Genomic DNA, 107,808 nt, shown 5'->3' with positions numbered 1-107,808 from the left:
CGCACAAAGCCACCATTCCTGTATTCCTGATGTTGCACCCCACCCAAAGCCTGCCACCTTTCAAACCCCCCAAAACATCCTTGAAGATCTACGCAGCATCCTGTTGTAATTTAACTCGCTGCCCAGGACTAACCCCATCCCGTACCCAATCTCCAACACATTCACTCCCGTCCTGCACTTATGCACACTGCCAACACCGTCTGAACGAAGCATATTGTGTGAGTGTGTGCTTGTGTGTCGCACACTTTGTCTGCTTAACACACTGTTTCTAACCTCCACCCTCTTCCCACCCCAACCCAACCCCCCTTTGGCTGTTAAGAAATCCGCGGATGACCATGTCAGCCTACTTGTGCAGTTCTGTTATCTTGTCCACCCACTTTTCCTGTCAGATCTCCCACTTCATGAAAAGTGTGAGTAGGATTCCAGGCTTATGCACTGAGGGCCCTATGTACATCATACAGTAGTTCATCGTATGATGGGTAAACGTCATAGATTAAAGTCCCTGGAAGTTTGATGAGTGTCATAGGTTTATTTGAGTTACAACAATTTGGCTAACACACACAGACACACACATGCACACCCACAAAATGTATAAATGTCCTTGTGCGATCTCATATGGTCTCATGTTTCTGGTGATGAAATTTATGACTACGTGACTGGGTCACTGATGGAAAAATATAAATAGCTACAATTGTAGGTGAAATACCTGCGAAGGTGAAACTGAAAAACAGTTGCTCTTGGACTTAAAACTCCGTAATTCACAACCGCAGACAATGATTTTGTTTGAACTCCCAAACTGAAGGATTCGTCCTCTCCTCCTCCTCCACCACCACCTCAAAAAGAAGAGGGAAAAAAAAGGGATATATCCCTCACTTATTTGTTCGACGTTTGCTTAAGAGCTCATTGGAGAGATCTGTGAATGACAATTTATGTACAGTGTACCATGCTAATAGTGTAGTCCCATCAAATATATCATATACAGATCACTGACTTGGAAAACACCTCTGATTGTGTTGTGAGCAGTTCTGAAAAATTCATAAAGAACCTTCCCAGTCCAACATGAATTTCGTCACGTATTCTGCACGATTATTTTATGATTGTTGATCAAGCTGCAAACGAAACTTTTGAAAGTTGTCCTGTGTAGGGCTGGGTTTGGGTTTGGAGATGCATCAAGAATTATGCAAATACGAGGGAACACCTCAATAGAGCAAGTTTGTTTGTTTGTGTGTCATCCCCATTGTGGGGGGATGGGGAGGGGGGAGATATACTTGATAATTGTCCTGCAAAGTCACTGTCTGTATATGACATCACACAGCTCAGTTAAATCCTGCATTTGAGCTTCCTTGAACTTTATTGTCTCAAGTGCCATTTGCAAGTTTGGAGATCACAGACATACTGTACATATGATTTACAGCTGTATGCCTGCATATGTGTGCATGTGCATTTGCAGTAAGCTGATCTATATGACCTCTCTACCCCTGAGGTGTGAAGGATCGTTAACTTGTTGTATTGATCAGACGCCAAAGAGGTGTGCTGCTCTCGGTACTGAAGGATGCCTTAGTATGCTACGACATTACTTGCGGTTTAACCAAAACTTCTTGTGAGACGGAACATTGCAGGAATGCGGCAGAAGGGTGTGTTGTGACATGGTTAGAACGGGACAGCATGGCACCACCCATGCATATTTGTGTTTGTATTTAGTTCTTAGCTCTACAAAATGGTAGCCTGCAGGGCAGACATTCACAAGAATAGACCATATCGTCATCCAAGGGATATGGCAAAGCGGTTATAATTATTTATTTCCTCAGGGCTCTAGAAAAATGAGACTATTTCCTTTGTCAGCTGATATGATTTGAGACAAATTAAAAATTCTGAGTCAGTCATTCAGTCAGGGCTCTCAAAAAATGACATAATCCAACAGTACCATATGCATTTCACTTGTTCAAGTATTACTGTTGAACTTGAGCAGTCATTAAACTGCCAAATTAGTGGATTTCATTGAAATGTTAGAATGGAAAGGATGGTGGTTTCTGATGATGAATTATTACAACGCATTAGATTGCATTAGATTCCTAAATGGCAAACCATTTGAGGCATTTGATACGGAATTTGACTCACAGTCAACTTTTAGCAGAGGATTTTTGTCTGTTGTCTGTGGAATTGGTGGGATAAAATTTGGGAAGGATTTAGTTCCCTCTGCACATATGAAAAGGTAAAGGACTTACACATCACTGACAAAAAAAAAAAGTGCATTCAAAAAGGCTATCCCATTAGATTTGGTACTGATGAAATGGCGTCTATGTCAGCTTTTGAAGGAGATGAAATCTCATGCCCTAGACACAAGCTTGCCTTTAATTTATAAGCAGTCGATTGTGAACTTTGATGGAAGTGTTCATTTCTGTTTTCTAGGTAGCATGTAGGTAGAGATTGATAATTCTAAAGAGAATGTTCAGAAAATGTAGCGAAGAATTCCGTACGTTTGTGAACCATTCAGGAGCTTGTGACATGACCTAGTTAACGGCCTCCTCCCCAAGTCTGGCCGAGAGGTGTTCTTTGTCCGTGTTTTCCATTAATGTTAGTTAGTTCCGTACCTGTGACAACACATAGCTTGTGCAGGATTTTCCCGGTGTTGTTCACTTCTGTTTGCCACAAGTTTCGTATCTCGAGAAAACAACGGCAAATCATCCTCTGCCTCACTTCGCTACCCCCAACACCTGCCGCCTGCAATTTTTAAGGATTCCCTGTAAAAATCAGCGCCTTTTGTCGTCGTGACTTATTCATAGAGACTCCCCGCTTCCCATACCTCATAAGTTCATTTACTTATTTTTCATCGCAAATTGATAATGCTTCTGTTTGATAGATGATTAACTCACATTTCATGTCTTCACCAACAAGCCATATTCATATTATTGTTTCCTCCATTAAAACAAAAAGAGACCAATATTTGTGGGGACCATTCATTTTCATTTCTTCCATGCATCATTTGTCAAAGCTACATTTTTCATCCAAGTGTACCACGTGATTGTTTCTGAATATTGTGAATGTACGCCGGCGATGTTGGGCAAATTTATGTGACAACAAGGTGTCACAGTATCAAACAAGATGAATCTAAGTCAGTGTTAGATGTCCTCCAATCGTCAATTGCCTGGGATGGCCACAGATATTTGATTTGATTAGATCAACCTCACCTGCATGCAATTCTGTTTGTTTTTGTTTTGTTTTGGTTGTCTTTTTGTTTTTCTTGTCAAGCTGTGATATTGACTCGTTGCGTTGCATTCAGATAGGAAATCACAAGTAGAGAAGAGAGAAAAAAGAGAGAACTACGGCGACACGACCGCAAAATGTGATCACCTCTTTTGCCTCCTCATTCTCCCCCCTTCCTAGGACCGCTAATCGCGATAGTAAAGAGCCGCTAGTTGACGGAGGGACGCCCTCTGTTGGGGGGTCGTGGATCACTGCCCCCTCCCCAAGAAGCAAATGCCATGCCTGCCACCGACAACGAGCACCGTCAGAGGGTCTGTAGAGCACAAGACAGATTAAACCTTAAGCACGTCTCTGTTGAGTCGTCCGCACACCCCACCAAAGCCCAGTCCCCCCTTTTTGATTTCAGTTTTGATTTGCGAGCCTCCTCGGCGATTCTTTTCATTTGTGAAATCTTTTGGTTACTTTGACCTGTTCTGCCCCCTAATGCCATACCTCTGGCTGCATCCATGTTTTCAGTATTTTTCTCTCGTGATGTCAGTGGTAGGGAGCATGAGACAGTGAGAGAGAAGAGATGGATAGAGAGAACGAGAGAGAGGAAAGGGTGCACTTCATGCAATCATGGCTTTATTGCCGTTTCCTCCTGTTACTCCTCCACCTCTTGTCATAGGGTTCTGTCTATCATTCTATCCAGTCGTCCAGCTTTGTAAACCAATGTCTCTTACAATGTAAGGAGAGTTAAGTGGTCTTGAATGTTCAGGAGCATTGTGATATATTTCTCTTCTTTTTTTTCTTGGAGACGCAACTCTAGTGTTCTTATCCATTGTCCCCACTGTTGCTGTGATAATGTTCTGTGATGTCAACATTAACCTTTTCCGTGCCAGGGACTTTGGATAGTGTGTATAAGGCTCTAGGATTTTCTATGCCAATTGACACTCAAAGCACACAGGGGGTTAAATGCAAACATAGTCGGAGCTTAGAAACGATTTCTCTTTGCATGCAAAATGGAATGAATGCAATCACTTTTTAGCCATCAGAGGGTCTGAAGTAATATTGGTGGAGATTTGAATGCATACTTTTAAGACTTTCTGCTTAATTGGAGCAGTAAAGGGGCCCATGCAAGATTACTTTGCTGCATTCCAGCATTAACTCCTGTGGAGTGGTTGATTTTTCCCTTTAAAATGGTGGTCATTTCTGTAACCCCCTTTAAAATGGTGGTCATTTCTGTAACCCCCTCGATATTTTGTGCTCCTTCCCTCACCATTAACCCCATTTCTTGTGGAATGCAGGCACCGTTAACACTTTTCACGCATTTCACGGCGAGACCTCTTTGTGTACAAAAAAAGCGACCCTCGTCAAATTGTGTGTTCACGTACAACATGTACCATTGACGCATGCACCTCAGTACGCCCCGTCTTGCACATTTGAGTACGGTCACATTCAAAGTTGTATGTGCTTGAAATTCCAAATGGCACAGTTGTTACAACATCATGATAATGATTTTTTTTTCCACCTTGTAAAGTTCGATTACCTCCCTCAATGAATAGCAGTACACTTTTTCTATCTAATTTATTCAAGTAATCATGTCTTTGTGCGGATTTACGTGTGTACATATGCCTGGAGTGTATGGCTATGTTCTGTGTGCGTGTGTCTGTTTGTGTGTGTGTGTGTGTGTTCGAGTGCTTGTATTCTCAAATTTCTCCAGAGTGTGGCTTCATCTTTGTGTCTTGTCAGAAATGTGAATCATGTTTAACTTTGTCCCCAGATACATATCGCAAGACCAAACACTGTCAAAATTCAGTGTGCAGTTGTAATTTTCTGTGGGTAATGCATGTCACATTCTGATTGGGGACAAGACTTGTCATTGTACTTTCAATAAACTTTGTCCTGATGAATCTTGGGAGTACTAGAAATCGCAGAATATAGATTTTTTTTAAAAATCAACAAAACTGTGTAAGACCAGACCAAACCAACTTGGGGGGGGGGGGGGGGGGGGTGCTGGTCATCGATCAACATTCACCCCTCAAGTCCAAAAGGATCATGCTTGTGTAATTACTTGATTGTTTGGGTTAAAATCATGAAGAGAATTGGAAAAAAATAAGCTGCCTATCTTTGTTATGATACGGTAATCAGTGCAGTAGTTCAGTGTATTCAGGCATCATACTTGTTGTGCCCATTACATGTAAATGATCTAAGAGATTGTCCAAAAGTAAAATGGCCAGTTATTTTGACACATTGTTTGGAGGTACAATGTGTCATGTTTTGCACTTTCTCGCATACACATTGGTTTCCTGTAGTCTGTTGTCATTTATGAGGTTTTTTTTTAAGAAGTGCACAAAACAAACGTTAAATGTTGACAATTGGCCATCCACAGTAAGTACAGGTTTGCAAATAAACAAAGTACTCTTTGTTTGAATATGTGTTGCATTGTGAAGACAGTTTTTACGCGATCATGTCTGATAGGTGTTAATATTTGAGTCCAGTACGTAGTTCTTCCTGTATAAACACCGAAGTACTGGACATCGGAGGCGACTTTTAGCTGTTTCGTCAGCTTTCATGTTTGACTTGATGACAGTACCAGTACTCCATCAAGCTTGTGCTTCTGTACCGTAATCATTTTGCAAATCATGTATACAATTTTAAAAAATACACATTTACTAAAGAATTACCACATTTTTGAATATCGTATGCCCTGAAAACCCGCCATTTATGATTCACAATGTTGTAATGAGTCTCGATATTCGTCTAATTTTGCTCTTAAGTTTTCTCTGATCTATATGTGCATTGCTTTTATTCTGCAGCCACATTGGGTAAAATTTATCTTGTAAAGTGAGTACTGAATGGACCAAAAATATGAATTCTTTATGAATTATATATTTATAGTTATAGCATGATTTCATTTCATCTTCCCCTCCATTCTGTTTGATCAGGGGATGTTTCACAAAGAATTAAAGTCGAAATTGAAGTTGAGTTGGACTTAAAATTATGGTATGCCATTAGTTTTTCTTTTCAATTTTATCTAATGTTTTCAGAATCCACTTCAAATCGTTATTAGAACTTGCAGAAAAAATCCTTTGTCCCTTACTTTATTTTGTTAATTAATGCTTGTATGAAAAAGTCTCCAAAATTTTCATTCTTATATGAAAGTTAAGTTAGAATATTATTGAAGTCACACACAGCCTACCATAATTTTAAGTTGATCTTGAAATTTAAGATTGACTTCAATTTTTTGTGAAACACCCCCCAGAAGAGTTCCTGTCCCACCTTGAAATCTTTGATGGTTCCATGTATGCTGCTTTTGCAAGTTCAGACCAGAAAAAGGAAATTAAAGCTTGAAGAGTTGTTTTTGATACGTCACGATCTATTTTCCCCTGGGGAAGTTTGAACGAATATGCATATTCATTCATTCATTTGTACTTTTTGTAGTACCATAAAAGCCAGTTCCACCTATTCATATCGGATGTTTTATTGATATGAAAGAAAAGAATAGGGAATTGTTCATCTTGTAGGGTATTTCAAAGGATCATCGTTGAAAAAGAATACAAGGAAATAGATAAGAGGTGGAGGTATTGCTCAAAGCTTGCCCAGGAGGGGAAAATGTGTAGGGGTGAAATAATGAACTGAGCGGGAAAGGGGGAGAGATGTAGATGTAGAAGGTGGATTTAATGGGAAAATGCTGTGTGAAATTTAGATGGTTGATTGTTGTATTCTTGTAGACTTCTTGGTAGGCTTATCTCGGCGCATGGAGTGTGTATTACGTGTAGCATACTTTGTAGCCTGAAAACACGGCATCGTGATATTTTCTAACCAGTGTCAAATTTGCCACAAGTTTGGACAGAACTCTTGGAAAATATATATATATTGTTCGCTGGAAGCAACAGACTTTTCATATCTTTGAAGAGAAAAAAGACAATGTTATACATTTTTTGAAGGCCAAAGGAAGCTAGTTTTGAAGAGTAAGGCAAATCACTCATGAGGGATGTGTAATTCTCTCTGCACTCTAATTCTAGTGTCTTATGCTTATGATAATGTAAGTTACATTGTATGGTGAAGATTTCGTGGCAAGTCACGGACACCATAATCGAAAGTCGGGAGGAAAAAATTTCTCTTCACTGCATGTTGTGGTCAGGACACGTTTCCCCCCATTTGGCAGGGAAGCATCGTGAGGTATACTGTGTTCATAGAATGTTGCTAAATGCAGTTCGTATTCACTTTATGTTGTTGTCGTTGTTGCTTTCTATAGTGAAGCCAATGCAGAGAATGATACAAAGCAGTACATAAAAGAGGAGGATTCTCACCAAGTCTTATTTAAATATTGTACATTATTTCATGTTTTTCATGTAATGAAACTTCAATGTTGAATGGAGGAGAGTGATTTTTTTTTCTATGCTTCATATGTGTAAAGAATTCTAAGGCCATATTTGTGTATGTAGATAAAGTACTTGTGGGAGAAGAAAAAAACAAAACTGTTGTACTATGATGTATGTTATTTATGTGCTGCTAGATAATGCTTATGCGCACATTTTCTTTTTGTCTTTTTAGTCCTTTTTTTTTGTGTGTGTACAGAACAATTCATAAGATAATATGTGTGTGTGGTATGAAATCAAAACGATATCTTTGATGCCAAAATGTCACCTTTAAATAATTGTGTGTAGAGAGTATACAAAATGAAACGAGGCAAAGCAGAGCAAATACAAATGACTCCTATCAGGAAGGTGTCTAGGGCATCATGCGACTTTGGAGTTCTGTAATTGTCAATTTTTTTTTTTTTAGCCGTGTAGCGATGAACTAATTGAAGGAGAAATGATTTGGCGAGTTTCACGCTTGTTCGTCGTCATTGGTTCATACCAGGTTGTGTTCAGATGCTCAGTGGAGCATGTATTCAGGATTGTCGGGGCCAGTAGGGCTGGTTGAGGACAAGTGCTTGTCGCGTAAAGGGCAAGCAGTTGTCCTAATAAGATAACTCTGCAGACCAGGGCACCATTCAATGGTATTCATAAACTACAAAATATGAGCATTTTCTGTGTTACGATTTTTCATTTTTAAAACCATTGCATTAGATTGCTTTGTGGAATCAGAACAGGAAGATAACATTCATTCTCTATGGGGACCACTAGCATGAATTGTTTCACTCTATGTTTAGATGAAAAAAAAAAAAAACAGCGAGAAAAGAGAGATATGGCATTTAGTGTGTAGTGTATTCAGATCGTTGGGATAGAACACGTGTTGATTCACATTGCAATAAACCACATGAAGTCAACTCGGCTTTCGCCGAAATATAGTGTATATTATTACTACATATGTCGTACGTCAATTTTTTTTTTTCCCGCGAGACCCATTGAAATCTGTCCAATGCTTGCATTTGCCATTTATTCATTTTTTCTTTCTTTTCATGGGGGAGGGGGGGGGGGGGGGGAGAACACCAATGGAAACCACAATTTCAAGCCTGGAAATTCCTTTGTTAAGATGGCACTTTAAGATTGAGCCCTGGCATGAACATGTAGCATTACTGTTCAACTTTGAGAAAAAATAAAACATATTCTGGATGATGTTATAGCAAGTAAGTATACTCCCAGTGCCCTTCTTCTTTTCTTTTTCTTTTCTTTTTTCAAACAATTCTATGTACTACAGCAAAGTGTGGTTGAAGTAAAATTGCATTCAGCTAGAAGTATTGATGTGGTGTAACCAACAGCTGTGTGCCCTAGCGCTGCTCAGAAGAATTTTCCTTATTAAGTATAAACGTGCACACTGTATGTTCGTAGTGTATGGTAACCATTTTCCACAGTTCACTGCGAGTGTAGTGTATGCATCTCAAGAGAAGAAGTCTATCAAATGAGAAATTTGCCAGCCGTGGTATCAGAGAATGAATGTCATGCAAACATAGAATGTAATAGGTGGGACTAAGGACAGGAAAATAATGTGTATTAGTATTTTTGTGGTCAAAGATTTGAAGTCACTGGCATTTAAAAAAAAAGTATGTATGTGAAATAACACAAAACAAGTTGACAGATTGTTGTGGTACCATGTGCGTTTCCTGTGGTATTTCAATGTAAGAAATCCAAAGAATATCATAGATTTGCTGGGTTTTCTGTCTGTACTGCCCATATTTGTTCTGACAATCGGAGCTGAGCCGAGTTATATTGAGCCAAGAGCTCAGATGATAGTTCTTTTCGAGTATCTGCAATGTAAGATGCCTGAAACTGTGATGTTTTAAAAAGGCCGAGTTGTGATTGATGATGTACAATGTGTATGCAAGCCTCTAGTGCACACACATTTCACAAATAAAGCGTATTCACATTACTATGCTAGCCATCAGCGTTGATAATTGGGTATTTGTGATATGATTTGTGATACAAAAGGGGCCGCCTTTTTATCTGATAAGATGAAAAAAAAAAATCATTTTTACAGATTTTTTTTTTTTTTTTTTGGGGGGGGGGCACAAAATTAATTCAAAAGTGATGAAATCAAAAGTGATTAATTCAAAAGTGTTTAAATCTTGAATATCTAACATCTCCATCAATAAATGTCTCAAATCCATACCATGTTCAATCTTGTATTCTTAATCTATAGGTGATTTACATGTATTACCAACTGACTGTGGTTTTACAGAGCATATTAAGTTTTCTTTCCAGTGAAACCAAATAAAGAAAAATACAATGTATTCGTCAGAATTTTGGGTGACGAAGCGGAAGGACAGAAATTCAATTCTTACTGCCTCAGACGCTGAGTTTGTATATTATAGTGAGTTATAGAGTTTGTACTGTTTTTTTTGTCTTTTTTTTGATAGCTTGGCGGAGAAAAACCAAGCCAGTACGTACCAGAATAAGTGAGCTCTTGCTACCAAAGACCAACCCCCCTTTGACACTGATCGAGATATTTGTCGATCAAGGAAAACAAACAAAAAAAAAGAAATATTAAGAACTGTCATTTCCTTGTTTTGTTGTTGTCCTTATGTTTGTTTGATGTCCTTTTGCTTGACTCAACAAGTTTTTTTGTTTTGTTTTTTTAATTATTCAATTATGCTCAGTATTCCAGTTATCTTGTGTTGTAAACTCAGAATAAATTGTAGCAAAATTTTGAACTTCATGATACGTGTGCATTGTGTCTTGAAACTGGTGTAATTCAGAGCATAAACTGCAGAGTGTGAAGAAGACTGTTGAATGCAGGGTGAGTGGGGTGAAAGGGACTGTATTGTGGCTTTTGTAGGGTGATTAAAGAATTTCTTGTTTTGCATAAAATGATAGTTGTACCATCAATAAATTTCTGTCTATATTTTCCCATAAATCCCTGCCATGAATTGTGAATAATACTGCAGGTAAAAAAAAAATACTGGACATACCAAATAAGCTTTTAATTGCAAGCGTATCAATCCGAGCACCACGTACTGACTATGGTACCTTACCTATCAATACATAATGAAATTAAAATATTGTTCAACATTTAGATTAATTAAAAAACACCCCCCCCCCAAAAAAAAAAAAAAAAAAGAAAAAAGAAAAAAAGACCTTACTAAGCTGGATATTAATGACATTCATAATGGATAAAAATGTCTGGCATATCTTGAAAATTATGCTTTCACAACAAAGATATTTGTAAACAATTACCCATATCTACAATTAAATACATATTTCTATGCTCATAAATCATTAAAAAATAGTTTTGTTTTTTAAAATACTACTATTAGAGAAATTTGATCACATATAAATGATACTTTTATTAACACTCGTTAGCAATCACTTTCAGCCGCAAGCTTTCAATAGTTTGATATCAAGGGGTACTAGTAGCATGAAGGACCACACAGCTCCGATTTGTCCAACTGCAAGTGACTGTAATTCGCTGTAGATATACATGTACATGTATCTCCATTATGTATTAGCAATGATCATACATTTCCATAACTACTCACTCAACTGTGTATATCTTGTGCCTATGTGTGTGTGTGGGGGGGGGGGGGTGGATGTGGATGTTTTGTATGTATGTATGTATGACATTGATGTACACCAGTGTGTATCTACAACGTGTACGTGAACATGTACGTTGTATATATGTGTGGGTAGGTCTGTCTTACATATGCATAGAAATAGAGACAGATGACTTGATAGAGGGATCAATGTCAACATACTACAGTGTATTAAAATGTCACAGTCTGCTATCAGCTTAAAGGGGATGGCTAGTAACTGATCAGTGGGAATCAGTGGGAATGCAGGGGGATGATTGTTCCAATCCTTGTGGGATTCATTTAAGAGTACATTATATATCAATATTGTTGTCTAAAAATTGTTTGCTTCAGAATGGTCTCATATTCAAGTAATGTGCAGTTTAATGTTTCCAGGTTAGCATGCCTGTACAGTGAAGGGGCATTAAACTGCACATTACTTGAACATGAGACTGTTCTGAAGCAAATAATTTTCACACAACAATAGATATATAATGTACTCTTTAATAAATCCCACAAGAATTGGAACAATCACCCCCCAGCATTCCCACTGATTCCCACTGATCAGTTACTAGCCATCCCCTTTAAAAACTTAATTATAGCAAGGCTGTGAGTTTACAATGGTGACATGCTCACCCATGCTCCAAATTTGTTTGCAGTTTGAAGTGTATGTATGTATGCCCAGTGTTGTCTTTACTGCAGTTATCTACGGACAGGTACATACAAGACAAACACTCATTCGGAATAAATCCAATGATACAAGCTGTAAACAAAAAAGAGAAGCACACAAAGTTCATAATGTCTGTCAAATGCTTTCATGAAATGGTATATATCCCACATTCACAATGCCGTTTATTGATAAATAGCCCCATCACGTACAGAAACGATGGCAAAGGTCATAACACAGGCTGATATACACACTGGAATACACTGTCTGGCAATAATAATCAAATTAAACTGCAAGAGTCGATCTGCTCAACAGCGATCCAACACAAGTTTGGAAATTATGTTACAATCAATGAAAGGAATGGCATGCCATGGCATTAGAGTGGTATTTCAAAGAAATTTTGATGTTTATACTCACATATTATCATTCTGCTCTTGACAATTATTGCAACACAATTTCATAATCACAGCTATCCTTCAAAGGTACACTGTGTGCAGGGCACATCCAGTTCGTACTTGATAAAGGTTTACAATTTTTAGGGACTGCTACATTATTCATCATACTGCGTCATGAGCATGTCCACAGCATACAATGTAGAACTGGTATGCCAAAGTTAGCAAATAGGTACTGTACAAGCCCACCTGTAGCAGCACCCTAATGTGTAAGCATTCTACCATACATTTTGTGTAGTGGATATACAAATGTACTTTGTGATGCTTTTGTTTTTGTGAATTTTGTTAGTCAGCTAATATTCACAAAAAATCAAAAGCACGCAAAAATGTTGTCCTACGTAGCAAAGTTTCTTGCTAGTCCATGTTCGTAAAGAATGTGAGCATGTCCACAGCATACAATGTGGAACTGGTATGCCAAAGTTAGCAAATGGATACAAGCCCAACTGTACCAGCACCCTAATGTGTAAGCATTCTACCATACATTTTGTATAGTGGATATACAAATGTACTTTGTGATGCTTTTGCTTTTGTGAATTTTGTTAGTCAGCTAATATTCGCAAAAAATTAAAAAGCACGCAAAAATGTTGTCCTATGTAGCAAAGTTTCTTGCTAGTCCATATTCGTGAAGAATGTGACAACAACGGTATCTGACATCCACTGACGTTGGAATAGTTGAAAAAAAAGGACAAGGTACAGTGTTTTCTTGAAATGGGTGAGAGAACTGCTGTGTAAAAAATGACAGAAAAAAGTGCAGATTCGTAGGTTTTAGTTCTTCTTAGAACAGCATATAAAGATTGACTAAAAATAGTTTTCTCCCGGCTGAATTCCAACCTAGCCATATGGGTGACTAAATTTAGTTCATTCAAAAGCTGGGTTGTAGCCTTAAACCATATGCGTGACTAATGCCAAATGGGTGACTTAAACTGTGTATGCCACATGGGCGACTAAAAATAGTTCTTTTGAATTTGGTATGGAATCTGGGATTTTTGAAAATATAAATTACTGGCTCATGACCAGCATAAGTTATGAAATGCTCGATGAACTATAAGTGAACAGAAATCATACACCATGTTACAGCAGAGCTGGTATGGTTCACCCTGACTTGTGGCTGAGAATAGCCCAAGAAACATCTTTTCAGGATGCAACATTTCAGGGTTTTATTGCGAAAAGCAGCAGCTCTTTAATTTTTTTACCCAGAAAATGCCCCTTCAATCAAATCATTTGCAAGGTCTACCAACATTCACATAAGATCAGAAAGATTCTGAAAAGAGATCAGGGAGATTCCCGTGTATTATGTACATCCCAGTAGTCAAAAGTAATTCCCGAATCGGACAGTCTCTGTAAGCTCTGCATTGGTATAGTGATGCTTGTTCACGTCATACTCTTCCCCATTCCCCATGGTCAACATAATACAGAGCTAGACAGAACAGGCAGCATTAACCCACTTGGAACCACACATTCTAAATGCCATAAACATCACATATGAAATGGGTTGCCACTGGGAGGGACAGGATTAACACACACAGGTTGAGCATTAATGTATCAAAATGAGGGACATGTTTGGAGAGAGAAATTCAACCTTGTGCCCTCCATGCAGGCTACAATACGCTAATGAAATACCACAGGTGACTTGGAAGAATTCTCTTTTTTTATTTGTCACGTTTGATCCAAGTGGATGGAGGTCCACAGTATTTTGCTTTAAAATGGTGGAACTGCAGCGACCCAAGCAAGCTGGGGTTGAGGACTACTAAACTCTATGCCACTATCAATACACCTTGGGCTGCCATGTTCAAATGCACTAGATGCACTAATTTAACAAAACCTGCCCATCAAATTTGGCAGGTGAATCTATTTGTGGCACATTTTCACAGACAATCCTGGCCTGAATGCTAAGAGTAAATGCAAAGTAGGGTATTCACTGCATGTGTCCACTTCACTCAGTGCAAACTCATACTGCCAGTATAAGCCAGTTCATACATGATGCATGAGCAGAAAAGGGCCATTTGCGAAAACGAGCATATTGGTTTTTAAATTCACTGAAGGATAAGTATTTGCAGTGCAATGATTATTCATGCAATCCTTATAAATCATGCTTGCCAGCACATTAGCTCGACAGTAACAAGAAAATCAACATAAAAACAACCAAAACAAACTATGAACCGGCTTTAATATCTATTCTGCCTGCATTAGTTGTAGCTAGGTCAGGTTAGTCCAAACTTGAGAAATGGTTTGAAGTTGAAGTGGATAATGTTATGGAAGGAAATATACATTACAGTTGGATTTATACATTTGGTGCAATTCAACAGCCCTTGCTTGACATATCATCATCATACAGACTACATTGTGTTTCGACAAAGCATTCATGTTGGAATCGGGGGTACAAATAAGGAACTTGTAAGTTGACTTCTCGCAATGCACTAAAAGACCAATATTTGAACACTACCCACATGTGCATAGACAACACATCTGCAAATGTAATATAAGAATAACATTCTTCTCAATAGTATTATGACTATAATTTGGATATGACACAAATTGATGGAACACAGTCAATTCAATAGTTGGCATAGATGAAAAGAAATGTGATACAATTTCCCATATCACTACCAACAGTCAAAAAGCCTCTTCCATGCAGTCTCAGTGTGCAAGTGAGAATAAAACAAAAACCCTATACAGGAATCACATTTTTTCCCCCAAAAGTGTGATATTTGGTATAGCAATTATAATGACACCAAAGTAGTGTTTCTCAATATCTATAATTCATAATTATCAAACAGACTGAAGGGGGAGGAGTTGGTTGTCCACAATTGTTAGTCTGAGAATGCATGGAATCTCTGAATAGTACCTCTAAAACTATTACAATTTGCTCAATGAGGTGAAAGGAAAGATTTCATCTCAGTTCCCTCTTCATTTTGTTTCCTTGAGGTTTCCAACAGTTGTTTATCATTAAATATATATATATGTTATATATATATATATTTTATTGCTGCTACATACACATAAGTAAGCATTGCATGAAACATTTTTGGTGCAGCATTTTCCTTCTTTTTTTTTGCCTTTTTTTTTTCTCAACCAACCACAGCTACAATAGCTGCAGTACGGTATTCATGGTATCTTATGGAAGATCAGCAGTTTGGTGTAGTATCACAGAATGACAGAACACGAACCTGATTTTACAGATACTAAAATGCACATACAGCGTGTATATGACCAAGAGCACCTTGGAACCACCTGAAAGGGATGGTATAGTTTTGGTTGAGATGGGGTTTTTTTTTACATTTTGCAAGATAATGAGAAACCTCTTTTCAAATATGAAAGAGCACACAAATCTAAGAGAAATTAAAAGTTTATTTGATAAAATCGGTTTGGAAATGGCCGAGTTATCAAAATAATGCCTCTGGCACCACTTTGTGGCGAATTTTCATCAAATACACTTTGAATTCCCCTTAAAAAGTGTACGCACTTTATATTTCATAAGAGATTTCTCATCATCTCACAAAGAAGTTGGAATCCTGATGCCCCATCTCAACCAAAACTACACTTGTATACCATCCCTACTAATTGCTGTCAACACAAATCAACAGACACTGTCTGTATTTCTGTAGAAGTTTTAACCCATCAAGCCCATGGGGGAATTCAACTGTCGAAATGATCATTATAATTCTGTCACCTTGAAACTGGCAAGTGATATAAACGTAATTCCTTTACTGCATATCTCAGAATTTGATGACGATACATATACCACTGGTTCTCGTACCTGTTTGGAAACCTCGCCAAACATACATCCTGGTTTTTCCTATGTATACCAACCTTCAAATTGGCAACATTAACCACAAAGTTTCTGTATTTCATATATTTCGTTGATTTGTTTTTGTGACTGCAGTGATGTATCTGCACATCAGACTTTCAATATAATCCTAATCTCTCATAATGCTTGCACACAACTTTATACCTTATTTTTTAAAACAGAAGAATATACATATACAAGCATATCAATTAGAGAATGTTAACAGAAAAAAAAAAAAAAATGTGTTGCCAAAACCAGAAGTGCAGATCCAGAGATTCGTGCAGGCCTTGAATAGGCTTTGTCATGGATGTTTTCACGCCACATATTAAAAACCATTTTTGCATAATCATATTCTAAGAAAGCCCAGCTGTCCAGTTCTTCACCTCAAGAGGGCTTGCTACCTCTGCCAATTGCTACACAATACCTGAGCAAAAACACAAACATAAGTGCAACATACTATTAGAATTACTCTCTGGGCCACCATATATAACACACAAGTTCCAATCTTCAGAAAACTAGAGGTATCTGCTATCAAGAAAAATACAAATTTCCATATATTTTCTTATCCTACATGCTATATACAAACACATGATACAACCATAACGCAAAACCTCGGTCTGCAATTCATAGGCAGATTGCAAGAAATGAAATCTGCTGAACAATCTGCTGTATTACTCTGCTGCATGAGCAAAAGTCCCGATTTTTACCTTTTTTTATGCAAAAATTCTACAATGCAGGGCAAACAGGTTGACTCTTCCCTTAATGCCACAATTGACTGAGCAGAACTGGCTGAACTTTCTCCTGTTTTTGGCTAGTGATTCCCCAACATATGTACATGATAAAACGTACCAGACAAAGTGAAAACAAAATTGCAAACATTGGCAAGGATTTTGTGTGTGAAAACAACACACTAAGACCAATATGGATGAGTGGGACCACTGACATCACTAACCCTTCTCTATTTTTTTTTCTTTCAGACATACACACAAAATATTCTTCTTGAATTACGATTGTCAAAAAATGATTTTCAGTAGTTTACTTGTTCATAGCTCGCTTGCACATGTAACACGTATTCTTCAATGCGATCACGAAAAAAAAAAAAGAGTAGTACACTAGTATTTTTCTAGTGTTTTCCAGTAATATATCGTCAGCCTAAACGTCAACACACTCTCGACTGCACTAGCAAGACATTTTGACCTCCTGTCGAGTTGACTGTGTAAAGTGAATTCTGTGTTATCACACATGACTGAGATGAATGGAATGTTAATGCAACATTCATATTCTCTTGTACAGACATGTTCATAACAAAGGTTAAGTGTGACAGCACAGCTCAAAGCCAACAAAAAGTAGGCCGCAGCAAGTTCCAGATTGTCTACAAAATTCAAAAGAGGAAGCTCTAAGCTTTAGAATTACAAATGTATATCTAACTAGTTAACATCTTGGACCATCTACATGTAAACCCACTCAAAGAGTGATTGAAACAAGAGAGAGTTAGAATTAGGTGTCATTTCACAGAAAAGAGTACTCGGGTGTGCTGTACAGAAGTATCAATGAAAACACATATTCTATTTCCTAGTGAAAGCAGTGCCTGAGTGAAAGAATGTATAGTATAGAAAAACAGCTAATATCTCCACTTAAGTTTTGTTCTTAGCCGCCAAATTTTTCAGTTGGTAGAGAAAAGAATACTCTCTCAGGTAAAACAAACCTAAAAAAGAATTGAGTTGGTCAATCCAAATGACATAATCATCTTGGTCCATGACAGAAAATAATCCTAATCTGCGACTTTTTTTTTGGTGGTGGGGGGGGGGGGGGGGGGGGCTTTGAGCTGGGCAGTCACAAATGCATTTTTATCAGCTTGGGTTTTGCTTCTTCTCCTTCACAGCTCAGGTAGCTAGAACATTTGCATTGTATGAGATATCTTCAGCATTTTGCTAGTGCTTGATGCATTTGTGAGAGAGTGATATTAAAATACAGCTACTAACCAGGAAAAGGATACAGTGTTATTAGTTGCTGGTACAATTTGCAATGCTATGAAGGGGACGTTGGCGTGAAGTCTGTGGTCTCGTTTCCAGCCACAAGTGTGTTCCCGTGCAAATGCATGGCATTCACGGGGTTTCAAACATGGGTTCAATGCCCACACACAATATATTAGATAGTATTCCTTTCTAAACAATATGACTATCATGATTTGTAAAGAAAATACCCACACAGCTGGCTGGTATGTACAATATATGTTCACACACATACAGTGTATGTTCTGATATTATTGATGATTTTTGGCACTAATGTGTTTGAGAAATATCTATGCATAAGTTTTTCAACATTGTTTAGAAATATTATGCGGTGTGCAACCATGACATTTCTTTCCCAGTCAAGCAAAGACTTTCCATCCTCTTGACAAAGTAAATTTTCAAGGGTTTGCAAAAACCAGTTTCCTCACTACTACAAGAAGGTGGATTTGTTGATATTTCTCTCAAGGCAAAGTCAATAAACAAGCAAAACAAAGCAAAACTCCAACCATTAATCAACAAATGTTAGTTGTACACAGACAACTGGCAACCGTGGTCATATAACAGTCGTAGTCATGTCCACAGAATATGTAAAATCATATAAGTTGTATTAAAAAAAAAAAAGAATTACTAAGTATTGCTAAAGACAAGTTTGAATCCCACTCTTGCCAAAATATAATCCTGCTGTGCTTGTAGATATACGTGTACTGTAATCAGCCTTTTTTGATGATACATAATACTGTGCAAGATATAATGAAACACTTAATATTAAATCAGCATACACTTAAAAGTGCTAGCATCATAAAGCATTAACAAAAATGCAGTTAGAAGTTACCAGGTATACATATGCCAATCAATGTGTAGCTTGACATTGTCACAAATGATTTCACCAATATTCATAGAGACAAAACATGTACAAATATAACACAACATAATTTCTAAGGAATCTATACGTATCATTTCTCACAACAAATATAATATTGCTCTCATAAATATCCTTTTTCTATTTACAAAATAAATTGTTTACCTTCTTGGTATAGAGAAAACAAAACTTTTACACCTCTGCATAACAGCATGATATACCCTGCTATCACATAACAAGTCTATACACGAAAATAACACCATCAACAAAGAATAATAATTTGACACACACACTCAAACCGGTGTATTCATCTTTACGTAAAATTGCGTACAATGTCATCACACGAAAAGCAGCATCTGGAATACAGCAAAATAATGATTCAAAAAGTCTGGCATCGAGACTAGCATCTCATCTCTAATCAAGGGGGGTAAATGGTGGCCTTGGTGTCGGTTTAGCCAAAAACTCTACAGGATTAGTCTCTTTTTGTCTCCCTCTGTTGGATTTGATCCCTTGGCGGGCAGCATTGTGCCTAACCCTCTTATCCTTTAAGTCTTTGGGAATATGAAGACCATCCCGATGGGATTCCAAAAATAACTCAAAACTATGAAAAACAGACTCACCAGACTGACAGATGGGGGGGGGGGGGGGAATTTGGCAATGTTCTCCATCAACCGATCGAGACAAACTCTTATGTTGCTCATAACATGGGGCAAATGATTTACCCTACTTCACTTTCGTTCCGCTTGATTACTGTGCATTATTGCTCTATTAATATAGGTACATGTATGTTCAGCATATCTTTGCTGCAGAAGTTTCATCAGTCACTTTCTACACTTGGGAGATAGTGAGATCAGGGCCCAATTTCATAAAAGATGGTAGGATGACAACTCTTGCTGGAATGACAACTTCCCACAGCAAACAGCCAATCAGGAAGCTGTATTCTTGTTGTTACCATGACAATTATCATTCCAGCAAAGAGTTGTCATCAAATCAACTCTTTATGAAATGGGGCCCTGGTTGAACTGACAAGTAGATATAATAGTGAGACAGAGAGAAAAGGAGAGATATCGGTAGTAAGTTTTTTTAAACCAGAGATGTCACAGTATCAGCAAAGCAGCAAAATAAACTACAGCTGGTATCATTATATTCCTGACATGTCACACATGAAAACAGTTTTGTTTTGTTTTGTTTTAAATGTCTGTTGTGCCAAAAAAACCCTACCTAATTCTCTCCAATACTTAAAGGTTTGAGTCCATCAAACTTGTGGGTAAAATAACCATTCCCACATGCAAAATTACGCGGCCAAATTCTGCACAGCACAATTCTGAAAGCCAATCCAAACCCCTCCAGCTTTTGATATTTTGAAATCCTTTGGACAAATTTGACTGCAAACGGCAAACATAAAGCTAAGATATGTACAATCTCAAGGGATGAAACACAAATAATGTACATGTGTACTGGGAAGAGTTGGTGTCAAATGATAATCTACATTAGTTGGTGTCGATCTTCCCAAAGCTGCGAGTTTCTTGCTTTTTGGTGGTATACCAACTTAACAACAATGTGTATTAGGTTGGGAGTATACAACTCACATTTGAGAAACATCTTTTTCAGATACTGATAAAAGGTTAAGAGTTATGAGTTGCAGGAAATTTGCTCCAAAGCTTCAGACCCACATCACTGGTTTCAGATCTTTAATTTATTGCTGAGAGGAGGTGTCCAAATATCTGCATTCAGCTGCAATGTCAAAAACATTCACACCTCCAAATTTATGCCAATAACTTAGGCCAATAATTTGGAAAACTTTAACCAAGATGGAAGCAACTCTAGAATCATAAGCATTTGCCACCCCCCCCCCCCCCCCCCCCAATCTAACAATAAACAAAAGAGAAGGTGAATATTGGGTACATATGGAAAATATCTGCCCCTTTGTTACTACAACAACATGTACATTATCACAAAGCGTTGTTGGACTTTGCTCTATTACTCGATCAAGAGGACCGGAAAAATCTGGGCAAGTGTGAGGAGGAAATAGATGTTCTTTGTTCATGTACCATTCAGTTGATTTTTTCTGGTCTGCACTTTGCAACCACCCTATCTATCTATTTCTCCCATCACAGAGTAGGTACCACAGCTTGATGAGGGGCAAATGGTTCAAGGAGATTGTCTGAGCACATATAATAAAACCCTAGGAAGAATCTCTTTCACAAATTTGATTTAAAGTTTTGTGCAGTATTTGCAGAGCTGCATTGATTTTTTATGCTTACACTGAAACAACCAAGTCAAATTCAAGATTCAACATATCCAATGCTTAATTTGCCAGGAAATTTAACATCCCGGTGAGATTTGACGAGCCATTTTGTGCTATCAAAATCATCTGGCAGGACAATGCTGAAACAGTTTTGCAGCGACCAAAGTTCAAATGAATTGTCCTAGCCTTTTCTTCCCATGCAAATTAAGTCTTTAAAAATTCATGCATTTGACAAATTCAAGGTGAATTGGCAACATTTACAGAGGGCAACAAGAAGAAAAGGATTAGGATTATCTTCTAAACTTCTAATTCATTATATCAAGAACTCAATGACTCAAAGTTGAACAACACTGGACAGCAATTCACAATGTTTGGTGGAAAATGCTTTACAAATATCCACTAACCATTTGAAAAGTGAATTTCATGAATAAATGTGTCATCAGTTAAATGACTGGGGGCTTGTGAAATGCTTTGCCAAGGGATACAGCACTGATTGACATCTTAGACAAATGTCTCTTCTTCTTCCACAAAGAGTTGGTCCTCCTCTGCTTCTTCTTTGGTCTCCACAGACTCTGATGCCTGGCTCCTGGGAGTCTCTGAAATATTGCCATCTGTGGATTCTCCCACTTCAACCTGCTCGTGTCCTGATGCGTCCCCATCTTGGCCCCTTGGGGTCGAGTCTTTGCCCGATTCCTCCTCCTCAGGGCTTTGTGTCACCCTGTCCTCTCGTGTCCCTCCTGCAGTCCCTTCTCCCCCGTCTGCAACTTGAGACGTCATCTCCCCGACATCCCCCACTTTCTCTGTGCAGTCCCCACCCTCACTACCCTCACTGCCACCGATGCTATCGCTAGCTGACCCTGCCCTCTCACCATCCACCTGCCTGTCGGCCGACGCCTCGGAACTTTGGGCCGTCTGCTCTTGCTCGTAGGCGGCGTACTCTATCGCGAAGGTGAGGGAGCTCGCCGTTCTGGATGCCAGCGTGTCCAGCCCGCTGTCGCTGCCCTCATCGTCCAAGTCGAGGACGGGCTCCGACTGGCAGCTGATGGTATCGGAGATGTCATCCAAGTGCTCTGTGGATTCGTAGGACATGAGGATGGAGTGGGGGTCGGGACCTGTGGAGGATGGCGCTGTGTAGCTGACCGGCCGCTGGGGCAACGGGTACGTCTTTCCCGGAGAGAGGTCCAAGTCATCCCGGGAACGCTGCTGTTTCGGGGTCGTCCCCTCCTTGTGCTGCTTGATGACCTGGTCGAGGCGGTCGACCTCCTCGTCGATGTTCAGTTGCCGCGGCGACGGGCATTCCTGGATGATGGCCGGAGCCTCCGCACCAACGCCGGACTCCCGCTGACCAAGCTTGGCCGCTGAGGAGCGGCGCTGCTCATGAATCTGGTCGCTGATCTGCTCCAACTTCCGAAGGGCATTTGAATACACTTGCTTTGCTGCGGATACATCTTTCTCCAGCTCACTCACCATCTTTTTGCGAATCTGCAGATGTGAAAGTAACATCAGAACAATAGAGTCATTAAAAAACACATATGACAGGTTGATTCACATTCGATTTCAAAGTCTGACAAACTCATGGTGCAGTTTGTTGTGTAATTAGTTTCAAGTGCAGATTTTCCACTGCCTACATATTAAAGATAAATATCTCTGTCAAGAACAGAAAGTAAACTGTGCAAAATTTTTCAATACAGAATTTGGATTATGATGCTTCCACAAAAACACAAAGACAAGAATACTAGGTACTAGTTTAAATCTAGTCCAGGGATTATGCAAATTCCCACTGCGTGAATGTGCATGACCTACTGTCCACATACCAGAGTAAGACATGCAATACCGAACGTGCACTGACACATGCATATGAAAGGTATCCACTGTAAAACACGATATTTTCGCGAATTGGAGCCGACAGCCTTTTTTGCAGCATGAAATTTTTGCGAGTTGCCTCTGACATTCAATGCGTATAGTGTAGACAAGAACTTTCACATGCATTTTAATTTCACGAATCTTGGCTCTCGCGAAATTCGCAAAATTAAAATGCATTCGAACATTCCTAGTTTTACAGTACGCATATTTTGCCCATGTCTTACTCCACGGACTAAATCTCAACTACCTTTTGTGAATTTGGGCCAAAATGCATAAAAGTTCACTGTCACTCATTCAGATTGTTTGAGTGATCCAGTTTTTCTATGAGAGAATTACATTACGTAAGCATCATCTGGAAAGTTACCAATGCATATTTTCTTACCTCAAGGTTTTGGTTAAAGGTGACTTTCATCTCAAAGTATGGCCTGGAAAAGACAAAATTAGAAAATCATTATGTCAACACTTTCCTTGACGACATGAGCAATACAGTTTAATAACCCTAAAAGGATTTTGCCAAGGAATTGTAGTTATCCCTCAGGTACCTAAAAGAAATAGGTATCTTCTAATGCCAAAATAGCAATAATCTATCATCATCAACATCAACATACAGATATATTACACTTAGAAAAGTCTATTCACTCTGTGCCTTGATAGTAATTGTCTGTACAACCCCCCCCCCCCCCCCCCCCCCCCCCCCACACACACACACATGTATACACATTCTATAAGTTTATTTGTTTATATCTTATTAAAGGTCCTGTTTACCTTCGGGAGCAGTGATTTAAAAAATGTTCAAGATACCACATTCGATGCATATGTGCAGGTCTGTTGTATCACAAAACATCCTACCATATAAAATTTTTGCAATAAAATCTAAAATATAAGGAGATATCAGTATTTTTCTCATTAAACCGTAACAGTACACGGTTTAGTCTGGAAACATTTTTAGTATAACTATTGTTCATATTTTGTGTATTTAACAATACTTAACATCGATTATATGGATTCAAATTTTTACAGTGGTTGTTTCTATCCCTAACTCACACTTTAGAACTATTTTACAGCACTAATGCTGGGTTTTTGTTTTTTCTGCAATTGGTAAATTGTGCCTTTAAACCTTATGCTTTGATACCAAATGGGTAGATTAATTGTTTATTGTAGATAAATGGTGCCATAAAAAAATTGTAAAATTCATTAGAATAGTAATGTTATACTTCTCTAAATCATTAATTGATGAAAGGTTTTTTGATAACAACACAGTTACCAGAGTGAACGTAACTAGAAGTGGCATATGGTGGTTAAACAGCCAGAGCATTTGAAAATGTAATTGTGCTATTAAACACAACTTTATATTCGTTTATGTTTTTTTAAATATATTAATGAATTCACAATGAAAACATTTGTATTCATTATCATCATAAATATGTTCATTTTTATACACATATTCATTATTGTAAACATGCTAATTTTTATACAGTTATTCATTATTGTAAAAATATTCTTGTTGAGACTCTCATACTCCTGATCGGGGAGCGATAGAATTAAAAAAAAAAAATCTTACACAATCTGTAACATGAATGAAATACACCACTGTATCAGTAACCCCCAAGAAGAGAGACTTCATTTGAATGGGCATGATGACATCAAGACAGAAGATCTGACCAACAAAATCCACTAATATCGAGATCGTACAGCATTTTAATGTCTATGAGTTAGCTTACATGGCATCTGGTGGTCGTTCAACTGTGACAGTAGTAGTACACAATGTACAAAGAATATCACAAGTGTCACATTTAATGAAAAGGACATTTATCTTGATTTTGCATAGGATACATCAATAATCTTTTGTTACCATGCTCTGTCAATGATATCCTTGATTTTGCTTAGGATACATCAGTAGTCTTTTGTTACCAAGCTTTGTCAATGATATCCTTGATTTTGCTTAGGACACATCAATAGTCGTTTGTTACCATGCGCTGTCAATGATAGACAAAGTCAAAATCTTCACAAAGTCTCACAATAATCAAATTCCAATGTCTGAGATCTGCCTTTTCAAGGCTAATGAAACATGCCACGCTAGAGCTGTCATCAACAATCGACCAAGAGGTTTCCATTAGGATGGCATATTACATGTGCATGATTTATAGTCTGGCTTCCAGACCATCTGCCTGTAATATTTTTCTTTGCTTACAGATAAATATTTACTCCTTTTAACAACAAAAGGAGTACTAGGGTGAGCTAGTTGGTCCTGCAGACAGTCTGGAACAGGTCATTTTTCGTAGTATGCACTAATTTGGGAAACTTGATTGATTAATCTGTTGACACTCCCTGCCTCTGAATCACATAATTTGATCGGTCCTGCACAGCATGTTACTTTAAATCTTTCTACGACCTTTCTGACCTTAACCCGTTGAGGACGAGTCCGGAGTATACTCGGGCAACTGTGTATGGGAAACGCGTGTTGTAGCAAAATCAGTCCGTCCTAAACAGGTTGATAAATAGGACTATTTCAAGCCCAACTTCAATAGTAACTTCCTAGTTATGTAATGACAGAGTTATGACCCTTGCCCACTTTGGGGGGGGGGGGGGGGGGGGGAGGGTCACTGAGTAAAATGTTAGGCTCCTTCCACTTGAAGCGACTCTCAGCCCAGATGCTTTGCCTTCAACAAAGGCAGTGGAGGCTGCATTTTGTGGAAGGGATTACAGTTGGCAAAGAGTCTGAAAATCAGACTACATGAATCAATGGGTATTAAAATTGCCTTTGATAAATGTGTTGTGAAATGTAGCTTTGAGAAATATTCATGCTGTACGTGAGTGAAAGCTATTATGTTTTGGCATTTCTGCATCACAAATCTGCTTGTGATATAACGATAAATCACAATAATTTCTTGTCAGGAATTTTGGCTTCTTCTGGCACTGAAAGTGAAACATATTCTGTGTGACACTTTATGGCAGAGTCATAAAAAATATTTGTAGGAGGAATGAATGGGCAGCCTGGCAAGTCCTGTGTTACCACCTATTGCTGACAGTGTAAGTGTTTAAACCATTGAAGAGTGAAAAGTTTAGGTATAAAAGGAAGCTCACCTTGATTTACTGATGGAACTCCTCAGAGATCTCTGCAGTCGCTTCACCTCCCGTTCAGCCTCATTAAACTTGGCCGCTGTACTCAGGTGCTCATGGACACTCAGTGCCCTCTCATTCTCCGCCTCCCCAACCTGTGGATGACAGTGAGCAACATGGTTTAGTTGACAGACCAAAACCAGACACATGACGTACTGTAAAACCAGAAACATTCGCGCGAAGAATCTTTTGTGAATTGGAGCCGACAGCCTTTTTCGTGGCATGAAACTTTTGCAAATTGCAAAACATGAAAAAATTGCAGGTATACAACATGTACTACTAGCTTAGCGATTTGTTGAACACACACTGATGGTCAATAAAACAATAAAACTGCATGTGTACTAAATCATGCGTAGTTAGAAAAGAAATGAATGTGCAATGCTAGTGCGGTAGTATACAGCATTGTACTGGCAATCGATGCATTGTGCAAACACAAACTTTTATGTGAATTTTACTTTCACAAATCTTGGCTCCTTGCGAAATTCATAAAAGTTTCATGAGGATGCGAAAATTTCTGGTTTTAGAGTATCTGATAGGTGCTGTAAAGTCACCCGTGTGAATTTGTTGGATCATCAGTGAGCACAACATTTACTGTACCTGCAGACATTTTGAATATGGCATACGAATGGGCCCTCACACAGAGATGTTGAGCAAATTCAAAAGGAGGGACATATATCAAATGCTAAATCTGGCATGAAATGAAAACTTTTGACAAATGGATGAATCTAAAAACTCAGCTCATGGTCATGGTCATAGTGCAACATTACATGGAAGATGACTGGCAGGGAAGGTAATATTTCTTATATCTTATGATTAAGAAATATTATTGAAAGGGTATTAAGTCTGGAGACTTCCAGGCACTTACAACCTCCATGGAATACATGTAACATTTCAAACCCTCAGAATAGAGCACTTTGTAATCAAGACAACAAAAGTCATCATTATATCATTATCATCAACTCTAATTACTTGGATCAGTCAAAGTACATTGAGAGCACATAGATGTATTTTCACCTGGAGTTCTTACTGGCAGCCATTTTTGCATGATCAGCAACACCAATACCAAAGCATGCACAGTGGAGCTTTTTCGCCAGATGCACTCATTTAATATTGAAGTAAACACAATATTGATCACATAATGCTTCTGTAGTCTCATTTCGACACAAGTCACAAATTATTCGTCCTTCAGTCATATGCACTGCATGGCATATAATACAAAAAAAAAAAATTGAGGGTAATGAAAATATCATCACTATATTGCTTGGCATGTTTATTGCCATATCAAGGAACAAAACCATTCTCCCACTATAGCACAGAACAAAAATGTTCTGCAAACAAAATAGATGTAAATACCACGTAGCTGTTGCGTACATTGTACCTGGGATTTATGACGTAAATTCATACATGTATCAATTTAAAATAATAAATTCTATCCCTCCCACCTCCCCCCCCCCTTTTTTTTTTTTCCTTTTATGTGTGTGTGTCAGACAAATGGGAGATGATTGCTCGAGGGAAATATCACAGAAATTCCCCTTTGGACATTTCCTGTATGTATCATTGCTCAATGGATGCAAAGTTCAAGTTTGTTATGGACACCTGCTAACATGATACCCAACATTTCTTTCAGAGGAAGACTGTGGGTTAGATTCACAGCACAATATTATTAATACGTACACAAAGTAGGGAGCTGACTTAAAATGGGTTAGACAACTTGAACTGTCTGTGGTTTCAATTAACCAGTAATAGGGCACACTTGAGTAATGTGTAGGTAGTAATTAATACACTTAGCATACTGCCTAATACCATAAACCTGAAACAATTCAAGGAGCGATAGTAACTATCGAGGTGCACTGTTGTATGTCAACCCAACTGTTGTAGGTATTCTGATGAAAAAATGCCTAGAAGTGATAGCATTATTCACCATAAATATGATACAACACAAGTTTTGTATTATATTATGACAAGCTAAGTGCAATCCTTGCCATGTTCAATAATACTCCTATTTACAGTGTACATGGTCAACTGATATTTCATGATGGAAGTACCGGTACTTTGAGTTTACTGGGTCAACGTGTACAGTGTACATCTTGGACAGAACCCAAAAATAATACCCTGGGGTTTTCCTTGAGGCTCAGGGGGCGAGGTTACTGTATCCCAGACAGAGAAGGGTAGGTTGCATACTGGCAAGGTGGGATACATTATATGTATATTGTTTGCCATCATCTTCCTTTCCCCAGTTTGACTGCCCTGCTACGTAAAAATTCTCCGCTAGGCGCGTGTAATTTGTAATCAGGCAATCACTAAACGAGGTCCTGAGTGGTGCGGCTCTGATGGCTGACATTAATCATTATCGCGTGAAGTATTTGGCGAGCATTCCAAGCACCTAAATAACTCTCATGCGATACGTTTTCCACACTCAGTCTATCAAATTTTCTACACAAGGTATTTGCTGATCATTAGCTACAGCTCTGTATGTGGAAAATACTAGGTTCTTGATAATCAAAGGTTAATGACAGCACGCATAAAAAGGGCTTGAACTTCCTGATTTGTGTTGTGGACATGGCACTGAAAATCAGAAATGTATGTTGAATAATTCCTGTGCATGAAATCTGTATATTCTCATTATGGGGTATGCATGTAAATTAAGTGATTTCACTTAGATCTAAACAAGTGAGGAATTTTTCTATGAATGACATGAATTCATATCAAAATGACAGCAAATGTTGAGATAACACATGGGGTATTTGGGGGATGAGCAACTAATAATGAAATAATGATTAAACATTAAAGCACTTGTTCAATTTCATTAAATTTTGTAGCTTTGATTTCATTGCTTTGATGCAAACAAAGTTTGCTTGTAGCTTCATTTTCTATTAGAATCTTATCTAAATGTGTAAATAAATTCTTTACATAATACTTTTTTTTTTCAAATCAGTTACACAAAAATCAAGTATATATCACTCCATTGTACACATACATTGTACACTTGAACAAATACAAGTACAATGTGATAGTTTTTGTATGAAACTCATGTTCAGGTCACCAGTTCATGACAACATTGTGTAAATCACCATTAAACTAATAATTACTGGACAAACCTGACCATTTTATATCTGTGAATGATGTGATGTGACTAGAAAAATGCCATCATATGCGCAGACCCACACATTTTGTTCCTCAGGTTTAAGCCAAAGTGCAAAAATGTGAAGACCCTGTTCCCCCCCCCCCCCCCCCCCCCCCCATCGTCATTGAGTCAAACCCCTTGAGCCCCCCCTCCCTAAGCAAAAAGGTCGATCTGCCCCTGGTTTATCAGAATGCTTAGTATTCAATTTGTGTTGTGCACAGGCAAATTTGCATTCATTCTTGGTTGACAATGCCTGCGTAATTTGCTGCTGCATCAGCGCTCAATTTGATCCCAGCATTTCCATTTTGCATCGTTACCAAAAAAAAAAAAAAAAAAAAAAAATGGCAATAACAACAAAGTCAAAAATTCAGCCGATGATGCTCACAATAACAACAGAAAATTCAGCTTCCTCTTTACTGGTGCATGTCACGAATAATGTGTCCTTGAGAAAATTGGGCAGGGGGTGCTTGCACTAAGCTGGGGAATACCAAACACCCATAGTCAGTTTTAGCAGGCCTGTAATGTACAGCTGGTTAATAATACGGTCATGCACTCTGTGTGTGCGTGCGAAGTTGAAAATTTATGACACTAATCACATGAATTTGGTGCAATATAGAATGCTCAACTGTAATGCAATATTGGCAATCAGGTATATGGCAGAGGCTTAATGCTACTTCCCGCTGAATCCCCTTCCCCACCTGAAAAAGAAAAAAACAACAACAAAAAACTGATACATACTGTACACATATAATGCTTCAAAACAACGCAAAGAAATAAAACAGCTAAGAAGGGCAATTCCACATAGCAAGCTAAAAAGTAATGGTATGATTGTAAAATATATTGATGTGCCTCTGCATTTTTTTTCTCCTCTTTGTGATGCTTGTTTCTCATTTGTTGTTAATTCAATTAAGGGCAATTATATGTTGAGAAAATTATAAAAATAACAACAATCATACTTAATAAAAAAAAAATACAATATCAAATTAACAGCAATATGTTACGCAGATGATAATGGCATTCTGCACAGAGGTAAGTAATTGTGACACCATAATTTCAAACCCGGTATTCCCAAAAGCATATATACAATGTATTCTGAATCAGCAATACCATTTCAGACTCTTTTTCAATCAACTCAGTAAACTGGCCCAATTCTAGGTGTGCAAGGGTCAAAGGTCACTGACCTTCATAGTGGCGTGGTTGAGCATCTCCTGCCAGTTGGCGTCAAACGTCCGGCCATCCTGGAAGAGCCCCTGCTCGGCCAGGTCCACCATCTCCTTGGCAGCGGTCAGCATGCTGCAGGCCCGCTCGAAGCGCAGAGCTGCCCGCTGAGTCTCCTGCTGAATCTGAAAGGGTTAATAATCAAACGGGAAAGGGTTGCAGGGTTGCAGCCGTACTCACAGCAGACCAGTTCTCATCTGTATGCAAATCTTATCCTTATTTCCATCACAGAGGTTACCCGCGGCAGCCCGAAAAGCTTTCGCCAACAGCTCTCTTGACCTTTGCAAGAATTGGAGCACCATGTCATTATTTTGGTTAGTTACGGTACATAGACTGTGGGCACTGTCTACAGAGATCTTCCTCTTTTTTTCTTTTTTTTTTAATTCTTCCTGAGTTTCCCTTGGAACAACTTATCTGCTTATAATAGGCATGCAGATCTGCAATACAGGCGGCAGTGAAGCATGTCAAGCTAACCAAAAATAGCAACACCTTCATCACGATGTATTCTACAGCTTTGGCATCTGTTCGTATGCCTTTCACTCTTTCTATGCCGATGCTTACAAAGCCAAGGACAGTGTAAGCATGGGAATTCAATGGGAGCTGCTTGTACCAGACACCGGGACAATGAAATGGTTCCAAATGAAGTGACCTCTCTCCATCAAAGGAGAATTTACCTCAAATGTACATCTACACGTAGGCCTACATGTACAGTGCTGGTCGATGAAGCAATATCAACGGAACAAATTAAAGGTTTGAGCAAAATCAAACACTTTGTTCAAAAGTTTGAACATTGTTTGAAAAATAATGCAAATAACACACTACTGTGTACAATTACAATTTGAACAATGATTTCTTGTGCATTTCTTTTGGACTAATCATTATGCTACTCTAAATGATATGCTGCACATAATTTTATGTGCATTTCTCCACGCAGTGTGAGCGTTAAACAATTTAAAGGGTGTGTACAGTTCTGGTCGAGGTGTAGATTTAGCTTTTAACATTTTGCAAGATATTCAGAAACCACTCTATGAGATGTAAGGGGGAATGCAGTTCTAAGGGGTATCAAAAGTTTATTCAATGAAAATCGGTTTTGAAATGGCTGAGATATCCAAAAACAAGGTGAAACAAAGAGATCCTAATAAAGTTGTGGCATGTCGCCTTTTATCATTAGCACTTTTTTGGATATCTCAGCCACTTGAAAACCAATTTTCATCAAATAAATGTTGAATCCTTCTTAAAATTACATGCTCTTTCACATTTCATAAGAGGCCTTTCATTATCTCACTTAGAAATGTTTAAAACATGAATCCCTACCTCAACCAGTACTGTACAGTCCCTTTAACCTTTCCCTCTTTCATGGTTGTGATTAAATATTGCATGAGAGTAGTGTGGAAAATGTATTATCTTTCCCGTGAGATTAATCATAGCTATTGTCAGAGTCCACATCCTAAACACAATTGCATTGTAATGATGGGGAATTTCGAAAAGCGCGACATGAAAAAGCATACAATAATTTCTGCTTGAGCTATTAACAGCTATTAAAGAAAGATTTGGCAATGTTACAATGGGGAATTCCCTTTCTCATCATACCTCTTTGGCCTTCTGCCTGGCCTCATAGTAGGGCCTGGCCTTCTCTATGACGCTCCCAATCCTCTTGGAGATGGCATTGAGGCTGTGCGTAGACTCCGTGAGTGCCTGGCGGAAGGACGCTCGGGCTTCCTATTCATACAAAGAGAATGATTATGATCATATCAGACTCATTTATCTAACTGATCTTAACTCTTTGTGAGCCATGTTCCCATGCCCGTCTCGGTCAAAAATTTCAGTTGATGCCACAGTACACTGAAAGCATCATAGACATTATATACTGTACCTGGTACATCGCTTTGTCGTAAAATTTACATCATAGCAATGCTTGCCATTTTCTCTGTAAGTTTGTTGCACTGCGTTACTAGCATAAAGTTGTAACTAGGCTTCTAAAAAACATTGTATGGCTTTGGAAAAAAAAAAGTTTCCCAAAAGTGCTCATGTGATGCAGTCTCAGAATGATATCAAGCACATACAGTATGGGGTTTACACCATGGCACAGAAAGACTTTAGACATCAATGAATTATGTGTCTCAGATGAGATCATCATCAAATTAGTATCAAAAGCAAAAGTGAAGGTTTTTACGGGACAATGCCGATTGATGATGTGTCCCACCTGCAATCACAATAAGACTGAAAGAGAAAATAGAGGACATGCACTGTCTGCAAGGGAAATGACAACCAATGACGTCACTATTTCATAACTACAGGTACTCAAGGTTTCATTCCTTGTAATGAGTGCCTAAATACTATTTTTAACCTCATTATTATTTAATGGCTGCTCAATAATTGCATCAAAACCATTAAAAGTATCTTGTATACATTCCACAGACCATACTCTCTGGATGCATGTAACGACAGAAAGTCGTTCATACTCTCGCTGCTCTTCCGAAACATGATTAGGCACTACAAATTTGCATGTGATTCACTGGGTTGTGGATAGGGGCAATTTGTGTGCATCCATATGGGTCCATGCAGGTTCACCTGGAGGGAAAAAGACAAGTTTCCTGACCCTTCCCTACTGGGTGGGGCTACTGTAATAAATTTGGATACTTGTTGGTAGTCTATATTCATCATTCCCTCCTGGTTACAATAAAAGGCTAGTCTCTCTTCAGTTGACACAAATTACAAAACAGCTGACAGATCATTAAAACAAACAAACAAACAAACATATCAGTAGAAAGCATCAGTAATTTGCTTTGATTAACACATGTTGTCAGTGTTCCTCATGGTCTATGGTCCTTCCCAGTGAGAAATTTGCCATGACTCATGTTCACACTATTGGAAACCTGTGAACCTGTATCTTGGCTGGCTAAATTTGATATGATATGGCAGCAGTTGACACATTTGACAGCTGATGAACTGAAACAAAGTAGTTTAATATTCAGGATTTTTTTAAAGGGGAATTCCAGACAAGGTGAAAACCTTCATAAATTTCTTAATGTTTTCATCAGAATCTGATCAACTGTTGTGCTCATAAAATTTTACTCTTTCTTTTCAGACTAACTTTTGACAGGTCTGGCACTGCCGCTTTACGATTTCTGCGACTTGAAACCACAAAAATGAAAAAGGACCACCGCCCAAAAAAACATAAACAAAAACAAAACAAAACAAAACAAAACAAAAGCAAACCCCACCCCCCCCCCAAAAAAAAAAAAGAATGTACACCTAAGTCTTCGTGCTTTACACAAATTGTTGCCTTCCCACATTTGTACTGCATTACATGTGTATCTCTAAAAGGTAACTTGCAAAAGGAAAATATGACATTCAGCATTACCAAGCAGAGCAAACATGCACTTACATCAAGGCGCAGTTCCAGAGAGTTGATCTGGTCGGTCGCTGAATTCAATTTCTCCAATTCCTCCTACAGTGGTGAAGAAGAATTGAAATGACAGGTGCGCATAAAATTCAAGTTGGCAGTACCAGTATGCACTGCAGAACAACTAGCATTGAACATGCCATGCAGGACGGATTGAGACTAGCTAACTCCCTGTGTATCCATGTGTACAATGTACTAGTATAGTAATGCATGTGTACAGTACAATGTATAGTATATACAGTACAAGTACTGTAGTATTAAATTAAAGGCATACATGTAAAACTCTGTAATTTACATATTGCACCATTTGCAGATGAAACAAAGACCCAGCATTGGTGTTTTAAAATAGTTCTTAAATGTGAGTTAGGGATAGAAACAACCACTGTAAAAATTTGAATCAGAAAAACCAATGTGAAGTATTCATACACAATGTAAACAATTCATAGTTATGATAAAAATGTTTACAGACTATTGAAAAACCATCTACAGTTACAGTTTATTAAGAAAAATACTTGTATTGTATATCTCCTTATATTTTAGGCTTTAATGCGAAAATTTTATATGGTACATTGTAGGATGGTTTTTTGGTAAACAGACTTACTCATACAGCATCAAATTTGATATCTTGAACATTTTTAAAATCACTGCTCCCAAAGGTAAACTGGACCTTTCAGCGTAATTTATGCATGAATATGGGCAGAGTGCAGTACAAAATGTACATTGTAGGTTGCAGAATGGATCTGACCATGGATCCAAAATAACCAAGAACAGAAGTCAGTGAAATACATTGTATACAAATGTAGTATATGTTACAACTGTACCACACACATACAAATTTACAAACACACACACACACACACACATACACACATGCACACAAAACAAACAAATTAACAAATAAAAACACAAAAGACTTTTGATTTAAGAGTATACTGCATGTTAGGAAATCTTTACACTGTAAATTATCAATTTTTGTCACTTTATTTCCTTTGGTCTACCATGTTATATAATATCACAGCAGGTTGGAAGGTCCACATCAAAATGAAAACTATGTTATCAGAAATCACTGGACATATTACACAGTTAATGTTCATGACTACTTGTCCACATAGAGCAAAGATTTGAGAAATACGATTTCAACAAAAATAGATGGGAGAATGGGTTCTTTGGCCATGTTTATCGATCACCGTCTACAGCTGTACGGTGTAGGTGTACATTAGAAAACAATTCTCTTGATTCATCCATGAATGTTGAACATTGTACACAATGTACAGTCCTGTATATTTCATGACTGTACATTGCAGTGACTGTAAAAAAAAAGAAGAAAGCTACAGGTGTATATGATAAATATAGTTTAGAAATATAGCATGTAGATAAAAAAATATTAAAAGTTTGCCAAATATGTCTTCCATCACACAAGTGCACTGCCATTTTTCTTTAATGATATGCAGTCTCAGTTTCTCAAGAAATGGAGTACATGCTGTATTGTAGACCTTGTACTGTATCACAAACTGTACATTTGCTACATGTACAATGTACAGTGTACACACTGTACAATGTACTTTGCAACAACCACTTAACAGATGGATCCAAGATACAGTACTTGTACACTTATGTAGCTCTCAAAGGGTTGTTGACAAGGAAAGATTTTCTCTCTTTCAGTAAAATAGCATGTAAAGTCACAACTAAACTGCTCATTAACCACAATGTTTTGTTTTTGTACATTCAATGCATTCTATCCTTCTTTATCACTCATGAGAAGTCCTTCAGTCTATCAAATTGTCTACTTGAATTTCCATGTAGTGTAATTTCATGGCTTTCGAAATGAATAAAATTATGTGATGAAAAACAGAAGCGAGAGAAGAAAACAAAATTAAAAACCAAAGTTTTGTGCAGCATGCTTTTTAAACTTTTGAGTGAGTCTTGAGTGAGCTCACAACACATCGACAAGGGCTTGCGGTACTAACACCATGCAATCATTCTCAAGGTTCTCTTTCTGGAGTCATTTTGTTTCTGTATTATTAAAACCAGGATGTAAAATGAGCTTTTCCTGTGGAAGCGGTAAATTACACCAGCCCGCTAGCATTGAATACCCCACGACCACAGCATCTGAGATGCACACAGCTGTCATCAATACACACACACACTTTCGGCAGAAACAAGGGAAGGCATGGCCAAGTTTACACACACGCTGATGCATCAGAGAAAATACAGAACAGCATACATTGTATATATCTGTGTGCTAGATACCAATTGCAAATTGTGACAGCTCAATAGGAAATTCTCTTGAATAGATTGTATTTGACTGACAACTGCATGGATAGCCACACATTCCTCAGACACACAGTTGCAATCTGTGCAAAATACAAACTGTACATTGTATGTAATGTATACAGAGCAAGTTCAATGATCTGTAAATGTACAGTGTACCTTGTACAAGTGTACAGTAGGTGCTCAACCATTCAGTTCTGACAATTGTACAATGCATGGTAAATAATTTGCACTACCAGTACCGGTAGTGATCATGCGTGCCCGGACAAAACAACTATCCCAGTGTAAAGTTCACTGCATACATTTGCAATGCCGTTGTCATAAAATATAGGACAGATCTACATTATATTGTATGTCAAAAGTTTTGACAAACATTATTTAAAAACACAATGTACTGCTATGCCCGAGGTAAACAATTATATTTTTTACTCTAATTGCATTAAGAGCAAAACATGCCTGACCAATATCTAAAATGTACACCGTAATCATTGTTGATTTCATTGTAAATGTTCATGGCATCATTGTAAGCTCTGCTGTCAGCACTTCAAATCCCCAATGCTCTGAGATCATAGACAGCAGTGGTCAGAATACCCAGCTGGGGCTGCAGAAGAAAGTCAATGACCTGAACATGTGCACAGCATACACAAATATATCTGTGCATCACAGCTACAAAGTGACGTACAAATGTGCATGTACACTATACACATGTACGTGTACACGTACAGTATTAACTAAGAAAATTTTTGCATCAAATTGTTCTAAATTGCAACTAATTGACATAATTGCCCTACATACATTGTACATCACCTCAAATTATAAAAAACAAACTAATCAGTGTTTTTCAATAATGTAGTAGCCATGAAAAAAAAAAAAATGATAACATGCCTGCTGTTTGGTGATCATCAGGGAAGTGTTGACCAGTTCGAATCCAGCCTGAGTTTGTACGCCAATGACTTTTTTAATACCATGGCTAACACACTGAGTAGGGTTATTCACAAACTGAATGCTGCCAATTGGGGAATTTAGCACTGCATACTTTATAATCACAACCTATGGTAAAGTCAGAGATAATGGCTGTCTACAATTGGGTCACTGGGGATCACACCCAACATGCTGCAAACCATATTGGTTGAAATCGTATGCTGTACATACTTCAAGATTTTTATTAGGTGGATGCAAGTGAAAGCCCTTCAAACATTTCACTATGCAAAATTGATATCATATTTTTGACAGGAGACCCCTTCAACATGCTAGATTCTTTCACTACAAAGATACAAATCTGTGATTAAAATTCTTGGAGGAGTGTCTACAATCAATATCATGAGAAATTCCTGACAGTTTTATACAGTAGAGTAGGATGGAAAAAAAAAATCCTAACTTACATATCAAAAGAAGGTAGACTATATTATACATTACTGTATCTTTACAATACTCAAGCCTAAGCTATTTTTAATTTTTATCAATTTTTGTTTCTTTCTCTTTTTTTGCCAGCGCAGGGCTAATTAATTTCATTTACAGAAGAAAATGTTAATGACACATATTCATTTTTTATTCTTTGTGAAAATAAAAAATGCCTGGATTTGAAATTGCTCATTCAAATGAAGATGACATCAATTAACATACAGCTGTATGAAACTGGCTACTTTTGTTTAATTCACATTAGATTACATTTCACTTGGATGTATACTATTCCCCCCCCCCATACAGTGACCAATGTTACCTTCAATAAAGAAAATTTCACATATTTGCTGATCCAATTGGCAATTGATAGGGATGGCTGCTCTTCTACACAGTACCTCAATCATTTTTAAAACAGCATTCAAGAGTCACTGACTTTAACATGGCATGTACGGTACATGTGTACGTATGTACTTCATTCTTTATCACTTCTTGTGATACTTCTTTGAGGCTTTCCACAACATCTAATTGGCTTTGAAATACAAATTACGTATTAGACAGCTAATAACGTACCCTACTTCTTTTTTTTTTCAATCCAAGTGATGACATACACATCTTGTACAGTGTATCTGAACCAAAAGAGAGCAAGAACTCATTCCATTTCATTTCATTATCATATCATTTTATTTTATTTATTTCCAAATTCTCATTAAAATGCAAAGAACAAAGGTGAGAATGCAACATTGCATTGACTCATGTCTCATTCCAGTTTTCTGTTTGTGTGAATAATTGTGAAGTTAAAGTGTACCGGTACTTTCGGGAAAGGTCTATTGAAGACACCATCTACATGTAAGTTGTGTGGTTTATGTTGTATGATGGCTTATAAAATGTCATGATTTATGTCCATCAGTGTAATAAGCAAAGCCACGACATTTTGATTACTGACAAAATTTTCTGTTTCACTATTGCTCAGACAGATCCAGCGGGCAAATAGATCTGAACCATCTAATTGTACAGTGACTGCTGTACAACATGGCTGCCTGTACACTTGCATTGACCTACTGTAAAGATTGGTCTTATATCTGGTCGTTGGGGTATGATCCGCAGAGACTGCGTCTGGCCTCACGGCATCCGTAAATGTCAAAAAGTTATATGAAAACTCCTCTGGACAGACCAATAAGCAATATTTCTGTATCAGTTTAGATCCACAGGCCTACCTCGTACTACTGTACATTGTACCTGTACACTGGCTACACAATCTGAGATTACAGTGAGAATAACCTCACATTTTATACCAGGTAGTTTGGGAAAATATTCTGTGTTGTTCTGTGTTTATCTTCATTTGTCACGACACAGTTGTAGATTCCTCCACAATAAATCACATGGGGTAAATGATACAATGTACAAGTATGGTACACGTGTACAGCTGTACAAGTGTAGGTCACTGGTGTCCAACACATTGACACTGTACATTGAAACCGACCTCCCTCTATTTATAGCATGAAAAAGAATGAAAATGTACACATGAGACTACGCACAGTGTTTTTTTTTGTTGTAAATTCTTCACTGGGGATTTAAATACATAAAAATATTACTGAACATCTGATAATTAACAATAGCAACAGCAAAACAATGACACCATATTTATACATTATATGTAGGACCCTATTATGAATAGAATTTTGAAATTCTACACGTTGGAAAAGCATTAGATTCTATGTGCACTTCACACATATTGGCAATAGAGAGTAGGGGTGTCGGTTTCAAATGTACAATTTTTTTGTACAGCGTATTAAACTGCAATGAATGTGTCAAAATAACAGCACCTCACGCGTTCGAAGCAGTTATCTTCAACAGTCTGAGAAGAGCGCTTAGCTCAAATCACATTTTCAAAACACACTTGACAATGCACAGTATTTTCTCCACGTGTAAGTAAAATTGCAGGCAAATTGTGTGATATGTTAAGTTTCTATTGACAGGAAAATGTCAGGGTGTCGATGTATTGGACACTCAACCATACTACGCACCACCGTACCGGTAAAATAGCTGCAACAAGTTCGGATCATTGTCCGTAATGTCTAGATTCTGATCCCAGACTGATGCATTCATTATTTGAGTGAAAGATCGGTCTGTATCTGGTCGTTGGGGATATGTTCCGGGCCATGGAGACTGCATCTGGCTTCATCCACATCACGGATCTCCTCAAAAGACTCCTTCGCTCCGCCTCCGGACAGATAGATTTTCTGTCTAATAATGCATACATGTAAATGTGTCTCTTTTGATGACAGAAAATAACACTTCCATTTAAACTTTACCTGTTGACAGCTTGGCTAACTTTGGGCTAAACTTTAAATTGATGATGATGACACTACCCTAGAGTAGTGACACTAACAGTAGAATCTACAACTACAATGTAAACGTGTTACAATAAATATCATTTCTTTGGCTTGGTGCCATTGGCATTGCATTGTACAAAATAATCCAGTTATATCACACACAACAAAAATACACTCTATAGCTACAATGTATGTCTCTGTAACTAACCGTAGTAGGACGTAGTTAGATCTAACATTAAAGTTCGCACCAAGTTCTTAAATCTGTAGACCCTACTCAGAATACAAATCATATGTAGAAACTAAATTACTTCTAACAGTTAGCTTGTGTTGTGAATGTGAGTTGTTTCATGTTTGACTTTTCAGTCTAAACTTAACAATAACTGTTAGTGTGAGAGTATTGACGTCTAACCTTATTTAGTGAGATCTAGAAACGCAGGGGCCTAAACAATTACTAAAATACTTGTTTCCACTCTCATCTCATCACATTTTTCTGGAAGAATTTCTGAGAAGAAATTTAACTCAACCAACCAACACAGACACTGTTTAGTAAAATTTACATGAACAAGGAATCTTCTCTTACCTTAATTCGAGGGTCTATTTCCTCTTCGCATAGCGCAGCCATAGCAATCAACGACTAGGCTACACAGAAAATCCACATCTATTCATCCCGGCACCGATCGATGTAGGGAATGTTTCCTAAAGTAAACGATGTTGCATTGCAATAGAAACAGACCGACAAAACAAGGTTTAGTTGCCGGCAACAACTTAGCACTGTGACTAAAGCTACGCCACTCCGGTGCACCTGTAGCTGTGGCTGTGACTGTGAGAGGTACTACGTAGGTGAAGTCTATAGGAAAGTCTGTATGAAGCAAATCAAACGATACAGACAACGTACTGTACGGAGATCCTGGGATGCTGAGCTGCTGTGTGTGTACGTCCTACACGTAAACGTACCGCGAAGTTACGACTGAAGGTTGGTTGCGGCCTTCGCATCATCATCGCATCATCGCGATCGCGAGTAGAGCACTGATCGAGAGCATTGATCGCGAGGCATTTAAATGTTTTGTTTATGTAAATTATTTGAATCTATACTATTATTTAAAAAAATCAAAATTTGAGTATTTTAGATTATAGAATAACTTTTGATAACAAATAAAATACATTTTTAGTATTAATGAAGCATAATTGGAATAACAGAATAATTTATGCTGCCTAAAAATCAACTAAGTGGTACATTTTTATTTTGCACTACGATACGTACTGTACGCTGGCGCTGTATCTTGTGCGTGGTATGCGGCCTGGCCTGCGGCGCGGCATTCTTTGAATGCGAACTGCATTGGATCGCGGCCGTCGTTTCGCCAGTGAAAGATCGCCAAGAAACTTGGCAAGTTTCTCAACTGAACTGGCTGGGCCGCCGGGCGGGAGCTAGGTGCCGTGAGTGAGTACGTAGAGTGCAAAATGGTACGACCCGGGGGGCTGGGGGGATAGGGGAGGGGATATCTCCCTCCCATGGTCAGGAGCGTTTGTGTATGATAATACTAGAAACAAATTTAGTATTCATATTGTGCAACAGGATACTCAGAATTCTCATTTGTTTGTGGTGTGGAAGATGGTTCTTAAAGGGAAGGTAAACCCAAAGAGCAATGTGGATTGAGTGAAAGCAGAAACATTAGCAGAACACATCAGTGAAAGTTTGAGGAAAATCGGACAGTCAATGCAAAACTTAAAAGTTATGAATTTTTTAAGTTTTGGTGTTGGAACCGTTGGATGAGGAGACTACTACTGGTACTAGAGGATATGACGTATGAGTGGACAACAATACAAAGAAAATATAAAGGAAATTCGACAAAAATTCACTTTTCTAGAATTATGAAAGAGCAATGGACCAACCGCTTTCAGAAAGCAGGGGGAATAATTGCTACCCTTAACATATGTCAATGTCAAGTTCATGGAATTTGTAATTTTCATGAAAAATAGATTTTTATAGTATTTTCTTTATATTTTCTTGGTATTTTTGTCCACTCATACATCATAACCTCTAGTAGTCTCCTCATCCAGCGGTTCCAACACCAAAACTTTAGAAATTCATAACTTTTGCATCGATTGTCCGATTTTCTTCAAACTTTCATTGATGTGTTCTACTAATGTTGCTGCTTTCACTCAATTCACATTGCTGTTGGGGTTTATCTTCCCTTTAAATTGAAAGACATCACCACTACCAGGCACGATCATCACCATGATCACCGCACCCACCCTCAGACTTGTCACTTGAATTTGAAAGTGTCCAAAGAAGAGCTGTTCGCTTCAATTCATCGCATGTCTAACATAAAGTAGAACTTTTAACAAGTCTAGAAATATAGTAGGTCTAGAAGATTATATGTTTCTAACGTTAGAGATGACAGCTTTGGATCTCACAAACAAGCTCACTTAATGATACATTGCATCCCATTCTCCGGAACCCAAGTTTGAAAGGAAAGAAAGGGACCTCGAACTCGCTCTCTTCTTCAAAATGGTCGGGGGGTCCCGTTGTGGTGTCTGCTCTCCCAAGTTAAAATAGACGACGTATCGCTATCTGTGCCAAGCAATTTATAAACTGTGATTAGGCCTAACAGTTAGACAGTCTATACGTCGTTAGATAGACAAGTGACAAATGACAGTACGGGTAAATAAGACTCTAAGAGCACAAACAAAACAATTCAAGAACTCGTTCTTGTCATCTACCGTCATCAAGTAGAACCACCAGAGTGACGCCACTATCAACTCGCCATCAAGACTCATTCAAAAAGGCCATCGAAAGAACCTAATTATCCCTGCGCCCTCTCTCATCAGATGTGTTATGGCATGCCCAGTAAATTGATAGTACCGATACAGTAGTGCCCTGCATCATACACATCCAGATCCAGATGCAGATGCAGATCTAGCTAGGCCTAACAATAAGCATGTTAAATTCTATTTCTAATTCTAACTTTTGGCCCTATTGCAATTTTGACTTGATCAATTTACATGTATTTTCCCAAAATTTTATTCACATCACACTAAGTAACAGTAACACGTAACTACACGCAGCCGTCTACTCCTTCGCAGACGTTGTTATTTTTCAGCGGTGGTTGTACGTTTCCTTCATGAATATCTTTATTAATCGTGGAAAACTAAAATATAAGGAACCCCCGTAATCTATGATAATCATTCACTAATCGGTATGCGTATTTTTTTTAATTACGTCAAAAACCCACCGAAATCCGTCCTTAAAATCAGGTCTGTAAGCGTCCGTATTGCTTCACTCCTCATCTTCTGCGTGTTATTGAATGACAATCACTCTCCTATACTACAACGTAGTGAGTCGGAGCGGAAGTGATGAGCTAGTTGGAGCGGAAGTGACCCATGTAAAGGTCAAATCATGAGAGCAGCATGCGCGGAAATACATGTACGTAGAAGACGACAAGCTTTACGTAACACACGAAACGCACGGGCGTACGTAAAATCAAACTACTACAGTACCTCAGGTTGAGCGTTCGTGGTAGTTCGTTGATTTTGTGAATCATCGCACAATCTACTCCGAAAAATTCAACAATAAGGTTTGGATACCAACAAGACACCAAATTCAACTCAACCATCAGCAAAATACGATATAGGTGGGTGGTATTACTGTTAAAATCAAACAAAATAAAAGACATTTTTTGTGGTCTTGCCGTCAAAAGCGACGGTCGTTTACAATGTTTAAACATCAGTACATGTCAGACTGCTGTGCTTTGCACAGCGGTCTGGTCAGGCTAAGTAACACGCTGACTTACTGCACTAGCTGTACTGCTAGCTGCTCTACGCAATCAAACTAGTGTCTAGTTTTGATAAGTTATCAACATCGAGCCACAATTTTTAAAGAAAACTCTAGAAAACGGTAGCTGTGTTGTTTTTTTTTGTCCAATTGCCTACTGACGCTATTGTAACACATTGCCTAGTCGATGATCATGAACAACAATATTTTGTGATTGAAAGTCTGTGTTTTTATCTGGTTTGTCCAACTATCTGACTCTGAGTCTTTAATATGTCTGTAATTTTTTATCTAGTTTTAGGTGAGACACAATGTCATCAAGACCAGGGAAAAGGCACCTTCAAGAAAACTTTGCAGCTTCGTAGTCTCACTACATAGGAGGAGGAGTTCCAGCTATGCCAGCACCAGCAGATGTGCCGGGATCTCTGGACCCAGAGAAACGTCTCCTGGATATCAACGGCCGCAGATCAGGATGTGAAGAGAGCGCAGTCACAGCTCCATCTACCTTTGGCCGTTTCACTCACTTTGTGGACGAGCACTTGCATGTTGTCAGGGTGAGACATGATTTTGTTTTACTTTGGTTTCAGAGTTTTTAGCTCACCTGAGCCAAATTGAAGGCTCATTAAGTGAGTTATTGTGATTGGTTCCATGACATGATGTATTTGCTGGACTGTGCCAATTGCTCCCATGAAACATGTGCATGCTAAGCCAAACATACATACAAACCTACCCACAAAACATATAAACCCTGACCCTAATCCTAATCCATGAACATCAAACTAAACCTCAAACCTTATCACAACCACTAATCCTAACCCTACGTCCTTGGAGAAAATAAGACTGGAGCAATTTCAGCAGGAGCAAATGTTGTGTCATTGTGATCATGTCCAGTGTGTGTAGTCTGTCATGCATAAAATGTCAACCTCTTCTTGAAAACTGCAAGATGAATATTTATCAAACTTGGCAGGAAGCATCCCTGGGGGATAGGATATCAATTTGTTCAATCGGGGGGGGGGGGGGGGGGGGGGGGGGGGGGGGGGGGGGCAAATTGGGGCATAATTTTCACATTTTCATCTTCATGGAAACGCATAGTGAGAGGTAGGCCTATTTCACAAAACTTTGCAGGTATTAAAAATGCTCTCCTCAATTCATTGATTTGATTAAAAAAAGAAAATTAGCTGTTAATTATCAACACTGCACTTGATCACAGTCGTGTACTACTTTACTCTGATTAATCAACACACATTTGTATCTCAGTGAACTGGTAAAGCTCTGAAAGTGGTATTACAGTGCAACCGTACTGTAGACATAGTACAGGTGGTACAATGTGGGAAGTTTGTGCAAATTTTTCATATTGTTAAATCACTGCAAGAGTAATTTAAACGTACAAACATTTTGGGGATGTCCCCACATTAGAATATTTGCAGGAATCCTCTTGTTGATGAAAGTATGCACTTGTAAGCAAATGTTGGTGAAATTGGCTGTGTGTGAAAAATTAATAGTGTCTCCTTGTTTGTGCACACTGTGAGACATTGCTTCAACATCACTGGATAAATATTTTTTAATGTAATTTTGAGCTGAAGTGCTCTGATTTTGTTTTTCAATGCTACAATGATTTGTGATAAGAGCTGCTACATATGATTCTAAAGCATGGACTGTTTGGGAGTTTTAACATCAAGTTCACTCGTACCTTACAAAAATTATTTGGTAATGTCAGCGCTTGCTGATGATTGATCATCGAAGAATTGATGCAATATTGGCTCTACTTTGTGCAATGGTGTAAAATGCAAATGTCCATAGTTGATCATATTTAATCACAAAAACTCTGCTTTAATGGATCTATATGTTTTAAATCATTCTGTATTCCAGGCAGGGGTTCTTATTGCAGGATTGACTGGTGTTCTCCTGATAGGAAGGAGTGTGAGGCTGGTGAGTTTTTATATACCGTTTCCATAGCTGAGAAAAGATTAAATGCACTCTCAGCTTAATGCACCTGATGGCTCTATGCAATGGTCTCCATGTCATTAAAAAAATAAATAATAATTTACAATAAATGGTAGTTACTATGGAGACAACAGAGACCAGTTCCTTCATAGGAACCAGAGTGAGTCCTCTCAAAACATATCTGAAAAAAATATATATAATATACAAGAAAAATCGCCTTGACTTCAGTTGTAAAATAAATAAAAAATGCTGCAGTTATATTGATTTTGACTGGTAGTGAGTCATGATGAACTGAAAGTGTAATCATGATTCTTTCAACTCACAAACGGACGACCTGCAACTCAAATTGTTGGATGCATTTTATTGTTTGCCATTTTATTTAGCACAAATTCGAGACTATATATATATATGGGTTTTTTTTTTGCATGTAGGTTGAGGTGTTGTGATATTATGAAATTTGTCCCGGCAAGTACTTTTGTAAATCTGGAACAATTCCTAGGCTGCAATCACCACAAAAATCTTTACATAGCAAAAAAATCAATTTGTATGGACAGTTATAATATATATGTGCCATTTTGCGCTATGAGATACCTGTGCCACACATATCTTTCCTGTTTTTAGTTTGTCTGGTTTTTTTTTTTTTTTCTCTCTCTCTCTCTTTTGCAGATGAAGACATTCTACACTGTCTCCGATATACCAGAGGAATTCATCAGCATACAGATGAGGCTCAGGGGCAAGGTCAGAGGTCATGCAAGGGATCATCTACACATAGAACATCTCCCCATAGTCAAGAAGACAACATTAGGAAGAGGTTCGAAAGGTGAGAAGTAATGGTATCTTCCTGCTTGTACCCATGCCAAAAATTCCTTTGGTGTTCAGGTGTAGTAGAGTTAACAGTTCACCGTGTGTGCAGATCTGGAAGGTCAGTTTGGGTAGAAAAGAGGAGGGGTAAGAAAAAAAAAAGAAAAACCATGAAAGAGAAGAAGAGAGGGAAAGAAAGGAAGAAGTTGTTAAGGTAAGAAAATAAAATGAAGGGAAGGAGAAAAGGAAAAAGTACAATGTAACTCTAAAAAGAGACATTTTCACATGCATGAAACTTTCATGAATTATGCGAGGAGCCAAGATTTGCACAAATAAAATGCACTCAGATTGCAAGTGTATGGTCTACACAGTGCATTGAATGGCTGTGGCAATAAGCCAGTTCGGAGTTGTAGCTCTTGGCACATTGGTACGAAAGACCTCTCTTTATCTCAGTCGGTTAGGGGCACTTCATTCGTTTTCAGAGCGACATAATGCATAAGCTTTACGTAACAATTTATGGGATTCATCAATCCTGTCCAACCAAAGAATGAACTTGTGTAGCGACCAGATGACCAGGATGATCCATCAATCAACACCTGTGAAAGCATCCATTTAATTATTTGGCATTGAATGTATTAACAATCTCTTTCTATTGATATTGCCAAATACCACTTTTGCTGTCAGGTGGATGTGCTGGCAAGAATAATTTTTGAGGATTACATGAATAATCATTACATCACAGATGCTTATCCCAGTGAATTTAAAAACCCACATGCCTGTTGGTACGAATGACCTTTTTTCTCCTCGTGCGCAAAGTGGAACTGCAAACTGGCTTATTCACAGTTTTAAGTTTCATGCAGCAAAAAAGGCCATTTGATGCACCCATGGGCACAACTTACACTTTTGTCATCCAAGTAACAATGAATAAAATCTTCTTTGAGACCCCATTTACACCAAAGTGTGGATCATGACCCAAGCTTGGCATATACTCTAATGTGGGGTTGAGTACGTTTTTTCACCTTCATCATTTTGTTTTTACTTGCTTGTTTTTGTTTGCTTCTTTATTTGTGAAAGAGTCCTCCTTGCCCATTTACCTGGCCGGAGTGGACCTGTCTGTTGCTGATATGGCCCATGTCGTGAACATGGCCCCAGTTGGTTCACTTCTCTGGTTCCGTATGCTCAGTATGAACAAGGAGCAGGGTCTGGAGTGCATTGTCTCACAGAGAAAGGTATGGAGAGTACCTACTGCAGTACCATGCTTTCTTAAATACCAGTTAGCATTAACTATCCTGAAGAATATTGTGTTTGTATGTCATACATTCCACGTCCATATTGCCTAACACAAAGTCTGCACACGGATGTGAATGCACAATTCACTGTGCCAGAAATGCTTGCATTTGGGCCAGGCCTTGTAAGATGGGCCAAGATTATGGGGTTTTGTGAAAGGAAGAAAAAAAAAAGGTCTTTTATCTCTTGCGTCACCTTCAATCATCATCTTTCAATTCAGTTGAAACATTTGAGGAGAGTGCAACCCATTGGAAAGTGGAAGTTGGAATATAGGTATTTAAGCTAAAGCAGTAATTAATGGAGATGAGAACAACATTCGGCAAGTATCGAGAGCAATAATAGCCAGCCATCTAATAAAGGAGCTTGTGTATTAAGGAATGTTGGGTTATTGAATGATAACAAGTAATTTAATGAATGATCCTGTGAATTTAGAAATGTTAGGTCATTGGATGTTAGCCATCTAATGAAGGAACCTTTGAGGACCGTAAGACAATTGTCTCCTCATTTTTTCTTATCAGAATGATTGTCATGTTTGTCATAAGCTTTGTCATCATTACTATTATCATGTAAGTAAACAGTAATTATTGTCATTATTATCATCATCACAAGCCTTGTCATCTTTATCATTTTTATCATCATCATCATCAGCTCGTCATAATCGGCATTTTTGTCATCATTATCCATATTGCTCATACTGCGATTTTGTTGACACGTATGGCTCATCATGCAGTGCTACATCTTGCTTCATCCCACATAGAACTTTCTTCGGTCTCTAATCCTCAATGAGCAGCTGGTGCGGCAGGGCCTGGCCAAGGTCAAGCCACCGGACCCCTCTCAGGAACTCAGCCCCGCCGCCGTGAGACTCATGCAGCAGCTGTTCAAGGCAGAGTTGTACGCGGAAGAGAAGGCCAAGGGAATCTGGGCCAGGCCGTCGTTGGTCGAACGTCTGCGGGAGAGAGCGACAGCCACGCGGGACTCCGCCAGGGGCAGGGTGCAGAGAGGCGTGCACACCATTACAAAGCCATGGACTGTCGGTGCTAGTGTTGTCAAGTCAGTGGGAGCACGTATCAGAGGACTGTGGAGGTCAAAAGGTCAATCAAGGTGACAGTATGCAACTGGCCACCAGGATGAACCCTGGAACTTGAATGCAGAAAATTGAAATCTATGTCTGTCATGGCTTTGTATCAGCATGTTGGTCACAGCTGATCAGTGTTCAATTCCTAGTGGCCAAGCCATGGTAGCTTCATTATTCAAGAAATCACTCATGTTATACGGGATATTTAGTGTTTGCAATGGCAACATAACAGCACTTGAAAAAATGCGGACATACAGATGTAATCAATAGATCATTTTTTGATATTCCTGTAGGTTTGTACAGATGTATGTTACTGATGGGCTTTGTGAAGATGTTGCCAAAATGGCTACCCTGGAAAATTCGAGTAGGATGTATACACATGCATTCTCAAGTTATTATTTTTTTTCTAACTGTAAAATGAGTTCAGTTATTTCATCCAAGATACAGGGTATATAATATAAATGGCTTATACAGTGTAAAGAATATATGTAGGCCAAGTTCCTACCATCTGATTGTCTTTCCATCAAATCAGAAGTGTTGATTTATGCCCAGGTGATAGATCAGCACACATCAAATGCCTTCAGTCAGCGTTCCTGCCCAACCCAATGATTACAGCCCTTGTAATACATGCAGACAATAACAAATAATTTAACATAGCAAGAAAGAGAGTCTGGTGGGCTAGACAAAACACGAAGGCGTTATTTGGTTGTGTAAATATGATAAATTGTTACAGCACGTTAAAATACAATGTAAGGTTGGCAAAACTGGCTATTTGACAGCACAGTGATTCTGATGACATTAAATAAAGAAATTGTTGGTAAATAGGCAAATGAGGAAAAGTAGAATCTATTTCTGATATAATACTAAGTAATTATGATCTGAAATCATCATATGCAGAACAAATCATAAAACAATATAACTAATCTTCTACATCACCGGAATTACAAATTATACAAAATCTTTCATCAAACGGGACATTATTATAACGACCGGTTTCAAGGGCAATAGGGGCATGACAACCACTTCTGAAGAAAGCTAATGCTCATCTGTTAGATCTATTCTGACACTGAATAACATATGAGGTATTCATAGAGTGTTTGAAATTACGATAAGTTCTGAGTTTGTTTCTGGATTGGGGAACTCTCCTTTGGAATGTGATATTAGCATTTTTCTTATCATAGAAAATGTCTAAGAAAACTTTCAGAGTAACTTCAGAGTGTACGAAATATATGTACGGCCCCAGAACTCTTACTAATCCTAACCCTTACCTAAACAGCCCTCTTTCAGTTCCTAAGGCCTAATATTGATGGATAGGAAAGTTATGCCCAATTCATGTATATGAACTGTATTAAAGGGAACACTGTAAAATACAACTGAGGTGATTACTATATCTGCCTAGCATATCTTTTATACACCTTCTCCTGTTAAAGTGTTTTTATGGTTGCTTTTATAACATTTATAATGTTTGGCAATTTTCTTGGGATCATTGAAAAGCTTTATAAATATTTGAATTAAAATCCCTTCCACATGATTTTGATAGAGCTTCTGCCTTCCTTGCCACTATACTCACAAAAAGAGAAGGTGATCAACCAGTGTGTTGGTTGTCCATACCCCTTCATTTCATATTGTGCAAAATCTCATGGGCTGAGGTATAATGAAAAATATGGCTCCCGTTCCTGTTTGATGTGTGCCTGCATGAGTCTGATCTGATGGTAGTGTCATATAGATCCTGCGTTCAGTAGGCACTGTCGTGACACTCGCAATGGCATGACGCAGGGCCCATGCAGCTGGCATCATCCCTTGCTCGTTTGCTTTCTGAGGTAGCCTGAAAAGGCCAGTAAATGAAATTGACAGCTCCATGTAGGCCTTATCAACCTCTGAAATTTACTGCACTTCTTGAGCAGGTACATTTGTAAATCAATACTCTAAAAAATAGAAAACTAAAGTAATGTGATTATCAATTTTGACACATTAGTGTCACTAAAAGTATTTCTGATACGTAGCGATGTAATTTCATAATACTGCTTGCTTGAAAAGGTTAGTATATCTGTGTAGAATTTATACATGCTTTCTTCTTTTGCTCTGCCTCCTTCAGCCTCCACTCATGCATGCCTATGGTGAGGCTACCATGTCATCATCTTTATATACTCATTCATATTGTTAGGCATTTTGAAACCTTTCTTATTTATCATCTCAATCACTCTGTTTACCAAGTTTAACAAATTTGAAATTGTTTTAGTGTGGGCCTAAAAGTCAGACAATCATAATGAGGTTTTCTTAAAGAGAAAGAGAGTCAAGAAAAGCATTTGTAAACCATGTACTACATTTGTCGTCAGTTTCTAGAGTTTTAGATTACAGTTCAATAACCCTCCCCCACCCCCCGCCAAGAAAAGAGGGGACAAAATGACTGTATTCTTTTTCCACACACACTCTTTAATATACAACTAAACTTAGTCTATGTTGCTGAAAATGATATGCAATGTTGTACATTGTAAAAGTCCATCCTACAATATATAATTTTACTTTGAAATAGAATGCTCCCTTGTGCGAGAAATATTTCAATATTAAAGATCTTAAACTAGTGTCTCATCTTGAAATGAAATGCCACATAAGTAAAGTAGTAATCGATGTTGAATCAGATATAAGTTGGACGGTGATATTGTACCTCCATTAGCGCTTCTGCCTTCCTTGCCACTATACTCACAAAGAGGGAAGGTGGTTAACCAGTGTGTTGGCTATCCATACCCTTCATTTCATATTGTGCAAAATCTCATAGAGACATTGGGGAGACATGTGAAGTACTTGCCTGGGTTTCTCCTTCTGTTTGTTATATTTGGCATTTGCCAGCACCCAAATCGTCTTCTTTGAGGACGGGGACAGAAGCGGATGGCCATGTTTCTTTTTTGGACCCCTGTTTGATCCATTTGACGTAGTATATAAATTGCAGGAAAACGACATCGATTGTACAAGAGGCTTAACGGTGCAATTAGATCAACCTGTAATGGCACAGCGTCATTGTGATGGCCAAGCATTATGCACGCTATGTGGATCTGCACTGTTGCTATGCATATGTTGGGAGGTAGGCCTTGGGGTTATGTGTTTGCGATGTTATTTTATAGTATGTGTTAATGTATAGTATGTATAGTATAGGATATTTGCAAGGTACTCGAATGTCTCTTGAGACATTAAAAAAACTTTCTCTCCACTGGTCATCAGTGAAATTTCTCTCTGCCTCCTAACAAAAACATGACCTCCTCCAACTTTAGACAGCTCTTTTTCATGCAATACCAAGAACCACGGCATTAATGACAAATTGACCAACTCCATTTCCCAGCAGGTGAGCTTGGACATTGAGGGGCACAATTGGATCTCAACTTTACGACGCGCCCATTTCATGATGTTTTTAGGGCACACTCTGCCCATTTCCATCATTAGAAACAGTACTGTCCTGTTTTGGTGTGTGACAAAATGCAGCAACCAGCTATGCCTGTATTCCTTTTCTTTCCAGTATAGCAATACGTCTATAGCTATAATTTATATCCTACACATTATGATAATGACACCAACATTCAACTTACCAGTATTTATGATCAACAATGGCTTGTAAGTTGATCAAAAGCCGGTGACACGACATTTGCTCCTGCGACAATTGCTCCGGTCTTATTTTCTCTAAGGACTTAGGGTTAGGGTTAGGGTTGTGATAGGGTTTTAGGTTTAGTTTGATGTGAGAATTAGGATTAGGGTTAGGGTTATGTTTATGGGTTGAATTTACGTTTGGCTTAGCATGCAGATATATCATGGGAGTAATTGTCGCAGGAGCAAATGTCATGGAACCCAAAAGCCATCCTTTTCGATTGTGGTAGTCTGCAGGACTATTTTGGGGGCTGTGACAGGCAAATGTGTCTCATCAATTTCCCAGTACTGTGGAAACCCTCTGGCTTCAAATCCTTGAATGATGCTTTCTAGTCGTTCCCCGGTAGGCAGTGAAATGTACCGACGCAAGAGAATGTGCTTGATTCCAAAGCAAACCTCTCTGACCACAATGCACAGGGTTAATCTTGCGACGTCAAAAAGCGTTGAAGTGGTATGTACAGTATCCACATGGTGTGGCAAGCCACCATTGAACTGCAGCCAATCTTCGTTTGTAGTGAATTGCCACTCTCGGGGTAGACTCCTTCCCAGGAGCTGGTCGAAGTTCGAATGTGAGGTACTCAAAGTCTCTCGTGACATTCAAAATTTGCCCTCCACTAGTCATCAGTGAAATTCCTATCTGCTTCCTCCCAAAACACAGCACCCTGTGGCCTGCTGCAACTTTTGACAGCATTTTTCCGTGCATTTCAGAAAACTGCCTGTATTTTTAGAAATATCAACCAACTCCATTTCCAGCAGGTGGGCTTGGGCATTGAAAGATGATTCAAATTGCGATTCGCCCATTTCTTGATGTTCTCGGGGTACACTCTGCCTATTTTCGTCATCAGAAACAGTACTATCCTGTTTCTGTGACAAAATGCAGCAACCAGCTATTAAAGCTACCTTACAGGCAGTAAATATCATGTTGACAAATGGGACTGTGTTGCAGTTCGAGTGGGGCTTATTACTACAGTTGCTCCTGTGAAACTGTAAAGAAATAACTTGGGTAGAATGCAATATGTTTAGTTTTACATAAATTACATGTACTTTGAGATGTTCTCCATGTTGTAAAAGTTCATTGTTTTGTCATTTAGTATTTATGTGAGTCTTACAAATTACATTTACAATACATTTGTTGGTACACTGTACAATAATTGCGACAGTTGATGTAATTGCTTCATCTTATGGCGCTCTCAATCTAAATTCTGTGAGTCTAATATTCGCTAGATAATCTAACACCGAAATTAACACTTTTAACAAAGTAAGTTTTTATTCAATCGTAAACTCTTCAAACGTATTGAATAATCATTGGAATCACATAAAGCTACATATGTACATTTAAATCTCTTACCTTTATTGGTGGATATTAATTGCTTAAAAGGGCAGCATGTTTCGATGATTTCTACTTTCGATATATTTGATGCTTTTGATTGTACAGAATATAAACTGTGTGTAACAGTCTTTCTAAATCTTTCTGGAAGATAAAAGCCAAGAGCTTACGCGCATGATCGTAGTTAGATCAAAGCCTACCGCCTACACTTTTGAGAGCTGTACGGGTGTAATATTTTTCCAAGCACGGAGCATCAAATAACACTACTAGGGGTGGGTAACCTGGGGGCAGCAGCCACAACTACGCCCATATCCCTTTTCTTTCCAGTGTGGCAATAGGTCTGCTCCAACTTTGGGCAGCTCTTTCCGTTGTATTTCCAAAAGCTACTGCATTTGTAAAAATATCAACGAACTCCATTCCAGCAGGTGGGATTGGGCATTAAGAGACGTGATGCGGCTTTCAAATTCATGACAAGCCCATTTTGTGATGTTTTTCATGGTACACTCTTCTTCTTGAGTCTTGGTAGAAACATCCTCCCAAATACTCCTTGTAGGGTTTTATGCTCTGCACATTTCCATCATCCGATTTAGTACTGTCCCGTTTTAGTGTGTGACAAAATGAAGCAACAACTGTAGAAGCAGGAGATATTTCAGCCTTGTATCCGTTATGATAATGGTGAAGCTCATTAGCAGTACTCCCAAACAATGACAGAGAACAGTACTTCACTATTTTAAGATTACCTCAGCATTCAGTGCATACAGTATAAACAAGAACTTTTGCATGCATTTTGATTTTATGAATCTTGACTCTTGCAAAATTCGAGAAATTAAAATGCACGCAATATATGGTTTTACATCAGTGGGTTTTCAGTAGAGTTAAAACTTTGGAGGTGTCCTTGTTCCGCACGTAATTTCCCAAAGTAATTTCCGCCAAAATTCTTAAGACTGGTGCTGTTGCAAGATCTGTCTGAATTGTTCCTTAGCATGTTTGCATGCATTTTTAATTGTGTTGGTGTTGATGACGTCTCTTTCCTACATACTGTGTAGGTGTTGACATTAATATTCTCGAATGAGTCTTTGTGGATGATAGTGAAATATTGATAACTGCTATCATTCAACCAGCAATGGATCGACCAGCCGCTCTTGTAAATGGTTGTACATTTCTGTACGTGCCATGCTATCAAATTAGTTAGTCTATCTTAACTTCTGCTGTCCACTGGATACAATAACAGCATCTCTTTTTTTCAAATTCCTCTCTACCATTTTAAAAATCCATATTTTCCGCCCTTTTCTGGGGTATAACTGGAGTGGAATTTGCACACCTTCTTCAGAAAATGATTATCTACAATTTCCACTTCTCTTGTCAGCTAAATTTCTTCAACATAGAAGTAACCATCCACATAATTTTTGCACAAAGTCTCTGATGTAATTGGCCCGGTGAAGGGACCATGTGTCTTTATAATCCATACTAGAGTACTGATGAAGACCCTGAGTAATTATCCATTTTCATCATGATGTGAATACCAATAACCCTTGTGTGTGGATGGGACCTTTGGATTTTGCTTGCCACCATTCAGGCACAGCCAAATAAACTTATACCCGGTACAATGTACTGTATATGAATGCAAGCCAAGCTTTCAAAATTTTAAAATGAGCATGCTATGACACTGACCAGTGTGTTACCTCAGGCCTAAAAACGTTGTGTGCATACCTAGTGAACGAGTTGCATATATGTATGCGTATATGTGCACACACACACACACACACACAAATACGTCCATCAGTCAAACTAAGCATTTCGCAATGCCGTTTAAATGAGTTGACAGATGTAGTGTTTCAAATGAAATCATGTGAATTGCTCCAAATTTTAGATCGATGATAATGAAAGGATTTCTTATGATATTCAGTTCTGGGGAGATTAATATTAAGAGGACAGTTACATATGTAATTGCATATCTAGTTTGAAAAAAAGAAATTTTGTTTTGTTATTAAAGGTTGTAAGTACATTGGGGTCAGTCCATTGACAACTGTATGTATAAGAACACAATATTAGTACGGGATTCTTTGGGTCTCTGATTGCCAGTCTAGTCTCAGAAGCATTATCTTTGGGGAGAGACGATGAGATCTGTCCATGTCATTCGGTGACAAATGAAGCCCAAGTTTGTCCCTGGTGAGATGCATTTTATGATCAAGTTGTCTGTGTTCTTGTTGGACACCTCGTGGAGATGGTAGATGCAAAGACAGTTTCGCTGGCTATACAGATCATGATCTGTGATGTCAGATGCTGCCTTCAAGAGTTTATGCTGAAGATTGCATACTTCTTTCTCGAGTTTTCAGTCTTGGTCAGTTTCGCCTGAAGGTCAAGCTCGAGGGAATAGTGCACCAGCTGGGTTATGGTTTCCAAGATGGCTTCCGTGACAGCCTTCGTAATGACGTCAATAACTTTCCGTGTGCAAGGGCTTCCACGAGTACCTTCTGTAGAATGCCATTGAACTCCATGGACCCACACAATGGCATGTGGTCAGCGTTTAGTATACTGTATAAGCCGAATATTTTGCGAGGTTTTTATTTCGTGAATTCCGCGAGTCGGGTGCTATTCGCGAAATTAAAAACACGCGAAAACATTGACTCTGATCCCGATATGAATGTGACGTACGCGTACACATTTTCTCCGTGCAGTACAGGACTCCACGATCGCGAATTTAACCACTCGCAAAATCGTCGGGAAGTCTCGATTCGCGAAAATTTAGACTCGTGAAATATATGGCGTATACAGTATCCGTATCACTTTGGTTTACTTTCTGTTTTGCTCCCTTGCATGTGGTCTTAGGAGGCGTGTTGGGGATGGGCAGATCTCCACATATCAACAAGGAGTAGTATCTGTGATGGATAGCTCCAATGAATAGCGATAAGCATTGTTGAAAAGAAGCAAAGCACAGTCTGTACCTTGATTTTGTGAGCAGGAAAAATGCAGTTGTGGTATGAGTTGAAAAGTGAGGTAATTTATCTCATCTTAGGGAGGAATATTGAGCTGTACGAGTGATGAGTGTTGGCGGAAGAGAGAGCAAGTGTTACTACTTTGAGAAAAGAGGATATCGATTTTAGTCTTGAGTAGAACTCTTATAGCAAATGTGTGCTACAGTACTAGTCTTGGAAATTATATTTGTTTGTGCCAATGAATTGCCTGGAAGAAGTGAGAATGAGTACATGTATATGTTTAATTATTTGCCATACTCAAAACTATTTGTATGAGTATGGATGTATGAAACTTACATTATCAGAATCAGAAATACCGGGGTATGTGAAGATTGTTTCTTTTAACAATGAATGAGTGAAATCAGTTACATGATTCTTACATATTTCTCAAGTTCAAACAGTTTGCATATAAAAGGTATTCATAATTATGTTTCGTCTGTTCAGAGAGTATGTTTGCCAATGCAAGCTGCACAGTGTTTCTGAAATTCATATTATTCAAGATTTTGTGTCAGAAAGGAGTAGTTAATTCTTTGTGTTGTCAGATTTGGAAGAAAGTAAAAGAATAAAAGATCACATGCTTATCGAACATCAACTCAACTGTACATGGTTCTTGTTTACAAATTGTGAGACCAAGGAAGATTCCCCTGTCCTCCCAGGATGGGTGTCATGTGCATGTGTGTGCGAATGTGTGTGTGGTTGTCAGTGTATTCAAACATATTTCCCCATAACTTATGTCATAATGGTACTTGTGTTCAGTATTGATGAGAATTAACTCTTATCATACTATACGAATGACAATGAACTTCGAGAAGGCCATATATTATGTGGTTCATACTTGTGACTTTGACATGTTAAGAATTAGGAAGTCACAGAAACAGGGAAAAGAAGTAGCAAAGAGTCTACTTATAGGACAAGTCCACCTTCACATACATAAGGATTGAGAGAATGCAGCAATATTAGTAGAACACATCAGTAAAAGTTTGAAGAAAATCAGACAATCCATTCAAAAGTTATGAATTTTTGAAGTATCTGCGCAGTCACTGCTGGATGAGAAGACTAATTCAGTGTATGATGTCACATGTGTACAACGATATAAGGAAAATAAAAAGAGAATTTCACAAAACTTTACTTTTTGAATGAAGTGCATATTTCTTCGACTTGTTACTGATGTACATGTATGTTAAGGGGAATATTATTCCCCCTGCCTTCTGAAAGAGAGAAGTGGAGTGTTCTTTTGTTATGCAAGAAATATGGAAATATGTTGAATTTACTTTATTCTTTCTTTATATCGTTGTACACGTGACATCACAAGCTATAGTAGTCTTTTCATCCAGTCTTCACTGAGCAGAAATTTCAAAACTTTATAACTTTTGAACGGATTGTCCGATTTTCCTCAAAATCTCACTGATGTGTTCTAGTAATATTGCTGCATTCACTCAACCCGCATGTCTATGAAGGTGAACTTGTCCTTTAAGTGCCTGCCACCGAATGACAGATTTACGCTCACAAATGCACCCATACATTTATGTAGAAAGTATGACTTAATGGGATGTGGAGAAATAGATAGGTCTGAAAGGTAGAGAGAGAAGGAAATGTCACACATAATGTCTACCAACAACACTCAAGAGTGTCACTTATGCATCTCAGCACGCACCACTGATTGTAAAATTCATGCACATCCACCACCAACCGCGCTCTTTAAAAGCAAATGAAATTTGTAAGATCACAACTGGTGATTTACATTTTAACAAGCATGTGGGAAAAAGAAACCAGCAGGAATCAAACGCGTCATCTACTGCTCGCCAGGCAGCGGCACTGAAAACCAGGCCGTCCCCTGGTTGCCGGCAGTGACACTATGACCTTGGAACAAATACCCAGGCTCCGGAATTCCTACATTGTTATATCGAGTAGTAGTCCACGGCAGACAAGGCATATTAAATGAAAGCAACGGATTATTAAGCAGAGATTCCAGATGGTTCCTGTTTTCTGACATGTTTGTTAAATTTTGATCAGCAGTTACGATCTCACATTATACAATGTATTTCATTTATATTTCATTTGTACAGAGGGCAGACAAATTGAAGAAAACTCATACCTCAAATCGTAACCCCTCTGCTTAATACATGTAATCTTTTGCTTTCAACAGATTATCTTGTTTCAGTTTTTACAAGAAGGTGAAAACACACATTTAGGGAATATCTCCCACATTAATTTGTGATTTCTCTTAAATTCACTGATACACTGCACCACCAAGGAAGCACAAACAGCAGTTTCCGTTTCTAAATATCAATCTTTTGTTTTTTATTATGGTTTCGTAATAAACATCACCGGGGCTTTACTGCTACACCATTCCTGCGCCTTTCCAAAAAAACACACGCATTCAAAATACTGCACACCAAATTGAAATGGAAGAGTGTAAGCATCTCTTCATGAGCAAACTGGGGAAGTACTTTGGACGTTCCATTTGATCTCATAGACACCTATTCACACTACAACCAACCCTGAAAACTGATATCTGCTTGCCACAATATTATACCTTTGCCAACAGATATTAGCACTCTCTCTGGAAACATATATATGTTGGGACACATTTTTGGAAGTTTTAATCTTCAAAGACCGTAGTTCAGATTAAATCTGTAAAATAAATTTTCCGTTAAACAGACACTGATTTTATCATTTCATCTTTATAAAACATGAAAGAAAGAGTACAAACTTAAAACAAATATATATTTTCTATACTTTGTTCTTAATGATTCAATTACCAGAAAAGTGAATTGCTTTTAAGCAAGGTGAATTGACACTGGAAATCCAGTTGTGTACTTGAAGTACTTGAAGTTCATCATTGATACGGTGGCACAGTTGAATAATAAGGGGAAAATGATATCAGCCAACATCCAGAATATGATATCAGCCAATATCCATATAAGTCCTTTAAAATTCATGAATTCGTCTTTCCTACAATTTCCTTTCTCATTCATTCACTTTGTTTACTTTTTTGGCACACTCGCGTGAAAATGATCACGATCATCTGAGGGGCAGTATATTGGTACATCGGGAGACAAAACTGAATGATGAAAGTGGGGGCTGGTTCTTACATGAGCTGTGGTAAGCTGGGCAGTGTGGAAAACAAACGGTACTAATGGAAGTAAACTGACAGGTGAACACATGATCACATGAGACCTTGTCTTCTTGGTGCGAGCTAAATTGTGCGCTTTCACATTAAGCATATCTACAAAATCACTCTTTTTTACGACTACCTGGGAAAAGTGCACGACTATGTCACCTAAACCAATACAATACTTTTGCACACCAACGGACAGGGTTCCCCAAGATATACATGGACATAAAACAACACGCAGAAAACTGAAGTATGTGAGAATTTTTGACAAATCTAGAAGTAGCAAATGTGGATTAATCTGAGCTTTGATTATAATGATTATTTTAAGGAGGGCTACAGAGGTTCAGTCCCAGGGTCACCAGTTCAAGACTCGGCTCAGTGTCTGCTCATCGGGATGCCATGTAGACGATCAGATCGACTACACGGTAGCTGTAGCCAAATTCATTGTCATACCTAGTGAGAAGTCAAGAGGACAAGGACGAACAAGACAATGTAAAATATCGAGCTTTTCTCTGTCTTTTACAATCATTGTTAATTTAATAGTATACACTGTAAATGCCTTTTGGCTCTTTTTCACAAAAACCACACACAGAGATGCCCAAATTGTATACAGTATGGCAGTATTCCGATGGCTGAACGAAGACATATTTTGAATGGAAAAACATCATTTTTACCACTCCTGCAAAAGACTTGTATTAATATAATTTGAGAAAAACAGTATTTTCCAAGAAGCATACATTATTTTCAGCAGCGAAAAAGTATAAACTACTGTAAAAAAAAAAAAATGCATAATTAAAATTTTATAAGGTAAGATTCTAAAGGATGCCAAATCCATAGAAGTACCATAAAAACAGTCCATAGACATTTCCTCATATGAACAAAAGGTCCCCCCCCAAAAAAAAAACACCCAAAAAACAAATGTGTAGTTACAAAATACCCTAAAAAGGCCGGGGGGGGGGGGGGCGGAATCCGCCCTCCCTCGACGTTTCGCGCTATAATTCTGTAACGCGAGAAGGCCTCGTCGCGAGGCTTCTTGACTTTCTTCGTTCAAGTCTCGCGCAACTTTTGAGACCAAGTTTGCAACGTCCGCGCATACCTTTGCGAAGCCATGCCCATTTTTGTAACGGAATGTCGCCCCAAAATGGGCACAATTTTGTGATTTTGTGTACATTTCCTATGGAAAACAGTGCTCTGTCATGAAAGTCATAAAAACCTGATTATTTTTATAATTAATCACTTTCATTGATTAATTTTGTGCTAATTATGGTAGAAAAGTGGTCAGTGACAATTTCCAATGAAAAAACAAAGAAAAAACAAAAGCTGAAAAACAAAGAAATACATAAGAAATTCTGAAAACAATAAAATACATAAGAACTGAAATGAGTTTTGGAAGTTTTTGTGATGTACAATTGTTGAATATGCTAAAACAGATTTACAGGTCAAAAATTAGACTCTCAATGCTTTTAATTAGGCTAAAATATCATCTTGAGCTTAATTTGCATAATTAATTAATTAAAATTAGAAATTGATTGTTTCAAAAAATCTGAAGACATAATCTTGTAGATTATGACGCGGGTCTCACGCATGCAAAATTTCATCACGATCGCACCACCGATGGCCGAGATCTCGGGGGGGGGGGGGGGGGGGGGGGGGGGGGGGCAGCAAAAAAAAAGCCCGGCCCCTTTAGGGTTAAGGAAAATCTCACCATGTATGCAATCGTTAAACAATTTTTAGCTCTGTCTAAGGTCTCTATGTGTCAATTCTACAAAAATAAAAGCCCTACAAAGTGGACAAAATACAAAGGGTATTTTGATATTTTTTTTTCTTTGATAAAAAGTACACTCTCATTCGTGAAGCTGACATCACCTCTTTCAGTTTTTCTATCCCCACACCCAACGTTGACAGTGGAATAATTTTTGCACTCACCATGAGACGAGCTTGACAAATGAGTCTGTAAGAGCGATGCCTGCATTGGCGTCGAAGATGCTGGACCTTGAGTCTCCACGGAAGTCCTGTGACACAACCTAGTGAATGGAATGGGGGGGGGGGGAAGGACAAACAAATGTAAAGAACACTGAGCACAGTACTGAGAGATGGCAAAGGCAGAAATGTCATAAGACACCTTAAAAAAAAATACATATTAGGTCTTTTACAGAAATGCAAAGGCTTGCTTTCAAACAAACTACTGAAACAAAGAAGAGCACATCCATTTTTGCAGAGTTTCACTACTCTCACAGATGTAAAGTTATCTCTTCTTGTCCCCCAAACTTGGCGGGACAGTAATCCAAGATGTCAGTGGGGCGTCGGCATACACAGGCTTCAGACATTTGTAAAGTCAAACTGAATGCCAGGTTCTTAGATGGTTGGTGCTGTTACACAAAGTGAACACTAACTGTGATGAATATTAGGGCATTCGGGTTCTGGCAACAATCTAATACATTTTTTAAGATGGTACCCATCGACGTACTAGAAGATGCAACAAAACAGACAAGGCAATTGTGTTGCACCATTACTTTGTCAGAAGAAAGGTGCTACATATGATGTCAAATAATGCCATATGACATACTGTAAAACACAATATTTTCACCGCATGAAATTTTCGCGAATTGGAGCCAACAGCCTTTTTCGCGGCATGAAATATTCACAATTTGCCTCTCACATTCAATGCATATAATGTAGACAAGAACTTTCGCATACATTTTAATTTCGCAAATCTTGGCTCTCGCGAAATTCACGAAATTGAAATGCATACGAACATTCCTCGTTTTACAGTACCCAATGATAACACACTCAAAAGAGGGATCATACAAACACAGAGGATATGAAATCATGAGAAGTCAATTTACCTGGTCCTCGGTGTATCCAAGGTAACGGCTCAGTTCTTTAGAGTTAGCAGCATCCCGAACCGTTTGCTTGATCTCCTCGTAGGTGGCTGGCTTCGCCAGGCGGACTGTGAGATCGACAACGGAGACGTCGGGAACAGGCACGCGGAAAGCCATGCCGGTCAGCTTGCTGCGAAAGTGAGATGGTCAGTCAATAGTAGCAGTGATGATGAAATATCAACAAAGTACCGTATATAGCCAAACCAGCTAATGACTTTCATTATGGTTTCACTTTAGCACTTGCCCACTTGCTTGAAGCATGCAAAATTGTTTGTTGGGCTAGTGAAAATACAAAAATGCTCAAAGTTATTTGCCCGATCAGGCAAGAAAATTTTGACTTCATATGAAATTAATTCCTCAGTCTTTTGGGATGCTCAGTGTGACAAGAATAGATAGCCTGTAGAGTTTTAAACAACCCTCGGCTAAGCATGAATTTTCATTAGGCATTCATTTCAATGTTAATTTATGCCTAATGTGCCTAACAACTGTCAGGCACGAGTTTAAAATCTTGTTTCTAAAGCCAAAGGATTTTAGTTTTTGTTAGAGGATGGCTTTCCGGCCCTTGGTCACTTGTTTTTATTTTCTGTCTACAAATATTACATTTGTTAAGATTTGAGGAAAATGTCTTATGTCTGTCACATGGCTATGACATGCACATCATGAGACCTTGGAGTTGTTTGACACAAAACTGAAAGAACGGTAGCATCAATATCTCCAGCATATACACTTTTATATTTTATTTTGCATGTCTTGGATAAATCTCCACAAGATCATTATTTCCAAAGCAAAATTTGAGGATTCCTGAGGTAGATAAAGCAATTTAAGGTTGAATCACTAATCAAAATTTATGCTTTTTATGCTGTAAAGCATGTTACTGAGGATGCCAAAGTATTCATTGATATCAGTGTCCAGTATTGCCAAGTTACTGCTGTTTTGGTAACATTTTGGTGTGTTGTCATTATGTTGAGCTATTAAAAATTGCAGAGATGTTTGCTTTATATGGCATTAAAAAGCAAATGAGAATGGTACTTTAGGGTTTTCATTTCAGCCAAATGATAATAATAACGATGGTAAATACAAACAATACTTACACGGAATAATGAATAAATTGGAATACAGGAGGGAAAAGCTGAGATGTACAGAAATGCATACATGTAGTTTAAGAATATATCCAAGCTAGTCAATGTTGAAATTTCACGATCAACAATTGAGATTAACGATTTCCACATTTCAAAATATTTCATGCTTACAGTCACACAAGACACCAAAACCTACTTGTATGACACGATCTTGCAATCTAAGCAACAACACTACCAAAATACAATACCTGCATTTCAAAACATTACTGTGGCTGGTCATTATTTACAACTTCAAATTGGCAGAGAAAAATAAAAGAGAGACAGCAAGAGAAAAGGAATCAATTTGCTATTTCCTGAGCAGTAGATGATCTTAATGGTGAACTTACCCATTGAGTTCTGGGATAACTTTGCCAACAGCCTTGGCCGCACCAGTGGAAGCAGGGATGATGTTCTGGGCAGCACCACGGCCATCACGCCATTTCTGCATGGAAAAGGTTTTTAAAGAAAAAGCGTACAATAATGCAAATGTGTCGTAATGGTACAGGGGAACCGACCTTATAACGAGAAGCTAATAACAATGCTAACTGCCTTATTGTATCGTATTTCAAACTACATCAGGGTACGAAACAAAGAGTTGGGACTTGCAAAATCACCCAAGTGTTAACACTGTATAAGCCGTTATTTTCGCAAGGGTTTAATTTCTGCGAATTTTGCAAATCACTGTTGGACTGAAAATTTGAACAACACGCGAAAATGTCACCATGCGCTAGAGTGATAGTGCGATTATGATGGCCTCGGTGTCAATGAGCAAAAACAACATCACACGAAAATGTCCATCATATCCTCATTCGCGAAAATATCTGCACTTGAAAAAAACAGCGTATACAATAGGAGGCTTTTGTTTCCACCATATTTGATCATGATAAGAATTCCTCTGCATTAAAGTTTCTGTCTCAAATGCCCAGCATTTTCTCTTCATTTTCTCTTCTTTCCCCCATCAAACATTACAGTCTTCCTACATGTACTGTAGAAAAGATTAAATAGCATCAAAATATCTCACCATTCACCCACAAAGAACTGATACATTAAGTGTATGCACGAAAGTAATTACACTGTATGTAATAATTGTCTGTGTATTTAACGTTTGCATTATCAATCATTCACAGTCATTTATCACAAAGAGAAATGGAAATCATACTGAGCCAGTAAAATAAGCATTCAGTGTTGTGTTGTGTGTGTGTGTGTGTGTGTGTGTGTGTGTGAGTGTGTTGTTGTTATCTCTCTCTATTCTTTTTTCTTGGGTGTGGACAGACCAAATTCAAGTTCACTGGAACATTTAGAGTGAAAAGGAATTGTACATTTGTAGCAAATTATTCAAAGTGAATTCATGACTATCCTTGTATGCTAACACATGCACACAGACACTAGTCAGCTGTAAAGCTTTCTCAACAAATAAGTGCCTCATTTATAAGCTCTGTCACTTGGATTCACCAATATAAAATTTGACTTACAAGAGATATTCTTTGGGCCTAGATATTAGAACCTCTATGGCAAACATGTGAGTGCACTACACAAACACTTCAGCATAACAGCTGCTGTGATGAAAATCAATACATCTATGTACATTTTGCTTTCCTAGCAAGATATGGGAACATGTACAGCAGCAGTATAGCAGCTGGCAAATTATGCCTGCACGTGGATTTATCACACAGCATGATGGTAGCAACAAACCACGACAGGGTAAATAACACACAGGAACAAAGAAGAGATGCGGACTGTGAAAACCAGGGCGTATGACCAAGATATCGGCCAGTGTACGGATCTCAACGAATACAGATCTAGCTTATCTAAAGAACTTCCAGAAAGCCCATGAACATACTCAGTTCATTTTTTTTCTGGGCTCAACTACACTAATATGCATAGGTGGAGCAGCACACACAGTAAGAATTTCAAGTCATCTTTCCTCTGGCAAAACATCATCCTTCTGTATCACACACACACACACACACACACACACACACACACAGACACAAACTAGTACTATCACTCTCATCCAATATGGTTTAAATGATGTAGCTTTGACTTTTACAAGCAGCTAGTGGCAGAGCAGAACAGTCATTCGATAGGGTAAAAGCTGTTTTCACAAATTTTGCAGATCACTGTTGGGCCACAAATTTCACAACACCCAAAGTTAGTGCCATCTGATTTTGATCTTATAAGGTGGCGGAGTGAACAGACAGGCACTAGCGCACTTATGATCGGCAGTCCTGGTTGTCGAATCACACAAATATCTCACTAAAATGTCTGTAACCTCCTCATTCGCAAAAATATCTGTATGCAAAAAAACAGCTTTTACAATACCCTTTGGTCACGTTACCTTGGCGCTGGGTCCATCAACAATCTTCTGCGTGGCGGTGTAGGCGTGAACGGTGGTCATCAAACCTTCCTGGATGCCATATTTGTCGTTGATGACCTTAGCCAGAGGGGCCAAGCAGTTGGTGGTGCAGGAGGCATTGCTGTATAGGGGGGAAGTGTCTAATGCAATGAGAAGGAGATACACTAACAAACAATCATGTCTAAACTAAACACAAAACAGTGCACCAAAGCTTACCTCTTCTCTATAACATGACAGAATATGGTAAAACGAGGAATGTTCGCATGCATTTCAATTTCGTGAGAGCCAAGATTCGCAAAATTAGAATGCACATGAAAGTTCCTGTCTACTCTAAATGCATTGAATGTTGGAGGCAACTCGCAAAAATTTCATGCTGCAAAAAAGGCCGTTAGCTCCAATCCGTGAAAATTTCATTCCGCAAAAATTTTGTGTTTCACAGCAGAACATGAATCCAAATAGAGGTCTAATCATGAAAACAAAATCAGGTGGACAGGTTACTGACGTATTAGTTTCTGGTAAACTAAGAAAAATTGACAAACATTTCATACATTCTTGTCAAAGACTACTATTAGTGTTTCTTTTTGAATATTCATAATCCTCTGTTACAAGCCCTCATCATCAAAAGGCTTTTTGGCGATGATACAAGTTCAAAAATCTTTGTCATAAACAGAGGAGTGTCATTGAGATCACTTTCAAATCTAGGCCTGTGCTCTACGGGTCTCACTGGTAATGATGTACTGGCATACCAGATGCTGGGTTTCTTTTGCACCATCTTTATTTTTTCCACACTGACAGATATTCAAGAAAATAACTTGTGAAAATATAACTTTCCATACAACAAATGCACAGTAGGTCCTACATCGTAACCCAAGGTGAGATAATCAACCTTTTGGCTGAAGAGGGAAGAAATTATCGCTCATTCCATCACTGAGGTTAAAATATTAGGCTATGACTGCATTCAAGAATGTCTAGATAGAATCTTCCAAAGTGTTGGCCATAGAGAAACCATGGACAGCCATGAGGGACTTTGCACCGACGATGTGCAGATAGCTCATATACATTCATGCACTGTATCTTTTTGGTTTCTTTTAATGCAGCATGCTAAAATTTTAAGTGTGGATACCTCTGGTTACCCTTGTGTTTCCCCAGCCCCCCCCCCCCCCCTCCCAAGAGTTTTGCATTTATCTCTTTACCTGACAACGTTCATGTCGGGTTTATACTGGCTCTCATTGACGCCCATGACAAACATGGGGGCGTCGGCCGACGGGGCGGAGATGATGACCTTCTTGGCCCCGCCATCAAAGTGAGCCTTGGCCTTGTCGATGGTGGTGAAGACTCCTGTGGACTCGACCACGTAGTCTGCCCCGCTTTCTCCCCAGGGAATGGCAGAGGGCTTCATCCTTTAGGAGAGAGACACAAAAATGTAAAACATGTTCTGTACAATCAGAAAGGTTCACAGGCATTTTGATTTCACAAATTCAATTCAATTCAATTCAATTTTTATTTCATTTTTAGACATGAACATATAGACACCACTTTTTTTGGAACAGAAAATTTGTGAAAGAGCCAAGCTTCGCGAAGTTAAAATGCACAAGAAAGTCTTGTCTACATTGTATGCGTAGAACAGGAGTTTTTTCCTCTGAATGTCCGTGTCACAAAATCTAAAGCTCCCTTTTTTTACTACTCCACTAAACGTACAACCGAGAGGTGTTCTCATTTAACCATTGAGAGAAATAACTCCATTCCCTTGACAATACATAACAAAACTCTTATTCTCAGCTGCCTAAGTAGGCACACCAAAGTGAGGTTTTTTTTGTGTCAGGTAACTTTACTGCATTCAACATAACTTGGATACTTATAAGGAATTCACAATACTTCATAAAATGCTGACATTCAGTTTGGGATGCTTTCTTCATTTTAAAAATACAATTTATTTAATTTTGCTGTCAATGAAATGCAACCCAGTTTTAAAATCCATTTGCCTGTATTCAAATACCCTCTGCTTGAGGTAGACCTTCGGGTTTTGTTTTTGTTTTTGTTTCTTTTTTTAATTCTGGGCTTGGGATTAGAGAGGATCAGCATGTAACAAAATGTGTGCAAACTATTAGGGATCAGATAAACACAATCCCGACAATCCTCTCCTTGCATTCAGAGGATTTTTTTTTCTAGCAGTGCTGCAGTATCACATCCTACTAAGCAGCCTGATGGTAGAAGAGGTTCCCTAAGAAGGCTGTGAAGGCCATCACATTCATCACTTACTCAGCGAAGACCTTGATCCGCTTGCCATCGACCACGAGATCCTTGCCTTCGATCGCGATCGTCCCCTTGAACTGACCATGTGTGGAGTCATACTTGAACATGTAGGCCTGACATTCAAGGAGAGGTGAACACGGAGGTAAAAATTAATGTTACAATTAAACATTACTAATGAGGTAAACAAAACAAGAGGAAAGATGAAAAGAATAGGAGGAAAAGAAGAAAATATTTAAGTAAAAAAAATACAAGAGTAAAAGACGGACAGAAAAAGAAACGTGTATGGGAAAATACTAAAAAGAGAAATTCTCAAAGTAACACATATGGCAATCACAATAAAACACCATCTCAGCAAAAACACATTTTGCTGATATATATGAAAGGCAAAACAACAGGTCCAAGTCATTTCTGCTTAAAGATACTCTGCAGTTAAATTCACAAGCCATATCAAAGCAAGCATACAATCACATTTGATGGATGGTTGCAGAGTTTTGTGTTTGTCAGTATCAACATCATATAGATTGCACAGTGCAATATGAAGATAACGTAAAACCAGAAATGTTCATGTGCATGAAACTTATTAGTTAACTTCGCAAGAAGCCAAGTTCCTTCTTCTTTGCGTCACGTTGCATACACATATGCTGGTGTGGTCCACAAAAGAGTTCTCCACCGAGTGCGGTCAGCTGCCATTCTAGTAGCGCCAACGATGTTTGTTCCCGTGCAGCACTTTCCGTCACATCCCCTGAATGATTCTTTTCTCAAGGCACTCGTGTCTTGTGGTATGGCCAAAACACATTTGTAGGCTAGTTTCCTTGTTATGGTGTCAGAAAACAATGTCTTCTCAGACCCAATCTGTTCCAGGACCTATGTGTTCGTTTTACGTGCTGTCCAAGAAACTCAGCACTCTCTGGTAACGCCAAAGCTCAAAGGAATCTATCTTGTTTTAGTTGCTTTTCTCAGTGTCCATGACTCGCAGCCACATGTTGCAACAGCAGAAGCTGTTGACTTATTTCACGAAGGTAAAATGCATGCGAATGTGCTTGTCTAGGACCGCTGACTCCAGACCATGAAAAGTTTCTTGCCACAAATGTTTCTGGTCTTACAGTAGTCAAGAAAAGTCTGTTGCTCACCTCAACAGGGTCATAGGGAAGAGAGAGACCTCAAGAGAAAGACGCACAAGAACTGACATTTTATACTCCTTTCGTTTTTCTTTCTGCATCATGTGAGTAAGGGAACATGGAAATATCATGTGAAAAATCATAGTCGTAGAATATTGGCAATGGCTTGTGTGTACCCCCAGCACAACTTGCTCAAAAAGTGTCATGCTTTAGCATGTATCTCGCATATAATATACAGATGGCCACCACTCCCTTCATGGCCGGATATTAAGTTAAGATTGAACAGAGCCATCTAAGGACACAGTGCCCTTACCATGTAGTCCAGGTCAATGAACGGATCGTTGATTGCCACAACTTCGACGGCTGCGTTGTCGAGCGCTGCCCTCAGCGTCAAGCGACCGATGCGGCCAAATCTTTAAAAAAGGAGACAAAAGAGAACGGGTGTTTCAACGATTTATGAAGACTGGTGACTTCCACAAATTTAAAGTTCACGGAGCAACATTCATTTAGTTCATCAATACTCATATCCACAGAGCTCGCAATCTTGCATTTAATGGTTCATGCAAACAATATCCATATTCCGAATATAGGATAAACAGCAGAGAGCATTTTACAGCACATTGATATAAACGCATGTGACTTTTTGAAGGAACATCTTTAGCAATGCAGGATACACCTTATCTCTACTGAAGGAAAAATGTTACCTCACGATATGACAGTACAGGTAACGTCCAAATCATCATCAGAATATAACTCAATATGTGAACTGAAATATGAACTACTGTATAATAAGTCTGGATGCAAGTGCGACGATCAATAACGGGAACATAGTGTGGAAATACTGCATGAGACACACATACATGTTTAACACTGTAGCATGATTGACTATTAATTCTCCCCTACTAGACTGTACATTTTCCCTCATTCAAAATGTAACAAGCTGATGAGTGGCACACCAGAGTCCACAATGCCTGGTAAACTTTGCACTGCATCAGATTTCATTGCTACATTACCACCTCTGCTACACCAACGGTGAGCACTACTACATGTAAAACATGTATGACTAAGTCTTCTTATTTTCCACAGGAAGTAATGCAGATAGGGCAAGTACCTACAGACTATGCTTCAGTTATTCTTCTACAACAAGGAACACTTGAGGAATTCATAACACCTATCATGACTTACAACTGCACTTACCCATTGATTCCAACCTTCACAACCATGGTGATGCTTTGGTGAGTGTTTGGGTCTGATGGAGACGAAAAGGAAGAAGTGGTGGATCTGCAAAAAACACAGAATACAAGGAAAAATTCCACGTCAAAACAAAAGCAAGGCAGCTTCTCTGAAGAGCCTGAACATCCATTACAGTAAATGGAAGAGATATATTCTTTGTAATGTCCTTAAAGGGACTGTATAGTTTCGGTTGAGATGGGGCTTTGGGTTTCTAACATTTTTTTTTTTTTGACAATGATATGAAATATGAAACAGCATACAATTCTAAGAGGAAAATTGGGTTTCAAATGGCTGAGATATCAAAAACACCGCAATCTTAATAAAAGTTGGAACCCATCTTTTATTAGGGTCGCTTTGTTTTACTTTGATTTTAGATACAGTGTATCTCAGCCATTTCAAAACCGATTATTGTATTTGTATGCTCTTTAACATTTCATAAAGTGGTTTCTAAGTATCTTGCAAGAAGATAAAAGCTAAATTCAAATCTCAGCCAGTACTTTACCATCTCTTTAAAGATCATTAACCCACTAAAACTACTGTAAAAGTGGAAATTTTCATGGTGTTGAAATTTTCGCACATTTCGCGCAAACCAGAAACTAGCGCAAAAATAAAAGCACACACATACTTTTGCTTGCCACATGTTCCAGTAGTTGGTGTCTTTAATTCCGCGGAATTAAAAACACCTGAAACTCTTCTAACCCCGCCGAGCATGACAAATTAGTAGCGCGAAAATATCCACTTTTACAGTAGTCCCAAGTATACTTGGAATAGGCAGCTGTCAATGGCAAATGGGTTTTACAGCAAAATCAGTTTGTCCTCAATGAGTGAAGTTGTGAGTTGGGACAGTTTGAGCAAAGATGTGTCATATGCAACAAATTTCTGACTTCACACTGGTATATCTGATGACTATCAATGGAAGTCGTGGGAACAAAACTGAATAAACAAGTTTATACAGTGTTCTGTTCTATTTTTTGTTTTTTAAGGTGGGGTATTTTCTCTTTGATCGATAAAAAGGTAGTAGGTACAGACAAAAACCATCCATGTGAATCGCAGCATGAACAGAGGAAAACCCAAACGACAATCAGCATTCCAACACACATTATAAAGACAACGTCCCACTCAATGCTACTGTATATTGTGGCATTGGTATGACTTGCACAAGCATATTTGTATCATAACGTATTTACCAAACGCCAGTGGCTATCAACACAGTATATGAACAGTATCAAATTGAACCTGTTGAGCATTTCTTCTAGTGTTATTGTGTGACCCTCACATCAAGAAATATATTACTGATTGTGTTTCCTACAGCAAACTATCCAAATGAAAAACATGAAAATGAAAAATAAATGAATGAATCATCATTGGCCGATGACTGTAATGAAGTGACAAATCCTGATTTAAAAGTTATAACACATTAAAGGGTGCTGCAACAGATATAACAAAATGGTAAAAAATGCAAGAAAAATTAGCAAAAAGTGAGCATCATGACAAACTTGGTGTCAGGTCAACACTAAGTAAAATGTAAGACATCTCTCAACAGTCACAGCAGTCATTATAACTGTGATATTTGCAACATGGCTAGTACTTTTAATTCACAATTTATAAAATATGAAATGTTACAAATTTCTCAATATTTTATATCTTTCTCTTTTTTTTTGGGGGGGGGGGGGGGGGGGGGGGGACCAAGTCCATTTTTTTTTCTCTGAACCTGAAATATCACATTTTTATGCCACTTCTAAAGACAGAGTCTGAGTGCCTGAACTGTAGTCAAAGGTCAATGAATTTACATCTTGGTCATGCAGGCCTCAAATTTCATCAAATTTAGGTCAAGGCCACTTTTTTGAGGGGGCACAAATCCACTCAAAGGGCACAAGTGATCAATAAAATGTTGTGGCCGTGAACAGTTTGACTTTGAAGGGGCGGCCAGGCTTGAAAATACACAAATAACTAAATTATTTGTTACTACAAAGAAGATCCTCTGGGGAAATGAATTGGATAAAACTGGCATTTTGACAAGGGTACAGTGTAGTAACACCATCGGTGAGCAGGACGTGAACTTTGGTATTTAAACCCTTTAACATTTCTTTATCAAGCCAGCTGAATGAGGGATAGAAATTCATTGAAGGATACAGTGCCAAGGGCTAGTGCCACATCTTATTACACACACACACACACAGTACGATAACACACCAAAGACACACACTGTAACCACATTTCTTGGTGTACGTGCCAAAATGCACTGCCAGTGACTAGCTAGTCTCATCTCCAGACTCGTTCATTGAATTGTTGGGTGGGGGTAGCTGTGAAGGTGCAGTCTCTTTAATTATCAGACCAATATACCATGCATCATTATGGATGGATGGATGGATGGATGTTCATGTGTTCCTGCTAGACTCATCATTCATGTTCAGTCCATGACATGGATATTCATTGGCATTCTTAAGGGGTCAAAAGCCATTTTATCCTGAGCCTCTTACAAGAGGCTTCAACCAGCTCATATATCAGGTGCGGTCCATCAGCTGTAGCAATTTCGCCCTTTGAATTTTCCTTGATGCATTTCTTTGCTCAAAAGCAAAGTTTAATGTACAAGAAACTAGGCAAAGGAATGGTTGCAAAATGTTATCCCTCAGTTTTAACAGACATTCAGCAAAATCAATGTAAATCTTTTCCATAGAAAGATAACAACTTGATACAAGCAGGGACAAAACAGCATTGTGTAGTACTGCTGTACATGTGCATATGTTTCATTGTACTGTGTGTATGTACATGTAGTCTTTGACCGCTGACCACAGTTCGTAATTCCACTGTCTGTCAGACCACAACTTTGAGTCTAATTGACTTTCAATATTTCTTTTCTCTTTTATGTTGTTGAAAATGTTCAATATGAATCAAAGAAAAAATGGTATATTTGGCAAATATAGAGTGGAGCATACTATCTTTGCACAGAATCATCATCTGCTCTCTTGCATTTCTTTCGGAAATTTTTTTTTTTCAAGATGGGGGGGGGGGGGGAGAAATTTATCCAAAGCATACCTCGGGAGCTTTCCTTAAATTGAATAGTCTACATACAATGTATTACTGAAATCAGAATTGTCCAAAAAGAATAATTCTGACGTCAAAACGCAAACTGGACCTTTTGGGGCCTCTACATTAAATGCCGTCCCCAAACTGCTGTCTCTACTGTGCATAGTCTTTGTGAAGATCCCATGCTATAGGCATCGCCCTCAAGATGACTGGGGTAGCACACACTCCACCATCATTAGCATTCACACTCACTGGAATATTTGACCTGGCCAGGGTTCTGCGATTACAAGCTAAACAGCGTGCTCGCTAAACCAAGAGACAATATACCAGGTAGTGCAGTGATGTGCAATATTAAAGTAACAGTGACAAACTAAGTCTTTGCATTGACCCCTTACATACCAACAAGCCCTTGCATTTCTGGACCCTGAGAAGGGTAAAAGAAAGACCCTGAGTATACCTCTCTACAAAAAGGAATGGCTATTATTATGCTATAATGCAGAGACCCCAACCCCAAGCACCTTCTGATCTGGAGATTCTCCCGCCCGAAACCCCTAGCAAACGGGAGACTCCAAGTTGATGTGTGCGAAGCGCGAAGTTCCTAGGGTTCTAGATGTTCTCTGGTGATATTTAGGCTTATTTTTTTCAACATACGATAGCAATAAGTAAGAAATCCTTTCCACCGGGAGACACAGAGCCACGGGCGGGAGAAATCAAATCTCAAGCGGAAGAACGGGAGATTTTGCAAAAATGGGCTTTCGGCGGGAGATCTCCCGTCGAAAACGGGAGAGTTGGAGTCTCTGTATAATGGTTCAGTACTACTGAAAAGAGCAACTTAACTTGTTTAAATCAAGACGTCAACATCTGCTTGTTGAAGCATCAGTCTGCATGGCATTATTTGTGAATCGATAAAGTGTGTGAGTTACGTGTACTGCATCAAGGTTTATTGAACAAGAACAAAATCCCATCCTTTCAATTTATTTTAAAGAATATTGCTACTGTCTAATTCAGGATTCTGGGAATTTTACTCTGCAAAAACTGTCATTTAAAACCATCCCATTTCCTACACTCAGTCACTAACTCACTTGTATACACATACAATGTAGGTGTAGGTGTACAACACTGTACATGTACTTCCAGCTTCTCCCCTTCATAAGATAGTAAAATACCCGAAGGTGCACGTGTATGACACTTTACCTCCACTCATACACTGTATCTCCACATGAATTGTGTGATACACTGTGTATCCTATTTAAACAGGTTACACCAAATGCTGTGTACACTATACAATGTGTACACACACTAAATTGTACTCTATACAGAGATGACTCTGGCACACAACCATGTTTCCAATGGGGCAGGGAAGCAATCTCTTTAGTATCCAAGGTTATATGTACATTGTATGCACAAATCTGGCTCGTTTATGGATTCATGATGTCATAATAGATACCAAAATGAAAAGCCAAGGCCTCATATGAAGGCACGTTTCAAGGAGATTCATAAACTGAAGTACGTTGTACAGGGGAAACTCGGTATAACGAACACTGCTATAACGAGATATCGGTTATAACGAGGAAATTTTCTCGGTCCCAAATTTCCTTCCACACAAGTCTATGTAAAATGCTACTCTTATAGCGAGATCGGCTATAACGAAATAACTGCTATAACGAGAGAAATTTTGTGACTTCCAAACAAAGAAAAACATAGTAAATCAAACCTGCTATAGCGAGGTAAAGCAAAATGCCTTCGGTAAAGCTTTACTTCGCCTGTGCTATCATCTTCCGAGATTGTAAGGCTTGATGCGCCAAAAACTGTCTTGTACACACATAATCATTTTCTTCAGTGCACTCCAGCTAGCACTGCATGTTGTACGTGTGAAGTGTGTGTGTGCACGCACACTGATACATGCAGAAAATGGGGTGGGACGGCCATATGTATACATGACATCATCATGACGTTTAGCAGGTGTGAGGCAATCTGATGCTGTGATTGGTCTTCTACTTAGGGAATTCCCCGTCTTCACACACACGCAGTCGTAATGTACAGAATGTGTCACATACACACACAGCATAATGCAGACCATATTCAAGCTTTCCACACAACACACACCCATACGATAACCACATACCAATCCACAGACGATCTTGATACAATCGCAAGCTATATAAATTTACAAATTCAAACATCTACAATTAATAAGAAACACGTACATTCTTGATATTGGATTTCCTTGGCGAAAAACATCTTCTTACTCATAAAGGTGAGTAATTCCCTCACACACAATATCAAGTTATCAGTATTGATTGAAATATGATGGGTAGTCCCACATGTGCAAATTAATGTATTTATTTTATGCCTTCTTTTATGCCTACTGATATAACGAGATATCGGCTATAACGAGGAAAATGACTCGGTCCCGACCATCTCGTTATATCGAGTTTCCACTGTATTACTCATAAACATGAAAATGAAATGTAAAAAATATAAGAATAAAAGCAACACGTAAGTCCCATGACCACGATGGCTACTTTGAGATTTTGAGGTTCTAATAAGATTAAAATGCCTTCCACGTGTATAAATGTATGACTTTTAAGAAGCTCAGAATCTGTAGTTTACCTTGATTCAAAATGCTTAAAGTTTTAACAAGATGCTGTGAAAAACATTTGGTGATATATCAGTTCTATTCTCTTGAGTCCACTGTATACTTGTATCCACTTTATCAGGGTATATACATGGGTTTGTATGCCTGTACTTCAACCCATAACTCACAGACTTGTAATTGGTTCTACACCTTTGGGTTATCCCTGCTCAGAAGGCAGAATCCCCTCTATGTCACCTCACTTGGCTGGGGACGAGTATTGTACTGCTGGATCATGTGTCTAGACGACTATTGGCATTTGGACAGGACTTCCCCCTTCTGGGTCTCCTGTACATTGAGGACTCTATTTGACCTTCATAATGCCATCTAGGCACAGTGCTATAAACCCATGTGCTAGCTTGCCTTCTTCTTTTTTCCTTATTGTGAAGTGCAACAATGTATGTACAGTCCATCTTCTGGTGTATTAATGTGCTGTTTGGCTGATTTTTAAAGTGTAGTGTATATGGTGCATTCAAACACAATAGAAATATTGTCTGAGACAGCTACTGTAAAACCAGAAAGGTTCATGTGCATTTTAATTTTGTGAGCCAAATTTGAGAAATTAAAATGCACATGAAAGTTTTTGTCTGCACTATATTAAGACATTGGATGCCAGGGGCCATTTGTGGAATTTCACACCACGAAAAAGGCCGCCAGCGCTAATTTGTGAAAATTCCATGTCTCGAATACAGCTGTACTTATTGCTTTATAGTCATACCCTGTTTAGAGTCCCCTCAACAATGCCTTCAAGAATATCACAATATGCAATATATACAACACCATCATTTCTCCCAGGTGGACATAAGGTAATCGTTTTTTTAGGCAAACATTTGACACTTGTGACATCATTTTTCATCAAGAGAAGTGAAAATTAGGCAGGGTTGCAGACATGCTTTTGAATAATAATTTTGATACTTTAACTTGGTTGTAGATTAGCACTTTTGCAGATTTCCTGTTACAGCACAAACTTCTTGTGACAAGACCTACGTGCCACAAAGCTCCTACCTACATTGTACATGTATGCTAACCACATTATACCTGGACAATAAATAAAATTTAAAGACTTTGTACCCAGTAGGAGGTCAAATTTTTTGTGGCCTTGGTGAGGGAATAGTGGCCAACGACTTTGACACTCGATAGTCTCTGAAATCTGATAACTCATGTCCTGGACAAATGTGAATCATACCTTAAGAATAAACAATAGCAAGACAAGGTAGTGATACTAACTGCTATGTAAATGGAGGAAGCGAATTTTCTGGTATTGGTATGAAACAGAAGTTCTGCAAGTGAAAGTGATAAAATCATACTTCCCTGGATAAATATTCAACATAAAACTTCATAATGCAGCTCTCGATAAGGAAGGGATATAAAATTTACAATGCCTTCACTTTCGTGATATACAAGTCTACATGTACATGTTCTGGAGACTGTACTCTTTTATGTGTCCCATAGATTAGAGCAGAGACATGGGAGCTATTTCCTGGTTCTCACTCTTACCTGGAAAAGCTGCAAACTGAAATACATTTGTTATGCATGCATCGCTAAAAATCCTTCAAGATGACAGGGCAAGAACACTCCCTTTTTTTTTTAAAGCAGAAATAAAACAAACAAACAAACAAGCAAATGTACTAGTGTTGCCTTTGGTGACACTTTAGTCTATGTTCAGAAACAGACTATCAGTATTTACTACTAAATCACAATAGCTGGAATGCATAAAGGCAGTTTAATTCTGGTTGACATATTATACAATCCATTCTGACTACAACTGGAAAGATACACCTTGCTTTCATCATTGTTCATTTCAGTTATTGTCTGATTCTGAAATGTAATTGGGTCATTGTAATTCTGTAGACAACTACAGATACTAACACGAAATGGGAAAAAATGACTTTCTACCATATTTTGAAGGTTTCATCCAATATTCTTTTTCAGACACACAGAGAAGGAATGAGCACTTCTGCAATGGAAACTCACCTTAGTAAGTCTCGTTAAATGAAATGTGTAAGCCTACAATGTAGGTACCTTTAAATGTGAAATATTTGCCTGGTACATGTATGTGCAGGTACTACAACTGCACAACACACTACTCAAGTTACCCACTATTTCTCACTTTCTCAAAAAAGGTTGCCTGGATTAGAGATGCTCGTGTCATATCTCACACCATAAAAGATTACATAATAACTAAATGGATGATAATGATGTAACAAATGGACCAGAAAACCCTACTTTCACTTTCAAGCGAGCAAATATACAGTCAACCCTGCAAAGTCGACACTGAATATTTGCCTAAATCAAAGGACTTTTCAAGTCCTCTTCCCTTTATATTCTATTGATTTTCGTCCCTCATACGCTGAATTTTCGGTAAGTCGAACCTGTATTTCCTCAGTCTCAACAGATTCGACTTAGGCTAGGTCGACTGTATCAACAATAATGTAGTCTCCACAAAAAATATAAATGGACTGCGGTCAACATAAAATTACACTGCACGCCTTTTGAACATTATCTACCATATCATCTCCCTGTAAAAAGGAGTTTTTTACTGCATCTGCAGGTATGTATATGCCCACATCTCCAGGACAAAAAGCTTCTACTACTTTGCAAGTCTTAATTCAATTCATGCAAGTTTCTGCATGTTGCCTCCTGATTATAACAATGTGCTCCAATAATGTACAAAATTGTATTCAATCAGCTTAGTAGATATAATATACAAATTGAAACTTCCATTCACTTTGCTGTGCGGACTGTATGATCTATCTGCGCACATGCAAGTTTGAACTGCAGTGCTGCTGCGTCTTGTACAATGTAGGCGAGCAGAGTTTGAATACTGTTTCCTGATAAAGCATGCAAAATGGTGTTTTTAAAGAGGTATAAACCATGATATTGGTGTGCTTCACTCATTCCTTGAATATAGTGCATGACAAGTTGTGTGAACTCTTATAACAAAAAAAAAGGAGGAATTCTATCCCGTTTCCTACTTGTCGTTATGCCGCAAGTAAGTCCACAAAGCAGCCAGAGGGCAAGATACGTTTGTACATATGCTGTGAGGGGCTGATGGTACTACCAACCGTACAGTTTACAAGAGGCCACTGAACCAAAGCCAATGGCAGGTTTATCGGTCCATGTAACCTTCAGAAATATCTGTGAGCAGTTAAAGGCACATAGACCTGGTGATTTAGTTGAATGCGTATGCGGGCGCACAGCGCAAGTTTCCTACAGAGACCTATGCTATCGACTCCTCTTTAATAGCACTTATGCTTCGACCCATTTCCATGAGTCCAAAGAAGTCCGATCCGCTGTTTAGTCAGTGGTCCGATCACAGCTCAGCTCAAGATTCAGCTGATGATGACAGTTTTAGCAAACTTCTTCTGTGACGTCATTCTAAGAAGCATGCACCCTGGCCCTGGCATCACTACAGACTGCGTGATGTGCAGAGAACACAACAAAGGCAACATTACCTAGCAACACCTACAATTGTACCCGCTTTACTCTTGATGACAGCTCAACTACAGCAATCTTCGTATCATCAATGCTAGCGGTGATCGGCACTATCATCCAACAGTGCCCCCGCAACTACCGGGTCTACCCACCTTTAAGAGGCATAACACACATTGACCCTCCTTCAGTATCTTATCACAGATATGTTTGGTCTGGCCAAGGAGCTTGGTCTGGCCATATTCATGGGATATGTCAGGATCAGGGAGCACCAGGGGGCAGGAGTGAGGTGATGTCAAATGATGTCAGTACAGTATTGTCAGTTTGGTAGTGGCCTGTGGTCTTCTGTGCAGTGAACTACAGACTGGACATTATTTCTAAAGTAAAATACCCTGTTTGCTGGAGGCATTGTAGATGGCAGGGTGCCTATTTGCGGCAGGGGCCGTTTCATTCATTGATGAAAAGGCCTAATCACGTGTCACTTCCCATAACACTTGCGAGTAACTCCTCCTGCTTGTGTTCTAAAGTGGGACTAAGCACACATGATGTTCATTAGCTGTTTTATTCATGAATGAAAGTGCCCCTACCAGAAATAGGCACCCTAGGCCTGCCGCAAACATGGTTGAAAAATGCCTGACAAATTTTGAAAAATCAAAGCAAGCTGCCCACAGTATTAGATTTATGCACTTGTCAATGTAATGACTCACCCCACTACCCCCGGACATGGGTGCGTCATTTCCTCGTTTGGTCCGTCAAATTTGTGACCCAGGTGTTCGTCATTTTACCAGCTTTGTCCGTCAAATTTTTGACCGAGGGGTGCGTCAAAATCCCATCATTGTCGGTCAAAATTTTGACCGAGGGGTGCGTCATGGTACGTCACTTGGCTATGGAAAATAACACGCATTATTTTGAACCGAGGGGTGCGTCATGGTACGTTACTTGGCTATGGAAAACTGCACGCATTTTTGCACGCTACCGGTCTACATGTACCGCGAGTGAAATTACAGTGAGTGCTTTCCCGCGGCTAGTGAAAATCAAAGTCGGGAAGCGTTTTGGAATAAGAGGAAAAAATGCTTGCCAGAATCTGGCAAGCAAAGAATTTAAAAGCCACCCTTTCTCCTTACATTTTCCCTCCAACAAAGCCATGAAATCATGCATACTCAATCTCAAACCAGGGACTGTTCAGCGATGTAACAACTTAGTTCAATCTTTCCTGTCGAAACGGCAGCAGAAGACCTGCCTGCCGCATGCCATTTTCTGCTCGCGGGATAGCCCGACCAGACGCGCGACGCGCGCTGTTAGCTGTGTGAATCTCTACGTACAGCGACTAGGCTGTATGTAGTTTACGCAGTACTCGAGCGGGAATGCCGTGGCGTGGTGTGTACCTACCTGCGCTGCAGCAGTATGCATCCACCGCACTAGAGATGGCCGCGCACATACAGCGCATTCTGCACACATGTGATTGTCATGTATGGATTGCATGCACAGAATACATACGGAATATCGTAGCAGCAGCGTGATGTACGGTGAATGACGGTACGGTGCTTACATGGTAAGGGAAACTTGCTGAAACTTTTACAAATTATGTGTACGAACCAAAAGAAAATGAAATTGTTTGAATAAAGGGCAAGTCCAAGATAAGGTCCCCTCAGAAGGCAAAATTTCATCTTTGCTCAATATTGACATGTTTGGTATTGTTTTGAAGCTTATGAGTTGAAGTTTTGATTTCAATGGAGGAAAAAATTATATTACGTAAATTTATGCAAATTTCAAGGGCTTCATTTGCATAAATGTGAAACACAGCGTTACGTATGGGACATTTATAAAAATTCATATTAATTCAAAGGAAAGCAAATGATATTTGATTAATATGTGGACATAAGAAGTTCATCAAATAGTTTAACTTGGTATGAAAATTTAGGGATTATGCAAATGATTATGCAAATTAGCTCGTGTCCTATCATGAGATGTCCCATACGTAACAAATTGAGGTCATTTTTTTAGGTTTTTTCTGAAATTGCTAAGGTTATATTAATGCCCTTTTGTAAAGTTCTAATTTATTGTTTAGAGAAATTAAATACCATAGAAAAAAGAAAAAACAGTAAAAGGAATATTTTTTATTAGGCATTGAAATAATGTTATGTATGGGACAAATGCGTTACGTATGGGACATCCTCATACATAATGCATGTGAATGCATGTAGCTAGCTGGGAAGGTCTCTCAGTACACAAATGGTCAATCATCCTGAAGAAAGCATCCCAACATTGTAGCTACTTTTTGAGTTATAGACACTTTAAACAATACATGTACTTGACTGAACAAGTTTCAGAAAGGGGGAGGGGAAAATGGCAAAATACACAATGAAAAATCAGCATTAAAGGGATGGTATAGTTTTTTGCAGAAATGGGGATTCAGTTTTCAACATTTAATGAGATGATTGGAAACCAATTATATGAATTACCAAAGAGCATACAATCCTAAGACTAAAGGAATTCAAAGTTTAGTGATGGAGATCCAATTTGAAATGGTTGTGATATAAATATAAAAAAAAAAATAAAGTAAAATGATTTTTTTTTTTTATTGCAAGTGATACACAAATTGTCCTTATTCAGGTTTCAATAATAGCCACGACAAAATTCATGGGTATACATACTGAGGTGTGACTCGAATCAATGACCTGACTGCTAGACAGACATCATATATCTACTCAATCACTGGGGTTCCACGCAGCAGGTATTGCTTATTTATAAAAATTATTATTTCTTGTGTCAAGTTGTTTTTTATTGAAACGAAATGGCAAACTGCCCTTCATCAATGGAAGTAAACACTTTAAACTATTCAATTTTTCAGTAGTAACTATCCTGATAAAAATAGGGCATACATACTCTACAGGTTGGTCATAAAAATATAGAATATGATTAAATATGATTATGGGGAATATTGTTCCCTCGTCAATCTGGATCAGTATTTGAGTAGTTTCAACTGATTCAATTTCAATAATTATGCAAAAATTTGTCTATTGGTATTTTGCAAAATTACTTTGCAAAATACTCATAAACATGTCTCTATACACACTAAACGAATGGGGGACATAGGGCATGCATACTCAGGTTGGTCATGAAAATATAAAAATATGATTGAATATGATTAGGATGGTGAATATTTGGGGAATATTGTTTCCTTGACAATCTGGATCAGTATTTGAGTAGTTTCAACTGATTTTACTTCAATAATTATGCAAAATACCCATAAACATGGTTCTTCACACACTAAATGAATGGGGGACAAACTGTCCCATACGTAACTGTCCCATACGTAACACGTCATGTCTGTCTTTAAGTAGAACCTGTAATTAGAGCTTTTTGCCTAATGACACGAAACTTACTTGTGATAATCTTGAGTGTTGTGACTTTCATCACAGTGAGTTACAAGTTGTAGAATGAAATACTTTCAGAGAGTTTTGAGGTTGAAAAAGATGTTCAAAAAAACAAAATTTTTCTGGTCCCATACGTAACGGCACATATTTTCTCTTCTAGAATATAATTGTGAAGGTCATTTTTCTCCATTTTTTGCATGATTATACTTCTCCTAGATACCAATCACCATGATAAAGTTTAATATGATCAAAAGCCATTAACACTATTTTTCAGGTCATAAAAGTCTCTGAATGTCCCATACGTAACGCGCGTGTTATCTTGGACTTGCCCTAAAACGTATGCAAAAATCATTTCAGTATTTACGAGGGTGCGTCAAATGTACCGAGGATGTCCGTCAAAAAAGTGACCGAGGTGTGCGTCACTTTCAACGTGTTGTCCGTCAAAAAAGTGACTGTGGTGTTCGTCACTTGCAGCGTTATGTCTGTCAAAAAAGTGACTGTGGTGTCCGTCAAAAACCCCGTGTGGTCAGTCAAAAAATGACCATGACGCACCCATGTCCGGGGGTAGTGGGGTGCGTCATTACATTGACAAGTGCATTATAGATCTATGATTCAACCATAATGGCATCCAAAATTTGTCTGCTTTCTGCATGGTAGCTAGAAATCGAACTTAGAATCTATGATTTTGCGCGCAGTTGAATTTTGGCACTGGAGGTCGAACCTTGGTGCAATTTTTAGAATCTTCTCAGTGACAGTGACAGTGCCGTTGCCGTGGCCATCACTGCCAGTGGCATCACCTCCCAAAACGCCCATGGTCACAAGCAAGCATTGGTCAGTATTGACCGAAAGATCGGTCTGTATCTGGTCATCGCAGATATGTTCCGCGGAGACTAGATAGATGTCTAGTAGAATCTACGTCTGGCTTCTTGGAATCCCCTGTGGGCTGTTCACACAGAACTATCATTAAATAGGTAGAATGATCAAGTGGGGTCTGAAAGCATAGCCAGCGCACGCGATCTCTGCCATTTTGGTTAGTCTTTTGTTACATCACGGCTTGCGTGCGCAGAACAGGGTTTGCAGCATAGCGCAGGCCTACGCTGACTTTTTTTTCTTCTTTTTTACCTCCCCCTGTTCATCGCAAGCCGTGACGTAACAGAAGACTGATCAAAATGGCGGCATTAAAGTGCTAGAAAGGAAGATCCGTCTGTCCGGAGGACTCTTTTATATTTTGCCATTAACGCTGTCCTCCGAGGGGATCCGTGAAGCCAGACGCAGTCTCTGCGAAACATTCTTCGACTGACAGATACAGACCGATCTTTCGGTCAAGTAAAGTGCGTGCAACTGGCTATAAAGCTACGCGTGGGTTGTGAATGGGCTTGATCATTCTACCTACTAACAACGTTAGTATTTATTTCTGTGGCTGTTCATGGGCCTGATGAGTAAAAAAAAAACCTTAAGTAGGCCCTAAAAGTTTTTTTTAAAAATGATTTTTAAAAATGATTAAAAAACTCCTCCAGACAGACAGATTTTTCTGTCTAACATATGTACAACTGTAAGTCTTAATGAGCTTCATCAAGCAATAGGCACGGATTTTCTCAAGTCTAAATAAACTCACAAGTCACAGAAACAAATTTATTACACTCAATCATAAGTCTCTACATTACACAGTGCAGTACAAAATGCACTGCAACTGCGGAGAACGCCATTTACATGTACAGTACAGTGTACGCGTACAGGCGCAGGCCTTCCAGGTTCCACGTACACGTGTAGCGTGCATGCATGATTCGGTGTGTATTAAAGGAGTCCGAGGTACGTGCATCGCGCCGGGGCCGCCGATCAAAAGTATACCAACACATGACATAACATACAATATATTATCTGAACTGAACAACATCTTTCTCCTTTATACACTACAAAGTGTTCATATTCTAAAATTGTTCACGCACACTCTTATTAGACCAAAATAGTCAATAACGATACATTATTTGAAGATAAAATTTACCTGCTTTGCTGCCCTGCGCTGCTACCCCGGTGTTATCACGCGTTGCTCGGCTGATGATGATGTGCCCGAAGAATTGCCCCGGAAGTGTTGCAGGGTTACTTCTCTTGCGGAATTTCCAGACATGCATGCATGCAGCGGTTGAATGTCCGTATGTGTGTACGTGTGTGCGTGTGTGTGTGGCGGCGGGGGCCCACTTACAGATTCCGTGCATTTTTACAAAAGAATATAGAAGCTATAGCTTCTATACTCTTTGATTACCCACGCCGATGAAAATCGGCAGGGGGTTATGTAAAGGGTTCCGTATGTTTGTTTGTTTGTTTGTTTGTTTGTTTGTTTGTTTGTTTTTTTGTTTTTTTGTTTGTTTGTTTGTTTGTTTGTTTGTTTGTGTACAAGATAACAAGAGAACGGGTAAACGGATTTGCACGAAATGTTCAGGGAATGTTTGGATAATGACAGGAAAGAATCGATCAGATTTTGGTGATAATCGGTTGACCCTTGCAAATTCTGTGTGACCTTGAAGTTTTGACCCCATGGTATAGTGACCATTCCGAAAATTTCCCGTTTCTCACTTTGCGATTTTCCGCTACCATACGAAGACATAAACTCCCCAACGATCCGACTTCGCTGCTCAAATGTTCGTAAGAATTCCGAAATTTACGTTTAGGCCTATTTGAGGGACTATGTCCTTCTAGATTTATGAAAGTTCGTTCTCCGTCATCACAAACTGGCCCGTATTTTGATGATTTTTCAAATTAACATTGATTGTTTTTTTCGTTGGAGGAGCATTTTGCTCGGTCGCAGTCACACTGCACGATATGCGTGCTCAATATCAATGCGTGTGCAAGGCCGCTGAAAATGCATCGCGCTCTACACTGTTGGTGCAAAATTGCACCGGGGACGTTGCGGCGCTCGTTGGTGGCCGAATACTGGTGCAGTAGACATTTGCATTCAACCCTTGCATTGAATAATTCCCGTAGACACTAATCATAGGGGTAATTGCCTAGGGGGTACGTAAATTTTGTTTTTCTTTTTTGCTTTTGTGGATACCATCAAAGATCGTACACTCATACGACCTTTGATATTTGATGATTTTTCAAATTAACATTGATTGTTTTTTTCGTTGGAGGAGCATTTTGCTCGGTCGCAGTCACACTGCACGATATGCGTGCTCAATGTCAATGCGTGTGCAAGGCCGCTGAAAATGCATCGCGCTCTACACTGTTGGTGCAAAATTGCACCGGGGACGTTGCGGCGCTCGTTGGTGGCCGAATACTGGTGCAGTAGACATTTGCATTCAACCCTTGCATTGAATAATTCCCGTAGACACTAATCATAGGGGTAATTGCCTAGGGGGTACGTAAATTTTGTTTTTCTTTTTTGCTTTTGTGGATACCATCAAAGATCGTACACTCATACGACCTTTGATATCATCACTCTCTCGGCTTGATATAATCAAAATATCCCGCAAGAAAACGGCGTATTTCTCGATTTTTAGCGCTTTTTCCGCGACCCGTCGCGTAGACAATACTCTTAAAACTGGACTTAATTCGCGCGCGCTTGGAAAAGTTCCGATTCTGCACTTTTGACGGTGGAATTTGGGATTTTCGATGGATTTTTGGAGGAGACTTAAGGACTTTCCTGTACGTGAATGAGTGTTAATACCGTATGTGTAATTATGTGATTTGCGTGTGATGTGACTGTAGAACCAAAGATCGTACACTTCAGTGTACGATCTTTGGTAGAACTCAGTGGCTGGTGATAAAGCACACTGGCAATTAAGTGGCCGAATTCTGGTAGATGACCGAATGCACATTATGTTTACCCCGACTTTGTACTTAGGCGTGGGTCTGCCGCCTTTGACGGCCCCTCTCTAGTTTATATTATTTGTTTCCTCCGACTGGATCATCTCGAGACAGCGACCTATCTCTTCTGTGGAACTGAATTCGAGCCTTTGTGCAGTATAAGGCTCCTGCTGACACAATATATATATATTTTTTTTTTTTTTCACTGTGAGATTGCAGTTTCACACAGTGAACAGCTGTGAACTATCACTTCTGCAGAGTTAACTACATGTATTATATTAACTTATCATCACTTTCCTGGATTTTGGAGCAGTGGATTGATATCCGTTTTATATTTCAAGCGACGTGATATTGTGCTCCTTAGCGGATTGTATCCTGTCGTCATTGTGGCATCATCATCTATATGCTGGAGTGTTCTGTATTTTAATGTAAGCTGTTCGCCACTGCTGGAGAACCAACCTTTGCTGTTTTACAGTGCTGAGCTGTTCTTCATTCTTGATCTATTTTCATCGCTGACTTGTGCTGTGAATGCTGTTTAATGTTACCAGGAGTCTACCTGTGCTGTACCTGGCTGTTCCTCCTGTTAAGTCGTCATCAACCAGTGACGTCATACATGGACTGTACAGAGCTACCGGTCATCTACAACGGATCTGGATGAGTTCTTCTTATTCATATTATTTTTACCTTTTTCACTGAACATTAATTACTTAAATTGGACAGACTCTTTTACAAATAGTCTTCTCTTTTGTCTTAATCCTGTCCTCTTTTTATGAGATTTGTTTTTGATGTTGTGAGTATTGGTACATAGCTTCATTATACTCCATTGTTAACAAATTTTTTTTTTGCTTTCATTTTATGCGCATGTTGATATACATATTTAATTGTAATTGTGTGATGTGCGCTTGTTTGTTGATGACATTACTTGTTTTTCTTACATTGATTACGGTTCATGATATATTGCTAGTTTTGTATGACAGTTTATGCTTGATTGAGCATAAGTTTGTTTGCTGATTTTTCCTTTTTATGTTTGCATAGGGTGATTTATTCACATCTCCATATTTTTGTTCTCTTCATCTCTCATTTTCTTCTCTCTTCTCTCTCTCTCTCTCTCTCTCTCTCTCCTGTGTGATCAATACTAGCAAGTTAGTTTTGAAGTTGGTTCTTTCTCATTCTTGACGTGGATAAACCGTTTAACTTCCGACAATGGCCATTGAATACGGCAACCGTACTACATCAAAGTCTTCCTCTACCATCTCTTCCACCCCTACCTCCCTCCCCACCAACCCCACCTGTTGTATCCCCTCCCAGTCACCCCAACTTGCCGCCCCCTCCTCCCTCACCATCCCATGATGCCCATCATGCACGTAACCATGATCCTCCGAACCGCACTCGAAGCGGCCGGATTGTACACCCTCCCGATTACTATGGTAACCCCATCTCCTCCGATTTCGCCCCTTTTTCTCGTTAGGCCTTGGTTAACTTGACTTTCAGACAACCTTAATTAAGGATTGTTGCCATTTTGAAGTTTATCGCGTCATTTGGCTAATGTTCACTTATGTTTCTGATGTCTGATTTCTGAATGCAAAGTAAGAAGGTATTGCCTCCTAATGCCATTCCTTTGTATATAATTTTTTTCATGACCATCAACAGTTAAAGCAGGTCATGATTTATGTTTATAGACAAGTGTGGTTCCTACCGATTAATGCCTTAACATTCGTATTTGCTATAATTTCATGTGTGATTATCTTTTAAACCATCGATGTCTTGCTCATGTCCCACACGAGTGTTATGTAGTTTAAGTTTTAATAATTGACTTTCTATTGCTTTGATTTTTTCTTTGTTCTGCCTGTTCTCTGACTCCTCAGCTTTTGAATCTCCTCTCTCTATTTCATTTCACATGATGCTTTCAACATATTTCTGCCTGTCCACAGCCTCCTGTGGACCAATTATTAAATTTTCTTTGCACATTTCAGTGAGATTTCAATTTTCACACAAGTATCTATTACCTTATCGCAATACCTAGATTGGCCTATTTTTAATATCTGTTTGAATGGTTTTTTTTATTATGTTACGCTAACAATATCCTGGTTTCAGGTTTTCCATTCCATAAATGCAAGATTATTATATTTTCATTTCATTATTTCAAGTTGGCCTTAATTTTCCTGCTTATTCGAGGCATGAGCCTAATTATATTACCATGATGTGCTTATTTTATTGACCAGTTATTTGCTGAATTTTAGTGATCAATGCGATCACTTTCTCTTTGGTTATTATTCCATTTTGTTGGAATTTTTTATTCCTTTTCATGTGTTACACCCTATTACACATGAGTTAATTGTTTTGGATCAATAAGTTCAACACTGTAGTTTTTAGTATTGTTCAGATGAAGCTGGTTTTTGTTAAGTTGTTTAAATTCACTGTGCACACATTTTTTTCCTCATAGTTTAAATCGGTATTTATGCGATTCTTTGATTTTTGCCTAGGTTTTACAACTTTCAGTATTGCAACACGGAAACAGGAAAATGTTTCATGATTTTTTCCCATGTGCTCATTGCCTTTTAACTATGATTTCACTTGATGTTTTAGTAGTAACGTTAACACCATGTTGGATTTGATATTTCTATGTTCTTTTGTTTCCTTCTACCCCTTTCCACTTTTTCCATTCCTTTAGTTATGCTTTATTATTCTGTTTATTGTATTTCAGTATTTTCTAGTTTTACACAAGTTACATTTTGTGTCCAGTTCCCTCTCTCATTTTCTCACTGGAGAATATTCTCAATTGGGTTTTCTTAGGTCACCTGTCCCACTGTAATAAACCTCCTTGAAACGAGGACGTTTCATTTTGAAAGATGGAAGTAATGTAATATATCAAATGTAGGAGTGTTGTTGCTACAAACCCGAGCTTCAACCACTACAGACATGAGGGAAAACTCCTTCATTGTTATTCCCAGAATTTTGTCCAACCCGACTGGTCATCACATCCTGTGGTCAGTCCACACACCCTACCTCCCTAGGAGCCTAACCTCTCCCATAAACATTTCTGGATAACCTGTTTCCCCATTGTCTACCAGTGCTAAGTTTCTCCCCCATCATCCCCATCATGTAATATGTGAGTCACTGGTGTCAGTGACCCATGGATTGACAGTGGTCATCATTAACTTACACATTTGTTTTATTATAATCTGAATCCCTCTGTTTTGAATATTTGAATATTATTTAGATTAAGCCCCTCCTTTGAGTATAGATGTACTATAAAAGTGACCATGTGCTTTGGTCAAGAGTTCTCTCTTTCACCCTCTTCGGGTAGAGACACACAAAGCGTTGGTCTCCCTTGCCATCCCTCTTTAGGGGCAATATATGGCCGCTTGATGGGGAGTACCTGTTAATATATATCTCTGCTAAGTGTTATATCCCACTGTGATTAAATAAAGAGCCTGCATACTTTGTAATAAGAACTGGTCTCTTCTGTGTGCTGTCGTCGAGTGTCGAGAACTTTACCAATGTAACACCGCCTATCGTACGCCATCGAAGAATAACATCAACACTACAAAACAAAGGTGTTACACTACTGAAAATTAAGTTTCATAAGAATAAAAGTGACTGTAGACTTTAAACTTCTTTCATTTTTTTCCAATATGCTGTTTGGTAATGATAATAATAATAATGATAATAATCATAATGATATTATTATTATTATTATTATTATTATTGAAAATAATGATAATGATAATAGGTCTAAACAATAAGAACGATAACTATTATCGACGATAAATAAACAATTCTTGATACTTTTCAGAGGAGTACACCTGAAAGATTTTCAATACTTTTGTAGCTCTAATTTTACTGTTTTGATAAAGCTAGACAAGAGAAAAATAAATCAAATAAACAAAAAAGAAGTTGCATTGGCCGGGAATCGAACCCGGGCCTCCCGCGTGGCAGGCGAGAATTCTACCACTGAACCACCAATGCTTTCTGATTTATGTCGGTGTACATTGCCAATCAATCATCTAGAACCGTTCACTAGAGGTCGCTCTTCAGAGCCATCTTTAGATGGCGCACTCAGAGCTCTGTCCACAGAACTCTTACTTCGAGTTCTGTGGCTCTGTCACTGATAATGAGGATGCAAACTTCCGACACAAGATTCTCACTCATTGTTCAGACTCTCAAAATATTCAATCATGATTGGTTGAGAAGGTACGCGCTACCATATATTTATTTTGCCTATACAGCTGTAAAACGGACGAGACCTCCCTGGTCAAAAAGTATAATGACCGGTAATTAGGCCCTATATTTCATTTCATTTCATTTTATTTCATGTCCAACAATGCAAAACATTTACATACACAAAATAGTACAATATCAATACAATGTAGTAAAGAAAAATACATGAAATTAACAATAATACGCATATTATATGAGCAGATGAAATTGAATTAAAATCAAAGTTGCAGGAAATGGAGGAGACTTGCTGTATGCTTGTATTTTGCATTCTCCTCGTGGGTAAAATAACTATAGTAAATAACTTACTTCAAGGAAGCAAGTCGGTTAGATAAAATATACTATACATGTAAACTATAGAGTTTGTTTGCAAAAACCGATAAGTCCATTTTGACGATTTGAAGTACGGTTTCTGTCATAAAGTACAAAATAATACCTTTTAAATGATATATTGGTCACTACATATACAGGTATATTTTTGAAGTTATGGTCAAAAGAAGCAAAAATTTCTTATTATTCTCTCTATTTTTCTTGACCTTTAATTGCAAATATCTCCATTTGACAAATGGACTCATCGGTTTTTGCAAACAAACTCTTCATATATACAATGTATATGTGTGTGTGTGTGTGTGTGTGGGTGTGTGTGTGTGTGTAAATAGGGCCTATATAAGTACACACACTTCGTGTATACAAACAAAAAGAGTGGAGGAAAAGAAGAAAAAGAAGGAAATTCTCTTGGAAGGAGAAACAGAAAGAGACATGAGGACACTATACAGATTGCAGGGAAAATGCAAGAAGGGAGAAGAGATGAAGGGTCTATACCAGCACACGCGAGGCACAGGATGTATGGATCACAGTGATAAATATATACATATAAAAAAAGGAATAGGTAGAAGAAAATGAGTATGTCGAATAAAAAAGAGAACTCAAAGTTAAGGCTAACTAAAATGTAACTCATTCCACTATATAAGAATTAATGTATGAACAACTTCTTCAATTTGAATGTGAATGTGTTTAAACTTATACAGAGCTTTACTATTATCGAGAGAATTCCAAAATTTGGGGCCAGTAAAGGAAAACATACTTAGCAAAAAAATAAGAAATGGAAAAAAAATGAGTTGGATTGCTGGGTACATAGGGTAAAAATGAACAGATTTATATTTAGTGAACATGGGCTCACTACAGATGGGAGAGAATATGTTGGTAAATTTGTACATAAATTGTCCTAAATGTAAAAATATAATTCTTTTAAACCTTTATATTGTATATTGTCATGAATTAAAACTTTAGTGTGACTCAGTTAAAATTCTCCATGTTTACGAAGAACTTTTTTTCTGTAACAAAAATAATTATTCTTTCTAAATGCGAGATATGTGTTTCTCCTGGCGAGTATACCATAACTTAAATGATATATAATAATGATAAATAGACTCTTATGAGATGAAATAAGTGAGATGAATATGACATTAAAAGTACGTTCTTGGGTAAACAAAATTTAGCTTTGATTTCATCACACCTAAAAAAAAAAAAAAGTATTAATTTTCTTGAACTTGTATACGGCTTATGGAGTCAATATTCCAAGTTAGTTTATGGTCAAGAATTAAACCTAAAATTCTGATTGAAGAAACTCATTTTCAAAAAAATTGTTGAAAAACATACATTTAGTTTTTTGAAGATATATTGACAATTTCTTTGCTCTTATCGACGAGATTTCATTGTTTAGTTAGTTACTCGTGATGGTGTGATTGAAGGAGCATACCTGCCTCATCATATTAGAAAGAAAACAATTCACCTAAGATTTTCTAAATTTTGTAAAAGGATTGTATTAGTCAAACGCGCGACACCTTCGAAACAGTCGATCCAAACGTCCTCGGCTGTCTCCTCGGGTAAGACCGTTTCGAAGGGCTTCGTGTGGCTTTTATAATCAATTAATGCCTTCAATACCAATGCATGATTGTGTATACTATCCAACAGTATGAAGGTTACTGTCAACGTGAATGATTTTGATTGGAGTGCGGATATCGTCACCATTAGAATGAAATAAGTCTTACACTTAGCAATTGTGAATTAATTCTCGAAAGAAATTATTCTTTTTCATCAGTTTCATTTATTATCGAATTTGAATACATATCAAAGGGATGGTACAGTATTGGTGGAGATGAGAATTGGACTTTAAACTTTTTGCGAGATACCAAGAAAACACTTCTGATATAGTACAGAACATACCATTTTAAGAGGAATTTAAAGTTTATTTTAAGAAAATCGGGTTTGGAATGACTGAAACATCCAAAAACAAAGTAAAACAAAGCGATTGTAACAAAGTGTGGGTCCCACACTTTATTAGAATCATCTTTTTTGGATATCTCAGCCATTTCAAAGCCAAATTTCATCAAATAAACGTTGAATTCCTTATAGAGTTACGTGCTCTTTTATATTTCATAAGAGGTTTCTCATTATCTCACCAAAAAATGTTAGAAACCTGAAACTAGGTCTTAACCAAAACTATAGTTCCCTTTAAATTAATTCCTTGACAATATTCAGTGCGAATTGATCGAGCCGAGTATTTTCGTGTTCACTTCTTGTAAACGATTTCTGCAGGGTGAAAGTCCGCCTCAGGATGTTTTTATTGTGGACAAGAATACTAGTAATCATATTCTATTTTTATCGACGGAGCAGTATCTAGGTGACATGGCCATGGAGTGTAGAAATTCACGCAGGTGTGGCAGTGGCTTTTGACGCGCAGCTGCAAAGTAGCAATTAAATTAATGGTTAGGTCCCACGCTTTTCTCGGAGCTGTGTGATCATGGTGGGAATGAAACATGAAAATTTTGAGATTTTTTTCCCCTCCCTTTTGTTTTTGCCCCAAAAGGAGAAGCAGTCGAATTGGATAATGTATTGATCACACAATGAAATCAGTCATTCGTGAAAGCCGACAGTTTGCGAGGACTGCCGATCACCGGCGCGGCGGTGGGTGGCGGTCCCGCGGTCCGTGTGAAGCGCACACACAGCAGTCTGATCGTTGTATCGTTATCACAGGATTAGCCAATCAGAACACGGCTAGGCTTCGGCACGAGTCCGGCTGTTTTGAATTCAGCACATTATTGCACAAGACACTGTGATACCCGAACCGTGCTGTGTGGGTACGACTGAGCTGACAGCGTGACAGGTGAGTGTGTCCATCAACATCGCGACCTACCTAGCTAGCATAGGGCCTATGGACCGGTTGATGTTTTGCGGACGTTTCTACAACCGGCTGGTGGTAGGGAACACCGTTGTTGTTGCTGGAATCCATATATGTTGTATGCGGTGCTACTGTGTCTTTCTACTGCTGCAGAACACTGTATAAGGAGCGCGTGACCATTTGTAAAAGGTTTGTTGAGTATTTTAAACTGTTTCAAAAGCAGTGGTTAGAGACAGAGTATTTCCTTCTCGGTGTCCTATTCCTTTGATTGATTTACGAGTATACATAGTTGTCAGTAATCGATCAAGAAGGGGGCGGTGGCGGCGGACAACCGGTCTGAATGGTTGAACCGGCCCAGAAGACCTGCGCCTAGCTAGCGCTAGCTATGAGCTTGCATGGGAAAAAATACGGGACAAATTACCAAAGGCATAGCATGATCATAAACTGACTGGCTGACCTTACAGCTTAATAAAGGGACTTACAGTACTGGTTGAGGTGAGGATTCAGGTTTATAACATTCGACTATTCCTAAGTGAGATAATGAGAAACCTCATGAAATATGAAAGAGCATGTAATGTGTAAATCTTAAGAAGGATTCAGCGTTTATTTGATGAAAATTGGTTTTCAAATAGCTGAGATATTAAAAAAAGCGATAATAATAAAAGGTGACAGGCCACGCCTTTTATTAGGATCTCTTCACCTTGTTTTTGGATATCTCAGTCATTTCAAAAACCGATTTTCATCAAATAAACTTTTGATTCCCCTTAGAATTGTTTCTGAATATCTGGCAAAACTTTAAAAGCGAAATCCTTGCCTCAACCCTTTAAAAAGACAAATAACAAGTATACAGTGTACTGCAGTATCATGGCCAAACGTTAGGGGCCTGGCTAACCCCGTCGCGGGGCGCTGTCCGCATGGGGTCGCTGCTGCGGTTAGGGCCTGGCTAGCATAGTACTCTAAGTAGCAATCCAATGCTGTGCTGCCAGGTATAAAATGACAATAACTGACACCTGTTATTGGGAATTGGCCCTATTCCTACAAAAATGATGTTTGTTTATATAGCCAAACCTCTAACAACAATAAGATAAATAAAGATAAAAGTGAATTGTGAGAATCATTTTTAATTCACTTTTCATCGTTAGATAGACCTAGAACTATTAGTAGTACTAGACCATTATGAATGATGGCTAGCAATTCATGTGTTCACATTCATAAACTTCATAATTTGCATATTATGTATTGTCAACATTTGAAACCCTGATCCGTAGGGGCATAGACGATCTGATGACACTTGATACAAACTATCAATTATATATACTATAGACACTACCGTTACTGTAAAAGTGGATATTTTTGTGCGACTAATTTTTCGCGCTCGGCGGGGCTAAGAAGAGTTTCGCATGTTATTAATTCCACGGAATCAAGACATCAACTACTGGAACATATGGCAAGCAAAAATATTCGCGCTAATTTAGGGTTGTGTGAAATGCGCGAAAATTTCAACACTGCAAAAATTTCCACTTTTACAGTACATTAGTCAGTAGAGACATCTAAGAATAATCTTTTTTATTTTCTACCCTGAAACACTGAGCCAGCATGTTTCCTCTTTTTTTTTTCTTTTTTTTACTGATCTTGATGAAGAATGCGCATTGATAAAATAAGAGACTATGAAATTTTTCATTCAGCAATAGGCCTACCATGAATGGAGATGTTCATACCCAATTGTTGGTGTTTCTTGCATAGATCTATGGAAATCCACATGGTTTAATAACACAAACACAAAGGTGAACTAAAGTACCCAGGTATTTACTTTGAACACCCAAAATGTTGTGTTTTATGTGTAGTATATTACTGGATTATGCCTGAGTGCAGTAATGCTTGTTCTATATTGTGATGTAAACGAAGCGTACTTGTCTGCACCTGTTTTGTACTTTGAAATGGTGGGTCTCAGCTCAAGCACTTGTTCTGTCACCATGTTACGTTGTGCGGAATCATGTTGCATTACAGTACATTGTTGCTACGAGATGGAAAACAATTTAAAGAAGATAAACTTAGTGTAATAAAAAAAGAAATCAATTAAGTCATAACCAACAAGATGACAAGATCACAGTAACTTGCGTGCATATGTGTTGTATCTGGATTTGGAGCTGCTTGCATAGTAGCCATTAACCTGGTAGAGTGTTGAAGACGAGTCCTATAGGCCTACTTGGGCAAGTGTCTATGGAAAATGCGTGCTGTAGCAAAATCAGTCCATCCTCAATGGGTTAAAAACCACTGTGCATCCATGAAAGAAATTTGATATGAGCCTTTCAGTAAGCTGCGTAGTTTGTATGATCATCTCTCATTATCAAAATCTTTTCATGTGGTTGTATTATTCTTTTTCAGCTAATTATACCACTTTGAGAACAGATCCATGCAAGCATTTGTGTGTATTGGGGGGGGGGGGGGCTATAGCAGTCTAGAGTACAATGTAGGTGAGAAGGAAAGTTTTTTATAATACAATTGTAAGTCTAAGTTTCTGTCTAAACTCAGCACATATTTGATTATTAAAATAATATATTCAGTTTCAGATTCATTACAAGTGTTTCTCTGAAGGTGCATGGAAGATTTCAAAGAATGGGTAATGAAATATTGGAGATTGGTTTGATTTTTTATCAAATTATCTAAAAAAATGTTACAGAAGCTAAGAGGAAACTGAGATGAAGTGTCAAATAAGTTTAAACAAAAATTCACCAGACTTTAAAATCAAGTTCTGTGTGAAGAGATAAAAGTCATTTCTTATACACCAATTGTCTGATTGTATTCTTTATTGCGCTGTGAAACATTAATTTTATTCTCCATGGCTTCCTGCTGTACACATGTAGGGATGACTGCATTTATCAATTGATGATTTTTACATATTGTGTGAATGGGTGTTAACTTCTCATCGAATGAATGCCATATGTGTGACCTACTTTACTGCCACTGCGTGGCAGGTTGTACTGATGTACCAAGCCCACAGAATAATCGGTTGCCTGTCGTGACCGTGAAGACTGTTGGCTCCAAGTAAGGAAATCAATCCCTTTGCGGCCTAGCTGCCCTTATTCGGAGCTCTCACGTGACACAGATCAATAAATCTCATTGTCTTATGTATTGTGAGTACCTGCCATTCACCAGATGATTCAAACCTTCTGCAGCGATGGGATTTGAGTCAAAGGTAAACAGCGCCCTCATAAGACAAAAAGTTTGTAGTGGGCTACATAACCTTGTTCTTTTACCTTGGCTTCACATCTACTTCGATCCATCCTTTGTCTTTGGCTCTTTTCTTTGTGTTGAAACCACAAATTGGATCATTTAACAGGCCTGATTTTTAATCGAGGATAAAGACAAGGAATTCTCTGTCAATTGAATTTCATTGAGCTGGATGGAATTTTAAAATAAGATTTTGTACATGGAGCAGATACACAGCCTTGGTTTATCACTTGGATGTGGACTCATTCTTTTTACATTGTTGTAATCATTGTTTATTCTTGAAATGAAAATAAAGTTTTGAGGGTTTCAAATACCTGTAACTATCATTTCTTCCGAATATATGACAGAGTGCTTGAAATACAGTGTATACATTGTATGTTTGCATGTTACTGATCCTCCCTTTGCCTACAGTATTTTGTGGAAAAAAAAACTGTGATGTCATCCCTAGCTAAAGGTATATTTCATTTCTCATCATAAATTAATGTAGGAATTCAAAAATTTTTGCAACAAACTTGAATGTGTGATGAGTCACACATTTTATACATTGTCTCAACCTTGTTTGAATGATGACCCCTGATTCAAGTGTCACTGTTAATACACAAGGATTCATTTCATTCACTAGGTTAGTCTTCTACAAAGTCTGTTTGTCACACACACAAAATGAGAAGCTGCCAATAGGTACAATGTACCAAATGTTGGACCTGTGTTGGTCCTGTTGGACAGATAGCCAAATATTATTACTACCAGACAATGTTTACCGGTAGACCTGAAACTGCATGCAGTGGTGCAAAGTTATTTTCCACATTCCAAGTACAGATCATTCACAAATTCTTGCAATGCACAATTGATACCTTTGTTGCCAGTAAATGTCTCACTAATTCGCATTTACTCTGCGAGAAGAAATTCTTTTGAGAGTCAATCATTTGTTTATTAAGTGTTTGTTTAGGAAGCTATCAACCTTGGGTAACCCTGGGCTACAAAACTTTCAAAAACTTGCAGGGCACTGTAGCGTAACAAAAACATGGATATCAGATTCTGTAACATGAGCACTAGGCATTCAGAAACGTGAAAAGACTAAGTTTTGCAATCCTAGAAAATAAAGTATAGATTTGTTTGTTTCTTCAAAAAACAACATACAATGCTGTTTAAAGCTCTCTTGTTGTGTCCCCTTCGATAGATATATACATGATAGATAATAATTTGCAAACCACCTGTGGCCCCCGTCACACACAATGCAGCTCACAAAGAAAAAAGAAGAACTTTCTTTGTGTACTGTATTTAAAATCTAATTCAAAAGGACGACATGGCATATGGGTAATTCCATGAAATAGGGACCCACTTTGTGACATGCCTATTTCGCCAATAGAATCAGAAAATCAGATTTTTGTTCAACATAACTTTAAAAAACATTCATATTTAGTAAGTCCCTTGAAAACTGACTGAAATTAACATTATAAACTGAAATTGAAGGAAGTCAGCATACCAAATTGCAGTGTATGGGGAAAAACTGGTTCACCATGTAAAGGGGACACCATTGGTGTCCCCCTTACACGGTGAACCATCCATTTTGGCATCTTACCACATATTTCAAACTAGTTCTATGTTTGTTTCAATAGAAGTGATTATTTTGAAGTAAGAAATTAAGTATACTACTGAAAAAATGACACAACCCCTATTTTGGGCCAGGAAAAAAGATTCTTCAATGTTTCTCGTGTAAGGGGATACCAAATATTATTTTTGCATTTTTTTTTTCAATTAATAGAGTGGTCAATTTTTGATACCTATTACAAAGAAACCACAGCTACATTGTAAAATATGCCAATGAGGAGCAATTATTGTTGAGATAAGACACAAAAAATTAGCTATCACTGCGCCCCGACGTAATATTTAGGGGGACACCAAAGCCACGTGTGTGAAAATTATAATTTGGTCTTTTTTCAAATGTATTTGTTTTACCCCAATTTTCTCTTTAAATCTTTAAAGCTATATGATTGCTACCAAAATAACAACAAACAGTTCAACACTGGTCCTTAATATGGATTCCACACTCATAAATCAAGGTTTCTCGTGTAAGCAAGTATGGGGACACCAAAACGTACACGTGAAACGTCTTTCTTGGGATTTACGTGCGCAAATGTGTATCAATTGATGCATGAATTATATTTATAGTGTTCAAAATTTGCTCGTCTTTTATAATTTTTGACCCCTTAAAATAGAGTTTAATCCACAAACAAGCTGTAAATCCGTCTAACTGGTGTTAAAGTAAAATGTCACAGAATTTTGCCCAAAAACGTTGTGATTTTGCACTTTTTGTCAAAATTCATGTGGAACTTTGAAGAAGCAATTTCTATATTTTACTTTGAAAAGGAAGATACCTGAATAAGAGTATTCAGAAGTAAAATTGATTTAGGGTATGTAATTTTTAAGCAATGATAATATGAAGCAAATAGAAGGGGCATTTAACTAGTGGGACCCTTTTTAATGGAATTGCCCATATCCAGGGATCATAGTTAAGAAGATGACCACAAGGAAAAAATGTAAGTCACTAAAATATAATCTGTAAGATGAGAAAGAAATACAATTTAAACAGCCCTTCATCTTGTATTTCACTATTTTCATAGTTCTGTTTTGGATACAGTCTGACAAATTTATAAACACACTACAGAGTCACATATCTTTCATTGGACCCATAGATATTTTAATTCAAAATTGCCCACAGGATATTGATGTACTGTTCTTCAGCCTGCAGTATCTAACATAGAGCAGCCCCAAAAGTAACTTTGTACAAATAAAGATGAAGAATTTTGCATTGGCAATATATTTACACATTTATCTGAGATATCCAAAGGACACAACAGCCAGCTGATATCAATGATATTCATAATACAAAAATGCATTTTACATCAGCACAAATGGAATAGCTACTGAAAAGTAATCTCTTCGTAAGGAAATGCTTACATTTCAAAAATGATTGTATAGACTGAAAAGAGAGAGAGAGCGAGAGGTTGAAATGACTGTTGATTTAAATCACAATTTTGGAGAGTTTCTGATGCATTTATGTAGCAGCAACACAAAAGGACTTACTGTCAGAGATCTTTCAGCACAGGCCAAATATGGCTGTATGTATCAGAAAGACAGTAAGAGATGAAAACTAGAAGCCACCAAAGTTACAGAAGTATACATAATGATGGTATCAGTGGATCCTGTTTACATACAACTGTAGCATGCAGAATGCTTTTGACTGTTTGTTAAGCTCTGCATTTTGTTGTCCCAAAGGCTAAAGCCTCTATTCTGCTATCAAGGATCAACTCTTATTCATCCAAGTCCAGGTGATCTTGTTTTGCGTTCTAGCTCCTCAGTATTGTGTTTTGTGAGGAGTGTACGCCCAAAAGGTTATTCATGAAATTTCCAAGAGAAGCAAAATAACTTACCGGTATATGTTAGAAATATATCTTTGTAAAGGCCTTTCTTATCCCTGGGAAAATTACCCTACGATGCCTGCATCACTCTTATGACTATGTTTTGTAGGTACTTGCTGTGCTCATTTACCACATGAGACCAATGAATTCTCAAGGACTTAACAGAAGACACTTATGAGGACTATCACACAGTATTGTACAATACTTTTGACTTTTTTGACATTTTAGAGTCCACTTTCCACTAAATATGTGTATGGAATACAGTTCTGTATGATATGTTGTATACATTTGGGTAATTCCATGAAGTTGGGGCAGTGTCCATGTAGCATTGTGATATTTGAAAAATACATTTCAGTATAACTCAATATTAATTATGCTATACATTTATTGTTTGTAGGCTTTACATTTGCATTGAGGCCACACATTTTCCTGGAAATTTTGTGCCATTCAGACTCAATTTTGATGAAGTTATTAAACAATATGTAACGGTGTCCTGTAGCATCATGACATGTCCATGTAGCATCGTGAAATTTTAAAATTTGGTCCTAAGAGACAAATTATGGCAATTAGCTTGACCAAAATTTGATGCAATATGCATATTTACTAGATTAGGCAGATAGCTAAATATCTCAGATTTCCTGTACACAGTTCTAATTTTCTTGTAAAAGTAAAACTGTGGAAAGGAGAGTTAAGATATTTAGCTATCTGACTAATCTAGTAATTATGCATATTATATCAAATTTTGGTCAAGCTAATCGCATTAATTTGTCTTTTAGGACCAGATTTTAACTATCATGATGCTACATGGACACGTCACGATGATACAGGACACCGTGACATTTAAAAAAAAATAACTTCATCAAAATTGAGTCTGAATGGCACAAAATTTCCAGGAAAATGTATGGTCTCAATACAAATGTAAAGCCTATAAAGAATATATGTATAGCATAATTAGTATTGAGTTATTCTAAAATGTCACACTTTGTGCCCCAACTTCATGGAATTACCCATTTACATAGTGATAACATTGATTATGATTATTATTAGTAGATACAATACTCATACTATCTATAATACTACCGATATATTTCTTTTACTATTTCTGATACATATTACTATGACTACAAAAGCAACAAAAATAACTGTAATAGTCGTTAAGTTTTTAATAATGAAGATGGCTTTTACATTGTATACTGTACTTCTTTTCCAATTTCCCTGTTCCTGTGGATGAGAAATTGTGACCTCCAGTTCCTGGATTGCATGTCTGTCTGGAACTGTGAAATATTCATCTCTCTACTTTAATCAAGGCTGAATCAAACATGAATCACGTGCGACTGAAGTTGATTGCGCATAATTTAACACTTCTCACTGGCCATTTGTCGCTCCTTATTGGTCATTTGTCATCCAGTTGAAGGAATGTCCCTGATATGCTCCAATTCCTCTGCACATGTATTGATTTCTAGCTACCACAATCCACCTTGATGTTGATTGATCCTTTTCCTCTTCATTATTCAATGCACATTATAAATGGCTATTATATTCATAAGCTGAATTGCCTACAGTAGCTGCACACACCCTTTTTATTTTTTTTATGTGTACTCATGTCTTTGGGTGTTTCTTTATCATTAATTTGACTATATTCACTGATCAAAATGAATGCAGAGTACATGTGCCTGTATTCTCTGTGGAGTGGAAGTATCAAAGTGCAGCAGAAAAAAAAAGGTAATTGTCTGTGCTAAAATGTGTACAATTTATTTTAAATGTGGAATTAGTTTCTGTCACTACCTACTGTATATCTGTCTTTCTGTCTCCCTGCAGTCTTCTACCTCTGTCCGTCTGTCTGTCTTTCCCTTTCAATGTACATTGTATCTACAGATCCCTCACTTGCTCATCTACAAAGTATCTTGCACAGGGTTTAAAGGAAAAATCTCTCTATGTACCAACGCCAATTACTGCCACTCAGGTATTTAGGCGAACTGCTGGGACTGGCTTGTGTTGTCATGGCCACCCCGGCTGCAGCACTGGGTGTTGCCATGGAAACTGGAAGCCAACCCTGTCTCACCCCCCCTCTCTCTCTCTTTCCCGGTGTTCCTATACGGTGTATTACCCCATGCTCAGGCTTGGCTATGTAATAAGCCACTGGATAACAAACAGCTGGGGGTTGTGATGGACTAATCCTTCTATTACAGTGCTCTGGAACACAAGTCCAAGTTGTGTGTTCAAAGATTTAGTTGCAGAAAAACTAGAAAACTTCTTCCAGGGCTGCAAGTACCCCTCATAGCTCAAAGTGATGTGGAAGTCATTGTAATACACTCTTCAAACACCCAAGGTCTTGTAGCATATGCCACTATGATCAAGTTCTATCAGTTCCATTTCATCTTTTATTCTTTTGCTGCTCAATATGAACATAGTTAGTTAATATACAAGATGAATTGTAGTCTTCACAAATCTAATAAGAAGTGAAAGAAAGTTGTTACAAGCCATTGATAAAAAATGTACCATAGTGGGGAAAATACATGTACGGTTCAGATATGATTGTAATGAATAGTTCTGTAGTCAGTTTGTCTAATGACAATTAAGTGGAAAAATCAACAGACACAATTGCCAATAATGTACAAGATATGCAGGGCACATTGTCACTATCCGTGGGACCATTTTGACACCGATATCACCTTCTAGCCGGAGTCTTTCTATTTGCTTGAACCAGGGATTGTTTGCTGGGCAAACAGTGGGTAGCGTCCGTTTTTGCTGTTTGCTCTGCACCCAGCTCTTCACAAAACATTGTATTAACTGGGAGCTCTTTTCAAATCATCCACTTACTATAATGAGTTTCACAAAATGAAGCATGCTTTCGTTAGGCCATGCCAACCTTTGTGACTTTGGTGAGGTACAATAATAGGGTCCAATAGTGTATATCTATACAACAAGTTCTTCAGTAAATATGAATATTTCTTCATAACTTGAATGAAATAGTGAATTGTGCGGTGGAATAAAGAAACTTGACATTGAATAACCTCATTCTATATGTAGGGGAAACCTTTTTCCTAGCCAGCAGCAGTCATCTGCAGTCTCACCTATGTAATAGCAACAGATTTTTCTCTTGATAAAGAAAAAAAAAAAGAAGACTTGTGTCAGTATAGGCCTACATGATGTATCAAATTCCAACAAACTACCATGCACTTTACAGAGACAGGGAAAATATTTATATCATGAGAAAACATTGGAATCCACTGTGAAGCTGAAACAAAGCAGGCAAAAACTGCTCGTATTGCTGAAATTGTAACAAACTTGTGTGTGCTCACAGGGAATAACTTTACTGGTATATATATTTAGGACTGATATCATTTTTATTAAAAAGACATCTTTTTGCATTCAGAATTTTGTCATCTTAACTGCAATATTCTCATCTGTTGCACATATAATATTTGTTGCAGCTAGCTTCCATGTGAAAGTAAAGTATTGATAAGGATTCACATTAATGTTTGTATCTAGTATAATATTCTCTCTAAGTTTCCAAATACTTTCATACTTCTAGCTAGAAAGACATTTCACTCAATGAATGCTAAATTTACACAATGAATGTAGATCAGAAAATGTCTCACGAAAAGTATATTTGTCAGCTCGCACAGTAGGCGCAAAGAGTGGATGGCGTCCAATCCGTGCTGTCAACACAACAGCATGTGCTTCATGGAGTAGAATTTATCATATTTGCTGGGCAACTGGTAGCCTGTGTCAAAGACCCTTCGTTATAATAATTGTAAGAGGAGTGAGCGAAGGATTGTCAGGCGAGGCATATTTCAGCCACCATGGACAGAGCCTTTGGAGGCCTGTCCAAATTCCTTAACCCGTTCCATACTAAATTCTGAAATCCCCATAGCCTTAAATACCCAGGACACCAGGTTCCTGTATGGAACGGGTTAATTTATACTTCAAATTACCCATATTTGCATCAGCATTTCGTGGCAAAAGTCATGACCAGTCAGTGGGGCTCTGTTCCTAGAAACTCATGTATAATTCATGTTGCCCTGACAGAGGTATTATGGTTAACCTTGCAATGCCATTGGTTGAAGTGACCTACTGAATTATTCAGTACAGTGCTACACTGGCCAGGCTTCCTACCACCTCATGAATAATAATCACGTTGGCAGAGTTTAAAAGGCGCTCATGCTGATGCACTATTCAGCTCTCTGTGCTTACAGCTTGATACATACATGCAAATGGCATAAGGGTCTTTGAGAAAAGGCTAGGCAGCTAGAAGATGTCTGAAAAGATATACAATAAAAACCAAAGGAGGTAATAAGTTCCCTTTCAGAGACGGATCCAGAGCGGGGCGCACCGAGTGCGCAACCTCTCTTTGTTTTTTTGTTAAAGCAAAAGAAATGAAAAGAAAAAAAAATGGGATGAGTGTGTGCATTCTCCTTTAATTTTGAAAAGGTGCCTCCCCTTTACAGAATTCCTGGATCTGCCCCTACCTTTACTTCTATAGTTTTGAGGAAGACATCACAGGTTTCCTATAAAGAAAATGAAACAAGGAGATATGATGTATACTTCTCTAGTAACATGTCAAAGGTAATGAAATACGCTTCCACTCCGACTATAAAACTTTGCCAATCTGATACAATGGACTCCCATTATATCAGAGTCCTTGGAACCGGCAGTTTTCTTTTGTTATATCGAAATTTCGCTATTACTGAACAATAAGTAATAAACAATAACATTACGTATATAGATCAGATAATGTTATAATTATTATTATAATGTTATAATACTTAATGTTATTAATTATCATCATTATAATGTTGCAACCTTAATTTCTATTTCGTTGTAACCAGAATTTTGTTTTTAACAGTGTTCGTTATAACAAGAGTGCACTGTATTAGATACTATTTTCAGATCAGAGAAAAAGATAGAAAAGGGGGGGGGGGGATTGGAGAGCATAAGAACAGAGATGGAGAAGAGGAAATAGAGGGGTGTAGGAATGTTGGAAGAGCCAACACAAGAAGATAACTGCATGGTATGTGTGTAAAAGCATAATTCCAAAGCAATTAGAGTTTCACTTTGGTGGACTCGGTGTAATGCTTCAATATAGAAATATGATTTTTAGGGCATGAAAGAATTTACCAGTTGGATTATTTCATATCCTCTGAAAGCACCCTACAACACGTAGCTCAAACATCCTAATATGTTATTCCCATGCTGCTTTATCATCATTATTTCAAGAGTAAACGGTACTGTTGGAACTTGGGTCGTGGCATGGCAATTTGATTAGTGCACCTCTTGATACTGCACTCATGCATTCCCTCAGAATTAATTTTAAAAATGCAATTTTAGAATTCAAGGATTTTTAGCTGCAGGCATATTAAATGCCTTTGCTTGTTACAGTATTTAAGAGCGCTGAAATGAATTTATTTTGCACCCAAGCCCATTATGAAGATTGAAAGAATATGAAGCCAAATAGGTATTTTATATAGCAGAATGTGCAGCACAAATTTAGCTATAGATTATACATATCCTAGTGAAGCATGAAATAATTTTCAGCGTCAAGGTGTTACATGAATAATTAAGTTGATTAAATGGAGAAAAATTATTGTGTGGGGCCAAATGTGAAAGGGGGTCTGTTGTTTGAGACTACATGATGTGTGACCAGGCTTTGTTTCTCTTCAATATCTGGTTGCGCCGCTTTGCTCATATTAAAAGCGCCTTGTAATGTGCCACTTTTGTGAAAGGGTCGCTGCACAAATTGAAAAGTGAACTCAGAAGGCAGCTCATGGGTATTTCATATATCTGAAAGGACTTCAAGGGCATGGCTGGAAAGCTAGCAGACAATGATCAAAGTTGTTCATTAGGATGATTAATCCAATGAAATGTTAGGATGATAACAAATTAATCATGTAATTGCATGCTAAGATTCTTACTTGCAAAACTATCCACCTGCCCAGAGATGCACTGAAGTTTTAATATATCCATAAAGTTACTCTGTGAGACTGCATTATCTATCAGTAAAGCATCTTAAAGGACAAGTTCACCTTCATATACATAAGGATTGAGAGAATGCAGCAATATTAGTAGAACACATCAGTGAAAGTTTGAGGAAAATTGGACAATCCGTTCAAAAGTTACAAATATTTTAAGTATCTGCGCAGTCACTGCTGGAAGAGAAGACTACTACAGTGTATGATGTCACATGCGTACAACTATATAAGAAAAATAAAAAGAGATTTTCACAAAACTTTACTTTTTGAATAAAGTGCACATCTCTTCGACTTGCTACTGACGTATGTTAAGGGTAATATTATTCCCCCTGCCTTCTGAAAGAGAGAAGTCGAGTGCTCTTTTGTTATGCGAGAAAAATGGAAATATGTTGAATTTTCTTTATTCTTTCTTTATATCGTTGTACTCATGTGACATCACAAGCTATAGTAGTCTTTTCATCCAGCCGTGACTGAGCAGAAACTTCAAAAATTCATAACTTTTGAACGGATTGTCCGATTTTGCTCAAACTCTCACTGATGTGTTCTACTAATATTGCTGCATTCACTCAACCCACATGTCTATGAAGGTGAAATTGTCCTTTAAACTAAAAAATACTGAAGACATGAAGACATTCCAGAAACAAGTTTTATGTGAGTGTTTGTGTGTGTGTGTGTGTGTGTGTGTGTGTGTGTGTGTGTTTTGGGGGGGGGGTTGTATTATGTCC

General features: G+C 38.2%; 3 protein-coding genes and 1 non-coding gene across 4 annotated transcripts; 1 reads left to right on the top strand and 3 right to left on the bottom strand.

Annotated features, from left to right (window-relative positions):
* Positions 1 to 21,663: 21,663 nt before the first annotated feature.
* On the bottom strand, positions 21,664 to 40,717 carry LOC139743867 (uncharacterized). Its single transcript, XM_071654329.1, has 7 exons — positions 40,479 to 40,717; positions 33,876 to 33,938; positions 32,078 to 32,206; positions 30,451 to 30,612; positions 26,110 to 26,240; positions 23,408 to 23,450; positions 21,664 to 22,644 (listed from the first exon to the last, which is right to left on the bottom strand). The coding sequence occupies exons 1-7, from the start codon at positions 40,518 to 40,520 to the stop codon at positions 21,664 to 21,666; spliced, it is 1,551 nt and encodes a 516-aa protein (XP_071510430.1). The 5' UTR covers positions 40,521 to 40,717.
* Positions 40,718 to 44,062: 3,345 nt separating this feature from the next.
* LOC139743866 (protein C3orf33-like) lies at positions 44,063 to 48,804 on the top strand. The gene is made up of 5 exons (XM_071654328.1): positions 44,063 to 44,221; positions 45,537 to 45,596; positions 46,278 to 46,431; positions 47,487 to 47,641; positions 48,457 to 48,804. Exons 1-5 carry the CDS (start codon positions 44,063 to 44,065, stop codon positions 48,802 to 48,804), a joined length of 876 nt encoding a protein of 291 aa, XP_071510429.1.
* Positions 48,805 to 59,627: 10,823 nt separating this feature from the next.
* Positions 59,628 to 85,361, bottom strand: LOC139743872 (glyceraldehyde-3-phosphate dehydrogenase-like). The gene is made up of 10 exons (XM_071654336.1): positions 85,261 to 85,361; positions 70,752 to 70,835; positions 69,868 to 69,967; positions 68,443 to 68,549; positions 67,377 to 67,583; positions 66,166 to 66,304; positions 64,175 to 64,269; positions 62,674 to 62,839; positions 61,754 to 61,851; positions 59,628 to 60,280 (listed from the first exon to the last, which is right to left on the bottom strand). The coding sequence occupies exons 2-10, from the start codon at positions 70,775 to 70,777 to the stop codon at positions 60,214 to 60,216; spliced, it is 1,005 nt and encodes a 334-aa protein (XP_071510437.1). The 5' UTR covers positions 70,778 to 70,835; positions 85,261 to 85,361; the 3' UTR covers positions 59,628 to 60,213.
* Positions 85,362 to 90,960: 5,599 nt separating this feature from the next.
* On the bottom strand, positions 90,961 to 91,031 carry Trnag-gcc (transfer RNA glycine (anticodon GCC)). Its single transcript has one exon. It is a non-coding gene; the product is annotated as a tRNA-Gly (tRNA).
* Positions 91,032 to 107,808: the final 16,777 nt, after the last annotated feature.

This window comes from Diadema antillarum, unplaced genomic scaffold (assembly GCF_040938485.1).
Source record: "Diadema antillarum isolate AM-2024a unplaced genomic scaffold, OU_Dant_1.0 seq00001117_RagTag, whole genome shotgun sequence".
NCBI classification, from domain to species: Eukaryota; Metazoa; Echinodermata; class Echinoidea; order Diadematoida; family Diadematidae; genus Diadema; species Diadema antillarum.
Note: the sequence above shows the minus strand (reverse complement) of the source record. Positions and strands in the feature narration are given on the sequence as shown.

Excerpts from the sequence above, each read along its gene's own strand:
- LOC139743872 (XM_071654336.1), bottom strand. The coding sequence starts at position 70,777 with ATGGTTGTGAAGGTTGGAATCAATGG. Across the intron at positions 67,584-68,442 it reads CGGATCAAGGTCTTCGCTGA|GATGAAGCCCTCTGCCATTC; the intron begins GTAAGTGATGAA and ends TCTCTCCTAAAG. Across the intron at positions 61,852-62,673 it reads TTGGATACACCGAGGACCAG|GTTGTGTCACAGGACTTCCG; the intron begins GTAAATTGACTT and ends TCCATTCACTAG.
- LOC139743866 (XM_071654328.1), top strand. The coding sequence starts at position 44,063 with ATGCCAGCACCAGCAGATGTGCCGGGATCTCTGGACCCAGAGAAACGT. Across the intron at positions 44,222-45,536 it reads AGCACTTGCATGTTGTCAGG|GCAGGGGTTCTTATTGCAGG; the intron begins GTGAGACATGAT and ends TCTGTATTCCAG. Across the intron at positions 46,432-47,486 it reads ATTAGGAAGAGGTTCGAAAG|AGTCCTCCTTGCCCATTTAC; the intron begins GTGAGAAGTAAT and ends TATTTGTGAAAG.
- LOC139743867 (XM_071654329.1), bottom strand. The coding sequence starts at position 40,520 with ATGGCTGCGCTATGCGAAGAGGAAATAGACCCTCGAATTAAG. Across the intron at positions 33,939-40,478 it reads AAATAGACCCTCGAATTAAG|GAGGAATTGGAGAAATTGAA; the intron begins GTAAGAGAAGAT and ends TCACCACTGTAG. Across the intron at positions 26,241-30,450 it reads TCAACCACGCCACTATGAAG|GTTGGGGAGGCGGAGAATGA; the intron begins GTCAGTGACCTT and ends TGTCATCCACAG.